At 37.2% G+C, this 144179-nt stretch overlaps 1 pseudogene; it reads right to left on the reverse strand.

The window, feature by feature from the left end:
* Positions 1-3314: 3314 nt before the first annotated feature.
* LOC110141961 (ubiquitin carboxyl-terminal hydrolase 44-like) lies at positions 3315-121094 on the reverse strand (annotated as a pseudogene).
* Positions 121095-144179: the final 23085 nt, after the last annotated feature.

Raw genomic sequence — 144179 nt, forward strand, 5'->3', positions numbered from 1 at the left:
TTCCAACCCAGCAGCATGGAATATCCCTCCATCTGTTTATGTTGTCCTTGATTTCTTTGATCAGTATTTTATAGTTTTCTGTATGCAACTCTTTTGTCTCCTTAGGTGGGTTTATTCCTAGGTATTATTTTATTCTTTTTTGTTGCAATGGTATATTTATACCTTTATATCCTTTCATTTTGCTGAAATATGAAAATTTCTGCCAATGTCCACACCTGATCAGGCAATTCATCCAGCTAACTCACTCAGTGCTGAAGTCCTGCCTTCACTCCCTGACTGACAGCAGAATCCTGCCATCAACTCTGATATACCATGGGACACTACTAGGAGTCAATATTTGACCACAGATGTTCATTTCATTTTGAAGTACTCATTTCAATTGGAAGAACTATTCATTTCCATTTGAATAACTCCCTTTTGCACTTCTTGTAGAGCAGGTCTGATGGTGACAAACTCCAATTTTTGTTTGTTTTAGAAAGATATTTATCTCTCCTATTTTTGAAGAACAGTTTTGTCATTTACAGTATACTTATTTTGTGGTTATTTTTCTTTCAATACTTTGATTATTCCACTTTCTCCTGGTCTGCAAGATTTTTGCAGAGAAAAATGTATATATTCTATCAGCGGTTTTCCTAAATTTGTGATGAGTCATTTTTCTCATGTTACTTTAAAAATTCTCTTTGTCTCTGACTTTTGACAATTTAGTAATATATAGACCTCTTCAGGTTTAACATATTTGGGGGTTCATCTGAATATGATGTCCATTTTCTCTCAATATTTATATATTTCAGGCATCATTTTATCTTACAGTAGCTTATTTTAATAAGCTTTTATATTTTTTCTTATTTACTTCTGGTACTTGATGGTCTCTGAAAGTCTTATAGGCTTTCTTCATTCTTTTTCCTCTTGTTCCTCTGATTATGTAATCTGAAATGAATTGGCTTCAAGTTCAAGAATTGTTTTTTTGCTTGAATGAAATTTATATATGAACCATGGTACTTAAATTTTCTATTCAGTAATTATTCAGCTCTTGGATTTCTGTATCCACCTCTCCCCAGCCATGGTTTCTTTTCTTTACATAAAATTTAATTTTGAACTGTTCATGCATTTTTTTCCCCCTGTGTTCTTTGAGTTCACTGAACTTTTTAAAGATTATTATTTTGAATTATTTATCAGAGTAGTTCTTTGACCTCCATTTCTGTAGGATTATTTGTTGGAGACTTATTAGCTTCCTTTGGTAATATCATGCTTCCCTGATTCTTTGTGACCCTTGAGTTTCCTTTTGCGCATTTGAAGATATGATCACCTCTTCTACCCTTACAGGCTGACTTCAGGAGAACAAGACAGTCATTAATCAGCAGATACTTGGATTCTGGGAATATAAACTGACTATGACCATAAACAGGCAGTGACTTCTTCCAGGGTCTGCTAGTAGCAGAGAATTGCTGTCAGTTTCTGTGGATCTGATGGGCCTGTTGCTAGAATCTATGCTCAGACGTTGACTCCTAACAGTGGTATGTCTGAGTTGTTGGCAGGATTCTACTATCAGTCAGGGGCTGAAGGCAGGACTTCAAGGAATGGGTAGGCATTGTGGATAGGCAGAGCCTACTGGCTTGGCTCTATACCCAAGAGGGGCTAGTTGGGCTCTAGAGTTGCATTGGGTCAACTGGCAGGCTCTGGGCTTTGCGGATGCCACACTTAGGGCTCCATGGTCAGGCAGGGGTGGTTGGCTTAGTTCCAAATTTGGGTGTAGTAGACTGGATTGACTGCAGTTTCATGGGTCAGCTTATAGGGACCTCTTTTGGATAAGGCTGCAGGTGGTACTCCAGTGTTGGGCTAAGCTACTGGAAACCTCCTGTTTTGGGTAGGTCTGGGTGGCACTGTTCTGTGGTCAGATGAGGTTGCTGTTAGGGGCTGTCATCTTGCCATATAGCTGTCAGAGACTGCAGAATAACGTTTCAGATCTGTGAATGTTTCCAGCTGAGATTCCCCTGCACCTTTTACTTTTTTTCTAGGTGTCTCTAAGTAGTCTACCTGTACTAATTCCTCCAGTGTTCTGCATGAACAGAAATGGGCCTCTGAGGCATTTCTCTCAAAGTTAGCAAAGTTCAAAGTCCCCTTCAGTTTCTCTTTCCCTCACTGGAAAAATTACAAACATTATATGTCCTTAGAAATGTGCTATGCTGATTTTGGGGAAGAGCAATATGAAAAAAAGTAAAACTCCTAAAAAAGTAAAGCTTTTTTCCTTACCCTCTTTGGATGCATTTTTCTCATTTTTTGGTGCTCTACTATTGTGCTGTAACCTCTCCCCTGGAATTTGGAATTCTCTCAACGGCATTCTCCTCTGTGGATAACTAACAATTACTGTTTCTGTAGAGGTCAAGGACTAGGGATGTCCTTTTCTGCCATATTTGCTGGCATCACTCCAGGATGGACTGTTTTATCATTGTGAAATGACCCACCTTATTGCAGGCTTCCTTTCCCTGCATCAGGGCATGAGAGCTCTCCCAAGGCAATTAGCTGAGGCAATTTCAAGCATTATCTCCTTAGTTGCCCATTTTTCTGGCTTCACTCTCTTCCATAGCTTGATTTAGTGTTTTGCTCATCTTTTTTTTTTTTTTTTTCCCTATTTGTTGATTTTCAATCTCTAAGTCATGTCCAACTCTTTGGAAACCCCTGAACTGCAGCACACCAGACTTCTCAGTACTTCACTGTCTTTAAGAGTTTGCTTAAACTCATGTCCATTGAGTCAATGATGCTATCAAACCATCTCACCCTCTGCCACCCCCTTCTCCTTTTACCTTCAATGTTTCTCAGCATCAGGGCCTTTTCCATTGAATCAGCTCTTCTAGTCAGGTAGTCAAAGTTTTGGAGCTTCAACTTCAGCATCAGTCCTTCCAATGAATATTCAGGGTTGATTTCCTTTAGGATTGACTGGTTTGATCTTGCAGTTCAAGAGACTCTCAAGAGTCTTCTCCAGCACCATAATTCAAAAGCATCTATTCTTCAACAGTCACCCTTCATTATTATTTAGTCACCCTAAATCTCACATCTGTACATGACAGCTTAAAAACCATAGCTTTAACTATAGGAACCTTTGTTGGGAAAACGATGTCTGTTTTTAATATGCTGTCTAGTTTGTCATAGCTTTTCTTCTTTTAATTTCATGGCCGCAGTCACCATTTGCAGTGATTTTAGAGCCAAAGAAAATAAAATCTGCCACTGCTTCCACTTTTTCTCCTATTTTTCAGGAAGTTATGGGACAAGATGGCGTGATCTTAGTTTTTTGAATGTTGAGTTTTAAGCCAGGTTTTTCACTCTCCTCTTTCACCCTCATCAAGAGACTCTTTAGTTTCCTCTTCATTTTTTGCCATAAGGGTGGTGTCATCTCTGTATCTGAGGTTGTTGATGTTTCTCGCACTTATCTTGATTCCAAATTGTGATTCATTCAGCCCAGCATGCCACATGATATAATCTGCATGAAAGTGAAAGTTTTAGTCACTCAGTAGTGTCTACGCCCCAGGGACGGCGGAGCCTGGTAGGCTGCCGTCTATGGGGTCACATAGAGTCAGACACGACTGATGTGACTTAGCAGCAGCAATAGCAGTGTCTAACTCTTTGTGACCCCATGGACTATAGCCTGCTAGGGTACTCTGTCCATGAGATTCTCCAGGCAAGAATACTGGAGTGGATTGCCATTTTCTTCTCCAGGGGATCTTCCTGACCCAGGGATCAAACCAGGGTGTCCTGCATCTCAGGTGGATTCGTTACCCACTGAACCACCATAGAAACCCTGTCCTTCTGTACTCTGCACAGAGGTTAAATAAGCAGGGTGGCAATATGCAGTGTTGTCATACTCCTTTCACAATTTGGAACCAGTCTGTTTTTCCATGTCTGGTTCTCACTGTTGCTTCTTGAACTTCATACAGGTTTCTCAGGAAACAGGTAAGGTGGTCTGGTATCCCCTTCTCTTTACGAATTTTCCACAGTTTTTTTATTTTTTTTATTTTTTATTCACACAGTCAAAGGCTTTAGCATAGTCCATAAAAGAGAAGTAGATACTCTTCTGGAATCCCCTTGCTTTTTCTATGATCCAATGGATGTTGGCAATTTGATCTCTGGTTCCTCTGCCTTTTCTAAAGCCAACTTGTACATATTGGTTCTTGGTTCACATACTTCTGAAGCCTAGCTTGAAGGATTTTGAGCATAAACTTTTCACCATGTGAAACAAGTGCAGTTGTATGGTAGCCTAAACATTCTTTGACCTTACCCTTCTTTGGGATTGGAATGAAAACTGACCTTTTCTGGTACTGTGGCCACTGATGAGTTTTCCAAATGTTCTGGCATATTGAGTGCAGCACTTTCACAGCATTGTCTTTCAGGATTTGAAATAGTTTAGCTGGAATTCCATCACCACCATTCGCTTTGTTTATAGTATTACGTCCTCAGGCCACTTGACTTCACAATCCAGGATGTTTGGTGCTAGGTGAATGACCACATCATAGTGGTTATCTGGGTCATTGACCCCTTGTTTGTATAGTTTTGTGTATTCTTGCCATCTCTTTATCTTTTCTGCTTCTGTTTCTGCTATAGTTTTATCTAATGCTTTACTTCAGGAGATAGGATAAATATGATCTCTGTTACTCTGTCTTGGCTGGAACTCAGTTTTGTCTTCTTTTTTTTTTCCTTTTCATTTTTTTTTTTAAATTATGTAAAATATTTTTTAGTTCAACTGTTTAATGTATAGTGCAGGATACATTCAGATAAGTCTAGACTTCATTGCTATTTCCTCCTACACTGTTTTTTCCTTCCATCTAAAGGTAATGGATTTTTAATTAGAGGTAGTTTGTATTCATTTTTTTTCCTTTTGAAAAAGTAAAAATATATTTTCTAATGGTGATGTAATTCTGTCACCAAAATTGGGATATATACTCAGTTTCAAAAGTATCATCGAAATCTCTAAAATGTGATATGATTATAAAATAAACATTGTTTGTTGTTGCATCGAAATCTCTAAAAGGTGATATGATTATAAAATAAACATTGTTTGTTGTTGCTGTTGTTCAGTTACTCAGTTGTGTCTAACTCTGTGATTCCATGGACTGCAGCACACCAGGCTTCCCTGTCCTCTATTTCCCAGAGCTGGCTCAAAGTCATGTCCATTGAGTCAGTGATGCCATCCAACCATCTCATCCTCTATCAACCCCTTTTACAAAACTCAGTCTTTCCCAGAATTAGGGTCTTTTCCAATGAGTTGGCTCCTCAAATCAAGGGGCCAAAGTATTGGAGTTTCAGCTTCAGCATCAGTCTTTCCAATGAATATTCAGGACTGATTTCCTTTAGGATTGACTATTTTGATCTTCTTGCCTGTCCAAGTGACGTTCAAGAGTCTTCTCCAGCACCACAGCTTGAAAGTATCAATTCATCGGTCCTCATGCATCTTTATGGTCCAACTCTCACGTCCATACCTGACTACTAGAAAAACTATAGCTTTGACTATATGAACTTTTGTTGGCAAAGTGATGTCTCTGCTTTCTAATACACTGCCGAGGTTTATTACAGCTTTTCTTCCAAGGAGCAAGTGCTTTTTTTTTTTTTAAAAATCTCACGGCTGCAGTTGTCATCTGCAGTGATTTTGGAGCCAAAGAAAATAAAATCTTTCACTGTTTCTATTGTTTCTCCAACTATTTGCTGTGAAGTAATGGGAATGGATGCCATGATCTTAGTTTTTTGAATGATGAGTTTTAAGCCAGCTTTTTCACTCTCACCTTTCACCTTCATCAAGAAGTTGATGAGCAATTTAAATATAATTTAAATGAGGTTAAATGTAATCTTTTGTTCTGTTACATTTTTACAGTCTCTTTACCTGTAGAAATTTTGAATATGTTTAGATGATAAATACGCCTCAAATCTTTAGCTTAATGCAGGATTATAAAAAAAGATAAAATAAATTTCATATATTCTTGAACTTCTTTGATAAACTCTAATATATTTTACACAATAACAATTATGTTGATTTTATTAATATATATATTGAGTTTATTCATTAATGTTCATATTCATGGTGCTTCAATTATGAAACTTCTGTGTTGTGTATTTTGACCAGGCTCCAACATATAACAGGTATACCCTTCCAGGAGAAAGAGGAACAACAGAACAAGTAAAGGAAATCCTCATTCGCAGACACAAGAGCCTGCAACAAAGTCTTTCTCAAAGTGACTCTGATCAGTCTCAAAAAGAGGTATATTTAACGTTGTTTTCTCTTTATTCTAGTTCTTCTGTTGTAATTAATTCTTATTTGGAAGCTTTTCTTCCCTGTACTAGAAACAGGATTACATGAACTTTTCCTTTTTATTTATTTTTTTTAATCAATTTCTTCTTAGTAGGCAGGCCTTACCAGGGGAAGTGGAAAGTCGAATTTACCCTTGTCAAAAATTATTATTGATACAGTAGTGGAAGACCTCAGTTTAAAGACTAGAATTATATATGGCTATATAGCAGTGCCTTGGGAACTGTGTACCAAATAAACTATTCATTAATACTCTTGGCTTAGGGCTATATTTTCTATCACCTGATAGCTACCATACTGATTTAGGGTGGACATGAGGGAAGAATATATGTAGAAAGGGAGCCCTGAATTCCCTTAGGCAATGTTAGTGGCAAAATATGGAGCTTAAGTCAAACGTTTGGATTTTCTTTTCTTTTTTTCTTTTTCTTTTCTTTTTTTCTTTTCTTTCTTTCTTTTCTTTCTTCTTTTTTTTTATAGGCCCTTTGTAGAGCTGGCCTCCAGCTCACTGTTTCTTTCTTTCTTTCTTTTTTTTTCATTTATTTTTATTAGTTGGAGGCTAATTACTTTACAATATTGTAGTGGCTTTTCTCATACAATGACATGAATCAGACATGGATATACATGTGTTCCCTATCCTGATCCCCCCTCCCGCCTCCCTCCCCATCCCATCCCTCTGGGTCTTCCCAGTTCACCAGCCCTGAGCACTTGTCTCATGCATCCAACGTGGGCTGGTGATCTGTTTCACCTTTGATAATATACTTGTTTCAGTGCTATTCTTTCAGAACATCCCACCTTTGCCTTCTCCCACAGAGTCCAAAAGTCTGTTCTGTACATCTGCGTCTCTCTTTCTGTTTTGCATATAAGGTTATCATTACCATCTTTTTAAATTCCATGTATATATATATGTGTGTGTTTGTGTGTGTGTGTGTGTGTGTGTGTGTGTGTGTGTGTGTGTGTTAGTTTACTGTATTGGTCTTTATCTTTCTGGCTTACTTCACTCAGTATGATGGGCCCCAGTTTCATCCATCTCATTAGAATGATTCAAATAAATTCTTTTTAATGGCTGAGTAATATTCCATAGTGTATATGTACCATAGCTTCCTTATCCATTCGTCTGCTGATGGGCGTCTAGGTTGCTTCCATGCTCTGGCTATTATAAATAGTGCTGCAGTGAATACTGGGGTGCACGTGTCTCTTTCAGATCTGGTTTCCTCAGTGTGTATATGGCAGTTCTATTTCCAGTTTTTTAAAGGAATCTCCACACTGTTCTCCATAGTGGCTGTACTAGTTTGCATTCCCACCAACAGTGTAAGAGGGTTCCCTTTTCTCCACACCCTCTCCAGCATTTATTGCTTGTGGACTTTTGGATAGCAGCCATCCTGACTGGCATGTAATGGTACCTCATTGTGGTTTTGATTTGCATTTCTCTGATAATGAGTGATGTTGAGCATCTTTTCATGTGTTTGTTAGCCATTTGTATGTCTTCGTTGGAGAAATGTCTGTTTAGTTCTTTGGCCCATTTTTTGATTGGATCACTTATTTATTTGGAATTGAGCTGCAGGAGTTGCTTGTATATTTTTGAGATTAATCCTTTGTCTGTTGCTTCGTTTGCTATTATTTTTTCCCATCTGAAGACTCTCTTTTCACCTTGCTTATAGTTTCCTTTGTTGTGCAAAAGCTTTTAAGTTTAATTAGGTCACATTTGTTTATTTTTGCTTTTATTTCTAATATTCTGGGAGGTGGGTCATAGAGGATCCTGCTGTGATTTCTGTCGGAGAGTGTTTTGCCTATGTTCTCCTCTAGGGGTTTTATAGTTTCTGGTCTTACATTTAGATATTTAATCCATTTAGAGTTTATTTTTGTGTATGGTGTTAGAAAGTGTTCTAGTTTCATTCTTTTACAAGTGGTTGACCAGTTTCCAGCACCATTTGTTGAAGAAGTGTCTTTTGTTCCGTTGTATATCCTTGCCTCCTATGTCAAAGCTAAGATGTCCATAGGTACGTGGGTTTATCTCTGGGCTTTCTATTTTGTTCCATTGATGTATATATTTCTGTCTTTGTGCCAGTACCATACTGTTTCGATGACTGTGGCTTTGTAGTAGAGCCTTAAGTCAGGCAGGTTGATTCCTTCAGTTCCATTCTTCTTTCTCAAGATTGCTTTGGCTATTCGAGGTTTTTTTGTATTTCCATACAAAATGTGAAATTATTTGTTCTAGTTCTATGAAGAATACTGTTGGTAGCTTGATAGGGATTGCATCAAATCTATAGATTGCTTTGGGTAGTATACTCATTTTCACAATATTGATTCTTCCAATCCATGAACATGGCATATTTCTCCATCTATTTGTGTCCTCTTTGATTTCTTTCATCAGTGTTTTATAGTTTTCTATGTATAGGTCTTTTGTTTCTTTAGGTAGATATACTCCTAAGTATCTTATTCTTTTTGTTGCAATGGTGAATGGTATTGTTTCCTTAATTTCTCTTTCTGTTTTCTCATTGTTAGCATATACAAATTCAAGGGATTTCTGTGTGCTAATTTTGTATCCTTCAACATTACTGTGTTCATTGATTAGCTCTAGTAATTTTCTGGTAGAGTCTTTAGGGTTTTCTATGTAGAGGATCATGTCGTCTGCAAATAGTGAGAGTTTCACTTCTTCTTTTCTTATCTGGATTCCTTTTATTTATTTTTTTTTTCTGCTCTGATTGCTGTGGCCAACACCTCCAAAATTATGTTGAATAATAGTGGTGAGAGTGGACACCGTTGTTTTGTTCCAGACTTTAAGGGAAATGCTTTCAATTTTTCACCATTGAGGATAATGTCTGCTGTGAGTTTGCCATATATAGCTTTTATTATGTTGAGGTATGTTCCTTCTATTCCTGCTTTCTGGAGAGTTTTTATCATAAATGGATGTTGAATTTTGTCAAAGGCTTTCTCTGCATCTATTGAGATAATCATATGGTTTTTATCTTTCAATTTGTTAATGTGATGTACTACATTGTTTGATTTGTGAATATTAAAGAATCCTTGCATTCTTGGCATAGAGCCCACTTGGTCATGATGTATGATCTTTTTAATATGTTGTTGGATTCTGTTTGCTAGAATTTTGTTAAAGATTTTTCATCTATGTTCATTAGTGATATTGGCCTGTAGTTTTCTTTTTTTGTGACACCTTTGTCTGGTTTTGGATTTAGGGTGATGGTGGCCTCATAGAATGAGTTTGGAAGTTTGCCTTCTTTTGCAATTTTCTGGAAGAGTTTGAGTAAGATAGGTGTTAGCTCTTCTCTAAATTTTTAGTAGAATTAAGCTGTGAAGCCATCTGGTCCTCAGCTTTTGTTTGCTGGAAGATTTCTGATTGCAGTTTCGATTTCTGTGCTTGTGATGGGTCTGTTAAGATCTTCTATTTCTTCCTGGTTCAGTTTTGGAAAGTTATACTTTTCTAAGAATTTGTCCATTTCGTCTAAGCTGTTCATTTTATTGGTATATAGCTGCTGGTAGTAGTCTGTTATGATCCTTTGTATTTCAGTGTTGTCTGCTGTGTTCTCTCCATTTTCATTTCTAATTTTGTTGATTTGGTTCTTCTCCCTTTGTTTCTTGATGGGTCTGGCTAACGGTTTGTCAATTTTATTTACCTTTTCAAAAAACCAACTTTTAGCTTTGTTGATTTTTGCTATGGTCTCTTTAGTTTCTTTTGCATTTATTTCTGCCCTAATTTTTAAGATTTCTTTCCTTCTACTAACCCTGGGGTTCTTCATTTCTTCATTCTCCAAGTTGCTTTAGGTTTAAAGTTAGGTTAATTATTTGACTTTTATCTTGTTTCTTGAGGTAAGCCTGTATTGCTATGATCCTTCCCCTTAGCACTGATTTTACAGTGTCCCATAGGTTTGGGTTGTTTTCATTCATTTCTATGCATATTTTTTATTTCTTTTTTACTTTTTTCTATGATTTATTGGTTTTTCAGAAGCATGTTATTTAGCCTCCATATGTTGGAATTTTTAATAGTTTTTTTTGTTTGTTTCTTTTGTTTTCCTGTAATTGAGATCTCATCTTACTGCATTGTGGTCAGAAAAGATGCTTGGAATGATTTAAAATATTTTGATATTACCAGGGCTACACTTATAGCCCAGGATTTGATCTATTCTGGAGAAGGTCCCGTGTGCACTTGAGAAAAAGGTGAAATTGATTGTTTTGGGGTGAAATGTCCAATAGATATCAATTAGGACTAGCTGAACAATTGTGTCATTTAAACTTTGTGTTTCCTTGTTAATTTTCTGTTTAGTTGATAGATCAATACGTGTGAGTGGGGTATTAAAGTCTCCCACTATTATTGTGTTATTGCTAATTTCCCCTTTCATTCTTATTACCATTTGCCTTACATATTGCAGTGCTTCTCTGTTGGGTACATATATATTTGTAATTGTTATATCCTCTTCTTGGTTTGATCCTTTGTTCATTATGTAGTGTCCTTCTTTGTCTCTTTTCACAGACTTTATTTTAAAGTCTATTTTATCTCATATGAATATTGCGACTCCTGCTTTCTTTTGGTCTCCATTTGCGTGAAATAATTTTTTCCAGCCATTCACTTTTAGTCTGTATGTGTCCCTTGTTTTGAGGTGGGTCTCTTGTAGACAGCATATATAGGGGTCTTGCTTTTGTATCCATTCAGCCAATCTTTGTCTTTTGGTTGGGGCATTCAACCCATTTACATTTAAGGTAATTATTGATAAGAATATTTCCATTGCCATTTGCTTTGTTGTTTTGGGTTTGCGTCTCTACAACCTTTCTGTGTTTCCTGTCTAGAGAAGATCCTTTAGCATATGTTGAAGAGCTGGTTTGGTGGTCTTGAATTCTCTCAACTTCTGCTTGTCTGTAAAGCTTTTGAATTCTCCTTCATATCTGAATGAGATCCTTGCTGGGTATAGTAATCCAGTTTGTAGGTCATTCTCTTTCATTACTTTAAGTATGTCCTGCCATTCCCTTCTGGCCTGAAGAGTTTCTATTGAAAGATCAGCTGTTATCCTTATGAGAATACCTTTGTGGGTTATTTGTTGTTTCTCCCTTGCTGCCTTTAATATTTGTTATTTGTGTTTGATCTTTGTTAATTTGATTAATATGTGTCTTGGGGTGTTTTGCCTTGAGTTTATCCTGTTTGGGGTTCTCTGGTTTTTTTGGACTTGTGTCACTGTTTCCTTCCCCATTTTGGGGAACTTTTCAGCTATTATCTCTTCAAGTATTTTATCATGGCCTTTCTTTCTGTCTTCTTCTTCTGGGTCTCTTATGATTCGAATGTTGGGGCATTTCACATTGTCCCAGAGGTCCCTGAGGCTGTCCTCATTTCTTTTAATTCTTTTTTTTTTCTTTCTTCCTCTCTGCTTCATTTATTTCCACCGTTTTATCTTCTACCTCACTTATCCTATCTTCTGCCTCCGTTATTCTACTGTTGGTTCCCTCCAGAGTGTTTTTTTATCTCATTTATTGCATTATTCATTTATTTTTTTAATATTTTTCATCAAAATGTGATTTTTGTTTTTATTTTTAATTAAATAAGTAATTAACTTCCATTTATTTTTATTAGTTGGAAGCTAATTACTTTACCTGGAAGAAATAAAAAAGCATCAATTGAAAATGAATAATGCATTTTTATTTATTTGTTTATTTATTTATTTATTTATTTATTTATTTATTTATTTATTTTATTTCTTCCAGGTCCTTGTTAAGCATTTCTTGCATCTTCTCAATCCTTGTCTCCAGGCTATTTATCTGTAACTCTATTTTGTTTTCAAGATTTTGGATCATTTTTTATTATCATTATTCTAAATTGTTTTTCAGGTAGATTCCCTATCTCCTCCCTTTTTGTTTGGCTTGGCGGGCATTTTTCACATCCCTTTACCTTCTGGGTATTTCTCTGCCTTTTCATCTTATTTAGATTTCTGTGTTTGGGGTGGCCTTTCTGTATTCTGGTAGTCTGTGGTTCCTTTTTATTGTGGAGGTTTCTCCAAGTGGGTGGACCCAGACATTTGGCTTTTTGAGGTTTGCTGGTTAGGGACGCTTGTGTTGGTGTTTTGGTGGGTGGAGCTGGATTTCTTCTCTCTGGAGTGCAATGGAGTGTCCAGTAGTGAGTTTTGAGATGTGTTTATGGGATTGGTGTGACTTTTGGCAGCCTGTATATTGATGCTCAGGGCTATGTTCCTGTGTTGCTGGAGAATTTGCTTGGTATGTCTTGGTCTGAAACTTATTGGCTCTTGGGTGGTGGTTGGTTTCAGTGTAGGTATGGAGGCTTTTGGATGATCTCTTTTTAATTAATGTTCCCTGGAGTCATGAGTTCTCTGGTGTTCTAGGTTTCAGGCTTAAGCCTCTTGCCTCTGGATTTCAGTCTTATTCTTCCAGTAGCCTCAAGACTTCTCCATCCATACAGCACTGATGATAAAACTTTTAGGTTAATGGTGAAAGGATTCTACACAGTGAGGGAAACCCAGAGAGGTTCACAGAGTTACATGAAGAAGAGGAGAGCAAGGAAGGAGATAGAGGTGAGCAGGAGAAGAAAAAGGGGGATTCAAGAGAAGAGAGACAGATCTATTCAGTACTCTGTTCCCTAATGTTCTCCATAGCCCAGAACACCCACAAAGATTCACAGAATTGGATTGAGAAGAGAAAGGGGAGGGAGGAAATAGAGGTGATCTGAGGGAAAATAAGGAGAGTCAAAAGGGGCAGAGAGTGATCAAACCAGTAATCACACTCCTGAGTGAAAATCAGTGCTGAAAGTTGGATTCTTAAATGTCCAAAATTGACATCAAATACTGAAAAACAAAGATTAAAAATCTAGAGTAGAGGTTAGACTCTTAAAAATACAATATTAAAAAATACAGAAACAAAAAATTTAAGAAATATATATGAAGTTTGCTTTAAAATAGGGTCTATTTTTTTTGCCAGGTTACAGTGGGTTATAAAAATGAAAATTAAGGAGTAATAGAGGAGTAATAGGGGGCTTTAAAAAAAAAGAGAAATTTTTTTTCTTAATTAAAAAATAACAGTAAAAATATATCATATATCTAGGAATTTCTCTGGAGCTCTTTTGGGCAGTGTGGGTTTGGTTCAGTTTCAGATAGCTCCTTGTTCCAGCTTACACTCCTCAATATCTATAGGCCCCTTCCGGTGTAGTTGGTGTTAACTACAGGGATTTTAATCTGTTGCACCTCTCACTTCTAAAGTGGTTCCCTTTGTTTATTTGGCTTCTGTTTGCAGGTCTCTTCAGTGTCTAGTTTCCGCCCTGACACAAGGGGGCGGAGGTGGTCTCTTGTTTAGGTTTGCTTGTTCAGTCCTGCTATGTGGAGGGAGGGGCACTGCAGACAAGTATCACTGGCGTGTGTGGGGAGGATTCACAGAGTTCCGGCCACACTGAGTTTGCCCCTACTCATGGCATGTGTGCTTTCCCTGTCTACAATGATCAGGCTCAAGGTTTCTCTACAGGGAGTGGACCCTGAGTTGTGTGCACTTCCAAGGCCTAAGCCACTCAGGTTCAGGTTTTTGGGTACTCCACAAAGGCGCAGACTCAGTTGGACCTGTGTTTTGTGCCTTCCCCACCTGAGCAGCTCAGGCAACCAGGAGGTTGAGGAGCACACAGGAGCTTGATGAGCACACTCTCCACAGGTGCAGTGTGCATTATTCCCTCCACGGCCCCAGCCTCAGTTTCCAGGCGCGCAGTTTGGGTGTGCCTTGTGTATCTTCTGGAGAGCTTATTTCTGGCTGCAACCCTCCCAGTGGATGTCAACCATCCAGAATCTCAGGAAGTCTGGTTAGAGACTGGAAGCCTATTTGCAGTTTGGTAGGGGATGCCGTCTCTGGGGCCGAGTTTGCCCCTTTCCCCTCCCCCCTGCCTCCTGCCTCTGGTGGGGGATGGGCCAGTCCGCAGCAGGCTAGCTCTTCTCTGGTATTCACTCAGTCCTTTGTTCTGGGAATGGGCGGGTAGTGCCTAAGTTTAGGGCTTTTCCCAAGTTAATTCTCTCTCTCTTGCTATCCCACAGTTTAAGTTGCTATCTCTTGTTAGCTCCCTCAGATTGCCCTCAGGGCTTTCAGGCCCAGTCCTTACCCTAAGCAATGCCACCACCCACTCCTCTCTGTTCAGCCCCCACTTGCTGGTGGCAGATGCGAGCGTCTGGGGTACTTTTCTGCTGGGAGTTGTTTTTAGGCATGTAATCTGTGGGTTTTAATTATTTTTCCTCCCAGTTAGGTTGCCCTCTGAGATTCGAAAACTTCCCCCAGACCTGCTAGTGAGAGGGTTTCTTGGTATTTGGAAACTTCCTCTATTAAGACTCCCTTCCCAGGATGGATTTCCGTCCCTAATTCTATTGTCTCTCTTTTTATCTTTTATATTTTGTCCTACTTCTTTTCGAAGACAATGGGCTGCTTTTCTGGGTGTTTGATGTCCTCTGCTAGCGATCAGAAGTTGTTTTGTGGAGTTTGCTCAGCGTTCAAATGATATGTTGATGAATTTGTGGGGGAGAAAGTGGTCTCCCCATCCTATTCTTCTGCCATCTTCCAGCTCTCCTGGATTTTCTAAGTAGGAATTCCATTAGTAGAAAGTGAGAATTGGGGAAGAAGGCAGTTTGTGTTTGGCTTCAATGTATATAATATTTGTGAGCTAGATTCTAAATTCCTTAAAATAGTGGGCTATGATTGTCTTGTTTACCACTCTGTCTCCAGTACCTGGCAATAGCCTACTGTGTAGTAATGAGTAATAATGGTATTGATATAATAAGTAACATGATGTAATTTTTTTAGTATATATTCAGTAACCATTTTAAACATTTTACTTTATCTCATGTAATTCTCATAATCCCTTTGATGCAATTATCATTATGGGCTCCCCTGGTGACTCAGACACTAAAGGATCTGCTTGCTGTGCAGGAGGCCTGGGCTTGATCCCTGGGTCAGAAAGATCTCCTGGAGAGGGGAATGGCAACCCACTTCAGTATTTTGCCTGGAGAATTCTATGGACAGAGGAGTCTGGTGGGATACAGTTCGCGGGGTCACAAACAGTCAGACACAACTAAGTGACTAACACTATGCTTACTATCATTATGCCCCATTTAAAAATGAAGTAATTGATAAATAAGGAAAAGTAGATAACTAATCCAAAGAATCAGAATTCAAATACGTTCAGTGTAGGTCCTCAAAAATTCTATGATAAAAACAAGAATGTTTGAATGAATGAACTGATTTACTAGGTTATTCTCTATAGCAAGAGTGAGTAATGTGAGCTACTGAGCATGCTGAAGCTGGAGTTGATTTATAAAACTATCTGATATCCCTGAATATATCATGGTATGGACTTGTTAACCTTGGGTCAAAGGTCAGCTGTTTCCTTTGTCATAGAGCTGAAGCTTAGTGTGCAAGAAAATATTTTTCCAGTTTCTTCTTTAGTGGAAGAGGTGGTATTAGAGCACTTACAAACTAACATAGCCTGTCTCACAGAAAGAGCTATCATAGTTCATGGTCTGTCCACTGAGATTCTCAAACATGAGTGGATATCAATAATGAACACCAAGCTCTATTATAATTTAGTTCCAAAATAAAAGGTCATTAGTGATGCTATTATATGACTGAATAAAAATAATGGTAGCAAATATATATATATATATATATGTATTTGGGTCTGGCCGTGGAATATATGGATGAATTAGGCATATTTTGAACCAACTCCTGATCCAAGACTTAACTAAATGGCAGTATAACATAATAGTTCACAATATAGAGCCTAGGGTCAGACTGATTAAATTTAAATCCCAGCTCTCTCAGGTACTGGTTTTATGACTTTGGGCAATATACTTTGTTACTTGAAATCTCAATTGATTTATCTGAAAAATAATTTTACTTGGACTAATGTTATTGTTGTAAGGATTAAATATGATAGTGTATGTGAAGTGCTTAATGTCTGATACATCAGTATTTAATATATCTTAATATTATTACTATCATTTGTATTAATATTATTATTACTGTGTATTCAAAGTTATAAAATTAACATATTTACTTGATTTTTAGAAATAAATTTCTAAAAGTTTATAAATTTGTTATTTTTTATTTTATTTCTAAAATTTTTATTTTAAATTGGGGTATGTATGGTTAACAATGTTGTATTAGATTCAGTGTAAAATATATACATGTATTTATTCTTTTTCAAATTCTTCCCATTTAAGTTATTACAGAATATTGTGCAGATCTCCCTGTTTTATACAATATGTCCTTCTTGGTTGTCTATTTTAAATATAACAGTATATACATGTCAATCCTAAACCCCCAATCTATCCCTCCCCACCACACTTCCACCTCTGGTAACTATAAGTTCATCCTCTAAATCTGTGAATCTCTTTACATTTTGCAAATATATTCATTATGTAACATATTTTTTTATATTCTGCATATAAGTGATATCATACAGTATTTGATTTCCTCTATCTGACATACTTCACTTGGTATGATAATTTCCAGGTTCATCCATGTGGCTGCAAATGGCATTATTTCATTCTTTTTAATGGCCAAGTAACATTTCATTTTATATTTATACTACATCTTATTTATCTACCCATCTATTGATGGACATTTAGATAGGTTGCCTCCATGTCTTGACAATTTGACAGTTATTGCACTGGATCTGTAGATTGCCTTGGGTAGTATAGTAATTGTAACAATGTTGATTCTTCCAGTCCAAGAACATAGACTGGAAGAATTGGTATATAGTATATCTCTCCATCTGGTTGTGTCATCTTTCATTTCTTTCGTAAAGTGGTTGGTTTTAGGATTATAGGTATTTTTCCTACTTAAGTGGGTTTATTCCTAGATATAATGTTAATATTGATACATTGGTAAGTGGGGTTGTTTAATTTCTTTTTCTAACTTTCATTCTGACTTTCATTTCCTCTATAGAAATGTGACATATTTCTGTGTCTAATTTTGTATTCTGCAACCTATTAGATGCATTGATGAGTTCAGGTAGCTTTCTTGTAGCATCTTTCAGTTCAGTTCAGTAGCTCAGTCATGTCTGACTCTTTGCAATCCCATGGGCTGCAGCACACCAGGCTTCCCAGTCCATTACCAACTCCCAGAGCTTGTTCAAACTCATGTCCACTGAGTCAGTGATGCCATCCAACCACCAAATCCTCTGTCATCCTCTTTTCCTCCTGCCTTCAATATTTCCCAGCATCATTTTATTCCAGTGAGTCAGTTCTTTGCATCATGTGGCCAAAGTATTGGAGCTTCAGCTTCTTTAGGTTTCTCTATATATAGTATACCATGTTATCTGCAAACTGTGACAGTTTTACTTATTTTCTAATTTGGATTTGTTTTATTTATTTTCTTCTCTGATTACTGTGGCTAAGACTTCCAAAAGTATGTTGAATAAAAGTGGTGAGGGTGAGCATCTTTGTCTTGTTCCAACATTATATGTGGTGTTAGCTGTACATTTGTCATGTATGGTCTTTATTATGTTGAGGTATGTTTCCTCTGTGCCCATTTTATAGAGAGCATTTTGTCATAAATTGGTGTTGAATTCAGCTTTTTCTGCATTTATTGAGATGCTCATAAGGTTTTTATTGTTCAATTTATTGATGTGGTGTATCACACTGATTTGTGCATTCTATTGCTTTTGGATTGAATGCTCTATAAATATCAGTTAAGTTCATCTGGCCTAATGAATCATTTAAGGCCTGTGTTTCCTTATTGAGTTTTTTCTAGATGGTATGTCTATTGATGAAAGTGACATGTTACATTCTCCCACTCTTATTGTGTTACTGTTGATTTCTCCTTTTATGGAGGTTAGTATTGCCTTACATATTGAGGTGCTCCTATGTTGGCTGCATGTATATTTACAATTGCTACATACTTCTTGAATGGATTCTTGGTCTTTATGTAGTGTCTTTCTTTGTCTCTTGTAACAGTCTTTTTAAAGTTTAATTTGCCTGATATGGGTGTTGCTATTCTAGCTTTCTTTTGATTTCCATTTGCATGGAATATCTTTGTCCATCCCCTACTTTCAGTCTGTGTGTGTCCCTAGATCTGAAAGAGGTCTCTTGTAGGCAGTATATATATATATATATATATATATATATATATATATATATATATATATATATATCTTGTTTTTATTTTCATTCAGCTAATCTATGCCTTTAGGTTGCCTTCCATTTTACTAATTATCTTTTCCACTAAATACTGTTAATCACATCTATTAAAATACTTAATTTTAGTTCTTCAGATTTAGTATTGACATTTGATTATGTTTTTAAACTGATTTTACTTCTTTGCTGCTATTCTATATCTTATCCACAATTTTTTATGAACAAACTATTTATAGTTTTTGTTGTTGTTGTTTGTTTTGTTTCTTTCTGATAACTCTGATATCTGGAACTCATGTGGATCTGTACCTTTGAGTATTTTTCTCTTGTATTTTGGTCAATTTAAAAATCCATTATATCATATGCTTCTTTTTGAATATTGTATATTGTGTATGGAAACTGGTAGAGATAATTTGAGGGTATTTATTATATCTTCTTGAGGAAATATTTACCTTTTTTTTTTTTCCTGCTAGGCAGTTAAAGTGGAAGATTGCCATCCTAATCCAATTACTGATTAGCTAAATGAAGTCTGACTTTTAGTCTTTTAGAGAGCTTGTTTATTTCTGGGTTTTGCTCTTAATGTTGATTATACACACGTAAAGGATTCAACTAAAACCTTCCACCTTCCTCGGCCTCAAACTACAATTCTTGCTTCAATTCTTTCAGATGTCGGAAATCTCTGCTCAGCCTCTCAACCTCTTGGCCTCACTTATGAATTGAAAATTGAAAAAAAAATGCCTTGAGAAGTGAAACGGTCTGCATGTTCCCTATAGATGTTTATCATATGTTCAGAATCATATTCCTGATAGTTCTCTGATTCCTTCATGTAATTTTTTTTTAAAGTATTCAGTCCAGTTCAGTCACTCAGTTATATCCGGCTCTTTGCGAATCCATGGTTTGCAGCCTGCCGGGCATCCCTGTCCATCACCAACTCCTGGATTTAAAATTATTGGTCCTTTCTATTTCTCAGCTGAAGGGTTAGTCTGATAAACACTTGTAGTCCATAGTTAGAATAGTATTTGGCATGGTCTCTATGTCAATTCTTCTAGAGAGAAACTGTGAAGACTGCATTATGTGTGCAAGAAATTTACTTGTGAAACATCTATGAATAATGGAGGGAACATGTGTTGTGGTTCAAGATACTTATGATTCAAGTATGAAACCTGTAAAAGAATAGAAGGAAGAAAGAACTGGGCAAAAAGATGCTTAGATCACAGTGAAGTTCTGATAAAGTTTTACAGGCCTATATGGAATCCCCAAGAGAAGGAATGGTTCAGCACCAGTACCCCCACTGTACTTCCTCAATGACCGGGAGTAGCTCTGGCTAAGACGGTAGGTCACTGTACATTGCTTAGAAGTATGTATATCTTCTTAACTTTGGGCCATTTCTACCTCCACATACATTAGATTACCAGGTACCACTTATTTCTATTAGAGTGGTAGAAATCCATCATCAGTTTTCACCTGATGATGATCTTGCTCAGTTTTTCTGTGTATCACAATAATTGCATTTAACAAGCAAAGAGCATAAAACTTTTGAAAGATACATGGCATATTTATGCCATCTGTCTGAATACTTAGGCCATGTTTCCTCTGGGCTACCCTTAGCCAGTAATAAATAAATTAAAAAAATGTGAGAAACTAATGACAATCCACTTTTGATACAGGCAGGATTCATCTAAAAGGAAATGCAAGTCAAGGACTCTACCTTGGTCTTGCTGAAACATTCTTGGAATGCTCTGGAGTCTTAGTACCTTCCAATTTGATCCTTTATTGAATATACCTATTCTCACATTCAAATCTTTTATATCCTAATTAATTTTTTACCTGCTCAAGCTATTGGTTTTTAGTAGAGGTACTTTAAAATCTTGCACCATGGTCATAGATGTGTCAATGTCAGATTTTCACTGTTTTACTTTTTGTATTTTGAGCCTCTATTATCAGTTGTATAAAAGTTATGGGTTGATTGAATTTTTAGACTTTCTTTTCGTGCACTATCTCTGTAATTATTATTGGTATTTTAATTTAAGTTCTACTTAATTCCATTAGGTTTTAAGATTGTTTCCTAAGTTGTTATATGTTTGATACATCTGCAGGTAAATGTATCTTTATGTGCTTAGTTTATAGAACCTATTTTGAGTCTGAGAATTCATGTATCTTCAATTCTCAAAATTTTTAACTCTTACCTCTTCAAATGTCACTTTTATTCATCTTCTTATTTTATTCTTCTGAAACTATTATAAACTCTTGTTGTTCAAGAGCCAGACATAGTTTTATTTCAATTAGTAAAATTTTCCTTTTTAAAGTTTCTAATGTATTCATATTCATCATATCTTATTTTGATTCTGCCTGCTTTTCTTTTATTTTTCTTATAAATATTATTCATCCATCTCTGTGAATTTACTTATTTTATAGTCTAAGATTACTTATTTTATAGTCTGTTGCTTTTTGAATTGGAGATATTTTCCCTCATTTTCTCTCAAGCTCTCCTTTTCTAGCATTTTTCTCTTACTTTCACCCAGCCTTCTTGTATCTTCACTCCAAAACCAATGTGTCTTAGTTTGCACTACTGTAACTAAGGTAGGGCCCTACTATTGATTCAGAATCTGAAACAATAATTTCAGTTTAACTATTTATTTTAAAGTTGATACAAGAAATTTCTGTAAATGTAGTGAAGATGAGATAGAAACATGAAAGTAGTCAAAAAGGTTTATTATTAAGAAAATTATCACTCTGGACAAATGAAGCTTTATTTTTCTGGAAAATTATGAGATACAGTGTAAAGTACCCTTCTTAGACTTATCTTCCTAAAGGAATGAAGGAGCTGGAATATTTATCCACCAATTTTCACAAAGCATTGGTTGAGGGCTACTCTGGGGGACATTAATTCTCTGGCATTTCTGGTTTGTTGTATGGGTGACAAATAGTATTTTAAATGCCAAATAAAATCTGGTAAGGAAACACACTGTTTGGCATTATGAAGTCAGATTAGTGTGAAACACTAGTAGTGTCTAGTATGTATGATATATTGATGGTTCAGGACTGCTGTCTCACATTTATATTGGACATAGTTTGAATCCAATCATTAAGTCTACAGGAACCTAACTCAGTTTCTGCTCATGATTCTGTGGTCTGTGTTCTTGAGTCTCCCAACATATGCTGCTTCACATAATCTGCCATAAGCTGATTGCTGGCTCTCTTCAAACTTCTTTCATGAGTGGGAGGACTCAGTCCTAGATCTTGGTTTAATCAGCAAGCCTAACTTTAGTTTATAAACTTACCTGAAACACTTTGACCTCTCAGGACTCTTGCAGATTCATTCCTAGATTGATTGCCTGATTTTGGGCCCAGAGAACAGCAGATTATAGCTTTAGCTTTACTCATTGATATATATATATATATATATAATTTAGGATTCACAGATAATGTTTTACTTTTTGGCCTGATTATGTTGTTAATTTTTTTCTATATTTTACCTAAAATTATTATATGTTCGGTACAGAGTAGTGTCTCAGAGAATGAACTTAAAATTCCATGCCAATTGGAAATCTAAACTCTTTCCCTTGCCTTCACAATTCCATTTCATCAGCTTCTTATTATCTTTAGAAAATTTCCACATTATTTTCTTTTTGTCTATCTCTATCAATTGCTCCTCTCTAACATAATATCTGGATATTTGACCCTTATTTAGCTTTCAATTTTGGCATCTGATATTTATCTCAGTCTCCATCTCTGACTTTAGTTTTGAGGTTTTATCATTCTCTTTTAGTATCAATCATGTTGTTGTTGCCCCACTGCCCAGTCATGTCCGACTCTTTGTGACTCCATGGACTGCAGCGAGCCAGGCCTCCCTGTCCCTTACCATCTCCCAGAGTTTGCCCAAGTTCATTGCATCGGTGATGCCATCCAGCCATCTCATGATCTGATGTCCTCTTCTCCCTTCTGCCCTCAATCTTACCATGCATAAGTAAATTTTCCAATTAGTCATCTGTAGGCATCAGATGACCAAAATACTGGAGCTTCAGTTTCAGAGTCAGCCTTCCAGTGAATATTCAGGGTTTATCTCTCTTAATATTGACTGGTTTGATTTCCTTGCTGTCCAAGGGACTTTCAGGAGTCTTCTCCAGGATCACAGTTCAAAGGCATTGATTCTTTGGCGTCCTGCCTTATTTACAGTCCAGCTCTCACAACCATATGTGACCACTGGAAACACAATATCCTTGACTATACAGACCTTTGTTGGCAGAGTAATGTCTCTGCTTTTCAACCACACTGCCTAAGTTTGTCATTGCTTTCCTGCCAAGAAGCAATCATCTTCTGATTTTATGACTACAGTCGCTATCTGCAGTGTTCTGGAGCCCAAGAAGAGGAAAACTGTCACTACTTCCACCTTTTCCCCTTCTATTTCCCATGAAGTATTGGGGCTGGATGCCATGATCTTAGTTTCTCTTATTTTTTTAATATGTAGTCTTAAGCCGGCTCTTTTACTCTCCTCCTTTACCCTCATCAAGAGGCTCTTTAGTTCCTTTTTGCTTTCTGCCATTAGGGTGGTATCATCTGCATATCTGTGGTTGTTGATGTTTCTCCCACGTATCTTGATTCCAGCTTGTAAATCATCCAACCCAGCATTTTTCATGATGTGTTCAGCATAAAGGTTAAACAAACAGGTTGACAGCAGACAGCTCAGTCTTATGTATTTTTCAAACTTGTACCAATCATTTGTTTCATACGGGATCTAATGGTTGCTTCTTGACCCACATGCAGGTTTCTCAGGAGACAGGTAAGATGGTCTGGTATTCCCATCTCTCTAAGAGCTTTCCACAGTTTGTTGTGATACACATAGTCAAAGGCTTGAGCGTAGTCAATGAAAAAGAGATCAATGTCTTTTTAAAATTTAATTCCCTTGCTTTCATTCCTCTTCCTTTTCTAAACCCAGCTTGGCCATCTAGAAGTTCTTGATTCACATAATGCTGAAGCTTAGCATGCAAGATTTTATGCATGACCTTACTAGCATGGAAGATGAGTGTAACTGTCTGATGGTTAACACATTCTTTGGTATTACCCTTCTTGGGAATTGGGATGAGGATTGCCCTTTTCCAGTCCTGTGGCCACTGCTGGGTCTTCCAAATTTGCAGACATAATGAATGCAAACCTTTGATGGGATCACCATTTAGGGATTTTAATAATTCTGCTGGTATTTCATCACATCCACTAGCTCTAACAGCAGTGCTTTTCAAGGCCCACTTGACTTTGCCCTCCATAATGTCTGGCTCTGGGTAACTACCCACACCATCATAGCAATCTGGTTCATTAAGTTCTTTTTTATACAATTATTCTGTGCATTATTTCCATATCATATAGAAATATCTACCTGTGAAATTTTTCCTACCAGACCATAAATTTCTTGAGGGAAGTAAAGTATATTCAAACACTTCTGAAATAGGTAAGTTTCTAAATTTTAATTTTTATACTTGTTTTTATTTCAGAACTTCTACAGGCAAAACAAAGCAAAAATACAACTGCACAGAACCTATTCTGATTTTCACCACAAGATGGAACTGTCAGAATTCAGATCAGAAAAGATGACAAAAGATTAATAAAGCCATTGCTGTGAGGATTATCATGATTTTTCAGTATTAATCAAATATTGAGTAGGAACTTATACATTGCTTGGGATAGAAGAAAGGGCTCAAACTTTGCATACTTTATGCCTAAGCTCCCTGTCCTAAAATGAGAGCATAAGTGTTTTTCAGAGAATATATTTTTAGAAGACTGCTATGATTTTATATAAAGTATTTAAAGTACATAGTCATTATGCTTCAAAAATTAGAACACACTTATTTCCAGTCTCACAGAAAGAATCATTGTAGGCATTGTTTTTATTTTATATTTTATTATCCTGACATATACAAACAGAACAAAATTTAAAACTTGCTTGCACTATAGAAGCCTGGGTTATTACACATTTTGTTACCTTAGGAAAATTCAGGAAAGTGACAAAACTGCCTCTTTCAAGTTACTGTGAATTGAAAAGTCCTTTTATGACTTTAAAGAAGTCACTATTAAATTGAATGGCTTCATAAGGTGATATTAATAGGTTTTTCTTTTAGTTTGCTCATTGAACAAATATTTGTTTTCTATTAATTGCAAGGTGCTATTTTAAAAGAGCACAAAGAAATAACTTATCACAGTAAAATATTGACTCCTTGACCTACTACTTCTAGCTTACCATTCCTCAACCTTGTGTAATTCTCACTTTCTTCTTCTATATCTGAGTTCTTCAAAATTAGTAGTAAAAGTCACAAAGATTCCATTTTTTCTGTATTAAAAATGCATGTAGTAATTTAAACACTAAAAAAAAAAATGCATGTCATTTGGAGGTGGGATCAAGATGATGGAGTAAAAAGACATGGAACTAACCACCCCCATGAACACATCAAAAATACATTTACATGTGGAGCAATTCTCAATGAAAACTGATTGGACACCTAAAGAAAGACTCCTGTACAATCAAAGCTATAAGAAAAATACAAACTAATCAGATAGGAAGGAAAGAAAAACAATCATATTGGGACAATGCCTCTGGGAAGGGACTAAGGAAAAGGGAGATCACTTGGGTGAACACCTACCCTGGAAAATTAGCAATTTTAGCCACAGATTAGGTGCCTTAGTCCTGGGATTATATGTAGAGAAGACAAGCCTCTTGACTGGTTGGAGGGCCACTGGGGAAAATATAAGGGCTTTGGGAAGCCTGGACTCTGTGCTTGAGGAGCACATGTGTGCTGGCTAGCTCCCAAAGCAGGGCAAGAGGAGGTCAACCTTAGTAGCTACAGGGTTTCCTGTGACAGCTTTTCCATGTGTCTCATCCCAAGACAAGTGGAGATTCTGGCCCCACTCACTCCAGGTCACAGAGAACACTGGATCTTGTGTGCCCTTGACTGGGGAAAAGACTTGATTGTGGGACACAGAGGTGACCTAGTCTTGCAGTGGAGGCTGGATGGGGCTGTGGTGACAATTGGTGGTGCTTACTCAAGGGACACCTCAGAATACTCCCAGATCTCTGATGGAAGCTGCTTTGCCACAGCACACTCCCTGATATGTGCTGAGACTCCAAATGGGCCCTGCCTGCCCTGTGGAGTGATTCTACAACAAGATAGGAACAATAGAGGCTGGGAACAGTGATCAGCTGTGAGGGACAAAGGGGCTTGGCTTGAGGCAGGGCAGAAAGAGATCTGCCCTAGCAGCTTCCAGGTTTCCTGTGACTATCTCACTAAGCTCCCAGCCAAGCTGAGTGAATACAATGGTCCTATCCACTCTCTGTTGCAGTGCAGCCCTGGAATGCAGAGGCAACCTGGTCCTGGGCTGTAACCTGGGTGAGGTGGCAGTGACCATTGTTGGAGCTTACTCAAGTAGCATCTCAGAAGCCACCAAAGTCTCTGCCACAGCCACTCCATCACAACTTGTGCTCAGAATTATGCTGAGAGTCCACATGGGTCCTTCCTGCCCTGCTGAGATTCCATAACAGAGAGGAGGTGGTGGAAGCTGGGGGAAGTGATCAGCTCTGAGGGGAGAAGGGTAATTGCACTCAGGACTGCATCTGAGTGGAGCTCAGCACAGAGAGCACATCAGACCATTGTCTGAGTATGGGCCCCATTGCATTAGTACTCTCCCTCTGCCCCCCACTCCTGGGCAAGAATCCTGGTTCAGGGAGAGGGAAAAGTACACACTGAAAAGGAGCAGAAGCAGCTCATGCATGAATCTTAGAGCTTCTGCTCCAGCAACTTCAAATCAGACCCCACCACCTATAGGGCAGGTTATTGAGTGGGGGGGGGGGGGGGTCGGGTTTAATTCCCAACTCTGTCTCAAGTCTCTCCATTGCAGCCCCACCTCATACCAAGCTGAAAGCCATCAACACACTCTAAAGAAAGATGTAACTTCTGTTTTGCATATAGGGTTATCATTACCATCTTTCTAAATTCCATATATATGCGTTAGTATACTGTATTGGTCTTTATCTTTCTGGTTTACTTCACTCTGTATAATGGGCTCCAGTTTCATCCATCGCATTAGAACTGATTCAAATGAATTCTTTTTAATGGCTGACTAATATTCTATGGTGTATATGTACCACAGCTTCCTCATCCATTCGTCTGCTGATGGGCATCTAGGTTGCTTCCATGTCCTGGCTATTATAAATAGTGCTGCAATGAACATTGGGGTGCATGTGTCTCTTTCATATCTGGTTTCCTCGGTGTGTATGCACAGAAGTGGGATTGCTGGGTCATATGGCAGTTCTAATTCCAGTTTTTAAAGGATCTTCACACTGTTTTCCATAGTGGCTGTACTAGTTTGCATTCCCACCAACAGTGTGAGAGGGTTCCCTTTTCTCCACACCCTCTCCAGCATTTATTACTTGTAGACTTTTAGATAACAGCCATCCTGACTGGTGTGTAATGGTACCTCATTGTGGTTTTGATTTGCATTTCTCTGATAATGAGTGATGTTGAGCATCTTTTTGTTAGCAACTTCTACTCATGTCAAAACCAGTTCTCCTATCAAAGGCATTGGGCACATGCAGTCTGCATAGAGATGCTCCCATACAAGAATACCCTTTCAAGAATGTAATAGGTAACTCTTTCACATAAATTGAGAGGTGTAAAAAGTTTAGCAAAATATAAAGGTAGAAGAACTACTTTCAATTGAAAGGTCAAGAGAAAACATCTGAAAAAATAAATAATGAAACAGAAGTAATTTACCAGATAAGGAATTAAAAATAATGGTAATACACATGTTAACTGAATTAGGGGAAAGAATTGATGTAAACAATGAACAAATCACTGAGGATCTCAAAACTATAAACAAAACCCTAATCAGAACTAAAGAATTCAGTAGCTAAAATTAAAAAAAAAAAATAACATGCTACAAGGAATAACTAGAAGACTATGTGGTACAGAACAATGCATTTGTGATCTGGGAGATAGAGTGGAAATCACCTAATCCAAATAGCAAGTTGAAAAACATTTAAAAATGAAAGCCAACTGAAGAAGTATCTAAGATAATTTTAAGCATGTCAACATTCACATTATAGAGGTCTCAGAAGGAAAAGAGACATGGAAGGGAAGTGAAAATGTATTTGAGGAAATTATAGATGAATGCATCCCAAATCTGAAGAAGCAAACAGATATCTAGGCACAGGAAACACAGTAGGTCCCAAAAAGATGAACTTAAGTAGACACACCCGAACACATAAATAAAATGGCAAAAGTTAAAGCAAAAGAGAAAATAATAAAAGATACAATAGAAAAATGAAAAGTCATATACAAGGGGATCCTTATAAGGCTATTGGTTGATTTATTTGCAGAAAATTTGCACACCAGAAGGGAGTGTCATGACATATTCAAAACGCAGAAAGGGAAAAGCATGCAACCTAGGATATTCAAAATAGCAAGATTATAATTTAGAATAGAAGGAGAGATAAAGGACTTTTCAGTTAAGTAGAAACTCAGAGAGTTCATCAATAAAAAAAACCTACCCTAAAATAATGTTGAAGAATCTTCTCTAAGGGGAAGAGAAGCTAAAATCTGTAGGAAGGGGAAAATCCCAGGAAAGACAAATATATAGTAAGGACTGAAGATCAACCATTTAAGCAAGCCAGTAAAAAAATTAAAAGAGAAAAATTATAAGAGCAATTATTAACTATAATAAACAGTGAAAGAATAAACATGAAGATGCAAAATATGATGTTAAAGCACAATATGGGGAGAGTAAAAAAATGTAGATCTTTTAAAATATGTTTGAAGTTAAATGACTACGAGTTTAAAACAAGTAGATATAGTTATAAGGCAACATATATGAACTCCATGGTAACTGCAAATCAAAAACCTACAGTAGGTATATAAAAACCAAAAGAAAGAAACTACAGAAAAGCACAAACCAAAATGGAAAGGAACCAAAAGAGCAACTACAAAAACAATTGGAAATCAAGTAATAAAGTGGCAGTAAGAATGTATCTATCAATAATTACATATCAGTGGACTAAACGTTCCAAACAAAAGATGTAGGGTGGCTGATTGGATTAAAAAAATAAAAATAAAAAAGACTCTGCCATATGCTGCCTACGAGGGACTTACTCCACAGACTGAAAGTGGGGGGATGGTAAAGATATTTCATGCAAATGGCAGCAAGAAAACAGGGGTAGGAATACCTTGGCATGTCTTATCCTCATGTTTCAAAGGTGACTGTGATCATTAATATAGCAATACTTCCTACAAACCATAGGTCATATCACTCAGTAGACACATTCTTAAGGAATATACACAGGTTATAAAAGTCATTCATGTGTGTGAATGTGCTCAGTTGCTCAGTCGTGTCTGACTCTTTCAAACCCCATGGACTATGCCCACCTGGCTCCTCTGTCTATGGAATTTTCCAGGCAAAGAATACTGGAGTGGCCTACTCTAGGGAATCTTCCTGACTCAGGGATTGAACTTGTGTCTCTTGTGTCTCCTACATTGGCAGGCAGATTATTTAACAGTACACCACATAGGAAGCCTAGAAGTCATGCTGGGGTAATTTGCGACAAGTTGGCCTAACCACAGTTTTGGGAAGTTTTCATTACACTGAAATTTGGATTTACTTTGATAGGCCAGAATTATGATGAAAATGAATAATTTTAAACCCTTGGGATGATATAGATATGGTATGCATTAGACTCTTATTTTTGAAAAGGTTATTTGGGACAGTACAGAAATGAGAGATGAGATATTAGTAGTACCTTGTGAACTCCAGGAACTATTGAGCTCTGTTAATTGAGGGCTTCTCAATCCAAGATCATAAACATTTAGCATCATATTAAAATCTTGTTCAGCTAGGATGTGGTCTAGGAACTCAATTTCAAAACTCTTTAACTTACCTTTATCAAGATTTGTGAAGAGGTGGTATAGTTGTTATCTCTTTGAACTTCCCAAGCCTACGGTTTTGTGAGAATCTATCTTCAGTTAATAAATAAGGATTTATGCAGGCAAATGATTAAAGCACAGTCTTGAAAACTTTTAAAAAATCCTGTTCTTGAGCAGTTAGAAGATAGTGGGAGTACTTCAGGCAGCAAATAACATCAATCTCTTTTCAATTTCCATGAGGTAAATTTGTAAATGCTTTCATTTGCCCATTTTTATGATTTAGACAAGGTGGTATATATCCCACATGTTCAGTCTTGTTAAAATTGGCTTGTGAAGGTGATGCAAAAATTCAGATATTAGTAAAAGCTCTGCAGCAAGCCATGTATCCATATATCCAGTTATAGCTGTAACAGCAGAGCAAAGTCTAATATGTTGCTAAGATTTCCTTTAATCTCTCCTAAGGGGGATTGGGAAAGGTTGGATCAAGTAGCACTATAGAATGTTATCCTAGGTAGTACACATTTCCAGAAGCCTCAATGAGATGTGATCATGATCTCATCTATTATATACCTATGCGGATGATGGGGTATATGGTAGATTCTAGGAAAAGTGCCCAAAGCATCCTTCCCATCTTTTTCAGGAGTCAAGAGCTAGCTTGTGGGTGTGGTTTCACAAAAGCATGGGAGCTGGACTGAGAAGTTATCTGAAGAAATGCAAAGGGGTGAGAAAAATCAAACTGTTTGAGGGCTAAGGTCCAAGGAAACAGGAGAACCAGAGGCAGATACAGAAGTGTAAATGACTTAAATTTATCTCCATGTGCTGATGAATCCCAAATTTAGTTCCCCTGACTTAAACTTACCTTTAATTTTGTAATCAATATATATGTAAACCATATATAAAACTGTTTATCTGATATCTTCACTTGAATACTTCACAAACACCTCAAATTAGACATGACCAAGATAGAACTCATGGTTTATTTTCTCCTCTGAGTTAATTCTTCTAGTGTTTTCGAACACATATATATTCAATTGGTTAAACAAACCAGAAATTAGACATATTTAAATACTTTCCTTGTTCTCATCTCTTGCCTACAAACCTCTTGAATTCTTTCATTCCTATCTCCATTTCTACCACCTAAGTCATAATTTTTTTGTCACCTGATCTATGACAATAGGCTGTTGTCTTCTTCACAAAACAGCTATTGTAAACTTTTAAAAGTGTGTTACTGTGAAAACTTTTCAATGGCTCCCCATTGTGTTTAGAAGAAAGGCGGAAGTCTTTAACCAAGATTAGAATGGTCTGACCCACACTTCCCTTACCATAAAACTTTCTTACATCAAGCTTTTACTTGCTGATATCTAGCCACATTTTTTTTCCCCTTCAGTTTTTCTCAGGTACTTTGCTTTATTCTTCGTTTTGTAATATATCAAGACCTTTGTATACCAGTCTCTAAGCTTGGCAATTTCTTATTCTTATCTTGGTCTGATTAATTTATCTACATTCTTACAATATCAACTTCCTCAGTGAAGCCTGTCTTCTCTCTAGACTAAGCTAGATCCTTCTATTATATGCTAAATTATCCTGTATTTCACCTTTGCAGTACTTATCAGATTTGTAATTCAATAATTATGTAAATATTTGTTTTATATTTGGCTTTTCTAATTGAAAACCATATGAAGGCAGAAATTGTGTCTGTGTCTGCTCTGTCCAGTTCATCATTTGTATTGCCTTCTACAGTTTTTGACTCATACTAGGTACTTGATGAATTGTGAATGTGAAACATGGCTAAAAAGCCAAGAACAAAGGCAATGTCACTTGTGAGTTGAGAATAAATCTGGAATGTTGGAACCCCACGCAATTGCTGAGACTACTAGTTATGGGTGTTTGGGCTTATTTTGATGAGCTGAATGGGGTATGATTTATGGTTGAGATGTAGTGGCTTAAGAAATTCAAATAGATGATAGTCCTCTCTAAAACAACATAACATATATAAAGACCAAAGTTCTTTCTAGCACCTTTCACATTGACTTTCCACTTCAATATTTTTCACAAATGTAATCATTGTGTTCTATTCATACCTGACATGTCCCTCTTCACTAGTTTTTTCTTCCTTTGCTCTCTATGTCACAATAGACACAAAATAAATACTTTCTTTACATACAACTTTTAAAACATGCTTTTCTTTTTTTAATTTAATTAATTTATTTTAATAGGATAATTATTTTACAATATTTTGTTGGTTTCTGCCATACATCAACATAAATCATCCATAGGCATACATATGTTTCCTACCTCCCACCTCCCACCCCATCCCACTCATATAGGTTGTCAGAGAGCATTGGATTTGAGCTGTGTGTCATGCAGCAAATTCCCACTATCTGTTTTACATATGATAACATGTATGTTTCAATGCTACCCTCTCAATTCGTCCCACCTTCTCTTTCCCCCACTGTTTCCACAAGTCTGTTCTTTATGTCTGCATCTCTTTTCCTTCTCTACAAATAGGCTCATCAGCATCATCTTTCTAAATTCCACATATACGTGTTAATATATGATATTTGTTTTTCTCTTTTTGATTTACTTCACTCTGTATAATAGGCTCTAGGTTCACCCACCTCATTAGCACTGACTTAAATACAATAATTTTTTATAACTGAGCAATATTCCATTGTATATATGTACCACAACTTCTTTAAACATTCATCTGTCAAATGACATCTCGGTGCTTTCATGTCCTAGCTATTATAAATAGAGCTACGACAAACATTAGGGTACATGTGTCTTTTCAATTATGGTTTCCTCAGTGGCTGTATCAACTTGCATTCCCACCGATAGTGCAAGAAGTTTCCTTTTTATCCACACCCTCTCCAGCATTATTGTTTGTAGATTTTTTTGATGACAGTTATTCTGATTGGTTTGAGGTTATACCTCACTGTAGTTTTGATTTGCTCTCTAGTAATGAGCAGTGCTGAGCATTGTTGTTCTTTTTTTTAATGTGTTTATTAACCACCTGTACATCTTCTTTGAAGAAATGATTACATCTTCTGCCCACTTCTTTATTGGATTGTTTTTCTGATGTTGAGCTGCATAAGCTGCTTGTATATTTGGAGATTAATCCTTTGTCAGTTATTTCATCTGCTATTATTTTCTCCCATTCTGAGGGCTGTCTTTTCACTGTTTGTAGTTTCTTTCTCTGTGCAAAAGTTTTTAAGTTTCATTAGGTCCCATTTGTTTGTTTCAGTTTTAATTTCTTTTACTCTAGGAGGTGAGTCAGAGGGAATTTTGCTGTGACTTATGTCAGAGTTTTCTGCCTATGTTTTCCTCTAAGAGCTTCATAGTTTCTGGTCTTACATTTTGAACTTCCCTCATAGCTAAGTTGGTAAAGAATCTGCCTGCCTGGGTTCGATTCCTGGGTTGGGAAGATCCCCTGGAGAAGTAAATGGAAATCCACTCCAGTATTCTTGCCTGGAAAGTCCCATGGGCAGAGGAACCTGGCAGACTACAGTCCATGGAGTCACAAGACTTGGACACAGTCTTACATTTAGATCTTTAACCCATTTTGAGATTATTTTTGTGAATGGTGTTAGTGAAGTCGCTCAGCCATGTGTGACTCCTTGTGATCTCATGGACTGTAGCCTACAAGGCTCCTCCATCCATGGAATTTTCCAGGCAAGAGTAGTGGAGTGAGTTGCCATTTCCTTCTCTGGGGGATCTTCCTGACCCGGGGATAGAACCCAGGTCTCCCACATTGCAGGCAGATGCTTTACCCTCTGCACTACAAGTGAAGCCCAAAGAAAGTGAAGTCGCTCAGTCATGTCCAACTGTTTGTAACCCTATGGACTGTAGCCTACCAGGCTCCTCCATCCATGGAACTTTCCAGGTAAGAATACTGGTCTGGTTTGCTATTTCCTTCTGCAGAGGGTCTTCCTGACCCAGGGATCGATCCCAGGTCTCCTGCACTGCAGGCAGACTGTTTACCATCTGAGCCACAAAAGAAGTCCCTGAATGGTGTTAGGAGGTATTATAATTTCTTTCTTTCACATGTAGCTGTCTAGTTTTTCCAGCACCAGTTATTAAAGAGACTATCTTTTCTCCATTGTATATTCTTGCCTACTTTGTAAAAGATAAGATGCCCAAAGGTGCCTGGGTTTATATCTGGGCTTTCTATCTTGTTCTATTGCTCTTTATTTCTGCTTTTGTTCCAGTACCATACTGTCCTGATGGTTGTAGCTTTGTAGTATAGTCTGAAGTCAGGCAACTTGATTCCTCCAGCTCCATTCTTCTTTCTCAAAATTCCTTTGGCTATTTGGGATTTTTCGCATTTCCATACAAATTGTGAAAGTATTTGTTCTAGTTCTGTGAAAAATATCATTGGTAGTTTGATACAGATTGCATTGAATTTATAGATTGTTTTTGGTGGTAGAGTAATTTTCAAAATATCCATTCTTTCAATCCATGGACATGGTATATTTCTCCATCTGTTTGCATTGTCTTTGATTTCTTTCATCAGTGTTTTATAGTTTTCTGCATACAGGTCTTCTGTTTCTTTATGTAGATTTACTCCTAGGCATTTTATTATTTTTGTTGTAGTGATGAATGGGGCTGTTTCCTTAATTTCATTTTAAGGTTTTTCCTTGCTCAATTCAGTTCAGTTTCTCAGCCGTGCCCAACTCTTTGCAATCCCATCAATCTCAGCATGCCAGGCTTCCCTGTCCATCACCAACTTCCAGAGTTTACTCAAACTCATGTCCATTGAGTCGGTGATGCCATCCAGCCATCTCATCCTCTGTTGGCCCCTTCTCCTCCTGCCCCCAATCTCTCCCAGCATCAGGGTCTTTTCCAATGAGTCAACTCTTCACATGAGTTGGCCAAAGAATTGGAGTTTCAGTTTCAGGATCAGTCCTTCCAATGAACACCAAGGATGATCTCCTTTAGGATGGGCTGGTTGGATCTCCTTGCAGTCCAAGGGACTCTCAAGAGTCTTCTCCAACACCACAGTTCAAAAGCAGCAACTCTTTGGTGCTCAGCTTTCTTCACAGTCCAATTCTCACATTCATACATGACCAAGGAAAAACCATAACCTTGACAAGATGGACCTTTGTTGGCAAAGTAATGTCTCTGCTTTTTAATATGATATCTAAGTTAGTCATAATTTTCCTTTCAAGGAGTAAGCGTCTTTTAATTTCATGGCTGCAATCACCATCTGCAGTGATTTTGGAGCCCCCCAAAATAAAGTCTGACACTGTTTCCACTGTTTCCCCATCTATTTGCCATGAAGTGATGGGACCAGATTCCATGATCTTAGTGTATAGTTATGCTGAGGCTTCCCAGGTGGCCACAGTGATAAAGAACCTGTCTGCCAATGAAAGAGACACAAGAGAAACGGGTTTGATACCTGGGTTGGGAAGATCCCCTGGAGGAGGGCAACACACTCTAGTATTCTTGCCTGGAGAATCCCATGGACAGGGGAGCCAGGCAGGCTACAGTCCATTGGGTCACAAAGAGACGGTCATGACTGAAGTGACTTAGCAGCAGCAACAGCAGCAGGAATGCTAGTGCTTTCTTAATTTTATATCCTGCGACTTTACTATATTCATTGATTAGCTTTGGCAATTTTCTGGTGGCGACCTTAGGGTTTTCTACGTATGATATCATGTCATCTGCAAACACTGATTTTTACTTCTTTTCCAATCTGGATTAATTTTATTTCTTTTTCTTCTGTGATTGTTGTGACAAGGACTTCCAAAAGTGTGTTGAATAATAGTGGTGAGAGTGAGCATCCTTGTCTTTTCCTAATTTTAGATAAAATGCTTTCAGTTTTTCACCATTGAGAATAATACTTTCTGTGGATTTGTTGTATATGGCCTTAATTATGTTGAGGTATGTTCTTCTATGCCTGTTTTCCAGAGAGTTTTTATCATAAATGGTTGTTGAATTGTTTCAAATGTTTTCTCTGCATCTAATTAGATGATCACGTGACTTTTATCTTTCAATTTGTTAATATGATGTATCACATTGATTGATTTATGTATATTGAAGAATCCTTGAATCCATGGGATAAAACCCACTTGATCATGCTGTGTGACCTTTTTAATGTGTTGTTGATTTCTGTTTAATATAAGTTTGCTGAAAATTTTTGCATCTGATTCATCAGTGATATTGGCCTCTAGTTTTCTTTTTGTGTGTGTGTCATCTTAGTCTGGTTTTGGTATCTCGGTGATGGTGGCCTTATAGAATGAGTTAGGGAGGTTTCCTTCTGTAAGGAAGCTTCAGTTTCAGCATCAGTCCTTCCAATGAATATTCAGGGTTGATTTCTGTTAGGATTGACTAGTTGATCTATTTGCAGTCCAAGGACTCTCAAGAGTCTTCTCCAAAACCACAATTCGAAAACATCAACTTTTTGACTCTCAGCCTTCTTTATGGTCTCTCACATCCATACATTTCAGTACAGTTCAGTCGCTCAGTCGTGTCCGACTCTTTGTGACCCCATGACTGCACCATGCCGGGCCTCCCTGTCCATCACCAACCCCCGGAGTCCACCCAAACCCATGTCCATTGAGTCGGTGATGCCATCCAGCCATCTCATCCTCTGTCGTCACCTTCTCCTCCTGCCCTCAATCTTTCCCAGCATCAGGGTCTTTTCCAATGAGTCAGCTCTTCACATCAGGTGGCCAAAGTATTGGAGTTTCATCTTCAACATCAATCCTTCCAAAGAACACCCAGGATGATCTCCTTTAGGATGGACTGGTTGGGTCTCCTTGCAGTCCAAGGGAATCTCAAGAGTCTTCTCCAACACCACAGTTCAAAAGCATCAATTATTCAGTGCTCAGCTTTCTTTATATTCCAACTCTCACATCCATACATGACCACTGGAAAAACCATAGCCTTGACTAGACGACCTTTGTTGGCAAAGTAATATCTGTGCTTTTTAATATGCTGTCTAGGTTGGTCATAACTTTCCTTCCAAGGAGTAAGTGTCTTTTAATTTCATGACTGCAATCATCATCTGGCGTGACTTTGGAGCCCAGAAAAATGAATTCAGCCACTGTTTCCACTGTTTCCCCATTCATTTGACATGAAGTGATAGGACCAGATACCATGATCTTAGTTTTCTGAATGTTGAGCTTTAAGCCAACTTTATCACTCTCCTCTTTCACTTTCATCAAGAGGTTCTGTAGTTCTTCACTTTCATCCATAAGGGTGGTGTCATCTACATATCTGAGGTTATTGATATTTATCCTGGCAATCTTAATTCCAGCTTGTGCTTCTTCCAGCCCAGGGTTTCTCATGATGTACTCTGCATATAAGTTAAATAAGCAGGGTGACAATATACAACCTTGACGCCCTCCTTTTCCTATTTGGAACCAGTCTGTTTTTCCATGTCCTGTTCTAACTGTTGCTTCCTGATCTGCCTACAGGTTTCTCAAGAGGCAGGTCAGGTGGTCTGGTATGCCCATCACTTTCAGAATTTTCCACAGTTTATTGTGATCCACAAAGTTTAAGGCTTTGGCATAGTCAATAAAGAACATGACTTCTGGAAAAACCATAGCTTTGAATATACGGACCTTTGGCAGCAAAGTGTCTTTACTTTTTAATATGCTGTCTAGGTTTTTCATAGCTTTTCTTCAATGAAGCATGTGTCTTTTAATTTCATGGTTGTAGTCACTATCTGCAGTGATTTTTGGCCCAAGAAACTAAGTACATTTATTTATTATTATTACAATAAATATTTATTATTTATAAATTTATTTATTATTATTTCCATGTATTCCAAAGTAAACTGTTTCCATTGCTTCCCCGTCTATTTGCTATGAAGTGATGGGACCAGATGCCATGATCTTCGTTTTTGAATGTTGCTTTTTAAGCCCTTTTTTTCACTTTACCATTTCACCTTCATCAAGAGGCTCTTTAGTTGCTCTTTGCTTTGTGCCATAAGGGTGTTGTCATCTGCATAGCTGAAGTTATTGATATTTCTCCCAGCAATCTTGATTCCAGCTTGTGCTTCATCCAGTCAAGCATTTTGCATGATGTACCCTGTGTGTAAGTTAAATAAGCAGGGAAGCAATATAAGGCCTTGATGTACTATTTTCCCTATTTGGACCCAGTTTGTTGTTTCATATCTGGTTCTAATTGTTACTTCTTTACCTGCATACAGATTTCTCAAGAGGCAGGTAAAAGTGAAAGTCGCTCAGTCGTGTCTGACTCTTTGTGATGCCATGGGCCATACAGTCCATGGAATTCTCCAGGCCAGAATACTGGAGTGGATAGCTTTTCCCTTCTCCAGGGGATCTTCCCAACTCAGGGATCAAACACAGGTCTCCCTCATTGTGGGCGGTTTCTTTACCAGCTGAGCGAGAGGGAAGCCTGGAGGCTGGTAAAGTGGTCTGATATTCCCATCATTTGAAGAGTTTTCCAGTTTGTTGTGATCCACACAGTCAAAGGTTTTAGCATAGTCAATGAAGCAGAGTGAAGTGAATCAGTTATACATATACATATATCCACTATTTTTTAGATATAGAATTTCAAATTCTTTTCCCACTTAGGGTATTGCAAAGTATTGAACAGAGAATCCTGTGCTACAAATTACACCCTTGTTGTTTGTATATTTAAAGTATAGTAGTTGTACATGTCAATCCCAACCTCCCCATCTATGCCTCCCCTGAGCCTTTCCCCCGAGTAACCATAAGTTGTTCTCTAGGTCTATAAATTGCTTTCTGTTTTGTAAGTTAGTTTAGTTAATTTTTTTTTTTTTTACCATTTTTTAAGGTTTCTACATATAAGCACTATCGTATGGGATTTGTCTTTCTCTGTCTGACTTACTTCACTTAGTACAATAATTTCTTTAGTATGATAGCAAGGTCTATTCTTGTTGATGCAGGTCGTGTTATTTCATTACTTTTAATTGCTGAGTAATATCCCATAGCACATATATACATATATATATATATACACCACATTTTGTTTTTCTATTAATCTGTTGGTGGATATTAAGGTTGCTTCCATGTATTGACTATTGTAAACATAACGGCAATGAACATTGGGATGCTTGTAACCTTTCAAACCATGTTTATCTTTGGATATACTCCCAGGAGTTGGATTGTGGGATCATATGTTATCTTTATTTTAGTTTCTTAAGAAAATTCCGTACTGTTCTCTGTAGTATTTGTACAGATTTACAATTCCACCAACATTGTAGGAGGATTCCCCTTCTCCACATCCTCTCCACCAATGATTACTTGTAGACTTTTTTTTTTAATGTAAATTATATACTTTATTTTTTTTCATTTATTTTTATTAGTTGGAGACTAATTAATTTTGTCATACATTGACATGAATCAGCCTTGGACTTACATGTATTCCCCATCCCGATCCCCTTCCCACCTCCCTCTCCACCCGATTCCTCTGGGTCTTCCCAGTGCACCAGGCCCAAACACTACTTGTAGAATTTTTGATGTTGACTATTCTGATTGGTGTTAGGTGCTATCTGATTGAAGATTTTATTTGCATTTATCTAATAATTAGTGATTTTTGAGCACTTTCTCATGTGACCCCAGACTATCTCTGTGCTTTCTTTGGAGAAATATATTTTTATATTTTGCCCATGCTTTGTTTTAATATTAAGTTTTATGAGATATTTGTATATTTTGGATATTAATTCCTTGTGAATCTCATTGTTAGCAAATATTTTCCCCCAATATGTGGGTTGTCTTTGTGTTTTGATTATGGTTTCTTTTGCTAGGCAAACACTTTTATGCTTACATAGGTCCCATTTAATTTTTAATTAATTTTTTAATTAAAAATTTTAAAAAATTGATTTATTTTAAATAACTGGAGGATAGTTACTTGACACTATTATGGTTGTTTTTGCCATACATCAACATGAATTTTATTTCCATTACCCTAGGAAGTGGATCCAAAAATATATTCTCATGATTTATGTCAAAGAGTGTTATGCCTATATCTTCCTTTAAGAGTTTTAAAGTACACAGTCTTAAATTTAGATCTTATTCATTTTGACTTTATTTTTCTGTATGGTGTTAAATAATTTTCTAATTTCATTTTTTTGCATTTTAATAGTTGTCCAGTTTTCCCAGCATCATTTACTGAAGACACAGTCTTTCCTCCATTATATGATCTTACCTCATTTGTCATAAATTAATTAACCATAAAAGTGTGAGTTACTTCTGTGGTCTCAATTCCATTCCACTGATATAATTTCATACCTCTGTGTCAGTACCATATTGTTTTACTGACTTTAGCTTTGTAATATAGTCTGAAATTCAGGAAACAGAGTCCTCCATCTCCATTTTTCTTTCTCAAGGTTGCTCTGCATATTAGGGGTTTCTTGTATCTCCATACAAATTTTAAGATTCTCTGTTATACTTCTGTGAAAAACTGTCATTGATAATTTGATAGAAATTTAATAGAATCTGTAGTTTTCTTTCAGTATTATAGTCATTTTGACAATGTTGATTCTTCCAATCGAAGAACATAGTATATCTTTCCATCTGTTTGTGTCATTTTTTATTTCATTCATCAATATCTTACTGTTTTCTGAGTATGGGAGTTTTGGCTCCTTAGGTTTATTCCCAAGTATTTTATTCTTTTCAATGCAATGGTAAATGAGATCATTTTATACTGACGCTTTATGCTCTTTCATTGCTAATGTATAGAAACACAATATTTTTGCACCTCTCTGACTATCTCATTGTGACTTCTTCTTTGTCTTTGAATGTGGGGTATCTGATTTTTTTGGTGGGTTCCAGCATCCTACTGCCAATGGTTGTCCAATAGCTAGTTGTAATTTCGGTGCTCTTGTAATAAGAGTGAGTGAAGTCACTCACTTGTGTCCAACTCTTTGTGACCCCATGGACTGTAGCCTACCAGACTCCTCCATCCATTGGATTTTCCAGGCAAGAGTGCTGGAGTGGGTTGCCATTTCCTTCTGCAGGGGATTTTCCCAACCCAGGGATCGAACCCAGGTCTCCTGAATTGTAGGCAAACGCTTTACCATCTGAGCCACCAGGGAAGTTCTTGTAAGAGGAGAAGAGCACATATCTTCATACTCCTCCAGCTTGAAATCCCATACCTTCAGATCAGACCCATAGTTTGGATGACAATAATACCAAAGAAGTTCTCCCACTTTTGTGAAGGTTCTGAGCCTCATGTCAGGCTTCCTGGCCTGGGGGTTCAGCAAATGGACTTGGAATTTTCAGGGAATCCTACATTGAAGGCAAGTGGGATTTTATTACAGAAACTCCATAGGATTGGGAGAAGCAGAAACTCTACTCTTGGAGGGCACAAACAAAATCTTCTGCACACCAAGACCCAGGGGAAAGGAGCTGTGACCCCACAGGAGACTGAAGCACACTTACCTGCTAGTATTAGAGGATCTCCTGTGGAGGCGTAGATTGGTAGTGTCTCACTGTGGGAACAGAGGCACTGGCAGCAAAAATCCTGGAAGGGGCCCCTTGGTGTAAGACCCCTGAGAGGTCGCCATTAACCTTACCATAAAGCCCATAGACTCCATGGCTGGGGTGCCTCAGGCCAGACAATTAACAAGGAGGGAGCACAACCCCACCCATCAGTGGATAATTGTATTAAAGTTTCACTGAGCATGGCCTTGATCATCAGGAAGCTAATACAAGCCTCTCAGCCTCACCCACTACAGGGCAGACAGGGAAACGTGAAGAATCACAGTCCTGCATGGCTAGAGCCAAAACCACATCACAGAAAGTTAACCAGGATGACAAATAAGAGGGTTTTGTCCTAGACAAAGGGATAAAAATCCTCAGAAAAGCAACCAAATGAAGTGAAGATAGGCAAACTTTCCGGAAAAAAAAAAAAAAAAAATCAGAATAATGATAGTGAAGATGATCCAGGATCTTGGAAAACAATGGAGACAAATATTTAGAAGATGCAGGAAATGACTACAAAACCATAGAAGAACTAAAGAACAAACAGAGATAATACATTAAGTTCAGTTCAATCACTCAGTCATATCTGACTGTTTGTGACCCCATGGAATGAAGAACACCAGGCTTCCCTGACCATCACCAACTCCCGGAGCTTGCTAAAACTCGTGTCTATTGAGTCGGTGATGCCATCCAAACATCTCATCCTCTGTCATTCCCTTCTCCACTTGCCTTTGATCTTTCCCAGCATCAGGATCTTTTCCAATGAGTCAGTTCTTCACATCAGGTGGCCAAAGTATTGGAGCTTCAGTTTCAGCATCAGTCCTTCCAATGAATGTTCAGGACTGATTTCCTTTAGGTTTGATCTCCATGTAGTTCAAGGGACTCTCAAGAGTCTTCACCAACACCACAGTTCAAAAGCATCAGTTCTTTGGCTCTCAGCTTTCATTATGGTTTAACTCTGACATCCATAGACGACAGCTGGAAAAAAAATAGCTTTGACTAGATGGGCCTTGTTGGCAAAGTAATATATCTGCATTTTAATATGCTGCCTAGGTTGGTCATAGCTTTCATTCCAAGGAGCAAGTGTCTTTTAATTTCATGGCTGCAGTCACCACCTACAGTGATTTTGGAGCCCAAGAAAATAAAGTCTGTCACTGTTTCCGTTGTTTCCCCATCTATTTGCATGAAGTGATGGGACCAAATGCCATGATCTTAGTTTTTTGAATGTTGAGTCTTAGGCCAGCTTTTTTACTCTCCTTTTTCACTTTTAACAAGAGGTTCTTCAGCTCTTCTTCACTTTCTCTATAAGGGTGGTGTCATCTACATACATGAGGCTATTGATGTTTCTCCTGGCACTCTTGATTGCAGATTGTGCTTCATCCAGCCTGGCATTTCACTTGATGTACTCTGCATATAGGTTAAATAAGCAGGGTGACAATATACAACCTTGATATACTCCTTTCCCAATTTGGAACCATTCCATTCTTCCATGTCCAATTCTAGCTGTTGTTTCTTGGCCTGCATACAGATTTCTCAGGAGGCAGGTAAGGTGATCTGGTATTCCCATCTCTTTAATAATTTTCCACAGTTTGTTATATTCACACAGTTAAAGGCTTTGGTGTAGTTAAGGAGAAGTAGATGTTTTTCTGGAACTCTGTTTTTGTACGATCCAACGGATGTTGGAAATTTGATCTCTGGTTCCTCTGCCTTTTCTAAATCTAGCTTGAACATCTGGAAGTTCACAGTTCACATACTATTGAAGCCTAGCTTGAGGATTTTTGAGCATTGCTTTACTACTGTGTGTGATGAACACAATTGAGTGGCAGTTTGAACATTCTTCGGCATTGTCTTTCTTTGGGATTGGAATAAAAACTGACCTTTTCCAGTCATGTAACCACCGCTGAGTTTTCCAACTTTGCTGGTATATTGAGTGCAGCACTTTAATAGCATCATCTTTTAAGACTTGTAATAACTCAGCTGGAATCCCTTCACCTTCACTAGCTTTGTTCATAGTGATGTTCCCTAAGGGCCATGATTTCAGAGTTCATAAAGTCTGGCTCTAGGTGAAAGATCACACCCTCATGGTTATCTTGGTCACTGAAATCTTTTTTGTACAGTTCTTCTGTGTATTCTTGCCACCTCTTCTTAATATCTTCTACTTCTGTTAGGTCCATACCATTTCTATCCTTTATTATGGCCATCGTTGCATGGAATGTTCCCTTGGCATCTCTCATTTTCTTGAAGAAATCTGGAGAAAGGCTTTCTTATCTTTTTTTGCTATTCTTTGGATCAGTGCATTCAGATGGGTTTATCTTTCACTTTCTCCTTTGCCTTTTGCTTCTTTTCTCAGCTATTTGTAAGGCCTTCTCATGCAACAATTTTGCCTTTTTGCATTTCTTTTTCTTGGGATGGTCTTCATCATTGTCTTCTGTACAATGTCATGAACCTCTGTCCATCAGTCTTCAGGCACTCTATCAGATGTAATCCCTTGAATCTATTTGTTACTTCCACTGTTTAATCATAAGGGATTTGATTTAGGTCTTACCTGAATGGTCTAGTGGTTTTCCCTACTTTCTTCAATTTAAGTCTGAATTTGGCAGTAAGGAATTCAGGATCTGAGCCACAGTCAACTCCTGTTCTTGTTTTTTCTGACTGTGTAGAGCTTCTCCATCTTTGGCTGCAAAGAATATAATCAATCTGACTTTGGTATTGACCATCTGGTAATGTCCATGTGTAGCGTCTTCTCTTATTTTGTTGGAAGAGAGTGTTTGCTATGACCAGTATAGTCTCTTGGAAAAACTGTTAAACTTTGCTCTGCTTCATTTTATACTCCAAGGCCAAACTTGCCTGTTAATCCAGGTATCTCCTGACTTCCTACTTTTGCATTCCAGTCTCCTACGATAAAAAAAAAAAACAAAAAACAACAAAAAAAAAAAAAACAAAAAAACCCATCTTTTTTGGGTGTTAGTTCTAGAAGGTCTTGTAGGTCTTCATAACCATTCAACTCCAGATTCTCTTAGTGGTTGGGGCATAGACTTGAATTACTGTGATATTGAATGTTTTACCTTGGAAATGAACAGAGATCATTCTGTCATTTTCGAAATTGCTCCTAATTACTGCATTTCAGACCCTTTATTGTCTATAAGGGCTTATCCATTTCTTCTGAGGGATTATTGTCCTCAGTAGTAGATATAATTCTCTCCCGAGTTAAACTCACCCATTCCAGTCTATTTTAGTTCACCAATTCCTAAAATGTCAATGTTCACTCTTGCCATCTCCTGCTTGACTACTTCGAATTTACCTTGATTCATAGACCTACCATTCCAGCTTCCTAGGCAATATTGTTCTTTACAGCATCACACTTTACTTCCATCATCAGTCACATCCACAGCGGGATGTTGCTTTTGCTTTGTCTCCAACTCTTCATTCTTTCTAGAGTTATTTCTCCACTGTTCTCCAGTAGCATATTGGGCACCTACCGACCTGGGGAGTATGATGACCAGTGTCATATATTTTTGTCTTTTCATACTGTTTATGGTGTTCTCAAGGCAAGAATGCTGAAGTGGTTTTCCATTCCCTTCTCCAAGGGACCATGCTTTGTCAGAACCTTCCTCCATGGCCCATTTGTCTTGAGTGGCCCTACAAGGCATGGCTCATAGTTTCGTTGATTTAGACAAGGCTGTGGTCCATATGATGTGGTTTTCATTCTGTCTTCCCTCTGATGAATAAAGATAAGAGGTTTATGGAAGCTTCCTGTTGAGATACTGACTGTGGGGGAAACTGGGTCTTGTTCTGATGGGCAGGACCATGTTCAGTAAATCTTTAATCCAATTTTCTGTTGATGAGTAGGGCTGTATTCCCTCCCTATTGTTTTGCCTGAGGCCAAACTGTCTCCACTTGTCTCCACTGGTGACTCCTGGATACTCACAGGCAAGTCTGACTCAGTCTTTTGTGGGGACACTGCTCCTTTCTCCTGGGTCCTTGTGCACACAAGGCTTTCTTTCTGCTCTTCAAGAGACTGTTTCCCCAATTCTGTGAAAGTCCTATAATCAAATTCCCTGATCTCCAAAGTCAAGTTCCCTGGGAGTTCTCACTCTCTTTGCTAGATCCCCAGGTTGACAAATCTGTTGTGAGTCCTAGAACTTTTATAACTGTGTGAGAATTTTTTTGGTATAATTTTTCTGCAGTTTGCGGGTTGTCTGCTCAGTGGCTCTATGGTTGGGGCTAATGGTGACCTCCTCCAGGGTTTATGCCACCTGCTGCATGACTTAGATCTGCTGCAGCCAGAGTCCCTGTCCCTGTGACATGCCACTGCTGACCCTTGCCTCCACAGGAGATGCTCAAAAGCAAGTTTAACTCAATGCTGTGGGACGTCTCCTTGTGTGCACACAAGGTTTTGTCTGAGCCCCCTGACCATCTCTGGCTGGTATGGGGTTTGATTCTAAATGTGATTTAACCCTCCTACCATCTTATTTGGTCTTCTCCTTTGCACTTGGATGTGGGGTATATTTTTTTGGTCGATCCGACATTCTCCTGTCAGTGGTTGCTCAGCAGCGAGTTGAAATTTTGGAGTTTTTCCAGGAGAATATGAGCACGTGTCCTTCTACTTTGCCTTCTTGTTTACTTTACAAAATAATACACTAGAAGGAATAAGTAGTAGAATAACTGATGCAAGAGAATGGATAAGTGACATGGAAGACAGAATGGTGGAAACCATTGCTATAAAACAGAATATAGAAAAAATGTAAAAATAATGAAGACATCCTAGTAGTAGTAGTAGTAGTTTAGTTGATAAGTCATGTCCAACTTTGTGACCCCATGGACTGTAGTCTGCTGGGCTCCTCTGTCTATGGGATAAACAGAATATAGAAAAAAATGTAAAAAAAATAAAATAATGAAGACAGCCTAAGAGTCCCAAGACATTAATTGCACAAGCATTTGCAATAGAAAGAGAAGAGAGCAAGAAATACCTGAGAAAACATCTGAAGGCATAATAGCCATTCTTCCCTAACATGGGAAAGGAAATAATCAAACAAGTCCAGGAATTGCAGAGTCCCAAGCAGGATAAGGACAAGACATCGAGACACATATTAATCAAAATGATGAATATTAAAGACAAAGATAAAATATTAAAAGCAACAAGAAAAATATGACAAATAACATACTAGGAAATTCCCATAAAGCTATCAGCTGATTTCTCAACAGAAGCTCTAAATCTAGGACAGAATAGCACGATATATTTAAAGTGATGAAAGGGAAGAACACACAACCAAGAATATTCTACACAGGAAGACTCTCCTCATTCAGGTTTGAAGGAGAAATCAAAAGCTTTATACACAAACAAAAGTTAAGGAATTCAGCACCACCAACCCAGCTTTACAACAAAATGCTCTAGGAACTTCTCTAGGCAGGAAATACAAGAGAAGGAAAAGGTCTACAAAAAATAAACCACAAACAATTAATAAATTGTTGATAGAGTCATACATATGGATAATTACCTTAGATGTAAATGAATTCAATGCACAAATAAAAAGACATAGACTTGCTGGGCAGATGTAAATCAAGTGCATTTAGGCACTTCCACTTACTGCATCACCCTAGTTAACCCTCTAGTTAACCCCAAATTGTATGTAATTATTTTATATTGTTAGGTTAATCCTGTTTCCATTATGGCTTGCAATTGTAATTATCTTTTACTTTTTGTCCTGCTATTGATTGTAAAAACTGCTAAATATCTTTTTATATTGTGATTTTGTAACTGTTATTTGCTTAATACCTTTTTTTATTTATCATGACTGATCGAGAAAAAATAACAGAATTATCACTAAGTCTGCCATTTAATAGAAAAACAGTAATCACTTTGTAAAATCTAGATGGATATCAGAATTATCTTGAAACATTTTGCAAAATACAAATGCACAGGTATTGCTTTTTTTCTCCAAAGCTCCAGATATGTTTCTAATGAGCAACCATTTTTAAAAGCAACTTGTCTATATGAAAATCTTTTACTTTTATCTAGTCTGTTTCACTTTTTCTATTTCATATTCAGTGATCACATTTCATTAGTTTATGTTTTCTAATTTTCCCTTGTCTTTTTAATGTTGTCCTTTCTCAATCCTTTATGAAGCATTGTAGAAAAGCTTTAGTATATATATGTATGTATAGATAATGTGTGTATATTTTATATATATATATATATATTTTAGAAAACAAGAATTTTTGCTAGCTGAAAAAATTATGATATTTCAATTCTACTTGTTTGCCTTAGGATGAATAGAATTCTAGATTTCTAATTTATATTCACTCAAAATTTTGATATACTTTCATGTATTTTCACATCTAGTATTATAGCTAAAATTCTTGAAATATATTACCTTAGTGTTGAAAAAAAAATTGAAATGTACTTGAAACTTCTAATTTAATTCTGAAAATATAAAGAAATACTATGTTGTAAAACAACAGGAAATTAACAAGTGATGTAGTATTAATGAAGTACAGATTTTGTTCAGTTTTTACAAAATTTTATACTAGTGTCCATTATTTGTTTTCATACCTTATTCAAGACTCCACATTGCATTTAATTTCATTAAACAACTTCAGTTGCATTAACAAATTCTGGTAAATTCTCATTTTATTTTATTCTCTTTCAAATATATTCAATTTTCCTTGCTATGGCTTTTTTGATATACCCATCATTTAAAAGTGGACATTTAATTTCCAAAATCATGTGATTTTGCTTATAGTATATTTCATACTAATTTCTCATTATGATGCTAATTTCTCGTTTAAATACTGTCTTCTCTCTAATCACCCTTTGTTTTTTTCAGTCTAAATTTATGAGGCTTTTGATGGCTAAGTCGAAGATCTCTCGGTAAATGTCACATTGCACTTGAAAATATGTAGGTTATTTTCAAATATCTTTTAATATTGATTTCTAACATAATATCACAGTTATAAGAGAATAGATTCTGTATAATTTCAATACCTTCAGACCTTTCCCATTCATACCGTTTTTTTGTGTGTGTTTCTAGTTAGAAGAGTTCTTGTAGCATTATTTGCAAAGCTAGTCTGGTGGTGCTGAATTCTCTTACTTTTTGCTTCTCTGTACAGTTTTTGATTTCTCCATCAAATCCGAATGAGATCCTTGATAGGTAGAGTACCCTTGTTTGTAAGTTCTTCCCTTTCATCACTTTAAATATATCAAGTCATTCCCTTCTGGCCTGCAAGATACCTGCCTAGAAATCAGCTGATAACCTTGTGGACATTTTCTTGTATTTTATTTGTTGCTTTTCCTTTGTTGTTTTTAATGTTTTACTTCTTCTTTAATTTTTATTAATTTGATTAACATATATCTTGGCATGTTTGTGTATGTGTGTGTTCATTTTTCTGGAACTTGAGTGACTATTTCCTTCCCAATGTCAGGGAAGTTTTCCACTATAATCTCTTCAAATAATTTCACACGTCCCTTTTTTCCCCTTCTTTTTCTGGGACTCTTATATCTCAACTGTTTTCGTGTTTAATGTTGTCCATAGATCTCTGCAACTGTCTTAATTTCTTTTCATTCTTTTCTCTTTTTTTTCTGTTCCTTTTCAAGATTTTCATCATTCCATTTTCCTGGTGACTTATCCATTCTTCTGACTTGGTTGTTCTGCTATTGGGTTCTTCTAATGAATTTTTCATTTCAGTTATTTTCTTCTTCATATATATTTGTTTTTAATTCTTCTAAGGTTTTGTTAAACTTTTCATGTATTTTCTCGACCTGTGTCCCTGTTCTTTTTCTGAGATCTTGGGCCATCTTTACTCTCATTATTTTGAATTATTTTTCAATTAGGTTTCCTATCTCTACTTCACTTAGCTGTTCTTCTGCCTTTTCATCTTTCCCTTCATCTGGCACATATTCCTCTGTCATCTCATTTTTTTTAACTTTCTGTGATTATGTCTTCTTGTGTCTGCATTCTGTCCCCTGATAAAAGAGGCTGTCTAACAGATTTGTTCAGGCTTAATGGTGGTGGGGACTGGTTTATGTCTCTCTGTTGCACAGGGCTGTGTCAGTGGGTATGTTTTTCAGGCAGCTATGTGATCAGAAAAACTATAAGCAGCATATCTGATGATGGTTGTGGCTGTCTTCCTTCTCTGTTGTTTATTTGGCCTGAGGTGTCCCATCACTGGAGCTAAAAAGCTGTTGGTGGGGCTAGGTCTCAGTGAGAAAATATTGGCCTCCTGGAGGGTTCATGCCAGTGAGTACTCATCAGAACTCTCATTGCCAGTACCCTTGATGCCAAAGTGAGACAAAGCTCCCCCCTTGACTCCAGCAGAATACCCTCCGTTACTAGCAGGTTGGTCTGCCCCAGTTTCTTACATGGTGACTGCTTTTTCCCCTTGTCCATGTGTGCACAAGACCCTGTGCATGCCTTTCAAGAATGGCTCTTCTGTTTCCCTCAGTCATGTGGAATTTCTGTGATCAAACCCTGCTGGTCTTCAAAGTCAGATTCTTTGATGTCTCCTCTTCCTATTGCCAGATGCCCAGGCTGGGAAGCCTGACATGGGGCTCAGAACTTTCACTCTTTTAGGATAACTTCTAAGGTATAATTGTTTTCTTATTTGTGATCAACTATCTGGCGAGTATGGGATTTGATTTTAGCACGGTTGTGCCACAGAGTGCCAAAGAATTGATGCTTTCAAACTGTTGTGCTGGAGAAAACTTTTGAGAGTCGCTTTGAAAGCAGGGAAAACAAATCAGTCAATCATGAAGGAAATCAACTTTGAATACTCTTTGAAAAGACTGATGCTAAAGCTAAAGCTCCAATACTTTGGCCACCTGATGTGAACAGCTGATTCATTGGAAAATAACCCAATGCTGGAAGATATTGAAGGCAAAAGAAGACAGTGACAGAGAATTAGATGGTTGGATGGCATCACCAACTCAATGGACATGAGTTTGAGTAAACTCCAGGAGTTGGTGATGGGCACGGAAGCCTGGCGTGCTGCAGTCTATGGGGTCGCAAAGAGTCGGACATGATTGATCCACTGAACTGAGCTGATTAATTAGTCACCACTATGAAAGCAATTTTGGAATACTCAGCAGTGGCCATAGGACTGGAAAAGGTCAGTTTTCATTCCAGTCCCTAAGAAAGGCAATCCCAAAAAATGCTCAAACTATGACACAATTGCACTCATCTCACACGCTAGTAAAGTAATGCTCAGAATTCTCCAAGCCAGGCTTCAGAAATACGTGAACCATGAACTTCCAGATGTTCAAGCTGGTTTTAGAAAAGGCAGAGGAACCAGAGATCAAATTGCCAACATCCACTGGATTATCAAAAAAGCAATAGAGTTACAGAAAAACATCTATTTCTGCTTTATTGACTATGCCAAAGCCTTTGACTGTGTGGATCGCAATCAACTGTGGAAAACTCTGAAAGAAATGGGAATACCAGACCACCTGACCTGCCTCTTGAGAAACTTGTATGCAGGTCAGGAAGCAACAGTTAGAACTGGGCATGGAACAACAGACTGGTTCCCAATAGAAAAAGGAGTACGTCAAGGCTGTATATTGTCACCTTGCTTATTTGACATATATGTAGAGTACATCATGAGAAACAATGGGCTGGAAGAAGCACAAACTGGAATCAAGATTGCCGGGAGAAATATCAATAACCTCAGATATGCAGATGACACCACCCTTATGGCAGAAAGTGAAGAGGAACTAAAAAGCCTCTTGATGAAAGTGAAAGGGGAGAGTGAAAAAGTTGGTTTAAAGCTTAACATTCAGAAAACTAAGATCATGACGTCTGGTCCCATCATTTCATGGGAAATAGGTGGGGAGACAGTGGAAACAGTGTCAGCCTTTAATTTTTTGAGCTCCAAAATTACTGCAGATGGTGATTGTAGCCATGGAATTAAAAGACGCTTACTCCTTGGAAGGAAAGTTATGACCAACCTAGATAGCATATTAAAAAGCAGAGACATTACTTTGCCAACAAAGATCTGTCTGGTCAAGGCTATGGTTTTTCCAGTGGTCATGTATGGATGTGAGAGTTGGACTGTGAAGAAAGCTGAGCACTGAAAAATTGATGCTTTTGAACTCTGGTGTTGGAGAAGTCTCTTGAGAGTCCCTTGGACTGCAAGAAGATCCAACCAGTCCATCCTGAAGGAGATCAGTCCTGGGTGTTCATTGGAAGGATTGATGTTGAAACTCCAGTATTTTGGCCACCTCATGCGAAGAGTTGACTCATTGGAAAAGACCCTGATGCTGGGAAGGATTGAGGGCAGGAAGAGAAGGGGAGGACAGAGGATGAGATGGTTGGATGGCATAACCGACTCGATGGACATCGGTTTGAGTAAACTCCGAGAGTTGGTGATGGACAGGGAGGCCTGTTGTGCTGTGATTCATGGGGGTCACAAAGAGTTGGACACGACTGAGCGACTGAACTGAACTGAATGATACACATACGTGTTCATGCATGAAATGTTTATTTCTGGCATAGTGACAGAATGTGGGCTTTCTTTAATATGTTAGGTTCCTATTATTCTGGGAACAATTTCTGAGTCAACATTTCATTTGGTCAGAAATTATTCCTGAACTATTGTTTGTGGCTTGCCTTTCTGAAACTGCTGGGAGAAGCCAGCACCAGCTGTATGTGGAAGAAGAAAGAAGAAGAAACTGTGTAGCTTTTTGAACTAATGATCAGAATTGGGGAACAGGTCTACCTACTTTGACTAGTAAGCAGAATACATTAATTCTTTTACAATTATCTTTCTTTCTCTTGGTTACTTTAAAAAGTAGTTTAAAGATATTGATATTTTGTATTCAAGTATTTTACCACCTAAAACTAATTAACACATTTATATTTATTAATTTTTATTAAATTAGTTTGATTTTATTATTTGACATCTCTCTGGGTGTAGTATGATTTTAGATCCCGATGTTTCTCATTATCTTAATCTACTTATTCATTTTAAAGTCGGGCCAGCACTATGTTTCACCCCTTATATTCTTTGGAACCACACTCTTGAAAGTTATGACTAAGTGCATTATTGTTACACTTATCTACTTTTTTGCTCCATCATAACAAGTGTTCTATAATTTACTAGTTTAATTTTCTCACCAAGTGATTGTAATGAAACATACTAGAAGTTTCTATCATTCCATTAGCATTACCTCCATTCTTCTTCCCCCTCCCTTTACCCTTTATATCTACATCTCTACTTGTCTTACTCAGATTTAATATAGACCATTTTTGATAGGAAAAAAAAATGTCATATCGATGGTGCAGCATATGTAGTAAGCCCTGCTTTTGACCTCTGTCAGGTTTTAAAGGTGCAACAATAATTTAACTGTCTTAGTCTAACTACTAGCTTCAGTATCCATGCCTAGTTTTATAGGTTACAGAGAAAAGAACTAATAGAAATGATTTGCAATACAGGTATTTTAGTAATGAAAAAGGGAATATTAATTATTTCATGCTTTGAAATTCTAAATTATTGCCTTTTTCAAGTAAATAGTCAAGGTAAGCATAAGGCATGCCCACTTGCTCTTGGTAGATCATATATCATTATTTCAAAAATGTTTGCAAAAAACCAGAACTATCTATTGCAGTTTTATATTATCTACTGTGAAAAGTGCTTCATGTGGTTTGGCCTCTCTCTCTTTCTTATATTATCTCTCCTTTTCCTTTTCTTTATTCTTTCTTCCCTCCCTCCTTTTCTTATTTTGTCTCCCACCCTCTCTTTCTTCATTTTTTGCTTCTTTCTTTTTAAATTAAAAAAATCTGTTAGGAAAATTTTAGTTTATTTTTCTGCTTTTATTTGTGGTGAAATTTATTCCTTACCACTATATTGAAGTTCTTCTACAGCATTTCATAAATTCCTGTTTACATGTGTCATACTTATGTTTACATTAACCTGTAATATAAAGAAGAGATTAATGGTTTCTGAATAATAACTGAGAGTTAAGGAGACTCTCATATGCAATCACTTGTCCAAGATTGTTGGTTTTATGAAGTAGTTGCTGAGTAATAATTCAAGCTTAAACAGTCAAACAATAAATACATTGAATCACTACCATGTGACTAGAAGGCAATATAGTAGTGAGAACACAAAACTATAAAAGGAAATTATAGGTTTAGTCTTACTTTGATTACTACATGATCTTAGGTAAGTAAATTTAGTGGCTTGATATCTACTTTATGAATCTGTGAATTAATATAAAACTGTGCATATGTTGGACTTATGGGAAAAAAGTAGTAAAATGTGATGTGAATGTACCTTCTGAATTATAATATATGAGAAATAATTTCTATGATGTATTCACATTTTAAGAGAAACATTGGAATTAAAGGATAGTCACAATACAATTTAGAATCATTTCAACGTGTCAGGTGACCTGTCCACAAGTTGTCTTACTCAGTTTTTACTGATATAACAGAATACCATAGACTGGATGGCTTACATAATAAAAATGTACTTATCACAGTTTTGGAGGCTGGAAATCCAAGATCAGAGTGTCAGCATGGTCAAGTTCTTGGTGAAAGCTCTTTTCCTGGCTACATACAGCCATCTTATTGCCATATCCTCACATGTTAGAAAGCAGAGAGGAAGCTATCACATGCTTTGTTTTATAAAGGCATTAATCCTTTTATGAAGGCTCCACACTTATGTCTTAATTATCTCTAAAAGTCCCCATCTCTGAATACCATCCCATTAGGGATTAGAGTTTCAACATATGGATTTTTGGGGGAACACATACATTCAGTCTGTAGCAGACCTGATACATTTTGGGTTAAGCATGTGGGAAGATAAATGTGGAGAATGTCGTTCTTTAGCTAGAACACTCTGTGGTCATAAGAAAAGTGATTATGAATATAATGAAGAGCCTAGAAATAAACTTTTATACATATCAACAATTTTTGATGAGGGTACTAAGATCATTCAATGGAGAAAGGACAGTTTCTTCAACAAATGGTGATATAAAAACTGTATATCCAGATGCAAAAGAATGAAGTTGGGTCTTACCCTATAACATATACAAAAATTATGTCAAAACCAATTAAAGACCTAAATTTAATTGTTAAAACTGTAAAACTCTTAGCAAAAATGTAGAGGAAAATCTTCATGACATCGGATTTGGCAATGCTTTCTTTGACATGACTCCAAAGCAAAGGCAGAGAAATAAAAGCAGATAAATTGAATTGAATAAAAAAAATTGCATCAAAGTGAACAATAAACAGTGAAAAGTCAACCTATGAAGTGGGATAAAATATTTGCAAATTATTTATATGGTAGGGGGATATTATCCAGAATAAACACAGAACTCTTATTTCTTTATAGAATATATGTATATTTCAAATGGCTAGCAATCATATAAAAAGAAGCTCAATACTACTAATCATTAATGAAATGCAAATCAAAGCCACATGATACCCTTCACATCCATTAGGATGGTTGCTATTTAAAAAGAAATACATAGAATATAACAAGTGTTAGCAAGGATGTGGATGAATTTGAATCCTTGTGCCTTACTGATGGGAATGTAAAATGATGCATCCACTATGGAAAACAATATGATGGCTCCTCAAAAAATTAAAGCAGGGAATCAATATATGACCCAGCAATTCCAAATCTGAGTATATATAAAGAGAATTGAAAGTGAGGTCTTGAAGAGATGTTTGCATACTCATGTTCATAGCAGCATTATTCACAAGCCAAAAGATGGAAGCAACACAGTATCCATTGTTCATCATCCACTGATGAACAAAACATAGCATATGCATACAACAGAATACCATTTAGGTTTAAAAATAAAGGAAGTTAGCACACATGTTACAATATGAATGAAACTTGGATATTGTGCTAAATGAAACAAGTCAGTCACCAAAGATAAACAATGCTTGACTCTACTTTTAGGAGATACTAGAGTAGTCAAATTCATAGAAATAGAAAATATAATTGTGGTTGTTAGGGGCTGGGAAGAGTGAGAAATTGGGAGTTTATGTTGTATGTATTATGTATGTATTTCTATATTTAAGGTGGCTTATTTAATGCAATAATTTAATGATCTGTATATCTGGTCTTTTAGAACTATAGATGAGGCCAATCACCACTTTGTTCCTAAGAACAATCTGTGTTAAGAAAATGATTCTGAAGCGTAAAATTGAACAAACTCTCTCAGCAAAAGTTGTCAGATGTGCATTGCTAGCTATCTCTTGTTTTACTTGGCATTAAGAAGATTGATTTTATTTCACTTCAACTATTTAATTGTTAGTTTGATTTTCATTCCAGATTCTGAGCTTGTTACAGATCATACTTATTAATTCACTTCCATGTAATTCAGGGATGCTTTCAAGGAATCAGAAATATGTTTTGACAAATTTGTTCTTGAATATCTTTGTAACATTAATATATTTATTTTGAGAAATAATATTATTGTTTTACATTTTCTTATCAATTCATAAATAATGGATGAAAAATAACAGTGAATAATATAGCTTTAATAAATACAAACTGCATTAATAATTGTGCAAGCAGTTTTTATGAGCATAACAATTCATTTTATCTTTTCATTTTAGAGAGATACTTATTCTTCATCACATGATGGTTCTGAAAGAATGGATAAACGATGCCAGTCACTCACTAGTAAGTTTGCAATAATATAACTATAGATGTTGTCCCTCCTAATGTTTTCATTGTGGTGATATTGGCCATATTTTCCATCACATACAATGTGATGGGTGTTCAGGTGCATGTTTCCAGTTTCCAATAGTTACAATAGTTGATCATTTTGTTAACAATGTAACACTCAGAAATACTCTATCAAATTAACTGATGAAAGCCTCACTTGTCTAGTTTTTCCTCATAATTTAAGGTTTCAAAATATTTAATATAAAAATTAGAAGTCAATTTTCAATGTTGTCTCTGGCCACTTGTGTGAATTTATATATGCACATATCAATATTCTAAGTCAGTAGGAAATAGTGGGTTTGCTTGTTTTTAGAAATTCTAAAAATACTTGACAGAACTTAATAATGGCTGTATAATGAAACCATTAACCACACTATACTTCCTCTAAAATAATTTGACTAAAATAAATTCTCTAACCTCTTATAGCCTTAGTTGATACACCAACAGTGATCCTGCCATTAATGCTTTTTATTTGGGCTTCTTTTGTGGGTTTGACCTTTAGGTCAGGAAGATCCCCTGGAGAGGGGAATGGCTACCCACTCCATGATTCTTGCCTGGAGAATCTCATAACTATCGAGGTTCATCATTTGAACTTTTATGCTAAATTTATTCTATTTATTTTCCTATTCATGTCAACCCATTCTAATCTGATTGACAACCATGCACATGTTCAACTAATTTAAGTTCATTTATTGAGTTAGCTCAAATAGTTAATTTAATTGAGTGCAGGATCATAGCCTTCGTCACACGTGGACCTGTTAGTTTCACTCTCATTCCCCGTTGAAAACTACATCCCGAACCATGGTCAGTTGTCCTACCTTTCAGTGACTCCAGAATTAATGATAACATGTGCCTGCATTTAATCAGTAAGCTTTCAATCTTATAAAAATAAATATTGTTGTAAGTCATTGGTTACAAAAGGAATTGGGTAAGAATTGTGAATAAATAAATGTAAAACCAATGTTATTGAGCATGCCTCATTATGATGCCTTTGTGTAAAGGGATGGATTACATTTAAATGTTTTATGGACATGGAAATTCTTTTCCTATAATATTTGGATCCTAACAGCAAATGTGCTGACAAGAAACGTTATTTTACATAATTTGAAAGTTATATTTGTAGTCAATAGTCTGCTTTGAATGTGTTTACTGTTTAAAGACTATACAGTTAATAAAGTTTTTTTTTCATCTGAAATAGTGCACCTAGCATTATTATGCAGGATTTGGGAATGTGTTTGAACGTCTTCTCTCTCCATTGTGACAGTCAGTTATTCAAAAGTTCACAGAGGGTGGCAGTTCTTTTCTTTGATAGAAGTCTGACACAAAATGCATTTGTGTTTGCTGAAATGTTGATGGTTTGTGTACCATTCTAGAAGACCATTTTTTTGCCCCCCTCCTTGATCCCTTGATTGTATTTATACCTAGATTTTTTTTCCCCCAAATTTGGAAAATATGACAAAACACATAAGTCAATGGGTGCTTTTGTTCAGTCAGTCAGATGGTTGTTTTGGCCCTTTTGGTTGCTTCTACCTTAAAAGATATTTCTTGCCATCTGGCCAATTAAACAGCTTCGTATTAGAAATCTCAGGCACATAGATGAATTTGAAAATAAATGGTTCCCAATATTCACTATTATTTTTCTCTTCAACCAATAAATTAAATAATAGAGAGCAAAAGTCAATTGGTTAACCATAACCTTGTTCTTCTCACCTGCTATATGAGAAGAAACAGAACTCTTCACTTTTTTTTTTTTTTTCATTTCTTCCTCTTGCTTTCTTATTTAAAGGGAATTCTTTACTGATGATTACCTTAAAATTGGAAAGGGCCTCCATTAGTCCTAAAATATGGGACAAAATGCTCTAATGCTTTTCAGGAGTTATTTCTTTCATCAACATTTGAAAGACAACTTTTGAAATTTTATGTACAGAATGACAAGATTTCCACTTGAAATTCTGGGTTGCAAGTAATTTATAGTCCCTGGAGAAATAAATGGAGATGTAATGGGTGGCAGATGAAAGGAGTAGTCTTCATTCCTTTTATATCCTTTAAAAAGGGAAGGTTTATAATTTCCTTCAGGCAACTAGGACCTCCTCTCAAAATAGCTTATTATCTACATCACATTATGTTGTCAAAGAAAGAATCAGTGAGTGTCCATAGTATGGTGGATGAAGGTTTTCTAATATGCAGTCTTCATTGCTAGAATTTCTAGGAATATCAGCAATTAGCAATTCCTAAAGAAGAATATATTTCAGGTTTTACAAATAGCACTGATATTAAAAATCCTGGATAACCATTTTTTTTTTTTTTTTTTTTGCCCCTGGATTGCTATTGACTGGCTATTTAAATAGCTTCTTTGAAAACTATTTGAAATTTTATGTATGTTAAATGTGATCATGATTTTAAAATTCAAACTTCATTGTAAGCATATCCTCATTATCTCTATTAGTATCTTTCTAGAGGAGGGGACGGAGAAGGCAATGGCATCCCACTCCAGTACTCTTGCCTGGAAAATCCCATGGATGGAGGAGCCTGGTAGGCTGCAGTCCATGGGGTCGCGAACAGTCAGACATGACTGAGCGACTTCACTTTCACTTTTCACTTTTATGCATTGGAGAAGGAAATGGCAACCCACTCCAGTGTTCTTGCCTGGAGAATCCCAGGGACGGGGTCGCACAGAGTCTGAAGTGACTTAGCAGCAGAGGAGGCGAATAGGAGTAGGCACAGGTTTTAAAAGTGCTCCTCTGAATGGCAGTGCTATTTTTTTATTGGTATACAAGAATGATATGGGCTTTTTATGAATTCAGAATTAAAACATATTCCTAAGCTTATTCCCTATTCTTTATCTCCCTGACCCAATTTATGAATACATGGGGGAAATGAGAGGACACTAGATTTTTTGTATAACTAAATAACTCAACAGTGTAACTAAATGTAACTCAAAGTTTTTCCTCTTTTATTTTCCTTTAGTTACAGTCTTAGTGTAAGTAATTCTGATAAACTCTGTTACTCTTCATTTTTCTCCACTTTTCAGCAGGTGATTATACAGTGCCTTCTGGTGTGAAATACAGTCGGTCTAAGTCAGAAGGTTATATAACTTCCTGGAAAGCTAGCAGTGTGGAATGGGTAAATGAAGATGAACCAGACCAAGATGAAAGACTCTGAAGCTGGTGATTTGTTGATTTCTCATGGAACTCCTAATTACTGGTTTGACTAATTATTAATTCAATAAGTATTTACCCAGTCTAGTATATATGAGCAACTTGCTATTCACTGAATGGATAATGGTAATAAAGTTATTATAAGACTGATTTGTAAATTAGCTAAATATAATAATCAGTAAGTTTAATTTTGCATATGTCATATATTATTTTAAAATTAAATTCTGAATATGATTTTTACACAAAATAGATATCAAAAATAGGGACTTCTTGACTAGTAGCCAAGATAAGCATTTTACTGTACTCATCATTAACTGAGACACTTTTGGACTTGTAAATTCACTTTTTAATCTTCACAACTGAAACATATAAGATCAAATAGTGGTAACTGAGAAAAGATAATCAAAATGACAAAAGTGTAAAAAATAAAGTCCAAGAGAAAATACTGAAAGACTTTAGCACACTCTGAAAGAAAGATCATTACATTTGTGAGAAGAATATTAGAGCAAGATATTATTTTCATTAATTCATGACAGCTTCTCTGGTGGCTCAGATGGCAGAGTCTGCCTGAAGTGAAAGAGACCAAGGCTTGATCCCTGGGTCAGGGATATCCTCTGGAGAAGGAAATGGCAAGCTACTCCAGTATTCTTGTCTGGAAAATCCCATGGACAGAGGACCCAGGTGGGAGCCTCTTTGGGATTGCAGAGTCAGACACGACTTAGCAACTAAAGCACCATATTACATTTTTAACATACTGCATTTATGCCACTAAATATGATGGAAATGATTACTTTTAATGGATTATGTCTTAGTAATTTAAATAGATTTCACTTATTTAAGTGTAATGCTTCATTGTGTTCAATGGAAAAGAGGTCATGTATTAATTCATTGCTCTAACAAAATGCTCTATGAGTTGTTTTTACTTGAACAAATCTAAATCCTACAGTGATATTTATTAAAGCCAATTTCTGTGTAAGATATCACATCGTGCATGTTTATGTGAACACTTTGAAACATAGAGTATATATTAGTGTTTCTTGTGTGCTTAGTCTCTCAGTCATGTCTGACTCTTTGTAACCCCATGGACTGCAGCCCAACAGGCTCCACTGTTCATGGGATTCTCCAGGTAAGAATACTGGAGTGGATTGCCATTGTCTTCTCCAGGGGATCTTCCCGACCCAGGGATCGAATCCGGGTCTCCTGCATTGCAGGTGGATTGTTTACCCTCTGAGGTACCAAGGAAGCCCATACATTAGTGCTAGTTGATTCTCTGTCATGGCATTATAATTCTCAAACATAAATGCTTTTACTGATACTTAACACTGTGTGATTCTTTTCATTTCTTCTTTAGTTGATATCTGAACCTCTTGTTTAGAAAAGAAAATTACCTTTATTTTGACAAAACTTGAATGGCATGATCAAGACAAAGTTTTATCAAATTCTCACAGAAGTAATTATTTCTCACAGATATAATTCAAAAGTAAAGAGGCTGTGTAAAGTTTGAGAGTTTGGATAAAATGGGCAGGATTAACTTTATGTCAAATATTCTTGGTTATAGAATACGGATCACTGAGAAACTCTTATGTATATATAGAATATTTCTATCTAGGTACTTACTCTATCTTTTAGAATGTAAGACATCCATTTTTTCATTGAGATGAATTTTTTTTTTTCATTTCACATGCTAATAGTTACACTTTCAAATGTTCTTATTTCTTAAAGGATGTGTTGAAGAAAATATACGACTGATTGAACAGAAAGAGATTGATAACAGCCAAGTGAATATATTACCTGCTGTCATGAACGTTTACATACCATTTACAAGGCAATCACAGAAAGTAATTACAAAATCAAAAACTTGCCCTTATCATGGAGTGCATCTTGTCTCACACTCTAGCTGTCAAGAGTGTTTTCTGAGTTCCCATGTATGGCTTCTGTATGATATGGGGACATATACAAAATGTTAATGTCTCCAGTCCTCAAAAGACTTCTAAGGCCAAGAAGAAAAATATTCATTTGATGGTAAAATACTTCAAAGGTACATTTTTAGGTGATCTGAGTAGAGATCTAAGTCTGATCTAAGATCTAAAGATCTAAGATCTAAGATCTAAATCTCAGATTTAAGTCTGAGATTTAAAAAAAAAAACAAATACTTATGGAACACATAACACGCACATGCACATATATATGTGTGTGTGTATATATACACACAGTACTAACTGCTTAGGCTTTTCTGAATGATTAATAAACTGTTCTATAGGGTGATGTCTATTAAGAGAAATGGATATGCAAATAATTCCAATCTGGTGTAAAATATAAATGATATAAAAGTGATAGGGGCAAAGCTCTAAGAATCTGAGAAATTACTGGTGTATATTTGGAAGAAAAATTGTGTCAGGAATAATGACTTACTGTAATGGAAAGGATATAATGTGGCAGATAGTAGGTCATTTGGTATTTTTTATATCACCTGCTAACTCAAATCATTTTTCGTGGTATTTAACATATATAGTTTCCACATGAGTGGGTAATATTGACTTAAATATAAATTATTGTATAATAAATGTTCTTTGTGGAAATCATCAGTGTTTTATTTCCTCATATTCTATTAGAGAGGCAGACAAACAATACAAATAACAGTGAACTAGAAGTCAAGAGAAATGTATCATAGTTAAAGTGTTATTTAATTTTTTTTTAATCCCAGGAGTGATAGTGCACTTTATTAACAAAATAGTACTACACAGGCAAAATCATACTTCAGTGTCAACACATACACATGTGTGCTCCCATGTGTAGCACTAGGGCATATTTCAGACAAAAGTAGGCACCAAGTTCACAAACTAGACACTAGACATAATTGACAATCCTTTGATATTTTTTACTTCAGGTTAGTGTAAGCCCTTATTTAACAGTTGTAACAAGAACCTTGCTCTCTGACATTGGCTAAATCACATTTGCTTATTGAGCCATAATTTCTGCCTCTTTATCTTCCAAGAATTTGAAGAAAACATCAGATAATAAATAAAAATACATTGTAAAGTCTAAAACAAAGTACACATTTTTATTTAATATAAAATTTATGTTATACTTTAGAATTTATAAGAACCTTTGCAGTGTTTAAATTGAGTTAAATCTCAGTAAAATGAACTCAAAGGAACTGCTTAAATTATTTCACTTTTTATCAGAATTTTATTGAATATGAGTTACCATGAAGTAGGAGAAGGGAATGGCAACCCACTCCAGTATTCTCGCCTGGAGAATCCCATGGACAGAGAAGAGCCTTGTGGGCTGCAGTCCATGGGATCGAAAAGAGTAGGATGTTACTGAGCAACTTTCACTCACTCACTTGCTACCATGAAGTGAAAGTCATTCAGTCATGTCCGATTATTTGGGACCCCATGGACTATGAGTGAGTGAGTGAGTGAAGTTGCTCAGTTGTGTCCGACTCTTTGCGACCCCATGGACTGTAGCCTACCAGGCTCCTCCCTCCATGGGATTCTCCAGACAACAATACTGAAGTGGGTTGCCATTTCCTTCTCCAGGAGATCTTCCTGACTCAGGGATTGAAGCCGGGTCTCCTGCATTGCAGGCAGATGCTTTAACCTCTGACACACCAGCGAAGCACAGTCCATGAAATTCTCCAGGCCAGAATACTGGAGTGGGTAGACTTACCCTGCTACAAGGGATCTTCCCAACATAGGGATCAAACCCAGGTCTCCTGAAGTGCAGGTGGATTCTTTACCAACTGACCCACAAGGGAAGCCCAAGAATACTAGAGTGGATAGCCTATCCCTTCTCTAGCGGATCTTCCTGATCCAGGAATCAAACCAAGGTCTCCTGAAATGCAGGTGAATTCTTTATCAACTGAGCTAACTGAGTCATTAATTAAGGCTTATAATTTTTCCTTTGTATTATTTTGCCAAATTTTCAGGTTCTGAATATATTATTGTATCAATCAAATTTCTCTACTGATTTTTATTTCAAAATATATCATGGTATATCATAAAACTGCTAGCTGTAAAGAGAGACAAGATGGCGAAGGAATAGGTGGATGTGGAGCACATCTCTCTCCATGAGTGCATTAGAAACACACCTTCAGATGCAGAAGATCTCACAGAACACCAGCTGAGAGTGGGCAAGAGTCCCTGACCATTGGAAGGGAATATAGAGACTCACACAAAACTTGGTAAGATGACACAAGGAAGGGAAAAAGAGGAGAGTGAGCAGGACTGGAACTGTACCTGAGGAGTGAGGGAACTGAGGCTGGTGTCAGATCCCCACATTGAGGCAACTGTTTGGACAGAGGGGAAGCATTTGAGCCTGTAGGAGAGTGAAGCAGCTGATCTGTGACAATCTGAATAGAATGAGAACTACACAGACAATAGTTGTCACAGCCCTACATACTCCGGACTGGGACATGAGTCCCATGGAATATGCTGAGGCTGGGAGCTGAAACATAGGAAATGGGGAACCACCCCAAGATGAGGTCTGCTGTTGACTGCAGGGAGACTGGCCAAGGGGATGTGAGGGAGAAGATCGCAGTGGGGAATGCCTTTGAGGAAAACCAGGCAGTCATAGGGTCAAGGCAGTACAGCTGAATCATGTGCAGGGGATGGAGCCATCACTGTAGCCTCTCTCTCCCCCCAACTGCCAGTGCAGGAAACTGATCAATAACGACCCCAGAGAGGGTGGCCCTTTAAACAATAGAGAAGGACTCCAGCCACAGGGAGATCTTTGAAGGCCTGATGCGCCACGCAACAGAGAAGGACTAGCAAGGGAGGCCCTTTGAATGCCAGCTGCCAGAGGCTAGAAAAAGACTCTAATAGTAGCATAATTCCTGTGCCTGAGGCTGCTGTCATCCCTGCACACTTGGTAATGTCAGGGTCCTCACTATCCAAGCAGCTACACTACCTGCATGTTTGATCCTCACTGGGGCTGAGAGTCAGAAGTTGGGAAAAACACTAATAGCACCTTATTTCCTTCTCCAAGACCCCTGTGATCCAAATAGTTGCATCAGTACCCCAAATGGCCCTCAATGGGACAGACTCAAGTCTGCCAGATGGCCCTCAATGGGACAGACTCAAGTCTGCCAGGGCCAGCCTCAGGAGCAAACTCCTATAGATGACCCACATGCAGTGGTGATGATAAAACCACAATTGAACTGTATGGGCAGTGTGGCCAACAAAGATGATCAAAAAGCTTCCCACTAGCTGGACAAGCTGCAGATTAAATCCACATGATCAACTAGGTGGACCTTATGTCTAAGAAACATATAGAAGGACAATGAGCACTCCCACAAAAGAAAACAAACTAGCTCTGGTAGCTGTGAACATTGGAGGTAAGAACATCTAGGAGTAGGGCCAGATTAGACCCTGAGCTGTCCCCATAGCAAGTCCAGAGAACAGCTTAGTAGTATAAGGCGTTCTAGGAAGGCAGAGGTGGACTGTGATTCACAGGGAGGGAAACGATGCTGATAGTTGAGATCCCAGAAAGACATTTATTATTCTTCTTATATTTTGATTTCTTCTGTAGCTGGCTCTGAATTTATTTTCCTTTTGCTGTGGTTGTTGATTTTATTTTTACTATTAACTCTATTTAAACTTTTGAAAACTTCTTTTTTAAATTATACTTTTTATTTCCTTTATATACTTCTAACTCTACATTGGATTTTGCACTCTTGTAGGATTTGTTTAATTTTTTGGCTTTTTGTTTGCTTTTCTCATTGTTCTTTTTTTGCTGTAGTTATATATATATATATATATATATATATATATATATATATATATATAAAGATATATATGTATAAATCATTTTTTACACTTCTAATTAACTTTGCTTATCGACCTCTTATATTCTTCCATTTCTTTCTTTATTTCACTGCTTGTTAGTTTGGTTTTCTTTGCTTTATTCACCAAATGGCACTCTGCTTCGATTTTGTTTTCCAGTTTGTGTTTTATTTTATTTTTTTTCAAATTATTTATTTTAATTGGAGGCTAATTACTTTAAAATATTGTGGTGTTGTTGCCATAACTTGACACTAATCACAGTTGCACATGTTTCACACATCTCAAAATCCTTCCCTCTTCCCTCTCCATCCCATCCCTCTGGGTTGTCCCAGTGCACCGACTTTGAGTGCCCTGTTTCATACATTAAACTTGGACTGGTCATCTATTTCACATATGGTAATATACCTGTTTCAATGCTATTCTCTCACATCATCCCACCCTCACTTTCACCCACAGAGTCCAAAAGTCTGTTCTTTATATCTGTGTCTCTTTCACTGACTTGCATATAAGGTCGTCCTTACCATCTTTCTAAATTCCATATGTATGCATTAATATACTGTATTGGTGTTTCTCTTTCCGACTTACTTCACTCTGTAAAATAGGCTCCAGTTTCATCCACCTCATTAAAACTCATTCGAATGCATTCTTTTTAGCAGCTGAGTAATATTCCATTGTGTATGTGTACCACAGTTTTCTTATCCATTCCTCTACTGATGGACATCTAGATTGCTTCCATGTCCTTGCTACTATAAACAGTGCTGCGATGAACATTAGGGTACACTTGTCTCTTTCAATTCTGGTTTCCTCAGTGTGAAGGCCCAGCAGTGGGATTGCTGGGTTGTATGGCAGTTCTATTTTGTTTTTTAAGGAATCACCACACTCTTCTCTATAGTGGCTGCACTAGTTTGCATGCCCACCAATAGTGTAAGACGGTTCCCTTTTCTCCACACTCTCTCCAGCATTTATTGTTTGTAGACATTTTGATAGCAGCCATTCTGACCAGGGTGAGATGGTACCACATTATGGTTTTGATTTGCATTCTCTGAAAATGAGTGATATTGAGCATTTTTTCATGTGTTTGTTACCCATCTGTTTGTCTTTTTGGAAAAATGTCTGTTTAGCTCTTTGGTCCAATTTTTTTTAGTTGGGTTGCTTATTTTTCTGGAAATGAATTGCATGTGCTGCTTGTATATTTTTGAGATTAATTATTTGTCATTTGCTTCATTTCCTATTATTTTCTCCAATTATGAAGGCTATCTTTTCACCTTGCCTGTAGTTTCCTTCATTGTGCAAAAGTATTTAAGTTTAATTAGTTCCCACTTGTCCTTTTCATAAAAAGGGACTAGAATACAAAAGAAGGAAGTAAAAAAACACCTGGAGTAGCAGGCAAATTTGGCCGTGGAGTATAGAATGAAGCAGGGCAAAGGCTAACAGAGTTCTGCCAAGAGAATACACTGGTCATAGCAAACACCCTCTTCCAACTACATAAGACAAGACTCTACACATGGACATCACCAGATGGTCAATACCAAAATCAGATTGATTATATTCTTTGCAGCCAAAGGTGGAGAAACTCTATACAGTCAGAAAATACAAGACTGGGACCTGCCTGTGGCTCAGATAATGAACTCCTTATTGCCAAATTCAGACTTAAATTGAAGAAAGTAGGGAGAACCGCTAGACCATTAGGGTATGACCTAAATCAAATCCCTAATGAATATACAGTGGAAGTGAGAAATAGATTTAAGGGACTAGATCTGATAGACATAGTGCCTGATGAACTATGGACGGAGGTTCATAACCTTGTACAGGAGACAGGAATCAAAACCACCCCCAAGAAAAATAAATGCAAAAAAGCAAAATGGCTGTGTGAGGAAGTCTTTCAAATAGCTTTGAAAAGAAGAGAGGCCAAAAGCAAAGGAGAAAATGAAAGATTCACCCATTTGAATGCAGAGTTCCAAAGAATAGCAAAGAGAGATAAGAAAGCCTTCCTTGATAATCAGTGCAAAGCATTAGAGGAAAACAATAGAATGGGAAAGATGAGAGATTTACCAAGGGAACATTTCAGGCAAAGATGGGCTCAATAAAGGAAAGAAATGGTATGGACCTAACAGAAGCAGAAGTTATTAAGAAGAAGTTGCAAGAATACACAGAAAAATATCTTCATAACCCAGATAATCATGATGATGTGATCACTTACCTAGAGCCAGACATCCTGGAATGTGAAGTCAAGTGGGCCTTAGGAAGCATCACTACAAACAAACTAGTGGAGGTGATGGAATTCCAGTTGAACTATTTCAAATTCTAAAAGATGATGCTGTGAAAGTGCTACAGTCAATATAAGAACAGATGTGGAAAACTCAGCAGTGGCCACAGGACTGGAAAACGTCAGTTTTCATTCTAATCCCAAAGAAAGAATGTTCAAACTACCGCACAATTGCAGTCATCTCACACGCTAGTAAAGTAATGCTCAAAATTCCCCAAGCCAGACTTCAGCAATACATTAACTGTGAACTTCCAGATGTTCAAGCTGGCTTTAGCAAAGGAATAGAAACCAGAGATCAAATCGCCAACATCTACTAGATCATCGAAAAAGCAAGAGAGATCCAGAAAACCATCTATTTCTGCTTTATTGACTATACCAAAGCCTTTGACTGTGTGGATCACAATAAACTGTGGAAAATTCTGAAAGAGATGGGAATACCAGACCACCTGACCTGCCTCTTGAGAAACCTGTATGCAGGTCAGGAAGCAACAGTTAGGACCAGACATGGAACAACACACTGGTTCCAAATAGGAAAAGGAGTACATCAAGGCTGTATATTGTCACCCTGCTTATTTAACTTATATGCAGTGTACACCATGAGAAATGCTGAGCTGGAGGAAGTACAAGCTGGAATCAAGATTGGTGGGAGAAATATCAATAACCTCAGATATACAGATGACACCACCCTTATGGATGGAAGTGAAGAAGGACTAAAGAGCCTCTTGATGAAAGTGAAAGAAGAGAATGAAAAATTTGGCTTAAAGTTCAACATTCAGAGAACTAAGATCATGGCATCTGGTCCCATCACCTCATGGGAAATAGATGGGTAAACAGTGGAAACAATGGCTGACTTTATTTTTCTGGGCTCCAAAATCACTGCAGATGGTGATTGTAGTCATGAAATTGAAAGACACTTACTCCTTGGAAGGACAGTTATGACCAACCTAGACAGCATATTAAAAAGCAGAGACATTATTTTGTCAACGAAGGGTCGATTAGTCAAGGCTATGGTTTTTCCAGTGGTCATGTATGGATATGAGAGTTGGACTATAAAGAAAGCTGAGCACTGAAGAATTGTTGCTTTTGAACTGTGTTGTTGGAGAAGACTCTTGAGAGTCCCTTGGACTGCGAAATGATCCAACCAGTTCATCCTAAAGAAGATCAATCCTGGGTGTTCATTGGAAGCACTGATGCTGAAGCTGAAACACCAATAATTTGGCCACCTGATGCAAAGAGCTGACTCATTGAAAAATACCCTGATGTTGGGTAAGTTTGAGGGCAGCAGGTGAAGGGGACGACAGAGGATGAGATGGTTCGATGGCATCACCGACTCAATGGACATGGGTTTGGGTGAACTCTGGGAGTTGGTGATGTACAGGGAGGCCTGGCGTACTGAAGTTCATGGGGTCGCAATGTCAGACACGGTTGAGTAACTGAAATGAAATTAACTGTTTTTTATTTATTTTTTAATTTCCAATAGTCTGGGAGGAGGTTCTTGGAGGATCTTGCTGTGATTTATGTCAGAGAGTGTTTTGCCTATGTTTTCCTCCAAGAGTTTTGTAGTTTATGGATTTGCATTTAGATCTTTAATCCATATTGAGTTTATTTTTGTGTATGATGTTAGAAAGTGTTCTAGTTTCATTCTTCTACAAGTGGGTGACCAGTTTTCCCAGCACCACTTGTTAAAGAGATTGTTTTTTCTCCATTGCATATTCTTGCCTCCTTTGTCAGAAATAAGGTGCCCATAGGTGCATGGATTTATCTCTGGGCTTTTTATTTTGTTTCATTGATCTATATTTCTGTCTTTGTTCCAGTACCATACTGTCTTGATGACTAACTTTATAGTATGGTCTGAAGTCAGATAGGTTGATTCCTCCAGTTCTATTCTTTCTCAAGATTTTTTTAGCTATTTGAGGTTTTTTTTTTTTTTTTTTTGTATTTCCAACAAAACTGTGTAATTATTTGTTCTAGTTCTGTTAAAAACACCATTGGTAGCTTGGTAGGGATTGCATTGAATCTATAGATTGCTTTGGGTAGTATACTCATTTTCACTATATTGATTCTTCTGATCCATGAACATGATATATTTCTCCATTTATTTATGTCATCTTTGATTTCTTTCATCAGTGTTTTATAGTTTTCTGTATATAGATCTTGTGTGTCTTTAGGTAGATTTATTCCTAAGTAATTTATTCTTTTTATCTCAGTGGTGAATGGAATTTTTTCCTTACTTTCTCTTTCTGTTTTCTCATTGTTAGTGTATAAGAATGCAAGGTATTTCTGTGTGTTAATTGCATATCCTGTAACTGTATTATATTCATTGGTTAACTGTAGTAATTTTCTCATGGCGTCTTTTCTATGTATAGGATTGTTTCATCTGTAAACAGTGAGAGTTATACTTCTTTTCTGATCTGTATTTATTTTTCTTCTCTGATCACTCTGCCTAAAACTTCTGGTGAATAGTAGTGGTGAGAGTAGGCACACTTTTCTTCTTCCTGACCTTAGGGGAAATGTTTTCATTTTGTTTTGCTATTGAGGATAATATTTGCTGTCAGTTTATAGTATATGGCTTTTATTATGTTGAGGTATTTTTCTTCTATGCCTACTTTCCTGAGAGTTTTGGTCATAATTGGGTGGTGAATTTTGTCAAAGGCTTTCTCTGAATCTATTGAGATAATCATATGGGTTCTATCTTTCAGTTTTTTAATGTGGTGTTTCACATTGATTGATTTGTGAATATTGAATTATCCTTGCACCCCAGGGATAAAGACCATTTGATCACAGTGTGTGATATTTTTAATATGTTGTCAGTTTCTACTTGCTAGAATTTTGGTGAGGATTTTTGCATCTATGTTCATCAATGATATGGGAGTGTGCTTTTCTTTCTTTTTTTTTTTTGTGGTATCTTTGTCTGGATTTGGTATTCGGGTGATGGTGGCCTCATATAATGAGTTTGGGAGTTTACCTTCCTCTGCAATATTCTGGAAGAATTTGAGTAGGATAGGTGTTAGCTCTTCCCTAAATTTTTGGTAGAATTCAGCTGTGAAGCCATCTGGTCCTGGGCTTTTGTTTGCTGAAAGATTTTTGATTACAGTTTCTATTTCCATGTTTGTGATGGGTCTGTTATGATTTTCTGTTTCTTCATGGTTCAATTTTGGAAGGTTATACTTTTCTAAGAATTCGTCCATTTCTTCAAAGTTGTCCATTTTATTGTCATATAGTTGCTGATAGTAGTCTCTTATGATCCTTTGTATTTCTGTGTTATCTGTTGTGATTTTTCCATTTTCATTTCTAATTTTGTTGAGGAGTCGATTTGTCTATTTTATTTATCTTCTCAGAGGACCAGATTTTAATATTATTGATTTTTGCTATAGTCTCTTGTGTTTCTTTTTCATTTATTTCTGCCCTAATTTTTTATGATTACTTTCCTTTTACTAATCCTGTGGTTCTTCCTTTCTTCTTTTTCTCGTTGCTTTAGGTGTGCTGCTGCTGCTGCTGCTGCTGCTAAGTCACTTCAGTTGTGTCCAATTCTGTGTGACCCCATGAACAGCAGCCCACCAGGCTCCTCCATCCTTGGGGCTCTCCAGGAAAGAATACTGGAGTGGGTTGGCTTTACGTGTAAAGCTAGGTTATTTATTTGATTTTTCTCTTGTTTCTTGAGGTGAGCTTGTATTGCTATGAAACTTTACCTTAGCACTGCTTTTAGTGAATCCCATAGGTTTTGGGTTGTTGTGTTTTCATTTTCATTCGTTTCTATGCATACTTTGGTTTCCTTTTTGATTTATTCTTTGTTATGTTGGTTATTCAGAAGTGTGTTGTTTAGCCTCCATGTGTTTGTATTTTTAATATCTTTTTTCCTGTAGTTGATATTTAATCTTACTTCATTGTGGTCAGAAAAGATGCTTGAAATGATTTCTTTTTTTTTTTTCCTTTTTGAATTTTCCAAGGCTAGATTTATGACCTAGGATGTGGTCTATCCTGGAGTATGTTACGTGTGCACATGAGAAAAAGGTGAAATTCATTGTTTTGGGATGAAATATCCTATAGATACAACTAGGTCTAACTGGTCCATAGGATCATTTAAAGATTGTGCTTCCTTGTTAATTTTGATTTGTTGATCTATCCATAGCTGTGAGTGGGGTATTAAAGTCTCCCACTATTACTGTGTTACGGTTAATTTCCCCTTTCATACTTGTTAGCATTTGCCTTACGAATTGAGGTGCTCCTTTGTTGGGTGCATATACATTTATAATTATTGTATCTTCTTTTTCGATTGATCCTTTGATCATTATGTAACATCATTCTTAGTCTCTTTTCACAGTCTTTATTTTAAAGTCTTTTTTCTCTGATGTGAGTATTGCTATTCTTGCTTTCTTTTGGTCTCCATTTGCATGAAATATCTTTTTCCAACTTTTTACTTTCAGTTTGTATGTGTCCCTTGGTTTGAGGTGGGTCTCTTGTAGACAGCATATACAGGGGTCTTCTTTCAACAATGTCTCCTAGTTTTCAGGGTGTAAGTGTTTCACATTTTTTGCTTAAATTTATATGTGCACACATATTTGCTATGTCATGTACAACTCTTTGCAACCCCATGGACTGTAATTCCCAAGACTCCACTATCTATGGCATTTTACAGACAACAGTACTGAAGTGGATTGCCAATGCCTCCACCAAGGAATCATCCTGACCCAGGGGTAGAACTCATCTCCTGTTAGCATCTTCTGCAGTGGCAAAAGCATTCTTTACCATTTGAGCCACCTGGGAAGCCCTTTATTTTAAATGTATAAATTTATTTATTGTAAATAATTTATTTATAAAATGAATTTTTACATATTTATTCCTAGATATTTTATTATTTTTGTTGTTTTGTTATTTTTGTTTTAAATGTAAATGGAATTGTTTTCTTACATTTTCATTCTGTTAGATTTTTGGTAGTGTTTATACATGTGAGAAGCTTCTAGATTTTGTGCCATATGATCTTACTGTATCATTTATTTTTCTAATAGTTTTTTGGTGGAGTCATCAGGATATTCTCTATAAAATTATGTCATATGCAAATAGTGACTGCTTTATTTCTTCCTTTACAAGTTATATATTTTTTATGTTATTTCCTTGCCTAATTACTCTGAAAAATATTTCCAGTACTATGTTGATAAAAGTGATGAAAGTGGGCATTCTTTTCGTGTTCCAGATTTCAGAGGTATAACACAGATTTTCACTGCTGAGTATGTTAGCTGTGGGTTTGTCATATATGTGATTTACTACTTTGCTTTACTACTTTCTTTTACATCCATTTCACTGAGAAGTTTTTATCAGAAATGTGCATTGAATCTTGCAAACTAATTTTTGCATCTTTTGAGCTGATCAGATGGTTTTACCTTTCATTTCTTAATGTGGTATAGCATATTTATCGATTTGCAAATGTTAGATCATCCTTGCACCCCTTAAACAAGTCCCACTTGATCATGGTATATGATTCTTTTAATGTATCATTTAATTCAGTTAGCTTATTTTTGTTGAGGATTTTTACATTTATGTTTACCAAGGATACTGATCTGTAATTTTCTTTTCTTTTTTTTTTTTTTGTACACTTCTTGTCTGATTTTTGTATCAGGGTACTATTGGCTTCATAAAATATTTTATGAAGGTTTTCTTTCTCTTCATCTTTTAAATGAGCATGAGAAGGATAGATATTAAATCTTCCTTGAATGTTTCGTCAAATTTATCAGTAAAGCTGTTTGCTCTTGGACTTCCGTTTGCTGGAAGATTTCTGATTAATGGTTTAATCTCCTAACTAGTAATCAGTCTGTTCAGATATTTATTTCTTCATGGTCCAGTCTTGGGAAAAAATGTATTTTTCTAGTAATTTATCAATTTCTTCTCAGTTATGTTATTTGTTGGTGTAAAATTCTTCATATCTTTATGTTTCTTATCTTTTATATTTCTGTGGTATAAAATATAATATATCTTCTTTCATTTTTATTATATTTATTTGCATCCTCTCTCTCTCTGGTAAGTCTAGTCTTATTTTATCTTTGTAAAGAATCAGACCTTATGCTTTGTTGATCTTTTAAATTGTTTTTAGTCTATTTATTTATGATGTAAACTTTATTATCTCCTTTATTCTACTAATTTTGGCTTTTGTTTTTGTTTTTCTAGTTCCTTTAGGTGTAAATTTGAAAAGTTTATTTGGATTTTTTTGTTTGTTTAGTGACGTAGGCCCATACTGTTATTAACATCCTCTTAGAACCACTTTTACTTCATCTCATAGATTTTGGTATGTCTTATTCCTATCTTCACTTTTATCGAGGTATTTTTAAAAATTCTCCTTTGAATTTCTTGATCATTCATTGGTTGTTCTGTAACATGTTGTTTAATTTCCATATTTTTGAGTCTTTTCCTTTTTTTTTTTTTTTAGTGTGTGATTGATTTCTAAGTTCGTAGCATTGTGATCAGAAGATGCTTGATTTAATTTCACTCTTCTTGAATTCGTTGATACTTGTTTTGAGTCTTAACTTATAATCTATCCTGGAGAATGTTCCATGTGCTTTTGAGAATTGTGTGTATTCTGATGCTTTTGAATAGCATGTTCTGTAAATATCTTTCAAGTTCATCTGGTATAATACATCATATAAGGCCAATATATCCATTTTGATTTTCTGTCTCGATGATCTATCCATTGATATAAGTGGGGTGATAAAGTCTGCTACTGCATTGTATTGTTTTAAGTTTCTCCCTTTAAATCCATTAATATTTGCCTTAGATATTTTGTTGCTCCTTTATTGAGTGTATATACACATAAATTTTATGTCTGCTACATTAACCTTTTTATCACTATATCATACTCTTGATTGTCTTTTATTAAAGTCTTTGTTTCAAAGTCTATTTTGCCTCTTATGGTACAGATATTCTAACTTTCTTTTTATTTTTATTTGCATAAAGTATCTTTTCAATTCTTCACTTTCAGTCTGTGCATCGTTTCCTCTGATGTATGTGTCTTGTATGGGATATATAGATGTGTCCAACCTTTATTTTTAATCCATTAAGCCATTCCATCTCTTTTGGATTAGTGAATTTAATGTATTTACATTTAAAGTGATTATTTTATGTAAGCATTTACATGATTATATACTTATTGCTATTTTTTCATTATTTTCTGGATGTTTTTGTAGTTTGTCTCTTGGTTGAAAGTTTATTTCTTTCAACACTTTGAATGTTATTTCCCTCTCTACCAGTCTGTAATGTTTCTTCTGATAGCCTTGTAGGGTTTCTTTTGTATGTAATAAGTTTTTTTTTTTTTATTGATGCTTTTATAATTCTTTTATTCTTGAATTTTACCATTTTAATTATAATGTAGTCCCAACAGTCCCTTAAAGTATCTTCACTTTTTAATTCTGCTTTAAATGTTTTGCTGCTCTGTCTGGGTGAGTACTATTTTTTTTTTTTCTATTTTTACTATTACTAAGTCTTCCAGCTTAATCATTTGTTTTTATACTTCAACCAGTTTGCTGTTGAACTCTTCTAGAGTGTTTTATAGCACAGTTATAACTTCTGTGTGATACTTTCTCATATTTTATACCCCTATGTTGAAGTTCTCACTGTGTTAATTTGTTCTTCTCCCAAGATCAGTAAGGATTTTATGACCATTATATAAAATTTCTCATCAAGTAGGTTCCTTATCTCAATTTTGTTTAGCTTTTTTTCAGCAGTTTTGTCTTGTTCTTGGAACATGTTCCTCTGTCTCCTCATTTTACTTAATTCGTTATGCTTCTTTGCATGTATTAGATATATCAACTATCTCTTCCACTCTTGAAGATGTAGCCTTACCTAGCAAATGTTTTGTCGGGATCCAAAGCACAATTTCTTGTTACCATCAGGGTCAGTCACTCAAGGGTTTTCCACTTTGTGGGCTGTCTGCACTCTCCTTTTATACTGGGGTCATTAGCTGCTGCAGGGCACTGGTCTGGTGCTGCCTCTGGGACCATCTTCAAGGTCTGGCCACAGTTCCTGCTGGGTGTTAGTGGGAAGGTCTGGTCCCCAGACCAGCTTTGAGGCTTTCACAGGGAATTGGTGGGTGAGTCTGGCTATTAATCATTCTTTACTTTATTTATTCATTTTATTGAAATATATTTGTTTTACAATGTTCTGTTAGTTTCTGCTGTACAGCAATGTGAATTAGCTGTATGTGTGTGTGTGTGTATATATATATATATATATATATATATATATATATATATATATATATCTCCCCTCTTTTTAAATTTAATTATTTTCAAAAATGTTTTATGCTGCTTTCTGCCTTTCTTCTCTTTCCAGGAATCCAGGAATGTGTAGAGGATTTTTTAAATGGTATCTCATATTTCATTTCAGCTTTATGTACTCATTTCCTTTCCTCCCCTTCGTTCTCTTCTGATTGGATTTTTTCAAAGGTTTTGTGTTCTACATCATTTTTTTCTTCTGATTTATTTATTTATTTTATTTCTATTGCATTTTTCATTTCATTCATTGTATTCTTAAACACTAGAACTTCTATTTGGCATTTTTATCATTTCTGTCTCTCTGTTAAACTTCTCACTTTGTTTATGCAGCATGTTCCTGAGTACATTGAATTGCATTTCTGTTTGTTTTGTTGTGGTGGTGGTGATGGTTCGTTCATGTGTTTGTTTTCAAATCTCTCTGATCTTCCCTACAACAACTATTTTTAATTCTTTATCAGATAAATCACAGGTCTTCATGTATTTGAGACTGGTTATTGGAAAATAATGTGATCCTTCGGTGGTGCCATGTTCCTTAAGTTTTTAATGTTCCTTGAAGTGGTATTTTGCTGTTTTCATATTTGAAGAAGCTGTCACCTCCTCAGGTCTTTATTTATTTACTTTAGGAGTGAAATACCTTCCATCAATCATGTTATGGATCTTGTGATGTTTTCTGTTCTTTTATGGGCTTCCCAGGTGGTGCTAGTGGTAAAGAGCCTGCCTACAAGTGCAGGAGATCCAGGTTCAATCCCTGGGTCAGGTAGATAACCTGGAGGAGAGCTTGGCAACCCACTCCAGTATTCTTGCCCAGAGAATCTCCATGGAGAGAGGAGCGTGATGGGCTATCGTCCATGGGGTCACAAAGAGTCAGACATGACTAAAGTGACTTAGCATGCATGCACAGTTCTTTTTTATGTATACACCTGCTTCACAGTTATTGCTGTCTTTTGTGGTAAAATTCTTAATTCTTAATACTGTATGCCTTATTTTGATTTTTCTAATCTGGGATGAATGGTTACATTTTCATTTTTTACTTTCCTTAGGAAAGTGCTGGATGTTCACTTTTTTGTTTGTTTCTCCTATGCCATCATATTTGTGTCAGCTTTTTGAGCATGCTCACAAGCCATCTGAAAAAGCACATGCAAAGTATGCCCAAGATGCTGGCCATGGACTGAGAGTGTCTATGGGGAAAACAGCCTCAGTGCTGAGAGTATATTTGGACAAACTGGGGGATCTTGTAGTTGAAAAAGCCCCAGTGGCCCATGGGTGGGGTTCTTGATGGTGTTCATGATGTGGTTAGTAGAACATACATCTTTTTGATACATTCTAAGAACCCTATCTTCCACTCTTACAGCCCTTTCTCACCTTTCAGTTGTGCAGCACACTTGAGTATTCTGGACGTGACTAGAAGAAGTGGGCCTCGTTGCCAAGATCTTGTATACCTGGAGATAAAAAGTGCTAACTTACATGCTTTCACTTTCCTCTACAGGTAAAATTATGGGTTGAAAAATATCTCTCTTGGCTTTGGGGTGTAAGGTGAACTCTTCCTCTTATCCTATTCAGTTGCTTCAATTGAGATGTTTTTCCTCTGAAGATGTTCTGGAACTTTTCTACTGGACTCCTAGATATCCACAAAGTTTCCTTGGTCCATTGGTGACTGTCCAAGTTAGTGTTTCCAAGGGGTCCTGGTATGTGCCCGAGAGGACTTAGAGATGGTTCATGAGTCATTTCAGGATCCACAGCCAAGACTGAGGTCTATTTACCTGACACATGGGTGTGTGTGTGCCTTTTCAGGGGTTTCCTGGCATATGGGCTGGTTACAGAATGAAAATAAAATTGGACTGTAGTCAAGTCCTCAGGGATAGGAAGCTCTTTCTGGGATTTTTCTTGGCACCAAGGTTGTTGATTCAGTCACATGTATAGCTCTGCTTTCTGAAAATGACTCTCTTTTTAAAAATTTATTAATTTTTCATTGGGGGGTAATTGTTTTACAATGTTGTGTTGGTTTCTGCCATATATCAACATGAAATACCCATAGGTATGCGTATGTTTCTTACTTCTTGAACCTCCCTCTCACTTCCCATCACATCCAACACTTTCTAGGTTGTCACAGAGCACTGGAATTGAGCTAAGTGCTTCATACAGTAAATTTCCAGTAGCTATTTAATTTTACATATGGTAATGTAAATGTTTCAGTGCTACTCTTTCAATTCTACTCATCACAGACTTTCTTTCCCCAACTATGTTCACAGGTCTGTTCTATAAGCTTGTGTCTCCTTTGCTGCTCTGTAGATAAGTTCATCAACACCATTTTTCTAGATTCTATATATTAGCATTAACATGCAACATTTGTCTTTCTCTTTCTGACTTTCTTTACTCTGTATCATAGGATCTAGTTTCATCCACCTCATTATAAATAAGTCAAATGTGTTCCTTTTTATGGCTGAATAATATTACCTTGTGTATATGTACCACAGTTTCTTCATTCATCTGTTGATGTACATCTAAGTTGCTTCCATATCCTAGCTATTATAAATAGTGATGAAATGAACATTGAGGTCCATATGTTTTTTCAGTTATGATTTCCTCAGGGTACATGCCCACTAGTGCGACTGCTGGATCATACAGTAGTTTTATTTCTAGTTTTTAAAAGAATGTCCATGCTGTCTTTCATAGTGGCTGTAACAGTTTATATTCCCACAAACAGTGCAAGAGGGTTCCATTTTCTCTACACCGTTTCTAGAATTTAGTGTTTGTAGATTTTTTGATGATGGACCTGGTGATTGGTGTGAGGTGATACCTGATGGTAATTTTGATATGCTTTCCTTAATAATGAGTGATGTTGAGCATCTTTTGATGTGTTTATTATTCATCTGTATATCTTCTTGGAGAAATATCTGTTTAGGTCTTCTACTCACTTTTTGACAGGGTTATTTGTTTTTCTGGCATTGAGATGCATGAGCTGCTTGTATATTTTGGAGATTAATCCTTTTTCAGTTGTTTCATTTGCTATCATTTTCACCCATTCTGAGGGCTGACTTTTCACTTTGTTTATAATTTCTTTCAGTGTGCAAAAGCTTTTAAGTTTAATTAGATCCTATTTGTCTATTTTTGTTTTTATTTCCATTAATCTAGGAGATCGGCCATAGAGGATCTTGCTGTGATTTATGTCAAAGTGTATTTTGCTTATGTTTTCCTCTAAGAGTTTCATAGTTTCTGGTCTTACATTCAGGTCTTTAATCCATTTTTATTTCATTGTTGAGTATGGTGTTAAAAGGTGTTCTAATTTCATTCTTTTACACATAACTGTCCAGTTTTCCCAGAACCATTTATTGAAGAGACTATCTTTTCTCCATTGTATATTATTGCCTCCTTTGTCAAAAATAAGCTACCCTTAGGTGAACGAGTTTATCTTTGGACTTTCTATCTTGTTCCATTGATCTACATTTGTTTTTGTGCAAGTACCATACTGTATAGATGACTGTAGCTTTGTAGTATAGTCTGAAGTTAGGCAGGCTGACTATTCCAGCTCCATTCTTCTTTCTCAAGATTGCTTTGGCTACTCAGGGTCTTTTGTGTTTCCATACAAATTGTGACTTTTTTTGTTGTTCTAGTTCTGTAAAAAATACCATGGAAATATAAGATCACTTTTCCTGTCTCCTGAGAAAGCTGTATTCAGGTAAAGAAGCAAGTTAGAAATGAGCATGGAACAACTGACTAGATTAACATTGGGAAAGGAGTATGACAAGGCTGCATATTGTCACCCTGATTATTTAACTTCTATGCAGAGTGTGTGCATGCTCAGTCACTTCAGTGATGTCTGACTCTTTGTGACCTCATGGACTGTACTGTGCCAGACTCCTGTGTCCATGGGATTCTCCAGGCAAGAATACTGGAGTGGGTTGTCATTCCCTACTCCAGGGGATCTTCCTGACCCATGGATTGAAACTGGGTCTCTTATTTCTCCCGCATTACCAGGTGGGTTCTTTACCACTGAGCCACCAGGGAAGCCACCTCTATCATGCAAAGTGCTGGGTTGTATGAATCACAGGCTGGAATCAAGATTTCTGGGAGAAATAATAACAACCTCAGATATGCAGATGATACCTTTCTAACGACAGAAAACAAAGAGGAACTAAAAAGCCTCTTAATGAAGGTGAAGGGGGAGAATAAAAAAGCTGGCTTAAAACTTATCATTCAAAAAACTTAAATCATGGAATCCTGTCCCATCACTTCATGGAAAATACAAGGGGTAAATAATGGAAACTGACAGATTTTATTTTCTTGGGCTCCAAAATCCCTGTGAATGGTGACTGCAGCCATAAAATCAAAGGGCACTTGCTCCTTAGAAAGAAGACTATAACAAACCTGTATAATGTATTAAGGTACAAGGGCATCAGTTTGCTAACAAAATTCCATACAGTCAAAGCTTTGATTTTTCCAGCAGTTGTGTCTGTATGTGAGAGTTGAACCATAAAGAAGGCTGATGGCTGAAGAAATGATGCTTTCAAACTGTGGTGCTGGAGAAAACTCCTGAGAGTCGCTTGGACAGCAAGGAGATAAAACCAGTCAATCCTAAAGGAAATCAACCCTGAATATTCACTGGAGGGACTGATGCTGAAGCTGAAGCTCCAATATTTTGGCCACCTGTTGCAGAGAGCCAACTCATTGGAAAAGGCCCTGATGCTGGGAAAGATTGAAAGCAGGAGGAGAAAGGGATGACAGAGAATGAGATGTTTGGATGGCATCACCTATTCAATGGACATGAGTTTGAGCAAACTCTAGGATATTGTGAAGGACAGGGAAGTCTGGCGTTCTGCAGTTCATGGGCTCGGAAAGAGTCAGACACAACAGAGCAACTGAACAACAACAACAAATAATTTCATTAGATGTACCAGCTTCTTCTTTGGGATATTGACTACCAAACAGTAGTTCTGGAGCCAAGAGTTTAGAATCCCCAGTCTCAGTATCTCACTTGTTATAAAGCAAGACGTAAGTTTGAGCCATGCATACTTCATCCTTAATATACATATATAGCTTGGAATCATTGCAGTGTATCCAGTATCCTCCTTCAGAATTATAACAGTACGTGGTGTAGTGTTCTGAGCCAAATTCTTTCCTATGGTTTATTAAGCCATAGATAAAACATTCTAGTCTGAGGGATTTCAAATATTCCCTGCAAAACTAGGGTCCCAGGTTTCAGATTTCTTCAAAGCCAATATAAATACTAATCTTCTGTCAATTTTTATGTCCTGACCACCTGAATCATTTGAGATGTATTCTGAGTACCTGAGGTAAGTTGCAAATCATGAACTGTTTGGCAGCTTCTATGAGCATAACTGGTTTTGAGGAAAACTTTCTATACTTCGAATTACCTTGGTTATATGAAGGTTTTTCCTTTGAATCTTCAGTTTCTGTGAACTTGTCCAACATTTCAGTGATAAGACATGGCTGGGAAGTATTATCTTTTCCACTGCATTGGTATCTTTCTTGAAATTCCAGTAACAAGTTCCAGAAAGGTTCTATGTTATACAATTTGTTGTCATATGCAAGATATTTAATGTGACTAAGAAGCTGTACATATAAAAACAATGTTACAACATTCAGAAACTGTTTGATAAGTTTACTTTGAGAAGTTGAGATAAATGGTGGTAACCTGCTATCAGTTATCTCTAGTTCATGTTGTATTTTATTCAAAAGCTCACAAATAAATTCCTGAGCATCTTATTGGGCATAACCATGAAAATCAGGAAATAATCTCCATACTGAGCATTTTATAGCAAAATGATGTGACCAAGGTTCAGTTTCCAGACCACATGACTTGGGAACAAAGTATGCAATTCATGATATAGAGAAAGGTATTATCAACTTGACTGTCTTGGTTGAAGTCCCATCTTTCTATTCTTTGATGCTCCACTATGTAGTCCTGATGATAAAGTTGGATATCTGGACTGAATAGAGCCTTTTCTTTTTTCTCGATATACATTCATTTGATATACTATGTCTGTGATTGGAAGATGCTTATAAGATGATCTTGTTCCATCACTAGATGTCATAGCCAGCCATTGGTTCAGATCAAGTTTTGAAAAATATTGGAAAAATAAGTAAATGACTCAACACTTGAACAGTATTCATATAGCCAAGTATTGCTAAAATTCCTCAATCTGGTTACACTAAGAATTATATTGGCCTTCAAAGTGACAAAGGAGTCACTGACTTTTTAAATCTTACATCTTCAGAGGTATATATTGCTTTATCATTTGCTGATGCTGCTGAGGTTTATAGTGATACTTAAACAGGAACTATTTCTATTATTGTGGACCAAGATAGACTTTGCAAATGTAAACTCTTTCTTGGAGTTAAATTTTCTAATTCTGGTTTAACTTAATACTCTAATTCTTGCCATATTTTCTTCACTTCTCTTTTTGTTATTTTTTCTGAAATTGTTCTTTTTTCATCCAATGCTTAACTGTTCAAAACAAGTTTGAAAGATTTTATCTATTTGTATCCTTCTCTTGCCATGTACCACTTGACCACATCCAATCCACCTTGATTTATTGCCCTAACATTCCAGGTTTTTATGCAATACAAAGGAATCAGTGAATTAAAATGGGTGGGAATGGTGAATTTAATTCAGATGACCATTATATCTACCACTGTGGGCAAGAATCCCTTAGAAGAAATGGAATCACTCTCATAGTCAAAAAACAAATCTGAAATGCAAAACTTGGGTGCAATAAAAAACAAAACAAAACAAAACAAAAACACAGTTTACTTCCAAAGCAAACCATTCAATGTCACAGTAATCCATGTCTATGTCCAAAGCACTGTTAATGAAGAAGCTGAAGTTGATTGGTTTTATGAAGGCCTACAAGATTTTATAGGGAGTGCTAAGTTGCTCCAGTCGTGTCTGACTCTAGGTAACTCTATAGGCTGTAGCCTGTCAGAATGTTCTGTCCAGGGAATTCCTCAGGCAAGAATACTGGAGTAGGCTGCCATTCCCTTCTCCAGGGAATCTTCCCAACCTAGGGATCAAACACAAGTCTCTTGCATTACAGGCAGTTTGTTTGTTTGTTTGTTTTAACCATCCGAACCACCTGGGAAGCCCAAGAACACTGGAGTGGTTAGCCTATCTCTTCTCCAAGGGATCTTTCTGACCCAGAATTGAACAGGGTTCTCCTGCATTTCAGGCAGATTCTTTATTAGCTGAGCTGCCATGGAAGCCCTTCTTTTCATCATAGACGATTGGAATGCAAAAGCAAAAAGTCAAGAGATACCTGGAGTAACAGGCAAGTTTGGCTTTGGGGTACAATAGGAAGCAGGGCAAAGGCTAATAGAGTTTTGTTAAGACAACATGCTAGTCATAGCAAACACCATTCTCCAATAACAGAAGATATGACTCTAAACATGGACATCACTTGATGGATAACACCAAAATAAGATTGATTTCATGTTTGCAGCCAAAGAAGGAGAAGCTCTATACAGTCAGCAGAAAGAATAAAGATAAGACCTGGAGCTGACTGTTACTAAGATCATGAGCTCCCTATTGCAAAACACAGGCTTAAATTGAAGTAGGGAAAACTACTAGGCCATTCAGGTATGACCTAAATCAAATCCCTTATAATTATACAGTGGAGATGAATTGATACAAGGGATTAGATCTGGTAGACAGAGTGCCTGAAGAACTGTGGACAGAGATTCATAACATTATACAGGAGGCAGTGACCAAAATCATACCAAAGTAAAAGAAAAAAAAAGAAGTCAAACTAGTTGTTGAGCTATTTACAAATAGCTGAATAAACAAAAGATAAGTGAAAGGCAAGGGAGAAAAGGAAAGATATACTTAACTGAATGAAGAGTTCCAGAGAGGCAGGGGAGATTACAAAAAAGGCCTTCTTAACTGAACAATGCACAGAAATTGAGGAAAACAACAGAAAGAGAAATACTAGAGATTTCTTCAAGAAAATTGGATATAACAAGGGAATATTTCACGCAAGGATGAACATGATAAAAGACAGAAATGATAAGGATCAGATTAAGAGGAGATGGCAAGAATATACAGAACTATAAAAAATTCTAAATGATGGAGATAACCATGATAGCTTTGTCACTCACCCATAACGAGACATCCTAGAGTGTGAAGTCAAGTGGTCCTTAGGAAGCATTACAATGAACAAAGCTAATGGATATGATGGAATTCCAGCTGAGCTATTTCAAATCCTAAAGGATGATGCTGATAAAGTGCTGCTCTCAATATGTCAGCAAATTTTGAAAACTTGGCAGTGGTCACAGGACTGGGAAAAGTCAGTGTTCATTCCAGTCCCAAAGAAGGGCAAATGATTTTCAAACTACATAACATCTGTGGACATTTAACATGCTAGTAAGATTTTTATCAAATCCTTCAAGCTAGGTTTCAGCAGTATGTGTGTGACTTGAGAATTTCCAGATGTACAAATTGGATTTCAAAGAAGCAGAAGAATCAGAAATCAAATTGCCAATATTCCTTGGATCATGGCAAAGGCAAAGGAATTCCAGAAAAAACATCTACTTCTACTTCATTGACTATGCTAAAGACTTTGACTGTGTGGATCAAAACACTTGTTGAAAATTCTTGAAGATTATTGAATACTAGACAACTTTACTTGTCTCCTAAGAAATATGTATTAGGTCAAGAAGGAACAATTATAACTGGACATGGAACAGCTGAATTGTTCAAAATTGGGAAAGGGAGTAGGACAGGACTATATATTGCCACCCTGCTTATTTAACTTATATGCAGAGTACATCATGTGAAATGCCAGGCTGGATGAACCACAAGGTGGAATCAAGCCTGCCAGAAGAAATATCAACAACCTCAGATATGCAGATGATGCTACTCTAATGGCAGAAAGTGAAGAGGAAATGAACAGTCTCTTGATGAGGATGAAAGAGGAGAGTGAAAAAGTTGGCTTAAAACTAAACACTCAAAACATTAAGATCATGGCATCCAGCCCCATCACTTCATGGCAAATAGAAGGGATAAAAGTGGAAGCAATGATATATTTCCTTGGGCTCCAAAATCACAGATGGTGACTGTAGCCATGGAATTAAAGCATTCTTGTTCCTTGGAAGAAAATCTATGACTATCCAAGACAACATATTAAAAAGGATCATCATCATTTTGCTGACAAAAGTCCATAGAGTCAAAGCTATGGATTTTCCAGTAGTTATGTACGGATGTGAGAGCTGGACCATAAAGAAGGCTGAGTGCCAAAGAATTGATGCTTTCAGGTTGTGGTGCTGGAGAAAAGTCTTGAGAGTCCCTTGAACTGCAAGGAGATCAAACCACTCAGTCTTAAAGGAAATCAACCCTGAGTATTCATTGGAAGGACTGATGCTGAAACTCCAATATTTTGTCCACCTGATTTGAAGAGCCAACTCATTGAAAAAGACCCTAATGCTTGGAAAGATTGAAGGTCAAAGGGGAAGAGGGTGATAAAAGATGAGATGGTTAGATATGATGAATGACTCAATGGACATAAATCTGAGCAAACCCTTAGAGATAGTGAAGGACAGGGCAGTCTGTCATCCTGCAGTCTATAGGGTTACAAAGAATCAGACATAACTTATTGACTGAACAACAACACAGAAGTTAACTGTTAAGAATTTGACTTTAAAGCAAACATAGTCTTTGATTTCTAAAACTGGAGAGAAGTCAGTTCAGTTCAGTTCAGTTGCTCAGTTGTGTCCAACTCTTTGTGACCCCATGAATCACAGCATGCCAGGTCTCCCTGTCCATCACCAACTCCCAGAGTTTACTCAAACTCATGCCCATTGAGTCTGTGATGCCATCCAACCATCTCATTCTCGGTCTTCCCCTTCTCCTCCTGCCCTCAATCCCTTCCAGCATCAGGGTCTTTTCCAAAGAGTCAACTCTTTTCATGAGGTGGCCAAAGTACTGGAGATTCAGCTTCAGCATCAGTCCTTCCAATGAACACTCAGGACTTATCTCCTTTAGGATGGACTGGTTGGATCTCATTGCAGTCCAAGGGACTATCAAGAGTCTTCTCCAACACCATAGTTCAAAAACATCAATTTTTCGGCGCTCAGCTTTCTTCATAGTCCAACGCTCACATCCATATATGACCACTGGAAAAACCATAGCCTTGACCAGATGGACGGAGAGAAGTCAGATCTATATACTTCTTCATATACTGCCTGTATACACTTCTCATTTCCTTATTTTTGTTATCAAGTATTTGCCAACAATACAATTTATTTTTGTAAAAGCTAATGGGCATTCCTGCCAACAGTGTAAGAAGGTGCCCTTTTCTCCACACCCTATCCAGCATTTATTGTTTGTAGAGTTTTTGATGATGGACATTCTGGCCAGTGTGAGATGACACCTCATTGTAGTTTTGATTTGCATTTCTCTAATAATGAATGATGTTGAGCATTTTTTCCATGTGTTTATTAGCCATCTGTATGTCTTTTTTGGAAAAAAGGCTGTTTAGGTATTTTGCCCCCTTTTTGATTGGGTTGTTCTTTTTTCTAGTCTTGAGGTGCAAGGGCTGCTTGTATATTTTGGAGAATAATAATTCTTTGTCAGTTGTTTCATTGCTATTTTTTCTCCCATTCTGAGGGTTGACTTTCCACCTTACTTATGATTTTCTTCATTGTCCAAAAGCTTTTAAGTTTAATTAGGTCCCATTTGTTCATTTTTGTTTTTATTTCCATTACTCTATGAGGTAGGTCATAGAGGATCTTGCTGTTATTTATGTTATAGAGTGTTCTGCCTATATTTTCCTCTAGGAGTTGTATAGCTTCAGGTCTGAAGTTTAGGTCTTTAACCCATTTTGAGTTTATTTTTGTGTATGATGTTCTGAAGTATTCTAACTTTATTATTTTGCACGTAGTTGTTGTAGTTCAGTTGCTCAATCGTGTCTCACTCTTTGTTACTAAGCAAATTAGCTTTACACATGGTCACTTAAATATTTAAGACACTCGAGACTGAAGATGGTTAGTCTTCATTCAAAGAAAGTGTTCATAGAAGTCTTTTCCTTTTAGTGCTGATAGTGATTATTGTCTCAAAACCTGTGAAGGCTCATCCCAATTTGCTTTCTTGTTAACCTGAAGCTATTACAGCATTGCTAATTGGCTATAACACTATACAAAACATTTATGGTGTTAAAAATATATATAAAAATTCTTTTTAAATACTTGGATTTTCTTTTCTTTGTGTGACTTTCCCAGCTACTTTCACTCAGTTAAATAATAATACTTTCAGCCACCCAGTCTGAAGAATTTGAACATGGGTTGCATTTTTTTTTTTTTTTTACAACATATGTGGGATCAGGCTGAATAGAAAGCCATACAGAGCTCTTAAGAGTGTGTCTTCTTGAGACAACCTCTCCAGGTCCCTTCTCCTGCCATTTCTATCCTTGCCTCTTGTTCATATTCCTCAAATTTCTTGGTTCTCTGAGCTTTTATAACATTCTTTGAACCATATATCACATTTTGCTTGTGTGTTAGAGAAATAACCCTAGCTGAGATTCATTTCCCTAATATTAAGAACAACTAGATCTTAATGTAAGATTCTATTCTCCATAAAATATCACAGAGGTCTTAGCCAATAGTATATTCAAAGATCTATGTTTATAAGGCTTTTAGAAGAAAACATAGGCAGTACACTCTGATATAAAGCACGACAGGATTCTCTTTGGCCCATTTCCTAGAGTAATAAAAAAAATAAACAAATGGGACCTAATGAAACTTAAAAGCTTTTGCATAGCAAAATATAATCATGTTATTGCAATGTTATTTTTTAATACATTTTTTCTTTTTACCATGTTGTGAAGCATGTGGAATCTTAGCTCCCTGACCAAGGATTGAACCTGCACCCCCTGTGTTGGAGGTATAGAGTATTAACCACTGGACTTTCAGGGAAGTTCCTGCAATGTGGCATCTGAAGTGACTCTCCGGTAAAGAAGAAAAATTATTGCTCCTCTTAAAGCTGCAGTATCACATAAATAGCTTACAGTCCAAACCAAATATCACTGGATTGTTCTATGTGAAAATTATTGAAATGCTAAAGTCTTGGTTTTCAGGAAACTTGGAGATGGCTGAAGTTTTCTCTTATAACATCATTTGTTTTCTATTTCATTTTTCTTTTCAGAGAGGCTTCCATTTTTGCAGTTGCTGACTATTCAATGTTATCCATGCAACATTAGTGAAAACCTGCTGCTTGCTAAATCTCCGATATACTTATCCACCCATGGATTATGGGTGAATGTTGAAACACTACCACTTCCGTGAGTGTTTGTACTATAAAGAGACCAAATGAATACATTTCTATTGTAGATTCAGGCTATATTAGTTTTTGGCTGTAAGGATATTTTCTAAGGGGTTGCCTTCTTTGAATCTGTGGTATTATACTACTCAGGCTGCTAAAAACTCCATTTACATATATGGCCAGTTAGAAATCTTAAGAACTGTTACTCCACAGCGGGAAATAGTGCTAAATGTATATGAACTTTTCAGAAATTTCATACTGCAAACTAGACTGTTAGAACTGGAAGTGATCTTAGAAACTATCTAGTATAAGTTGCAATAAGAACCAACACCTCATTCCCAAACCAGTGCTCTTTTTATTACACTAATTTAATAGCAAAGCTTCCCTCCCCATCCCATCCCTCTGGGTCTTCCCAGTGCAAAAGCAAATACCACTACAATATTGTAAAGCAATTAGCCTCCAACTAATAAAAATAAATGAAAAAAAAAATAAAAACAGCAAAGCTAGGTAAAGGCTAACAGTTTTGCCAAGAGAACACACTGGTCATAGCAAACACCTTTCAACAACACAAATGACCCTTCATATGGACATTACTAAATGATCAATGTCAAAATCAGATTGATTATATTCTTTGCAGCTGAAGTGGAGAAGCTCTATACAATCAGCAAAAACAAGACCAGGAGCTGAGTGTGGCTCAGATCGTGAACTCCTTATTCCAAAATCAGACTTAAATTGAAGTAGGGGAAACCACTAGGCCATTCAAGTATGACCTAAATCAAATCCCTTATGATTACACAGTGGAAGTGACAAATAGATAAAAGGGATTAGATCTGATTAGACAGAGTGCCTGAAGAACTATGGACAGAGGTTCATAAGATTGTATAGGATGAAGTGATACATGCCTTAGTATACTGTATTGGTATTTATCCTTCTGGTTTACTTCACTCTGTGTAATGGTTTCATTCATCTCATTAGAACTGATTCAAATGTATTCTTTTTAATGGAAGAAATAAAAGGAATCCAAGTAGGAAAAGAAGAAGTAAAACTCTCACTGTTTGTAGATGAGATGATCCTCTACAGAGAAAACACTAAAGACTCTACCAGAAAATTACTAGAGCTAATCAATGAATATAGTGAAGTTGCAGGATATAAAATTAACACACAGAAACCCCTTGCATTTCTATACACTAACAAGGAGGAAACAGAAAGGGAAATTAAGGAAACAATACCATTCACCACTGCAACAAAAATAATAAAATACTTAGGAGTATATCTACCTAAAGAAACAAAAGAGAAAACTATAGAACACTGATGAAAGAAATCAAAGAGGACACAAATAGATGGAGAAATATACCATGTTCATGGATTGGAAGAATCAATATTGTGAAAATGACTATACTACCTAAAGCAGTATACAGATTCAATGCAATCCCTATCAAGCTACCAATGGTATTTTTCACAGAAGTAAAACAAATACTTTAACATTTTGTATGGAAATACAAGAAACCTCGAATAGCCAAAGCAAACTTGAGAAAGAATAATGGAACTGGAGGAATCAACCTGCCTGGCTTCAGGCTCTACTACAAAGCCACAGTCATCAAGACAGTATGGTACTGGCACAAAGACAGAAATATAGATCAATGGAACAAAATAGAAAAACCAGAGATAAATCCACGTACCTATGGACACCTTATCTTCAACAAAGGAGGCAAGAATATTCAATTTACTTTTTAGTATCTTCTCATTATTAATGAATATAATTCCTTTAAAGATTTCTCCTTTATAGTTGTCATCTTAAGCTTTCTCAGTAGACACCAATGGAAGCACACTGAAAAAGGTATGAATTCTCTAGATATTTTGGTGACTGAATCATCAGGCAATGGTATGAATATGCAGACATCTGGGAGTTCTTTTATCTTGCTATGCCCTCAATATATATGGTCTCTTGATGACCTTGAAGCCACATCCTGGCCTGATAATCACGTTCCTATGGCTTTCTTGAAAGAACACTTGAAGCTCCAGATATTCTAATTCCACCAAGTCTCAATTCCCTTTCATCAACTTTGATTTTTGAGATATTTTTTTCCAATGACCCTCTTTTCTTTCTTTTTTTTTTTTCATTTCATTATAGTATAATTGATTTACAGTTTTATTAGTTTCAGGTCTATAGCAAAGTGAATCAGTTATACATATACTTATACATATATCCACTCTTTTTTTTTTTTTTTTTTAAGATTCTTTTCCCATATAAGGCATTGTGTGTGTGCCTGTTCAGTCACCTTCATTGTATCTGACTCTTTGTGACCCTATGGACTATAGCCCACCAGTCTCCTCTGTCCATGGGATTCTCCAGGCAAGAATACTGGAGTGTGTTGCCATGTGCTCCTTCAGGATATTTTCCAGATCAAACCAGTGTCTCCTGTGTTTTCTGCATTGCAAATGGATACTTTAACCTTTGAACTGCCTGGGACATTCATATAAGCCATTACAGAAAATTAATTACCATTCCTTATGTTGTATAATAGGTTCTTATTAGTTATCTATTTTATACATAGTAGTATGTATATGTAAACCACAGTCTCCCAATTTATCCCTCCCCTCCTTATCCCCTGGTAACTATAAGTTTGTTTTCTACATCTATGATTCTACTTCTATCTTTTAAAGTAATTTCATGTACCCTTTTTAAAAAATTGGACATGTGAGTGATATCATGATAGTTGTCTTCCTATGTCTAGCTTGCTTCACTCAGTATGAAAATTTCTAGGTTCATCCATTAAAAAAATTGATATATAATTGCTTTACAATGTGTTAGCTTCTGCTGTACAATGAAGTGAATCAGCTATATATATATACATATATCCTCTCCCTCTTGGACCTTCTTCAAAGCTCCACCCATCCTACCCTTCTATGTTATCATAGAGCCCTGAGTTGAGCTTCCCATGCTATGAAGCATCTTACCATTAGCTATTTTACACATGGTGGGGCTTCCCTGATGGATCAGACAGTAAAGAATCTTGCTGCAATGCAACAGACCTGGGTTTGATCCCTGGGTTGGGAAGATCTCTTGGAAAAGGGAATGCTACTCACTCCGGTATTCTTGCCTGGAGAATTCCATGGACAGAGGGGCCTCATGGGCTACAGTCCATGGGGTCACAAAGAGTCAGACACAACTGAGCCCTCTAACACTTTCATTTTCAGTTCTACTTTCAGTGCATATATGTCAGTCCTGATCTCCCAGTTTGTTACACCCTCCCTTTCTCTCCTGTGTCCACTTGTCCATTCTCTATATCTGTGTTTCTATTCCTGCCATGCAAATAGGGTCTAGATTCCTCTTATATGTGTTGTGTATTACATTTGTTTTTCTCTTTCTGAATTTATTCACTGTGTATGACAGACTCGATGTCCATCCATATCTCTACAAATTACACAGTTTTGTTCCTTTTTATGACTGGGTAATATTTCATTGTATATATGCACCACATATTCTTTATCCATTCATCTGTTGGTGGACATTTAGATTGTTATGTGTCCTGGTTATTGTAAATAGTGCTGTAATGCACACTGGAATACATGTGTCGTTTTGAATTATGGTCTTCTCAAGGTATATGCCCAAGAGCAGGATTGTTGAGTCATTTTATTGGTGGTGTTATTCAGTTTATTAATCATGTATGTCTTTTTATGACCCCAAGGACTATAGCACACCATGCTTTTCTGTTCTCCATCTCCTGGAGTTTGCTCAAATTCATGTCCATTGAATCAGTGATGCCAACTAATCATCTCATCCTTTCAACTAATCATCTCATTGATTGGTCATATGGTAGTTCTCTTTGTAGTTTTCTAAGGAACCTCCAGTCTCCATAGAGAATATATCTATTTATGTTCCCAGTAACCATGCAAGAGGGTTCCCTTTTTAGTATACCTCCTCCAACATTTATTGTTTGTAGATTTTTTGGTGATGTCATTCTGCCTGGTGTGAGGTGATGCTTCATTGTAGTTTTGATATGCATTTCTTTAAAAATCAGTAATTCTGAGCATCTTTTCACATGCCTGTTGGTAATTTGTATGCCTTCTTTGGAGAAATGTATATTTAGGCCTTCCATCCATTTTTTAATTTTATTCCCCTGATATTGAGCTGCATGAGCTGTTTGTCTTATAAGAAACTGCAAAACTGTCTTTCAAAGTGACTATACCATATTTCATTCCAACCAGCAATGAATTAGGGTTCCTGTTACTCTTTATTGTTGTCACTATTTCTTTTGGTCAGCATTTTGTGTATTCTTCATTCTAATAAATTTGTTATCTCTTTATTGAAGCATACCTGATTTGCAATATTTTGCTAGTTTCTGGCCTATAGCAAAGATATTCAGTTATATGTATATACACATATTCATTTTCATATTATTTTCCATTATAGGTTATTAAGAGTTATTGAATATGGTTTCCTGTACTATACAATAGAACCTGTTGTTAATATATTTTATATATCAGTCAGTTCAGTTCAGTCGCTCAGTCTTTGCGACCCCATGGACTGCAGCACGCCAGGCTGCCCAGTCAATCAGCAGCTCCCAGAGTTTATTGAGTCAGTGTCCACTGAGACAGTGATGCCATCCAACCATCTCATCCTCTGTCGTCCCCTACTCCTCCCAACTTCTTCTTTCCCAGCATCAGAGTCTTTTCAAATGAGTCAGTTCTTTGTATCAAGTGGCCAAAATACTGGAGTTTCAGCTTCAACATCAGTCCTTCCAATGAATATTCAGGACTGATTTCATTTAATATTGACTGATTGGGTCTCCTTGTAGTCTATGGGACTCTCAAGAATCTTCTCCAACACCACAGTTGAAAAGCATCAATTCTTTGGTGCTCAGCTTTCTTTATATTAATCCCAAAATTCTGATTTATCACTCATCCCCCTACCCCTTTGGTAAGCATACTCCCCCCCCCACCATGTTTGTGAGTCTGTTTCTGTTTTGTAAATAAGTTCTTTTGTATCATATTTCAGATTCAACATGTAAGTGATATCATATATTATTTGTCTTTCTCCATTTGCCTTACTTCGATTACTGTGATAATCTGTATGTTCATCCATGTTGCTACCAGTGGCATTAGTTCACTATTTTTGTTTGAGTGATACGCCATTGTTCATATATACCACATCTTTATCTATTTGCATGTTTATGGACATTTAGATTGCTTCCATATATTGGCTATGGTAAATAGTGCTGCTATAAACAATGGGGTGTATGTCTTTTCAAATTAGAGTTTTCACTGGATATATGCCCATAGAAGGGATTTTTTTTATTATATGAGAACTCTATTTTTAGTTTTTTTTTTTAAGTAACCTCAATACTGTTTGCATAGTGACTATGCCAACCTACATTCCAACCAACAATTTAGGAGGGTTCCATTTTTCACACCTTTTTCCATCATTTATTATTTGTAGACTTTATAGCAGTGGTCACTCTGACAAATATGAGGCAATACCTCATTGTAGTTTTGATTTTTATTTATCTGATAATTAGTGATGTTGAGCATTTTTTCATGGGCCTATTGTTCATATGCATGTCTTCGTTGGATTAATGCCTATTTAGGTCTTCTGATGATTTTTTTTTTTCCATCTTGGTCGTTATTTAGCTGTATGAACTGTTTGTGTGTTTTGGAAATCAAGCCCTTGTTCGTTGCATCCAGTGGAAAATATTTTCTCCCAGTCTATATATATTTTTTTCATGGTTGGTTTCCTTTGCCACACAAAATATTCAAAGTTTGATTAGGTCCAATTTATTTATTTTTGCCTTTATGTCTATGGCCTTGGGAGACTGAGTTAAGAAAACATTTTTACAGTTCACGTCAAAGAATATTTTGCTTATGTTTTCTTTCAGGAGTTTTATTGTGCCCTGTCATATTTAAATATTTAAGACATTTTGAAAAAAAAGACATTTTGAGTTTATTTTTGTTTATGGATTATTCTAATTAATTGATTTACATGTGACTTTCCAGCTTTCCCAATACCATTTGCCAAAGACACTGTCTTTCTCCCATTGTTTTCTTACCCCCTTTTTGAAGATAATTGACCATAAATGCGTGTTTATTTCTGAAGTCTCTATTTTGTTTCATTGATATATCTGGCTGTTTCCATGCCAACACCATGCTATTTCAATTGCTGTAGCTTTGTGGTACTGTCTGAAGTCTTTGTAGTATTGTCTGGTTATGTTTACAGCTTTGTTCTTTATCCTCAAGATTGGTTTTGCAATTCTTGATCTTTTATGTTTCCATATAAAGTATAGAATTGTTTGATCTAAGCTTGTAAAAAAATATCATGGGAAATATTCTAGGGATTCCATTAAATCTACAGACTTATTTGGATATTATGGCCACTTTAATATTAATTCTTCCAATCCAAGAAGATGAAATATGTTTCCATTTCTTTAAATCATTTTCAATTTCCTTTATCAATGTTTTATAATTCTCAGCCTATAGGTCTTTCACCTTCTTGTAAAGGCTTATTCTTAACTATTTCATTCTTTTTGATGGGATTTCAAGTTTTATTTTTTCACTTTCCCTTTCTGATTGTTAGCATAAATAAATTCAACAAATAGCTGTATGCTAATCTTTTATCTTGCCTCTGTGCTGAAATCATTTGTCAGTTCTATTAGTTTTTGTGAGGAGTCTTTAGGGTTTATATATAAAGTCTTATTTCATCTGCATATAATGACACTTTTATGTTGTGGCTAGGTTGGAAGAGAGTGTTTGCTATGACCAGTGTGTTCTCTTAGCCTTTGTTCTGCTTCACTTTGTACTCCAAGGCCAAACTTGCGTGTTACTCCAGGTATCTCTTGATTTCCTACTTTTGCATTCCAATCCCCTATGCTGAAAATACATTTTTTTTTGGTGTTAGTTCTAGATCTTGGAGGTCTTCATAGAATCGTTCAACTTCATTTTCTTCAGCATTGGGTTGGGGCATAGACTTGAACTAGAATGGTTTGCCCTGGAAATGAGTTGAGATCATTCTGTCATTTTTGAGACTACAACAAAGTACTGCATTTTGGACTCTTTTGTTGAAAATGAGAGCTACTCCATCCTTTCTAAGGGATTCTTGCTCATGGTAGTAGATATAGTGATCATCTGAATTAAATTCATCCATTCCCATCCATTTTAGTTCACTGATTCCTAAAATGTTGATTTTCACTCGTGCCATCTCCTGTTTGACTACATCCAATATACCTTGATTCATAAACCTAATTTCCTGTGCAATATTCTTTACAGCATCAGACTTTACTTTCACTGCCAGACACATCCACAACTAGACATCGTTTCTGTTTTGGCTTAGCCTCTTCATTCCTTCTGGAGCTATTTCTCTACTCTTCTCCAGTAGCATACTGGATACCTAGGGAACGACGGGGTCCATCTTTCAGTGTCATATATTTTTGCCTTTTCATACTGCATGGGGTTCTCAAGGTAAGACTGCTGAAGTGGTTTGCCATTCCCTTCTCCAGTGGACCATGTTTTGAGTTCTGACAAATGACCACCATGACCCATCTGTCTTGGGTAACACTACAAGTCATGGCTCATAGTTTCATTGAGTTACACAAGGCTGTGATCCATGTGATCATTTGGTTAGTTTTGTGTGATTGTGTTTTTCATTCTGTCTGCCCTCTGATGGATGAAGATAAGAGGCTTGTTCAAGCTTTCTGATTGTAAGGACTGGCTATAGGGAAAACTGGGTCTTGCTCTGGTGGGCAGGGCCATGCTCAGTAAATCTTTAATCCAATTTTCTGCTAATGAGTGGAGCTGTGCTCCCTCTCTGTAGTCTGGCCTAAGGTGGCCCAGTGCTAGAGTCTGCAGTCTCTATGATAGGCTATAAGGTCTATAGTAGGGGTAATGGAGACATCCTCCAAGAGACTTACACGAGCATGCCATGCCTCCCAGAACTGCTGCTGCCAGTGCCCATGATCCCGCTGCAGGCCACTGCTGATCCATGCCTCCGGCAAAGACTCCCAAACACTCACAGGTGTATCTGGCTCAGTCTTTTGTGGGGCCGCTGCTGCTTTCTTCTGGGTCCTTGTGTGCACCAGGTTTTGTTTGTGCCCACCAAGAGTCTCTGTTTCCCCCGTCCTGTGGAAGTTATGTAATCAAATCCCACTGACTTTCAAGTCAGATTCCCTGAGGATTCTCGGTCCCTTTACAGGATCCCCAGGTTGGGATGTTTGTTGTGGGGCCTAGAGCATTCGCAAAAGTACAAGAACTTCTTTGGTATACTTATTCTGCAGTTTGTGGATTGCCCACCCAGCAGCTCTATGGCGGGGCTAATGGCGACCTCCTCCAAGAGGACTTTTGCCACATATCATGCCTCCAGAACTACTGCTGCCAGTGCCCCTGTCCCTGGTGCAGGCCACTGCTGATCCATGCATCTGCAGGGGACCCTCAAACACTCACAGACTGGTTTATCTCAGTCTCTTATGCGAGTCTCTGTTCCTTTCCCTGGGTCCTGGTGTGCACATGGTTTTGTTTCTTCCCTCCAAGAGTCTTTGGCAAATATGGGATTTGAATTTTGATTGTTCCTCTCCTACCATCTTGTTGCAGCTTCTCCTTTATCCTTGGACATGGGATATCTTTTTTCGGTGAGTCCCATCATCCTCCTCTTGATGATCGTTCAGCAGTTGGTTGTAATTTTGTTCTCACAAGGGAAGATGAGCACACTTCCTTCTACTCTGCAATCTTTCCCAATTCATTCGACCATTTGTCACTTTGAGCAATTCAAAATAATAAAAAAGGAAATTCTTCTTATGCTGAGAAGCAAGTATCAGATGGAGAATGCAGTGGTGTCTGGTAACTGACTTTTGAATTCATTGACCTATTTAGAACAAAAGATGGAAAATAAAATCAACACTGTTAGAAGGGTTCTTTTCTGAGGTGTAACTGTGATGGTTAAGTTGATGTGTTTCAGATATTTGGTTAAACATTATTCTGTATGTGTCTAAAGGATGTTTCTAGATGAGACTAACATTTGAATCAGTAGACTGTGTAAAGCAAATTGTTCTCCCCTATGTGAGTGGGCATTATCCAACCCATGAATGACTGAATAGAATGAAAAGACTGAGTAAGAAAGAATTCTCTCTTCCTAACTGTCTTGGTGCTGAGACATCTATATTCTCTTGCCCTCAGACTCTGACTCAGACTGGAATTTGTACCATTAGCTCTCCTGGTTCTCAGGCCTTTAAACTCAGACTGAAACTCTACTGTTGACACTCCCTGGTCTTGAGCTGCAGATTTCTACCTCTATAATTGCATAAGATATTTTCTTTATATATAAATCTCATGCATATATGTATGTATACATATATATGTGTGTGTGTGTGTATTTATAATATAATATATACACACATTGCATGCTGACTCTTTTTCTCTGGAGAACCCTGACAAATAGAGATTCTGGTGCCAAGAGTGGGGCCCATGACATTTTAGTAACTTCAAACAATTTACTTCTGCCTTCAGGACCTGCTCAGGCCTGATCATATATGTATCACTTCCATTTGTTAATGGATTGCCGCTGTGCACATCAAAGTTTATGGCTTGGTGGGTCAGATAAAGACCCAATTCATGATGAGCAGCTCAGGTCACACGGTAATTGGCGGGGGGGGGGGCAATGTTTAAGTGTTCTTTCTGTACAAAGGCCTAGTAGCCAACTAAAAGCTGTTTCTCAAGATGAAAATAGTTATCCAGAGAGGATAGCAAAGCTTTTCTCTGAAAATCTATGGACCTGCACTACAATTTACCTACGAGGTCTGCCAAATGCTCTAAACAGCAGCCACTGAAACTTCAAGCAACATTGAGTCCCTATGGCCCAAGCAGCAAAACAGCTTGCAAAGCAACATGAATCTTTTGCAATCTTCTCTTGTTTAGTACCCTACTCAAAACTAGCAGGTTTTGGGTCACTTTGAAAAGGGACCAAAATTCAGTATCACCAGTGTCATGAAAAGTGGGTGCCCATATCTCCTAAGTATAGACCACTTCTTGACCTCTGAAATTCAAGCAATGCATGCACATACACATGCACAAACCAGCATATTTGTGGTGGGAAGAAAGTGTAAGCAGAAAATAATGGAGTATAGAGGACTTTGGTACTATTTCCTTTATATTATTGCTATTACATACTGGGAAAAGGCATTAAGTTACTGGAATATTACTGTTACTCAGAATGTGGGTATCCACAGAGGACAATTCTAAAACCAGTCTCTTGAGTATTTCCTCTGGGTATTTCAGAAATTTACGGTTAAAAGAAAATATCAGTTCAGTTCAGTTCAGCCACTGAACTGTGTCTTTGTGACCCCATGGACTGCAGCATGTCAGGCTTCCCTGTCCATCACCAACACATGGAGCCTACTGAAATTCATGTCCATCATGTTGGTGATGCCATTCAACCATCTCATCCTCTGTCTTTCCCTTCTCCTCCTGCCTTCAATCTTTCCCAACATCAGGGTCTTTTCCAATAAGTCAGTTCTCCTTCGAATCAGGTGGCCAAAGTATTGGAGTTTCAGCTTCAGCAGCAGTCCTTCCAATGAATATTCAGTACTAATTTCCTTTAGGATGGACTGGTTGGATCTCCTTGCAGTCCAAGGTACTCTCGAGAGTCTTCTCCAACACCACAGTTCAAAAGCATGGATTCTTTGACATTCAGCTTCCTTTATATTCCAACTCTCACATCCATATATGACTACTGGAAAAACCATAGCTTTGGCTAGATGGACTTTTGTTGATAAAATAATGTCTCTGCTTTTTAATATGCTGTCTAGGTTGGCCATAACTTTTCTTCCAAGGAGTAAGTGTCTTTTAATTTCATGGCTGCAGTCACCATCTGCAGTGATTTTGGAGCCTAAGAAAATAAAGTCCGTCACTGTTTCCATTGTTTCCCCATCTATTTGCCATGAAGTGATGGGATCAGACGCCATGATCTTAGTTTTCTGAATGAAAATGCTGAAACACTTGTCCTAAAGTTGGGATTTTGGGAGATTAATCCATTTCACCTAAGTCTTTCATCCCTGTACTTTTATGAAAGTTACTCTTATATTTCCTAGAGTCTTCCAAACTCATATTCAAACTCATACTTCTGGTTTCTCCCAGTAATCATAAGGACCTGCCACCATCCACACTCTCATTATAACACACACACACACACACACACACACACACGCAAGCTTTTGGAAAAAAAAAAAAAGGAGGCACCACTCTTAATGCAGAGCCTTTCATCTTCTTACTTCAACTGAAAATATACATATTTTCTTCCTTCTCAATAATTCTTTTTCTGCAATGTTCCTGAATGAGTCCAATAATTCATCTACATTATGGTGCCAGGAAATGCATTAACATTTTTTTTACCATCTCAGGATTACTTTTAATTTAATACTTTATTAAGTTTACACTATTTAAGAGGCTTATTCTCTTTTGAGATATACTACCTGTCTATACAATCTTTTTATCCTCAATTGTTTATTCTTGACTTCTCTCATTCATGCACTGAAGTTTGCAAAGTCTTGTTAACAGCTTTTATCTGCAGTTAATTATTTCCTTATTCCTAGAGAATATCATCAATGAAGAAGACTATATCTATCTAATATAAAAAACTCATAATTTATTTAATTCTATAATTACAGTTTAAGCTCACTTCTTATCCACTACAGATTCTCTTACTCAAGTTGCTTTCTGAATATTTATGTGCCTTCTATTCTCATGAATACCAATATCCTGATATCAAGTAGACTGTGATGCTCTACATAGATGCTTCCTTAGGAACATGGCATTTATTTCATCAGCTGCCAGGTGTGCCACTGACAGCTTTTAGCTCTATGGCTCCCCAGAAATTCCCCCCAAGTCAAAAGGAGCTGCTCTGTCCAAGTCGTTCTTATCTATTGGAAATTTAAAAAAAAAAAGAGAGAGAGATCTAATTTATCTGTGATTCAGGAATCTAGAGAATGCTTAGTTAGGTCTTCACTCAGAGTCTCTCATGAAGCATCATCAAAATTTTGGTAAGACCTGAGGTCTCAGGTAAATGCTCATTGGAAAGGATTTGTTTTTCTATTTCACTTACATGGGATTTTTCTCAACATTATAAAAATTTTTGAGGTTTTCTTCCTGACATGTGTCGTCTCCTTTTAAACATATGCCCTTAACTATTATTTTGCTGAAAACAAATGCCATCAGATGTAATTATCAACAATCTCTGCATTTGTTGTTTTTGTTATTCAGTTGCTAAGTCATGTCCGACTATTTGTGATCCCATGAACTGCTACATGCCAGGCTTCCCTGTCCTTCACTATCTCCCTGAGTTTGCTCAAACTCTTGTCCATTGAATCAGTGATGCCATATAACCATCTCATCCCCTGCCACCCACTTTTCCTCTTGCCCTCATTCTTTCTGAGCATCAGGGTCTTTTCCAATGAGTTGGCTCTTCCAATCAGGTGGCCAAAATATTGGAGTTTCAGCTTCAACACCAGTACTTCCAGTGAATATTCAGAGTTGATCTCCTTTAGGATTGACAGGTTGATATCCTTATAGTCCAAGGAACTCGCAAGAGTCCTCTCCAGCACCACAGATGGAAAGCACTAATGCTTTGGCACTCAGCCTTCCTTATGGTCCAACTCTCACATCTATACATGACTACTGGAAAAAATAACACAGTTTTGACTATACAGACCTTTGTCGGCAAAGAGATGTCTCTGCTTTTTAATATGCTGTTTAGATTTGTCATTGTTTTTCCTCCAAGAAGAAAGCAAGCTTTTTATGAAAGTTACTCTTAAATTTCCTAGAGTTTATACATCTGTTTCTCTTTTTCTGTCTCCATATAAGGTTATCGTTACCATCTTTCTAAATTCCATATATATGCGTTAGTATACTGTATTGGTCTTTATCTTTCTGTCTTACTTCACTCTGTATAATGGGCTCCAGTTTCATCCATCTCATGAGAATTGATTCGAATGTATTCTTTTTAACGGCTGAGTAATATTCCATTGTGTATATGTACCACAGCTTTCTTATCCATTCTTTTGCTGATGGGCATCTAGGTTGCTTCCATGTCCTGGCTATTATAAACAGTGCTGCAATGAACATTAAAGTACAGGTGTCTCAGTTCTGGTTTCCTCGGTGTGTATGCCCAGGAGTGGGGTTGCTAGGTCAGTTCTATTTCCAATTTTTTAAGGAATGTCCACACTGTTTTCCATAGTGGCTGTACTAGTTTGCACTTTCACCAACAGTGTAAGAGGGTTCCCCTCTCTCCACACCCTCTCCAGCATTTATTGCTTGTAGACTTTTGGATAACAGCCATCCTGACTGGCGTGTAATGGTACCTCATTGTGGTTTTGATTTGCATTTCTCGAATAATGAGTGATGTTGAGCCTCTTTTCATGCGTTTGTTAGCCATTTGTATGTCTTCTTTGGAGAAATGTCTGTTTAGTCCTTTGGCCCATTTTTTGATTGAGTCATTTATTTTTCTGGAGTTGAGCTGGAGGAGTTACTTGTATATTTTTGAGATTAATCCTTTGTCAGTTGCTTCATTTGCTATTATTTTCTCCCAGTCTGAGGGCTGTCTTTTCACCTTGCTTATAGATTCCTTTGTTGTGCAGAAGCTTTTAATTTTAATTAGGTCCCATTTGTTTATTTTTGCTTTTATTTCCAATATTCTGGGATGTGGGTCATAGAGAATCCTGCTGTGGTTTATGTCGGAGAGTGTTTTGCCTGTGCTTTCCTCTAGGAGTTTTATAGTTTCTAGTCTTACATTTAGATCTTTAATCCATTTTGAGTTTATTTTTGTGTATGGTGTTAGAAAGTGTTCTAGTTTCATTCTTTTACAAGTGGTTGACCAGTTTTCCCAGCACCACTTTAATCAGTAACTAGAATACTGTTCTATGAAGTTTTGAGAAGAGACAAATAATTGTAAACATGTTAATTAGACAGGAATTACTTCTCTTTCACTTCACAGTAGAACTGGATGTTTTCAAGGCTAAGCAAGGAATGTTCATTAGCCCTTAGAACCTATTAGATTCATTAGACATCTTAGAGCCTATGATGTCATTTCTGAAATGTACTCCTCTTCTTTTAATGAAAGCTTAATTTCTGCAAAGAAGAGCTTTATGTGTGGTGATTCTACTGTTCCCATTCATCAACATTAAAAAGTAAACAACAGTTTATCCAACATGATTAGGAAATTAGAGAGTTTAGTTAATCAAATGTTTGTAATCTAGACCATCTCTACTACTCACATCAGTCATAGATTCTCAGATTTTTTAATGTAAATTATAAAATGTGAAGCTCTAATTGCAATGGAATTGTCTATATATTCAAAAGGCTTGTATTTTATAGCTCAATTTGTAAACCACCATCTCACTTAGTATTTCCTTCACTTAATATTTACAGGGAAGAATCTGAGGCACAGAAATAGTAAACAGTTTGCCAAAAATAAGCCATTACAGATCATAAGTGTTAGAGTTAAGACTCAGAGTTCATCAAATCTATGAGCACAATCTATTTCTCTAATCATCAAGAAGACACTTAATTTCATTCAGAATTTCATTTATTGATTTACAGTTGCATATACAATATATATTTTATTTGTTCAGTGCATACTGACTGTTTTATATTCATCAGGAGGAGTGATAAATTCTGTGATTTCCATGTCTAATGAGAAGGTTTGAAAAGCAACTCAAAGGGGCAGCGAAAAAGTTGGGTAATATGAAAAGAAGTTTTAATACTATGGTAGGAGAGGATGCGTGTTAGGGGATGTGTGTATTAGGTTAGAAAAAGACTACAGGTGTTATTATTGTTGCTGCTCAAATTCATATCCATTGAGTCAGTGATGCTATCTAATCATTTCATCCTCTCTTGACCCCTTCTCCTTTGCCTTCAATCTTTCCCAGCATCAAGGTCTGTTCCACTGAGTCAGTAGTTCCCAACAGTTGACCAAATTTTTGGAGCTTCAGCTTCACTAACTTCCAATGACTATTCAGGGCTGATTTCCTTTAGGATTGACTGGTTTGATCTCCTTGCTGTCCAAGGGACTCTCAAAAGTCTTCTCCAGAACCACAGTTCAGAAGCATCAATTCTTGTATGCTCAGCCTTCTTTATGGTCCAACTCTCACATTCACACATGACTACTGGAAGAACCACAGCTTTGATGATATGGACCAAATGTTGGTCAAAATGTCTCTGCTTTTTAATATGCTGTATAGGCTTGTCATAACTTTCCTTCTAAGGAGCAAGCATCTTTGAATTTCATGGCTGCAGGCACCATCCACAGTGATTTTGGAGCCTAAGAGAATAAATTTTGTCATGGCTTCCACTTTTCTTCTTCTGTTTGTCATGAAGTGATGGGACAGGATGCCATGATCTTAGTTTTATCCTCATCAAGAAGCTCTTTAGTTCCACTTCAGTTTCTGCCATTAGACTAGTGTTGTCTACATATCTGAGATTGTTAATATTTCTCCTGACAATCTTGATTCCAGCTTTTGATCCATCCAGCCTATCATTTCACCTGTTGTGCTCTGCATATAAATTAAATAAGCAGAGTGACACTATACAGTTTTGTGGTAATCCTTTCCCAATTTTGAACCAGGCAGTTATTCTATGACTGATGCTATCTGTTGCTTCTTGACCTGCAGGCAGATTTATCAGGAGATAGGTAAAGTGGTGTGGTATTCCTATCTCTCTAAGAATTTTCAAATTTGTAGTGATCCACACAGTCAATTGCTTTAGGGTAGTCAATGAAGCAGATTTTTTTCCCCTGTAACTCTCTTGCTTTCTCCAGAGTAGAATGAGTGCTGGCAATTTGGTGTCTGTTTCCTCTGCCTTTTCAAAACCCACCTTGTACATCTGGAAGTTCTTGGTTCACATATTCCTGAATCTTAGCTAGAAGGATTTTGAGCATAACCTTGCTAGCATGTGAAATGAGTACAATAGTACAACAGTTCAAACACTCTTTGACACTGCCTGTTTGGGGTTTAAAATGAAAACTGATCTATTCCAATCCTGTGGACTCTGCTGAGTTTTCCAAATTTGCTGACATACTGAGTGCAGAACTTTAATAGCATCATCTTTTAAGATTTGAAATAGCTCAGCTGGAATTCCATTTCCTCCACTAGCTTTGTTGCTGCTGTTGTTGTTGGGGTTTCCCTGATAGCTCAGTTGGTAAAGGATCCACTTGAAGTGAATGAGACCCCTGTTTGATCCCTGGGTTGGGAAGATCCTCTGGAGAAGGGAAAGGCTACGCTACCCACTCCAGTCTCCTGGCCTAGAAAAGTCCATGGACTGTATAGTCCATGTGGTCGCAATGAGCTGGACAGGCCTGAGTGACTTTCACTTCACTTCACTTCCTAAAGCCTATTTTACTACACACTCCAGAATATCTGGCTCTAGGTGAGTGAGCACACCATCGTGGCTACCCAGGTCCTTAAGACCTTTCCTGTGTGGTTCTTTTCTGTATTCTTGCCACCTCTTCTTACGCTCTTCTGCCTCTGTTAAGTCCTTACAGTTTCTTTCCTTTATCCTACCATCCTTGTATGAAATGTTTTTTTGATATCTCAAACTTTTTTTTGAAGAAACCTCTAGTATTCCCCATTTATTGCTTTCCTCCAGTGGTTCATTTAATAAGATCTTCTAATCTTATTTTCTATTCTCTGGAATTCTGCATTCAGTTGGGTGTATCTTTCCCTTTCTCCCTTGCTTTTCTCTTCTCTTCTTTCCTCAGCTATTTTTAAAGCCTCCTCAGATTAACAACTTTGCTTTCTTGCATATCTTTTTCTTTGGGATGACTTTGGTCACTGCCTCCTGTACAATGTTATGAACTACTGTCCATGGTTTTTCAGGGACTCTGTTTACCACATGTAGTCTCTTGAATCTATTTGTTGCCTCCACTGTATAATCATAGTGATTTGATTTACATCATACCTGAATGCCCTCTGATTTTTCCTACTTTCTTCACTTCAAGTCAGAGTTTTGCAATAAGGAGCTCATGATCTGAGCCACAGGCATCTCTAGGTCTTCTTTTTACTGACTGTATAGAGCTTCTCCATCTTTGGCTTCAAAGAATATAATCAATCTGATTTCAGTACTGACCATCCAGTGATGTTCATGTGTACGGTTTTCTCTCGTGTTGTTGCAAAATTCAGTTTATGTTTAATACTAGTTCTTACTCTGTAAAACTAAAAATTTTGAAAAAAGTAATTTAAAATGTTCTCTAGTGACTTTCCTGGTTGTCCATTGATTAAGACTCTGCACTTCCAATGCAGGGGATGCACATTCGATCCTAATCCCTGGTTGGGGAACTAAAATCCCACATGCTGCCACATAGAGGCAAAAAAAAAAAAAAAAAATAGCTCTAAGGGAGTTCCAGCTTTCACACTTGCTCACTGTGAAGTTAATAAATCTCTTTAAGTCATATATTTAAAAACTGAAATTATGTTGTCATGGTTGGTCTGAAAATTAAATTAAGTATAAACACTCCAGACACAAAAATAAAATTGACACAGTGAACACTCAAAGAATATTAGCTATAATTACGAGGTAAGCAATTCAAGTCTATATCGACTGAATGTTACATAAGGTGATTTTTTAAAATATATTTGCTAGGGGAAGGATAAATAGGGAGCTTTGACTATAATTCAAACAGAAATATTTGAATGTTCATTGCACCCCTATGTTCATTGCAGAACTATTCACAATAGCCAAAACATGTGAGTAAAATAAATGTTCATTGACAGAGAAATGGATAAAGAAGATGTGGTACATGTATACAATGCAGTATTACTCAGCCATTGAAAAGAATAAAATAATACTGTTTACTGCAACATGGGTGTACCTAGAGCTTGTTGTACTGAGTGAAGTAAGTCAGACAAAGAATGACAAATATCATATGACATCTCTTACATGTGGAATTTAAAAACAAATTATAAAAATGAACTTATGAAACAGAAAGAGACTCAGAGACTTAGAGAAGAAGCTTATGATTGTCAAGGGGAAAGACAGGGGGAAGGGATAGTTGGGGAGTTTGAGATGGGTTTGTACACACTAGATCTCTAGATCACTTCAAGAAAATTAGAGATATGAAGGGAATATTTCATGCAAAGATAGGCACAATAAAGGACAGAAATGTTATGGACCTAATCAAAGCAGAAGATCTTATGAAGAGGTGGCAAGAATACATAGAAGAACTGTACAAAAAGATCTTCACGACCCAGATAACCACGATGGTGTGATCACTCACCTAGAGCCAGACATGCTGGAATGGGAATTCATGAGAGCCTTAGGAAGCATCACTAAGAGAGAGAGAGAAAAAAAAAAAAGCTAGTGGAGGTGATGGAATTCCAGTTGAGCTATTTCAAATCCTAAAAGCTGATGCTGTGAACATGCTGCACTCAATATGCTAGCAAATATGAAAAACTCAGCAGTGGCCACAGGATTGGAAAAGGTCAGTTTTCATTCCGATCCCAAAGAAAGGCAATGCCAAAGAATGCTCAAACTACTGCACAATTGCACTCATCTCACATGTTAGTAAAGTAATACTCAAAATTCTCCAAGCTAGGCCTCAACAGTTCATGATCTGAGAAATTCCAGATATTCAAGCTGCATTCAGAAAAGGCAGAAGAACTGGAGATCAAATTGCCAACATACATTGATTCATCAAAAAAGCAAGAGAGTTCCAAAAAAAAAAAAATCTACTTCTGCTTCATTGACTATGCCAAAGCCTTTGACTATCTGTGTCACAACAAACTGGAAAATTCTTAAAGATATGGAAATACCAGACCCCCTTTTCTGCCTCCTGAGAAATCAATCCATATGCAGGTCAAGAAGAAACAGAACTGGACATGAAACAACAGGCTGGTTCCAAATTGGGAAAGGAATATGTTAAGGCTGAATATTGTCACCCTGCTTATTTAACTTATATGAAGAATACATCATACAAAAGAGCAGGATGGATGAAGCACAAACTGGAAGCAAGATTGCCAGGAGAAATATCAATAACCTCAGATATGCAGATAACACCACACTTATGGCTAAAAGGGAAGAACTAAAGAGCTTCTTGATGAAAGTGAAAAAGGAGAGTGAAAAAGTTGACTTAAAACTCAACATTCAGAAAACTAAGACCATGGCATCCGGTCCCATCACTTCATGGCAAATAGATAGGGAAACAATGGAAACAGTGACAGACTTTTTTCCTTGGGCTCCAAAATCACTGCGAGTGGGGACTTGCACCCATGAAATTAAAAGATGCTTGTTCCTTGGAAGAAAAGCTATGATCAACTTAGACAGCATACTAAAAAGCAGAGACATTACTTTGCCAACAAAGTTCCATCTAGTAAAAGCTGTGCTTTCTCTGGTAGTTACATATGGATGTGAAAGTTGGACTATAAAGAAAGCTGAGCACCAAAGAATTGATGCTTTTGAACTGTGGTGTTGGAGAAGACTCTTGAGGGTCCCTGGACTGCAAGGAGATCCAAATAGTCAATCCTAAAGGAAATCAATCCTGAATATTCATTGGAAGGACTGATGCTGAAGCGGAAACTCCAATAAGTTGGCTACCTGATGAGAAGAACTGACTCATTGGAAAAAACCCTGATTCTGGGCGAGACTGAAGGTAGCAAGAATAGGGGACGACAGAGGATGAGATGGTTGGATGGCATCATTGACTCTATGGACGTGAGTTTGAGTAAGCTCCTGGGGTTGGTGACAGACAGGGAGCCTGGAGTACTGCAGTCCATGGGGTCACAGATTTGGACATGACTGAGTTGAACTTAACTGTATATGCTGTTACATTTAAAATCGATAATCAACAAGGACCTACTGTATAGGACAGGGGACTCTGTTCAGTATTCTGTGATAGCCCAATGGGAAAAGAACTTAAAAAATAGATACATGTATATGTGTAACTGAATCACTGTACTATACACCTAAAGCTAACATAACATTATTAATCAACTATACTCCAATACAGACTAAAGCGTTAAAATAAAATACATTTCTGAAAATTGCTTTATTACTTTATTGCTAAATATCCCTTTAGCATGACATAATGCAAAGTGTATTTGAAAAGTCAATTATTTGTATTCTTGGCTGATTTCAGAAAATTTTATTTCTTTTGTTAAACCTATCCTTTTCTTATAATTCCTGAGTGTATTATAGATATATATACATATATATATAATATATATTTATATAAATATAAATATCCTACTAGAATGCAAGCTCCAAGATTGCATCAATCTTATTTTCCATCGTATCCCTGGAATTTGAAACAGAAAGTAGCCTAAAGAATCACCTAATGTCAAATGGCTTTAATAAATGTAGCACATAAACTGAGAACATAGATCTTAATAAGACTTGAGCAAGAAGCAAATATATGGGGTGAAATTCTACTTTTTCATTCATTAGTGCCCCCCATATATATACCAGTATTTGTACTGAACATACATAAAGTAAACTGGTAATCAGAAAATCTAGTCTCAGAATTGTGACTTTCCTTGTATTAACTGTTATTTTTCATTGTCAGCGTCAGCACCATCATCATCATAACAGCAATTATTGAGTACTTTTTATCTGTCAGGCACCGTACTAACTGCTTTTTGTGTGTTAACTCATTTAATTCTCACAGTTCTGTGATGAGGAAAATGTTAACCATGTTATACCGATAAGAGACATTAAGAAATTAATGTGTGCAAAGCCAAACAGACAGAAAAACATAGTGCTGGGTTTCAAATACATGCTTTCTTTGATTCCAAAGCTGACAGTCTGAATGACTCTTCCTATTACCTCCAGTGGGCAAATTATTTCCTATTTCCGTGCCAAAACATCTCTCTGAAAAATCAGAGGCTGAACTTTCACTAGATGATTTCTTTCTACTCTGATATTATGTCATTACATGCTATATTGCTCCTCATCCTGTTCATGACATCAATTGTCTTGCTGTATCTCATTGTGTGCATTAATTCATCGAACCCAGGATAGGCAAGACACGAGCTAAAAGGCTAGAAGAAAATGTGAAAATCCATAGGAACTGCAGACACGTTTATTCTCTTCTGGCTGGCACAGCAACCATAACAGTATTCTCTCCTGGCCGACACAGCACTTGTAACAATATACATCCCAGACATGCCCAAATGTTTCCTTTTTTAGATTTTATGCCAGATTTATAAATATAATCTTAAGAAAAAAGGTATACTGCATAAGTACTCTAGAGGTTTAGCATTTTGAAAGTTGATATTTGAATTTATTCTCGTATAAGTATATTACTAAAAAATAAGATAAACCAGTATGCCATACAACATTGGATTACGTAAAGACCAAGTGAAATCTAGAGATCTACAAAGAGGAATCAAGAACTACCCTAAGAATTTGTCTCCAATTCTTATCTCTTGTCCAATAAACTGGAGAGGTGGTAACACTAGCATAGATTGGGAAGATATATTCCAACTCCTTCCTTTATTGTAATAAAGATGTCTTTTTTTCTTAGTCAAATATGAAGGCACAAGTTCCTTGAAATGGTTTGCGCCGGTTAACAGCATGAAAAAACTGGCCGCTAGATTTGTAGAGAATTTTACTTTATGCAAATTAAAGGTGGCGGATCCCACACATAGATGCATGAAAGCCATGCACTTAAAAAGTGGCAGAGCCAGACTTCAAAATATAAAACACACTTTTCCCCCCTCTGGTTTCATTGGAAGCATCTGACAAGTAACCATCTCCACTCTAGCTGCGATACTTCCTGGGCTTACAAATTATATGTAGGTTGATTGCACTAGGACTCACAGTTCACCTTATCATTCAAGGTATATTATGACAGATCCCTAGGCTAGCCCACAAAGCCTATTTAACAAACATGTAGCTGAACTAAAGTATTTTTAAAATATAATCACTGCAACTTCTTCATTAATTCAAATCTCCAAATAGTTTGTTTATGTGAATTATATGGTATTTAACATTTTCCTCCTTTGTGATTACATCTTAAATCTGAAAGCATGTTTTATCATATCTAGCATAGTTCTTTACACATAAAAACCATTCAGTATTTGTTGAATTGGCCAGTAGAGCCTAGTGAAAAACTGCTTTACTTTCTTAACTCTAAGGCACCATTTTTTCAGTGAGGTTTGGAATCAGACAGAGCTTACCTTGAATCTGTATTCAAACTTTCTGAGTGATAGCCAGAAAGTTCTTCAAGTTCTTCCACACTTCTGGACTTTGGTTTTCTGATATTTAAAAATAAAAATAATATATGCTTTAAAGAAGGTCCTTTAGTGAAAATTCTCAGCACAGTACTTAGCATATTACAGGTTATTAATAAATATTAATTTTATCCATAATTTGTATATATGTATTACAAATAAAACATACACTATGTATTTATTGAATTCAATTAAATGCATTGAATATTTTATGTGAAATTCTCTGAAGATTGCACTCAAGAATACCAGGCAGTTGTCTGTCCCTGATGCGTAATATGTCTTTTGTTCTCACAGCTTGCTCTTATGGGAGAGAACACTCCTTAAGCTATTAATCCCTTTTTCCTTTATAATATATAATTTATAACAAAATAAGAAAATAATTACAGCTATGTTTATGGAAAGACTATCATATATCAATTTAATGCTAATTGCTTTGCACCCATAATCTCATTGAATCTATCCACAACTCTTAAAATGTCATTAACTCCATTTTACAGATAAAAGAACTAATTATCAAAGAAATTTGAAAGCCTTTTCAATATCAGAGAGTTTTTGGAAGAAGCTAGGTTTTACCTAAGCTTCCTAGATTGTAAAGCTTCATATTCTTTCTAATATACCTCGTGACATGTTCATAGGTGATAATCATAAATTTTTGTGTGTCTAAATGAATTAGTAAAGATTGATTTATAGTTCAGGAAAAGAAAATTGTGCTTACAGTTAGCTCTCCATTCGTGACATTTTATACCAAAGAATATGGCATGAACTTAGGGGTGAGGATAAGGATTCTCTAAGTTGAGACATATAGTGAATTTCTGGAGCATAAGTTTGCAAGGTTATAAAACAAGTTAGGCACAACTGTAGAAAAGGAAAAAAGAGTTTCTGGGATTTCCCCCATGATTTCAATTCCCAGGAGCAACATTACTATGGAAAAATATGTCCAAGAGTAGGAGGTGGTATATAGAAGCTCAAGTTAAGATCACAAGGAAAAAGAAGGAAAGAGAGCTAAAGGATATCTCCAACTTCTGAAAACAAAAAGAGGAATAAGAAATTATAGAAGATAGTATAGTATTTAAGCTAACAAACACATGAAAAGGTGCTTAATGTCACTCATTATCAGAGAAATGCAAATCAAAACCACAATGTGGTACCATCTCAAGCCAGTCAGAATGGTTGCCATCAAAAAGTCTACCAAAAAAAATAAATAAATAAATAAAGAATGCTGGAGAAGGTGTGGAGTAAAGTTAATCCTCTTACACTGTTGATGGGAATGCAAACTAATACAACAACTATGGAGAACAGTGTGGAGATTCCTTAAAAAACTGGAAATAGAACTGCCATACAACCCAGCAATCCCACTGCTTGGCATACATACTGAGGAAACCAGAATTGAAAGAGACATGTGTGCCCCATTGTTCATCACAGCACTGTTTACAATAGCTGGGACATGGAAGCAGCCTAGATGCCCATTGGCAGATGAATGGATAAGGAAGTTGTGGTATATATACACTCAGCTATAAGAAAAAAGAATGCATTTGAGTCAGTTCTAATGAGGTGGATGAAATGTCAGCCTATTATACAGAATGAAGAAAGTCAGAAAGAGAAACACCAATACAGCATATTAACACATATATATGGAACTTAGAGAGATGGTAACAATGGTCCTATACACAAGGCAGCAAAAGAGTCACAGATGTAAAGAACAGACTTTTGGTCAATGTGGGAGAAGGTGAAGGTGGGATGATTTGAAAGAAGATCATTGAAACTTGCATATTACCATATGTAAAATAGATAAGAAGTATAAGTTTGATGAATGAAGCAAGGCACTCAAAGCTGGTGCTCTGGAATGACTCAGAGGGATGCGATGGGGAGGGAGGTGGAAGGGGTTTCAGGTTGGGGGGACACATGTGTACCACTGGGTGATTCATGTCGATGTATGGCAACAACCACCACAATACTGCAAAGAAATTATCCTCCAATGATAGCAGAGTAGAAGGACATGCACTCATCTTCTCCTGCAAGAACTCCAAAATTACAAGTCGCAGATGAACAACCATTGACAGGAGAATATTGGTTCCCACCAAGGAAAGTTATGCTATGTCCAAGGGTGAAGGAGAAGTACCAGTAAAATGGTACTAGGGGTGAAATAATGTTTAGAATCAAACTGCATACCCTCCAGAGACACTTGGAGGGCTCAAATAAAACTTGTGCACACCAGGACTCAGAGATCCCACAAAGACTGAGTCAGAACTGTGTGTCTCTTGTGGAGGTATAGGTCAGCAGTGGACTGCTGCAGGGGCAGGAGCTCAGGGTGCAGTAGACCCGAGTATGGCATAAGCCCTCCTGGAGGAGGTCACCATTAACCACACCATAGAGCCACTAGAACTTACACAGGGGAGGAACAGACACTTGTAGGGCACAAACAAAAGTTTGTGTGCACCAGGACCCAATAGAAAGGAGCGCTGACCCCACAAGAGACTGACCAAGACTTCCACGTGAGTATCCAGGAGTCTCTGGCAGAGGCGTGGGTGAGTGGTTGTCTGCTGCAGGTGAGGAGCACTGAGTGCAGCAGTGCCTGCATGGGACGTTTTGAAGGAGGTAGCCATTATCTTCATTACCTCAACCATAGTTTGGCCTCATGTGAAACAACAGGGAGGGAACATAACCCTGCCCATATAGAGAAAATTGGATTAAAGATTTAGTGAACATGGCCCCACCCATCAGAACAAGACCCAGTTTCCCAATCAGTCAGTCTCTCCCTCAGGAACCTTCCACAAACCTCTTATCCTTCTCCCTTAGAGGGCAGACAGAATGAAAATCAAAATCACAGAAAACTAACCAATCTGATCACATGGACCACAGCCTTCTCTAATTAAATGAAACTATGAGCCATGCTGTGTAGGGCCACTCAAGACAGACGGATCACGTTGGAGAGGTTAGACAAAACGTGGTACACTGGAGAAGGGAATGACAAACCACTTCAGTATTCTTGCCTTGAGAACACAATGAACAGTACAAAAAGGCAGAAAGACAGGAGAAGGAAAGATGAATTCCCCAGGTCGGTAAGTGTCCAGTATGCTACTGGAGAATGGTGAAATAACTCCAGAAAGAATGAAGAGACAGAGCCAAAGCAAAAACAATACGCAGTTGTGGATATGACTGGTGATGTAAATAAAGACCAATGATGTAAAGAGCAGTACTGAATAGAAACCTGGAATGTTAGGTCCGTGAATCAAGGCAAATTGGAAGTGGTCAAACAGGAGATAGTAAGAGTGAATATCGACATTTTAGGAATCAGTGAACTAAAATGTACTGGAATGGGTGAGTTTAATTCACATGACTATTATATCTACTACTGTGGCCAAGAAGCCCTTAGAAGAAATGGAGAAATTTTGTACTAAAGAGTCCAAAATGCAGTATTTGCATGCAATCTCAAAAATGACAGAATAATCTCTGTTCATTTCCAAGGCAAACAATTCAATATGACAGTAATAAAAGTCGGCCCCAAACAGTAATGCTGAAGAAGCTGAAGTTGAATGGTTCTGTGAAGACCTACAAGACCTTCTAGAAATAGTACCCCCAAAAGATGTCCTTTTCATTATAGGTGGCTGGAACACAAAAATAGGAAGTCAAGAGATACCTGGAGTAACAGGCAAATTTGGCCTTGGAGTACAGAATGAAGCAGGGCAAAGGCCAATAGAGTTTTGCCAAGATAACACACTGGTCATAGCAAGCATCCTCTTCCAACAACACAAGAGAAGACTCTACATATGGACATCACCAGGTGGTCAAAACTGAAATCAGATTGATAATATTATTTACAGCCAAATTTGAAGATGCTCTATACAGTGACCTAAAACAAGACTGGGAGCTGACTGTGGCTCAGATCATGAAATACTTATTGCCAAATTCAGAGGTAAACTGAAGAAAGTAGGGGAAACCACTAGACCATTCAGGTATGACCTAAATCAAATCCCTTAGGATTATACAGAGGAAGTTACAAATAGATTCAAGGGATTAGATCTGAGAGATAGTGTGCCTAAAGAACTATGGATGGAGTTTCATGACATTGTACAGGAGGCAGTGATCAGGACCATCCCAAAGAAAAATGCAAAAATGCAAAAACGTTGTCTAAGGAGGCCTTACAAATAGCTGTGATAATAAGAGAAGCAAAAAGCAAAGGAGAAAAGGAAAGATATACCCACTTAAATACACAATTCCAGAGAATAGCAAGGAGATATAAGAAAGCCTTCTTCAGTGATCAGTGCAAAGAAATGGAGGAAAGCAATAGAATGGGAAAGACTAGAGATCTCTTCAAGCAAATTAGAGATACCAAGGGAAATTTTCATACAAAGATGGGCACCATAATGGACAGAAATGATATGGACCTAACAGAAGCAGAAGATATTAAGAAGAGGTGGCAAGAATGCACAGGAGAACTATACAAAAAAGATCTTCATGACCCAACTAACCATGTTGGTGTGATCACTCATCTAGAGCCAGACATCCTAGATTGCAAAGTAAAGAGGGCCTTAGGAAGCATCACTATGAACAAAGCTAGTGGAAGTGATGGAATTCCAGTTGAGTTATTTCACATCTTAAAAGATGATGCACTAAATATATATATTTAGTTGCACTAAATATGCTAGCAAATTTGGAAAACTCAGTAGTGACCACAGAACTGGAAAAGTTGGTTTCATTCCAATCCCAAAGAAAGGCAATGCCAAAGTATGCTCAAACTACCACACAGGTGCACTCATCTCACACTCTGGCAAATTGATGCTCATAATTCCTCAAGCCAGGCTTCACCAGTACGTGAACTGTGAACTTTCAGACAAATGTTTAAGCTGGATTTTAAAAAGGCAGAGGGACCAGAGATCAAATTTCCAACATCCACTGAATCATCAAAAAAGCAAAAGAATACCAGGGAAAAAAAATCTACTTCTGCTTTATTGACCATTCCAAAGCCTTTGTCTGTGTGGATCACAACAAACTATGGAAGATTCTTCAAGAAATGGGAATACCAGACCACCTGACCTGCCTCCTGAGAAATCTGTTTGCAGCTCAAGAAGCAACGGTTAGAACTGGACATGGAACATCAGACTGGTTCCAAATAGTAAAAGGAGTATGTCAAGGCTGTATATTGTCATCCTGCTCATTTAACTTATATTCAGAGTACATCATGAGAAATGCTGGCCTGGATGAAGCACAAGCTGGAATCAAGATTGCCAGGAGAAATATCAATAACCTCAGATATGCAGGTTACACAATCCTTAATGCAGAAAGCAAAGAGGAACTAAAGAGCCTCTTGATGAAAGTGAAAAGGAGAGTGAAAAATTGGCTTAAAACTCAGCATTCAGAAAACTAAGATCATGGCTACCAGTCCAATCACTTCATGACAGATGGGGAAACAATGGAAATAGTGAGAAATTTTATTTTGTGGGTATCCAAAAACACTGCAGATGGTGACTGCAGCCATGAAATTAAAAGACATTTGCTCCTTGAAAAAACAGCTATGACCAACCTATACAGCATATTAAAAAGTAGAGACGTTACTTTGCCAACAAAGGTCCATCTAGTCAAAGCTATGCTTTTTCCAGTAGTCATGTGTGGATGTGAAACTTGAGCTATAAAGAAAGCTGAGTGCTGAAGAATCGATGCTTTTGAACTGTGGTGTTGGAGAAGACTCTTGATCGTCCCTTGGACTGCAAGGAGTTCCATCCGGTCCATCCTAAAGGAGATCAATCCTGAGTGTTCATTGGAAGGACTGATATTGAAGCTGAAAGTCCAATATTTGGCCACCTGATGTGAAGAACTGACTCATTGGAAAAGATCCCAATGCTGGGAAAGATTGAAGGCAGGAGTAGAAGAGGACAACAGAGAATGAGATGGTTGGATATCATCACTGACTATGGACATGAGTTTGAGTAAGCTCCAGGAGTTGGTGATAGACAGGGAAGCGTGCTGCAGTCCATGGGGTCGCAATGTTTCTGACACAACTGAGAGACTGAACTGATTGACTGAATTAATTTAATCAAAGTAAGCAAGTTATTACCAATACAAATAATGATACAAGAGCAAATGGTACCAAGGAATATAGTAAGGTTTCCTTCCATATGTAATCTAGGATTAAAGTACCAAAGAAAAAAAAAAAAAAAGAAAAAGAAAAGGGAAGTGTTAGATGTGTAAATTTTGAAAACAAAATTATTTTATAAATAAACTAGTAAATGAACAAGAACTGAGCTAAACTTTGCAACTTCTGCCATATCTACCAGTAAATAGATACCATACCATAGTGATGTTTCAGTGTGGCATTCCTTTCGTTCGTGCATTTGTTTGTTGTTGTTGTTGTGTTTTGTTTTGTTTTGTTGTTTGTTTGTTAGTAGAACCACTACTGTACTGGACTCTGACAACTCTTCCTGTTGCTTAGAAAAATAACTACCTAAAGCCCTATTTTTGCTTTATTTTTTAAAAGTATTTTCTTAGTTGCAACATAGAAGATCTTTAGTTTCAGCATTTGAACTCTTAGTTGAGGCATGTGGGATCTAGTTCCCTGACCAGGGATCGAGCCCAGGAACCCTGCATTGGGAGCACAGAGTCTTACCCACTGGACCATCAGAAAAATCCACTCATTCTTATTTTCTTTTATGATTTTGTTTCAAATTTGTCCTTGTGAATTTTTCATAATAACAAAGTAGGAAAATATTAACAAATCTGATTAGATAAACATTTCTTATGTATCTCTTGACTCTGAATAAATCAAATGTTTATACCATCCAATGCTGGGCATAACACTGAGGAAAGCAGAATTAAAAGAGGCACATGTACCCCAATGTTCACTGGAGCACTGTTTACAATAGCAACCTAGGACAGGGAAGCAACCTAGAGGTCCATCAGCAGACAAATGGATAAGGAAGTTGTGGTACATATATGCAATGGAATATTACTCAGCTCTACAAAAGAATGCATTTGAGTCAGTTATAATGAGGAGGATGAAACTTCAGCCTATTGTACAGAGTGAAGTAAGTCAGAGGGAGAAACGCCAATATCATATATTAATTCATATATATGGAATTTAGAAAGATGGAAGACAGCAAAAGAGACACAGATTTAAAGAACAGACATTTGGACTCTGTGGGAGAAGGTGAGGGTGGGATGATTTGAGAAAGTAGCATTGAAACATGCATATTACCATATGTAAAATAGATGACCAGTGCAAGTCCAATGCGTGAAGCAGGGCACTCAAATCTGGTGCTCTGGGTCAACCCAGAGGGATGTGGTGGGGATGGAGGGGGGAGGGGTGTTCAGGATGGTGGGACACATGTACACTCATGGCTGATTTATGTCAATGTATGGCAAAAGCCACCGCAGTATTTTAAAATAGTTAACCTCCAATTAAATAAATTATAATTATTTTTTTAAGTAGAAGCATTTTGGAATCAGGGAGAGTTTTAGACTTATTTTCCACTTTTTGGTTGAATGACCATGGGGAAATTACTTCATTTTTTCAAATCCAATTTTCTCTTCTGTAAGATATAGAAATTAATGACTCACATCAAATTATTGTGATGATTAAATGAAATAGTGAATGCAAATAATTTAGACAGAACCTGGCACATTATAGACACTCAATAAATGTTAGACATGATGATAATGATTATGATGATATGATGATAGTGATGGTTACTTTGATTGTTATTACTATGACTCTTTTATGAAGGCATCCACGGATTTGAGGAAGCCATTTATATGTGAGAGATACAAATCTAGCATATGTTATACTTGAAAAAAGTTTTTACATAAGATTTTATCTTTTAACGTATTGTGTGTACTCAGAAGACTGGGAAAAATACAAAAGATATCAGAAGAAAAGCAGGAATAAGACCTGAATTTGTCCATGCATGTCCCATAAAGCCAATAATTACTTGACAAAGAATATATGAGTTCACTCCAACATGAACATCAAGCTCCCCAAAATATTAAGAAAAAAAGACTCAAAGTACTGAATACTCCACATACTCAAAGATGTGGTGACAAGAGAGATGCAGCTATTTGAATGAAATACAAGCTCACAGAAAATGATGTCAGGAGATTAATTTCATCACTACCAGTGTGTAGAATGTATTTTACTCTTAGCTCACATATAAACACATTCTGGTGTTCTATCCTTGATGGGAATTGGAATATAATTTTGTGATAACTTTCCAGGATTACACTGTGATCATAGTTTGATTAATATAAGGAGAGATGTGGGAGACATTGCTTAATGTCTATTACAAAAGATCAACAAAATCAAGGAAAAGAAGACACTTAGAGGACCTACATGTACAAGCTGCCCACCACCTCTTAAGTTTGTGAAATAGTTAGTCAGTCTTTCTATAAAGGTATACTTTTTGGAATAGAGGAGGGAAGTAGGGAGAAGGAGATGGTCTGATACTACCCACACATTGTTGCAAAGTTCAGCTATTGTTTTCCCTAACACACATAAAAACTTCACACAGATTTATACAGTCCCCACTACAAGATATATGAAATAAACAACTGATGCATTAGTTACGAGGCTTTCCATTTTCCTTTGACAGTTCATGATAATGGAATTTAATTGTGTAAAAAGCAAAATAATTTTAACTGAATGTCATTTGGTTCATTCAAACTGGGAATCAGGGACATTTTAACAAAGGTTTTGAAACTTCTTTTGAAATCAGGAAGCTGCTATGCACAGATAAGAAGAGAGGTTTGAGGATTCTCTATCAGAAATTTCAAGGTTTTTTTTTTTTTTTTTCCCATCTGTTTTCTCACGTTAACCAGTAATTATACAGAATGGCACATAATAGTGCAGAAATGACAGAAGCCAACAAAGGTTTCTCTAAGATATGTAAATTGTCAATGAACAGCAAGGTGCAACAGAAAGGCTTTCTAACAGCATAATTATTTATGCCAGTTCAGCTTGCTTTTAGGTAACAGTGATGGCCTGCTATAGAGCAGCTCTTATCATTGTCCTTGCACATTAGTTTCCATCAGGCACTAAGAAAATGTGGCACAAATGTTGCTTGAAAGGTTGGTTATTGTCCCTTATTGAGAAATCATTTCTGAAAACATAATGACCAAACTGTCACATTAAACAATTAAAATTTTCTTTAATTTTCCAGTATGTCATAGATATTATAGACTTTCTAGTTAACATATACATATGATGTGAACTATGAATGTAGAATTTGTCTTTAGGACCCTATTGATAATCAAATCATGTGTTCTGTGGGTAAATCACGAATGCATGAGAGATTTTTTAGTGTACGCTTCAGTTTGGCTTGTTTACAGAGCCTTTACTGGCCCATAAAGATTTCCCAGGGCCCAAAAAAATAATATCTCAGCTAATATGACTTACCCAGAACCCTAATTTCATTTATTTAATATGTGCTTTTGTCTCTTAATAGTGCCAAACACTTGATAACTTTTTTTATATACAGAAAGAGCTTAGTAAGTAATACCAGCAAAATGAAAGATAAAAATAGTAACAATATTATTATTCACAACTACCATATATTGTGTTATATAAGCTAAAATATTAACTTATTTCATCTTCACAACAACCCTATGAGATGTTTATTCTCCCAACTTCACAAATAAGGAAAGATACTCAGAAAAGTTTATCACTTTGTCCAAGAACACATCTTATAGATACCAAAATAAAGTTTAAATTTTAGATTCAGTTTGTTTCTGAGGTCTGTTCTCTTAATAACTAAATGATAGCATTCCAACAATGGAGACAGCAATGGCACCCCACTCCAGTACTCTTGCCTGGAGAATCCCATGGACGGAGGAGCCTGGTAGGCTGCAGTCCATGGGGTCGCGAAGAGTCGGACACGACTGAGTGACTTCACTTTCACTTTTCACTTTTATGCATTGGAGGGGGAAATGGCAACCCACTCCAGTGTTCTTGCCTGGAGAATCCCAGGGATGGAGTCGCACAGAGTCAGACATGGTTGGAGTGACTTAGCAGCAGCAGCAGCATTTCAAAAATGAATATTGATTTAATGAATAAATAAATGATGACAGTTCTTATCCTTTACCTTTCTCCAGGCATCTCTACCTCTGTCTAGTTTTCTATTTCATTACAACATTCAGTTATTCTCTGCTCCCATATTTTACTGTGTCTCATGGCTTTGTATTTCTCCTCAGCAAAATGATTATATTGCCAGCTTTCCATTTAAAACCTCAAACTTGAGATGGCCTTTTGAAGTCTGTCCCCTTGAATTCTGTCTTCAAGGGTTATCACACAGTATTCCTACAAACTCTTGTATATAGGATGCACATATTTTTTGGAAAAAAAACTGATTCCTGATATATTTTTTGAAGTTCATATTTGCAATAAAATGATAGTCAAAAGACTGAACTCTCCTTAATTGGCCCTCCTAGGAAATAGTCATTATATACAAAAGTCTATATTCAGTTAAAAATTGTTATATAACAGTTTATCAGTTTGCTTTGCAATGACAGGGTTTTGTCATAAAAATAGATTTAATTTTATCTCTTCTTTCTTGTCTACAAGCAAGGTGAAAAGACAGCCTTCAATTTGGGAGAAAATAATAGCAAACAAAGCAACTGATAAAGAATTAATCTCAAAAATATACAAGCAACACCTGAAGCTCAATTCCAGAAAAATGAACAACCCAATCAAAAAGTGGGCCAAAGAACTAAACAGACATTTCTCCAAAGAAGACATACAAATGGCTAACAAACACATGAAAAGATGCTCAACATCACTCATTATCAGAGAAATTCAAATCAAAACCACAATGAGGTACCATCTCATGCCAGTCAGAATGGCTGCTATCCAAAAGTCTACAAGCAATAAATGCTGGAGAGGGTGTGGAGAAAAGGGAACCCTCTTACCCTGTTGGTGGGAATGCAAACTAGCACAGCCACTATGGAGAACAGTGTGGAAATTCTTCAAAAAAACTGGAAATAGAACTGCCATACATCTCAGCAATCCCACTGCTGGGCATACACACGGAGGAAACCAGAATTGAAAAAGTCACGTGTACCCCAATGTTCAATGCAGAATTGTTTATAATAGCCAAGACATGGAAGCAACCTAGATGTCCATCAGCCGATGAATAGATAAGAAAGCTGTAGTACATATATATAATGGAATATTACTCAGTCATTTAAAGGAATGCATTTGAATCAGTTCTAATGAGGTGGATGAAACTGGAGCCTATTATTCAGAGTAAAGTAAGTCAGAAAGAAAAACACCAATACAGTATATTAACACATATGTACGAAATTTAGAAAGATGGTAATGATAACCCTATATGCGAGACAGCAAAAGAGACACAGATGTATAGAACAGATTTTTGGACTCTGTGGGAGAAGGTGAGGGTGGGATGATTTGAGAGAATAGCATTGAAACATGTATATTATCATATGTGAAACAGATCTCCAGTCCAGGTTCAATGGATGAGACAGGGTGCTCAGGGCTGGTGCACTGGGATGACCCAGAGGGATGGGATGGGGAAAGAGGTGGGCAGGGGTTTTATGATGGGAAACACATGTACACCCATTGGTGATTCATGTCAATGTATGGCAAAACCACTACAATATTGTAAAGTAATTAGTCTCCAATTAAAATAAATAAATAAAGAAAAAGACTTCTCTTATAACACTGAATATCAGTGGTGATAGTGGACGCACTTACCTTATTCCTAATCTTAGATGGAAAGCTTCCGACTTTTTACTAATGAGAAAGAAGTTATCTGTCATTTTGTTATGCATGGCCTTTTTTATGCTGTGGTAGTGACAAAGAGAAGGAGAAAGAAATGGCAACCGACTCCAGTATTCTTGCCTGGAGAATCCCATGGGCAGAGGAACCTGCAGGCTACAGTCCATGGGGTTGCAAGAATCAGACACGACTAAGCGAATAAACCACTACCACCAGTGGTAAAGAATCCTGTTGCCAATACGACAGATGTAAGAGATGCGGGTTCCATCCATGGTTGAGAAGAACCCCTGGAGGAGGGCATGGCATTCCACATCAGTATTCTTGCCTGGAGAGTCTCTGTGAACAGAAGAGCCTGGTGATCTACAGTCCATAGGGTCACAAAGAGTCAGGTATGACTGAAGAGACTTAGCAGGCACACATGTTCCTTCTATATCAAATTTGTTTGGCATTTTTCTTATGAAAGTATGTTGCATTTTGTCAATTTTGCTTTCTCTCAATCTATTTAGAGAATAGATGACTGCAGCCATGGAATTAAAAGAGGCTTGCTAATTGGAAGAAAAGCTATAACCAACCTAGACAGCATATAAAAATCAGAAACATTACTTTGCCAACAAAGGTTCATCTAGTCAAAGCTATGGCTTTTCCAGTAGTCATGTATGGATGTGAGAGTTGGACCATAAAGAAGGCTGAGCACTGAAGAATTGATGCTTTTGAACTGTGGTGGTAGGGAAGACTCTTGAGGGTCCCTTGGTCTGTAAAGAGATCCAACCAGTCCATCCTAAAGGAAATCAGTCCTGAATATTCATTGGAAGGACTGATGCTGAAGCTGAAGCTCCAATACTTTTGCCACCTGATGCGAAGAGCTGATTTTTTTTTCATTTATTTTTATTAGTTGGAGACTAATCACTTTACAGTATTGTAGTGGTTTTTGTCATACATTGACATTAATTAGCAATGGATTTACATGTATTCCCCATCCCGATCCCCCCCTCCCACCTCCCTCTCCACCCGATCCCTCTGGGTCTTCCCAGTGCACCAGGCCTGAGCACTTGTCTCATGCATCCAACCTGGGCTGGTGATCTGTTTCACCCTAGATAATATACATGTTTCGATGCTGTTCTCTTGAAACATCCCACCCTCGCCTTCTCCCACAGAGTCCAAAAGTCTATTCTATACATCTGTATCTCTTTTTTTTGTTTTGCATATAGGGTTATCATTACCATCTTTCTAAATTCCGTATATATGTGTTAGTATACTGTAATGGTCTTTATCTTTCTGGCTTACTTCACTCTGTATAATGGGCTCCAGTTTCATCCATCTCATTAGAACTGATTCAAATGAATTCTTTTTAATGGCTGAGTAATAGTCCATGGTAGATATGTACCACAGCTTCCTTATCCATTCATCTGCTGATGGGCATCTAGTTTGCTTCCATGTCCTGGCTATTATAAAGAGCTGACTTTTTAGAAAAGATCCTGATGCTTGGAAAGATTGAAGGCAGGAGGAGAAGGGGATGACAGAAGATGACATAGTTGGATGGTGTCATTGACTCAATGGACATGAGTTTGAGCAAGTTCCAGGAGATGGTAAAGGATAGGGAAGCCTGGCATGCTGCAATTCATGAGGTCACAAAGAGTCGGACACAACTGAGTGATTGAATAACAGCACCCTTTACTAAACACATACTATTGACTTTAAGTAGAATAAATCCACTAGGCACAGATTTAAATATACTATACATAAGTGTAATATTATTCAGATTCAAAAAAAAATGAGAAAACAGAAGTCCATAGAGATTAAGAAACTTTAAACAGTGTTAGAGAGCTTGAAACCATTGCACCCAAGTTAAATCTATAGTGTGTAAGACCTGATACATGGATTAAAATATAGGCTGCTCATGTTGTTTCTACTACTTTATATTTATCAATTTATGTATGTACAAAGAGGAAAGACATGTGATCCAAAAGTTAAGAAAAGAAGCTTATCAGACAAGACTTTCTGGAGGAAGAAAACTTAATAGACTTCTTAAGAGGCCAGAATTATTTCATCGTGAGGCATCCTTGAATTTTTTGCAGTGCGTCACACAATATCTTGTTGATAGCAGGTTCTCTCAAATACTTTTTTGAGTTAGATTGCTAGATCAAATGGTATTGTTTTTCTCCTTCTCAGCTTTTTAAACTGGTTTTCATTTGAGCAATATTTCTCTGTATAAATGGATTCGTACTAGTAACAGCTTTGTAAAAAAATGCTGAATGAGGTATATTCCTTACTTGCTGTCTTCATAGCTTCAATCAACTCAAGATAACTGTTGTTGATGTAGTAGATTGGCATTACAAATTAATTCCCTCTTTATAGTGAGCATTTCTATACTGTAGAATTTGAAAAGCTAAAAAATAACTGCAAACAACAAGAAGACATTATTGCCTACCAATTAGACCTGCTAAGTTACAGAAAATTGACAGTATCAATTGCTGTCAACATGTGGAGCCTCAGAAACACTAATTTAATGCTGGTGGAAATGTAAATGACACAGGTAATTTGGAAGATAATTTAATGGCTTCTTATAAAGCTGAACATCATTTTACCATATGACCAAAGATCCCCACTCCTAGGTGATTTATCCAAAGGAATTGAAAACCTGTTTACAAAGAAACATGAACACAAAAGTTGATGTTAATAGAAGCTTTGTTGCTACCCCAAACTGGAAAAAAATGAGGATGTCCTTCAGTAGGTGAATGGATAAACAAACTATGATATAGCCATACAATGGGATCATTTTTATTTCAAATAAAAAGAATAAACTATCAGTCCATGTAAAATATAGATGAATCTTAAATAATACTTCTAAGTAAAAGTCAGAAAATGTTATTAATACATACTCTGTAATTCTATTTATATGACTTTTGGAAAAGGGAAAATTGTTGGAAGGGAAAACAAATCACTACATGCCAGGGGTTAAAGGAGGAGTTAATGTATAACAAAAGGAAGTACAGTGGATTTGTTTCAGAGAAGAACTAATATTCGGTTCAGTTTAGTCACTCAGTCATGTCTGACTTTGTGACCGCATGGACTGCAGCACTCCAGGCCTCCCTGTCCACCACCAACTCCCAGAGTCTACCCAAATTAATGTCCATTGAGTCAGTGAGTGATGCCATCCAACCATCTCATCCTCTGTCGTCCCATTCTCCACCTGCCCTCAATCTTTCCCAGCATTAGGGTCTTTTCAAATGAGTCAGCTCTTCACATCAGGTGGCCAAATTTTTGGACTTTCAGCTTCAACATCAGTCCTTCCAAAGAACACCCAGGACTGATCTCCTTTGGGATGGACTGATTGGATCTCCTTGCAGTCCAAGGGACTCTCAAGAGTCTTCTCCAACACCACAGTTCAAAAGTCAATAATTTTGGTCAGTCAATTCTTTGGTGCTCAGCTTTTTTTACAGTCCAACTCTCACATCCATACATGACTACTAGATGGACCTTTGTTGGCAAAGTAATGTCTTTGCTTTTTAATATGCTGTCTAGGTTAGTCATAACTTTCCTTTCAAGGAGTAAATGTCTTTTAATTTCATGGCTGCAGTCACCATCTGCACTGATTTTGGACCCCCCCCCCCAAATAAGATCAGCCATTTTTCCACTGTTTCCCATCTATTTGCCATGAAGTCATGGGACTGGATGCCATGATCTTTATTTTCTTAATGTTGAGCTTTAAGTCAACTTTTTCACTCTCTTCTTTCATTTTCTAGAGACTCTTTAGTTCTTCTTCACTTTCTGCCATAATAGTGGTATAATAATTTGTATTAAAATATGATATGTATACATCATTTATCAAAACCCATGGACCTTTATACTACAACACAGTGAATCTTAATGTAAGTAAATTTTAAAAATAAATTAGAGGAGAACTTTGAGATAGTAGAGGAGTAAGACATGGAGATCATCTTCTTCCTCACAAATACATTAAAAAAAAATGCATCTGCATGGGGAACAGTTCCTGCAGAAAACCTACTGAATGCTGGCCGAAGACCTCAGATTTCGAAAAACATAAGCTCATCTCCATATAATGGGCTAGGGTAAAATAAGTAAGGGGTTAAAAAGGAGACAAAGAAATCAGGGTGGGACCTGAGTCTTAGGCAGGGAGCTGTGAAAGATGAAAAATTTCCACATACTCAGAAATCCTCTAATAGGCAGGGAAAGGGAGCTTTGGAATCTAAGAGTTCAGCAATAGCTGTGTGGAAGGCAAAGCAGTGAGAATTCAGCACAGAGATAAGGGATCTGCCTACAGTGCATGCAGGAGACTTGAGTTCCGTCCCTGGGCTGGGAAAATCCCCTGGCGAAGGCAAAGTCTACCCTCTCCAGTATTCTGGCCCGGAGAATTGCCCAGACTGTATAGTCTGTGGGGTCGCAAATTTGGACACGACTAAGCGATTTTCACTTCCTGAGAATTTCCCACCCTGAAACTCTGAATGCACACTGTGGTGACTGGGGACTGTGCTGAGGCTCAGGATTCAGAGGCCAGACCACAGGGAGATGACCAGGGTCAGCTTCTGTGAAGATACTCTCAGGGGACTGGAATGGCAGTCCAGGAGAAAACCTGGACAGGACAGAGGCAAGAGATCATTGTCGTGGGGACCCACGACTTGCAGACCACAGAACTCAGCCTTCTCAAGTGCCAGAGGTGTGAAAGGCTGAAGTTGCAGTCGGCTACCCCAGAGCTAGACATGCTGGCTTGCCACTGTCAAAACCTTTGCAACAGACAGAGACAGGACTAGTCATGGGTGTGGCTGCAGTCTTTGATCCTAGAGGTAAGCATAAAGGTCAGCTGCCACTAGAGCCTGCATGAGTGCCAGAGGTAGGGGGATGGGGCAAGACAAGGCTGTGCTTTCTGACCACAGAAGTGGGCATGACAGGTGCCACCAAGCTGTGAACAGGTCACAGCTCACACATTCCCAGAAGCCTGTGTAGCCTGGCACTGCTAAGGGACCCATGACACAGGACCAATTTCCCTGAAAGAATTAAGGACCTAGCTCAGGCTGTAGCAACTTTCCCAGGTCTCTGCCATTACAAGCACTGCCAACACATCCCAATTATATCTGCCATATTCCTCCCTCTCCCTGGCCCAACTGAGTAAATGGGTCCTAAGCAGCCACTGCTTTTGCCCCCTCATGTCTGGGCAGGAACGGACCTCAGAGGGCAGCCTAGGAACAGAGATGAGGCCAAAACCAAAGCCAAGCACCAGGAGACATGTGACCAAAGAAGATAAAGGGAATTCACTCATGCCGCCTCAGGAGCACTGGATTAAGTCCCCACAATTGACATGAGGTTGTGGACTCTGTGGGCAATAGTGGACTTTGGAAGCAAGTACAAGGGGAGCAAGGCCAGATCTGATTCTGAGCTGACCCCAAAGTGCCCACAGCAGGTACAGAGACCTTTTTCTTTCTCTCTCTCTCTCTCTCTCTCTATATATATATATATATATATATATATATATATATATGTGTGTGTGTGTGTGTGTGTGTGTGTGTGTGTGTGTGTATGTGTATATATATATATATGTAATGTGTGTGTCTTTTTTCTTTTTCATTTAGTTCTATTGTCCTTTTAATTATTCCTTTAATTTTTATTTGTATTCACATTTTTCCTTGTCTAATGTTTTTATTTTTAAATTTATTTTTTTTTAATTTCTACAGTACTTTTGCATTACATTTCATTTCCCCCCATTTAAAAAAAATTTTTTTTTGCTAGTCTAGCTTTTAATGTGTTTTTTTATTTATGCTTTTTTTGGGGGAGGGAGTTTCATTGCTCCCTTTTCTTTGATTCCTATTTTTATTTTTTATTTTTTTCTGTTTTCTCTCCTTTTCATTTTGCAATTATGAATGTGTGAGCATCTTTGAGTGTACTTATCTGTTTAGTGTTGTTTTTAACGTTTGTCTTGGGATATTGTCTGTCCTTTATTTGTTTTTGTGCTTTTTTTTTTCTTTTCTATTTCTTTATTTATGTTTCTCTTCTGTGCTGTGTGGCTTGTGGAGTATTGGTGTCCTAGCGAGGGGTAAGGTCTGAACCTGAAAGATGGGAGAATGTACTCCTGGACATTGGGCCACCAGAGAACTTCTGACCCTATGGAATATTAATCACCAAGAGTGCTCCCAAAGGCCTGCATCTTAACACTAAGGCCTGATCCCACCCAAAGTCCAGAAAGCTCCTGTGCCAGATGCCTCATGACAAGCAACTACCAAAACAGGAACGCAGCCCTACCCATTAGCAGATAAGCTGCCCAAAACCATATCAAGCTCACAAATATACCAAAACATATCACTGGATGTGGCACTGTCCCTGAGAGAGACAAGATACAAGGCTACTCAGCAGAACACAGGTACTAGTGCCCCTAAAGTGGAAACTTGCACAAGTCATGGCATTGATCCAACCCCATCCACTGGTGGAAGACTCCACAAATAAGAGGAAATACGACCTTGAAGCTGATGGTAGGGAGATTCCAAGTACAATAAGTAGATAATATGAAAAGACAGAGAAATATGCAGCAGATGAAGGAACATGGAGAAAACCCATAAGATCAAAGAGGGAATAAGCTATCTACCAAAAAAAGAATTCAGAGTAATTATACTTAAGATAATCAGAAATCTCAGTATTAAAACGGAGGCACAGATTAATAGAATGGAGGCATAGATAGAAAATACACACACACACACACACACACACACACAATGTTTTAAAAAGACACAGAAGAAATAAAGAACAACAGACAATCAGCATTGAACAACATAATAACTAAAGTTAAAAAAAAAATACACTAGAGGGAAGCAATAGCAGAATAACTGAGGCAGAAGAACAGGAAAGTAAGGTGGAAGACAGAACAATGGAAATATCTGAAGCAGAGCATAATAAAGGAAAAAAAAAGATAGCAAGAAGTGAGGACAGTCTAAGAGACTTCTGGGAAAACATTAAGTGCAACAGCATTCTAATTATAGGTGTTCCAGAGATTCCCAGAAGTTGTCCCAGTGGGATACTGCAGAAAAGTGAAGGGGAATTACTAATAGATCCAGAAAGAATGAAGTGACTGGGCCAAAGCAGGAATGATATACTGCTGTGGATGTGTCTAGTGGTAAAAATAAAGTCTGATGCTCTAAAGAGCAATATTACATTGGAACCTGGAATGTTAGGTCCATGAATCAAGATATATTGGACGGGGTTAAGCAGGAGATGGCAAGCGTGAACAATGACACCTTAGAAATTATTGAACTAAAATGGATGGGAAAGGGTGAATTTAATTCAGATGACCATTATGTCTACCACTGTGGGCAAGAATTCCGTAGAAGAAATAGAGTAGTCTTCATAGTCAACAAAAGAGTCCATAATACAGTATTTGTGTGCAACCTCAAAAAAGACACAGTCACCTCAGTTCGTTTCCAAGTCAAATTGTTCAACATCAAGTAATCCAAGTTTATGCCCCAAGTACTGATGCTGAAGAAACTAAAGTTTACCAGTTCTATGACTACCTACAACAACTTCTAGAACAAACACTAAAAAAGATATCCTTTTCATCATGGGGTACTGGAATGAAAAAGTCGGAAATCAGGAGATACTCAGAGTAACAGGCAAGATTGGCTTTGCAGTACAAAATGAGGAAGACAAAGACTGACAGAGTTTTATCAAGAGAACACAGGTCATAGTGAACACCCTTTTCTGACAACCCAAGAGACAATTCTACACATGGAAATCATCAGATGTTCGGTACCAAAATCAGATTGATTATGTTCTTTGCATCCAAAGATGAAGAAGCTCTATACAGTCAGCAAAAACAAGACCTGGAGTTGACTGTGGATCAAATCACAAGTTCCTTATTGCAAAATTCATGATTAAATTGAAGGAAGAAGGGAAAACCACTAGACCATTCAAGCATTACTTAAATCAAACCCCTTAAGATTATAAAATGGAGGTGACAAATGGATTCAAGAAATTAGATCTGGTAGACAGAGTGTCTGAAGAACTATGGACAGAGGTTCATAACACTGTACAGAAGGCACTGATCAAAACCATTCCAAAGAAAAAGAAATGCAAAAAGGCAAACTGGTTGTCTGAGTAGTTTTTACAAACAGCTGAAGAAGGAAGAGAAGAAAAAGGCAAGGTAGAAAGGGAAAGATATGCCCGATGGAATGCAGAGTTCAAGAAAATAGCGAGGAGAGATAAGAAGGATTTCTTACATGAAAACTTCAAAGAAATAGAAGAAAGCAAAATAATGACAAAGACTAGAGATCTCTTCAAGAAAATATCAAAAGAACATTTAATTCAAGGCTGCACACAATAGAACAGAAACTGTGAGGACCTAGAAGAAGCAGTAGAAATTAAGAAGAGATGGCCAGGATACACAGAAGAGATACAAAAAAAAGGTCTTAATGACCTGGATAACCAGGATGGTGTGGTCACTCACCTGGATTGGACCTCCTGGAGTGTGAAATCAAGTGGGCCTTAGGGTGCACTACTATGAAGAAAGCTAAGGGGGTAATGGAATTCTAGTTGAACTATTGGAAATTCTGAAAGATTATGCTCTTAAAGTACTGCACTTAATATGCCAGAAAATTTGGAAAATTCTGCAGTGGTTACAGGACTGGAAAAGGTCAGTTTTCATTCTAATCCCAAAGAAAGGCAATGCCAAAGAATGTTCCAACTACCATACAATTGCACTCATTTCACATATTATAAAGGTTAAGCTCAAAATCCTTCACACTAGGCTTCAGGAGTATGTAAATCAAGACCTTCCAGATGAACCAGCTGAGTTTCTAAAAGACAAAGGAATCAGAGACCAAATTGTCAACATTCATTCAATCATGGAGAGAGCAAAGGAATTCCAGAAAAAAATATTTGCTTCATTGACTACGTTAAATCCTTTGACTGTGTGGATCACAACAAACTGTGGAAAATTCTTAAAGATATGGGAGTATTGGACCACCTTACCTGTCTACTGAGAAGCCTGTATGTGGGTCAAGAAGCAACTGTTAAAACTTGACATAGAATAATCAGTTCAGTTTAATTGCTCAGTCGTGTCCAGTCTTTGCAATCCCATGAATCACAGCATGACAGGCCTCCCTGTCCAAGAGCTTAGGGCTCCTCAAAGGGAAGAAAATCGTCCCAACAGGTGGAAGATTCCTTCCAGCTCAGTATGGCCAATGCCTCTGAATACACATGAAAGTAGTTATAAACTGCTCTGATATTCTCTGCCTTTCACCAGATAGCTAAATGCTTGGAAGTTTTACTGGTAAACTATAATTGATTTAATTGCTTGTTTATTGTGCTTAAGACAATCCTGCATTGGTGTCTCAGATAATAATCTTTTAAAAATTACTCTGAATAAGAAATTAATATTTTCCAAATTAGGGCCAAGCTCTAATCATAAACTGAAATGTACCTTCACATATTTTGGCAAGTTCCTAAATACAGTACTAATTTGAGTAGGTATTTACAGTGGCAAGTGAATTTTTCTATACATAGAGGATTGAAGTCCTGCTGAAATCAATCAGTCTCCATCTCTCTGTCTCACTCATTTTTGACCTGAACATAATGTGCCACTGTTGAATAAATAATTGACTTCCAAGAAGGCATGCCTCCAGGAAGGTTACCCTCTTGAGTATCCTTAAGCAAGTCTCCTAGAGTCTTTGGGTCTCAGTTCTAGTTGGTAATATTGATCTGAGAGGGGCAGACTAATTAATCCACAGCATTAAGAACTTCAAACATATGATTAGTTAGCACAAAATTCACTTTGAAAGAGCCATCATCCTGCAGGATTTTAAGTATCTGGAAAAAAAAAATGATAGGCTCTAATTCATCACTTCACTGTATCACCCTAAACTCTCAATCCTAACTACATCCTTTAACTCCAACTGTAGAAAGAAGTTGTTTCAATCAGTCAGTCAGTCAGTTCAGTCGCTCAGTCGTGCCGACTCTTTGTGACCCCATGAATCACAGCGCGTCAGGCCTCCCTGTCCATCATAAACTCCCAGAGTTTACTCAAACTCATGCCCATTGAGTTGGTGATGCCATCCAGCCATCTCATTCTCTGTCATCTCCTTCTCCTCCTGCCCCCAAACCCTCCCAGCATCAGGGTCGTTTCCAACGAGTCAACACTTCAGATGAGGTGGCCAAAGTACTGGAGTTTCAGCTTTAGCATCAGTCTTTCCAATGAACACCCAGGACTGAGCTCCTTTAGGATGGACTGGTTGGATCTCCTTGCAGTCCAGGGGACTGTCAAGAGTCTTCTCCGACACCATAGTTCACAAGCATCAATTTTTTGGCACTCAGGTTTCTTTACAATCCAACACTCACATCCATACATGACCACTGGAAAAACAATAGCCTTGACTAGACGGACCTCTGCTGACAAAGTAATGTCTCTGCTTTTCAATATGCTGTCCAGGTTGGTCATAACTTGCCTTCCAAGGAGTAAGCATCTTTTAATTCCATGGCTGCAGTCACCATCTGCAGTGATTTTGGAGCCCCCCAAAATAAAGCCAGACACTGTTTCCACTGCCTCCCCATCTATTTCCCATGAAGTGATGGGACCAGATGTCATGATCTTAGTTTTCTGAATGTTAAGCTTTAAGCCAACTTTTCACTCTCCTCTTTCACTTTCATCAATAGGCTCTTTTTAGTTCCTCTTCACTTTCTGCCATAAGAGTGGTGTCATGTGCATATCTGAGGTTATTGATATTTCTCCCAGCATTCTTGATTTGAGATTGTGCTTCTTCCAGCCCAGCGTTTCTCATGATGTACTCTGCATATAAGTTAAATAAGCAGGGTGACAATATACAGCCTTGATGTACTCCTTTTCCTATTTGGAACCAGTCTGTTGGTCCATGTCCAGTTCCAACTGTTGCTTCCTGACCTGCATATAGGTTTCTCAAGAGGCAGGTCAGGTGGTCTGGTATGCCCATCACTTTCAGAATTTTCCACAGTTTATTGTGATCCACACAGTCGAAGGCTTTGGCATAGTCAATAAAGCAGAAATAGATGTTTATCTGAAACTCTCTTGCTTTTTTGATGATCGAGCAGATATTGGCAATATGATCTCTGGTTCCTCTGCCTTTTCTAAAACTAGCTTGGACATCTGGAAGTTCTCTGTTCACGTATTGCTGAAGCTTGGCTTGGAGAATTTTGAGCATTACTTTACTAGTGTGTGAGCATTCTTTGAGATTTCCTTTCTTAGGGATTGGAATGAAAACTGACCTTTTCCAGTCCTGTGGCCACTGCTGAGTTTTCCAAATTTGATAGTATATTGAGTGAGGCACTTTCACAGCATCATTTTTCAGGATTTGAAATAGCTCAACTGGAATTCCATCACATCCGCTAACTTTGTTTATAGTGATGCTTTCTAAGGCCCACTTGACTTCACATTCCAGGATGTCTGGCTCTAAGTGAGTGATCACACCATTGTGATTATCTGGGTCATGAAGATCTTTTTTGTACAGTTCTTCTGTGTATTCTTGCCACCTCTTTTTAATGTCTTCTGGTTCTGTTAGGTCCATACCATTTCTGCCCTTTATTGAGCCCATTTTTGCATGAAATATCCTTTTGATATCTCTAATTTTCTTGAAGAGATCTCTAGTCTTTCCCTTTCTGTTGTTTTCCTCTATTTCTTTGCATTGATCGCTGAGGAAGTCTTTCTTATCTCTCCTGGCTATTCTTTGGAACTATGCATTCAGATGGGAATATCTTTCCTTTTCTCCTTTGCTTTTAACTTATCTTCATTTCACAGCTATTTGTAAGGCCTCCTCAGATAACCATTTTGCCTTTTTGCATTTCTTTTCCATGGCGATGGTCTTGATCCCTGTCTCTTGTACAATGTCACGGACCTCCATCCATTTTTCATCAGGCTCTCTGTCTATCAGATCTAGTCCCTTAAATCTATTTCTCACTTCCACTGTATAGTCATAAGGGATTTGATTTAGGTCATACCTGAATGGTCTAGTGGTTTTCCCTACTTTCTTCAGTTTACCTCTGAATTTGGCAATAAGGAGTTCATGATCTGAGCCACAGTCAGCTCCTGGTCTTGTTTTTGCTGACTGTATAGAGCTTCTCCATCTTTGGCTGCAAATATAATCAATCTGATTTTGGTTTTGACCATTTGGTGATGTCCATGTGTAGAGTCTTCTCTTGTGTTGTTGGAAGAAGGTGTTTGCTATGACCAGTGCATTCTCTTGGCAAAATTCTATTAGCCTTTGCCCTGCTTCATTCTGTACTCCAAGGCCAAATTTGCTGTTACCCCAGGTGTTTCTTGACTTCCTACTTTTGCATTCCAGTCCCTTACAATGAAAAGGACATCTTTTTTGGGTGTTAGTTCTAAAAGATCTTGTAGGTCTTCATAGAACCGTTCAACTTCAGCTTCTTCAGCATTACTGGTTGGGGCATAGGCTTGGAATACCGTGATATTGAATGGTTTGCCTTGGAAACAAAGAGAGATCATTCTGTCGTTTTTGAGATTGCATCCAAGTACTGCATTTCACACTCCTTTGTTGACTCTGATGGCTACTCCATTTCTTCTAAAGGATTCCTGCCAACAATAGTAGATATAATGGTCATCTGAATTAAATTCACCCATTCCAGTCCATTTTAGTTTGCTGATTCCTAGAATGTCGGCATTCACTCTTGCCATCTCCTGTTTGACCACGTCCAATTTGCCTTGATTCATGGACCTAACATTCCAGGTTCCTATGTAATATTGCTCTTTACAGGATTGGACCTTGCTTCTATCACCAGTCCCATCCACAACTGGATATTGTTTTTGCTTTGGCTCCATCCCTTCATTCTTTCTGGAGTTATTTTCCCACTGATCTCCAGTAGCATACTGGGCACCTACCAACCTGGGGAGTTCCTCTTTCAGTATGCTATCATTTTGCCTTCTCATACTGTTCATAGGGTTCTCAAGGCAAGAATACTGAAGTAGTTTGCCATTTCCCTCTCCAGTGGACCACATTCTGTCAGAACTCTTCACCATGACCTGACCGTCTTGGGTGGCCCCACATGGCATGGCTTAGTTTCATTGAGTTAGACAAGACTGTGGTCCTGTGATCTGATTGGCTAGTTTTCTAGAACAATAGACTTGTCCAAAATTGGAAAAGGAGTGCAAATGGGCTGTATATTTTCACCATACTTATTTAATTTAAATGCATATGTGGAGTATATCATGTGAAATGTTGGGCTGGATGAATCCCACGCTGGAATCAAAATTGCTGGAAGAAATATCAACAACCTCAGATATGCAGATGATACCACTCTAGTGGCAGAAAGTGAAGAGGAACTAAAAAGCCTCCTGATAAGAGTGAAAGAGAAGAGTGAAAAAGTTGACTTAAAACTCAGCATTTAAAAAACTAAGATCATGGTATCCAGTCCCATCACTTCTTTGTAAATAGAAGGGGTAAGAGAGGAAGCAGTGACAGTTTTACTTCCTTGGGCTTCAAAATCACTGTTCAGGGTACTGTAGCCGTAAAATTAAAAGATCATTGCTCCTTGGAAAGAAATCCATGACAAACCTAGTGTTCATGTGTGCTCTATTGCTTCAATTGTATCCTAATCTTTACAACCATATGGACTATAGCCCTCCTGGCTCTTCTCTATGAGATTCTTCAAGGAAAAATACTAGAGTGGGTTGCCGTTCCCTCCTTCAGAGTGACAAACCTAGAACATCATATTAAATAGCAGAGATATCATTTTGCTGACAAAGATCCATATACTCAAAACTATAACGGTTCCAGATGTCATTTTGTATGTGAGAGTCAGACCATAAAGAAGGTCAAATGCTGAGGAATTGATATTTTCAAATCGTGATGCTGAAGCAAAATCTTTGAGAGTCTCCTGGACAGTAAGGAGATCAAGCCAGTCAATCCTAATGGAAATCAACTCTGAATATTCATTGGAACAACTGATGCTGAGGTTGGCAATACTTTGGCCACCTGATGCAAAGAGACAACACATTGGAAAAGACCCTGATACTGTGAACAATTGAAGGCAAAAGGAGAAGGGGGCAAAAGAGGATGAGATAGATAGCATCACCAACTCAATGGACATGAATTCGAGCAAACTCCCAGAGATAGTGGAGCACAGAGGATCTTGGCATGATGCTGTCCGTGGAATCAGAAAGTTTCTGACACAACTTAGCGACTGAACAATAGCAACATTGAAAGTGAGAAACTAACTTTATATTGACATCCTTAAAAAGTACCTGTGGCAGGTGATCAAAGTCAATATCAATAATCATAAGTTATGTTGATATAATGTACAATTGATATGATGTGTTAAGAACATCACTTCATCTCTTTGGTATTCATCACCTCAAACTATAAACATTGTCTAACCATGAGAAAAATCCAAGATGAAAAGTCATTGTAAACAATCTACAACACAATTGTCCAGCACTTAGAATTCTTAGAGTCATCAAAAACAGCAAAGCTTGAGAAGCCATCACAGACTGAATGAGCCTAAAGGGACATGACCATTAAATGTAATGTGGTGTCCTGGATGAGATCACAGAAGAGGAAATAAAGCCATTAGGTAATTACTAAGGAGGTTCACATATAGATTTTATATAATAATAATGCATCAATATTGTTTCATTAACTATAACAATTGTACCATATTAATGCAAGGAGCTAGCAATAGCAAAAATTGGGTGCAAGGTATGTACAAATTTTTTATCCTATCTCTGTAAATTTCCTGTAAATCTAAAACTATTCTCATATTTTATTGAAAATATTAGGTATCATTGATCAGACTCTTTCTACCTAGGGATCTAGATGGGGACCAGTTTCTGCCAATTATAGTATTTGTTTGAGATTTAATAAGCTGAAGTTAGAAGTTATCTTCCCATTTCTGTTGGCAAGCACAGTTGTGGAGATATTAGGGTTTTCACTGAAGCCCCACTCCAGGTTTAGGCCATTAAGTTCATGGTTGTCAGGAGGCAGTTGTAATGGTAATCCTGCTGATGGTGGTCACCTAATCATGGATCCCTATTTCCTGATTATAGCAATCCATCAGTGGATTCAGGAGACCAACAAGTTCTCTAAAGTCTAACTGGATCTCCACTTTTATGATTATGCAATTTATGATTATGCATACTATTTTTTTAAATGAAGGTGCTAGTTGCTCACTCGTGTTCACCTCTTTGTAATCCCAAGAACTGTAGCCCACCAGGCTCCTCTGTCCATGGAATTCTCCATGCAAGAATATTGGAGTGGGTATCCATTCTCTTCTCCAGGGAATCTTCTTGACCAATGGATTGAACCTGGGTCTCCTGCATTGCAGGCAGATTATTTACCATCTGAGTCACCAGGTGTTTGTTTGCTTGTTTGTTTGTTTAACGTTGTTGAGTCCTGTAGTTTTAGTGAAAGCTCAGGCATCAAGTCTCTCCATAAATGTATTAGACACTCAGTTTCTTGAATTAAATCTATTTCTGCTTACAATATCTAAATATGTTCCTTTTTTCTTCACCTGAAACTTGAGTAGTACAGAGCATATTACAATTGGCAAAGCAATTTGTGCCTTCCTCTGAGTTATAAGGCTATGAGGGAATAGGTATCTTCTTTTATAACAATTGTGAACATTCACCAAGAAAAATTTTAGGCAATGGAGAAAGGTGGAGACAAGATGGCAGAGAAAAGCATGAGCTCACTCCCTCTCATCAAAACACCAAAATCACAAATAGCTCATCAAAAACCATTTACAAAAAAAAAAAAAAAAAAAAAAAGCTCAAACTACAAAAAAAGGATTCCCTACATCAAAATACAAAGAACAAACCACAATAAGATGGTAGGGGGGCACAATTGTGACAAAAGCAAATTTCATATACACTTGACAGGTGACCCACAAAGTGAACAATAATTATATTGCAGGGTTTCTCACATAAGGGTGAAAGTTCTGAGCCTCACTTCAGACTCCTATTGGAAGTCATTGGGAGGATGAGCCCATAGGTATCTGGCTTTGAAGGCCAGCAGGACATAGAAATTCCAAAAGAGTGAGGCAAATAGAAACTGGACTCTTGGAGAGTATACACAAGGTTTCATGTGCACCAGAACTCAGGAGAAAAAGCAGTGACCTCATGAGAGTTTAGGACAGATTTACCTACTAGCATTGGAGGGTCTCCTGCTGAAGCAGGGCACAGCTGATTCTCTGCAGAAACAAAGAAACTGGTGATAGTTTTGGGGAGTACTTATTATAGTGAGCCCTGTTGGAGACTGCTATTTTCTCATCAAGACTGGGGCATCTCAGGCAAAATAACCAACAGGGTGAGAACATAATACCAACCATCATAGGCTTATTACAGTCTTCCATAGCCTAAAGCTGTCTGCTAAACACACCCTTTGACACAGCCCTGCCCACCAGAGAGAAAAGACCCAGCTCCATCCACCAGTGGACAAAAAACAGTCCCTACCACCAGGAAGACTGGACAAGCCCCCAGAGATCAGCCTTATCAACCAGGAAGCAGACAATAGAAGTAAGAAGAACTACAACCCTGAAGCATGCTGAATGAAAACTGCAATCACAGAAAATTAGGCAAAATGAAATTACAGAGGAGTATATCCCAAAGGAAGAAGCAAGAGAAGAAGAGAAACTAAGCAAAGTGGAGATAGGGAGTCTACCCCCAAAAATAATTAAGGGTAATGATAGTAAAGTTAAAGCAAAATATCAATAAAGAGTGGAGGTACAGATTGAGTACAGAGTGGATACAGGAAATGTTTAGGGAAGAGTTAAAAGATCTAAAGAAGAAAGAACAATGCAATGAGTTAAATGAAAAGTACACTAGGAAAAAAAAGTCACAGAATACATGAGACAGAAGAAGGGAAAGTAGCTGGAACACAGAATGGTGGAAGTCATTGCCAAAGAACAGGGTCTCTGTAACAGCCTAGAGACATGGGGGGTGGGAGGGAGGTAAAAAGGGAGGGGACATGTGTACACTTATGGCAAATTCATGTTGATGTATGGCAGAAATTAAACCAATATTGTAAAGCAATTGTCCCTCAATTAAAACAAATAAATTAAAGGATGAAAAGAAATGAGGGCTACCTAAGATTTCTGAGACAACATTAAATGTGTCAACACTTGAATTATAGGCGTCTCAGAAGGAGAACATAAGAATCTGATGAAATATTTGCAGAAATAATAGACAAAAATATCTCTAACATGGGAAGGGAAACAGTAATCCCAGTCTAAGAGCAGTGAGTCTCAGGCAGGATAAACACAAGGAGGATCATGATGAGACAGTGTCCAAATTAACAAAAATTAAAGACAAAGAAAAATATCAAAAGCAACAAGGGAAAAGAAACAAATGCGGTGCAAGAGAACTCCCATAAATACATCAACTGAGTTTTCAGCAGGAAATCTACAATAAAGAGGATATTTGCATGATATATTTAGTGAGACAAATGGAAATAAACTAAAACAAAGAATACTTCATACGACAAGGCTCTCATTCAGATTTTATGGAGACATGAAAAGCTTTACAGAAAAGAAAAAGCTAAAAGAATTTAGCACCACCAAACTAGATTTGCAATAAATGCTAAAGGAAGTTATCTGGACAGAAAGAAAGGACACGACTAGAAACAAATTACAAATGGAAAAGCTCATTGGTAAAGTCAAGTAGTAAAGATAAGAAATCATCTGCACACAAATATGATATCAAAACTAGCAACCATGAGAAGATGAGAGTGAAAACGCAGGAAACTGGAAATGCACTTGATATTGAGACCAATAAGTTGAATCGATCTTGTTTATATGCAGACTGCTATATCAAAACTTCAATTTAGTTCAGTTCAGTCGCTCCATTGGGTCTGACTCTTTGTGGCCCCATGAATCGCAGCAACCCAGGCCTCGCTGTCCATCACTAACTCTCGGAGTTCACACAAACTCATGTCTATCGAGTCGGTGATGACATCCAGCCGTCTCATCCTCTGTCATCCCCTTCTTCTCCTGCCCCCAATCCCTCCCAGCATCAGAGACTTTTCCAATGAGTCAACTCTTCCCATGAGGTGGTCAAAGTACTGGAGTTTCAGCTTCAGTATCAGTCCTCCCAATGAACACCCAGGACTGATCTCCTTTAGGATGGACTGGTTGGATCTCCTTGCAGTCCAAGGGGCTCTACAGAGTCTTCTCCAACACCACAGTTCAAAAGCATTAATTTTTTGGCACTCAGCTTTCTTCACAGTCCAACTCTCACATCCATACATGGCCACTGGAAAAACCATAGCCTTGACTAGATGGACCTTTGTTGGCAAAGTAATGTCTCTGCTTTTTAACATGCTATGTAAGTTGGTCATAACTTTCCTTCCAAGGAGTAAGCGTCTTTTAATTTCATGGCTGCAGTCACCATCTACAGTGATTTTGGAGCCAATAAATAAATAAACAAAGTCTGACACTGTTTTCACTCTTTCCTCATCTATTTGCCATGAAGTGATGGGACCAGATGCCATGATCTTAGTTTTCTGAATGTTGAGCTTTAAGCCAAATTTTCACTCTCCTCTTTCACCATTCACAAGAGGCTTTTTAGTTCCTCTTCACTTTCTGCCATAAAGGTGGTGTCATCTGCATATCTGAGGTTATTGATATTTCTCCCAGCAATCTTGATTCCAGCTTGTGCTTCTTCCAGCCCAGCGTTTCTCATGATGTACTCTGCATATAAGTTAAATAAACATGGTGACAATATACAGCCTTGATGTAATCTTTTTCCTATTTGGAACCAGTGTGTTGTTCCATGTCCAGTTCTCACTGTTGCTTCCTGACCTGCATACAGGTTTCTCAAGAGGCAGGTCAAGTGGTCTGGTATTCCCATCTCCTTCAGAATTCTCCACAGTTTATTATGATCCACAGAGTCTAAGGCTTTGGCATAGTCAATAAAGCAGAAAATATATATTTTTCTGGAACTCTCTTGCTTTTTCGATGATCCAGCAGATATTGGAAATTTGATCTCTGGTTCCTCTACCATTTCTAAAACCAGCTTGAAAAGTTCACAGTTCATGTATTGTATTGCTGAAGCCTGGCTCGCTTAGAGAATTTTGAGCATTACTTTACCAGCGTGTGAGATGAGTGCAATTTTGTGGTAGTTTGAGCATTCTTTGGGATTGCCTTTCTTTGGGATTGGAATGAAAACTGACCTTTTCCAGTCCTGTGGCCACTGCTGAGTTTTCCAAATTTGATGGTATATTGAGTGCAGAATTTTTACAGCATCATCTTTCAGGATTTGAAATAGCTCAACTGGAATTCCATCACATCCACTAGCTTTGTTCGTAGTGATGCTTTCTAAGGCCCACTTCACTTCACATTCCAGGATGTCTGGCTCTAGGTGAGCGATCACACCATTGTGATTATCTGGGTCGGGATGATCTTTTTTGTACAGTTCTTCTGTGTATTCCTGCCACCTGTTTTTAATATCTTCAAAACCTCAAGGTAACCACAAACCAGAATTCTTCAATAGACACACAGACACACAAAAGAAAGTGGAATTCAAACACAATACTAACGTTAGTCATCAAATCACAAGAGAAGAGAACAAAAGAGGAAGAATAAAAAGACCAACAAAAAAGAAAAAAAAATTCTAGAATGGTAATAAAAACATGCATGTCAACAATTACATTAAATGTATGGGTTATATGTTACAATCAAAAGATACAGACTGGTTAAATGGATATAAAACCAATACCTTTATATATGTTGTCTACAAGGTACCCTCTTTAGATGTAGGGACACATGCAGACTGAAAGTTAGGGAATGGAAAAAAGGTATTCCATGCCAATGGAAATCAAAGGAAAGCTAGAGAGTAGCAATCAGTTCAGTTCATTCACTCAGTTGTGTTTAACTCTTTGCGACCCCATGGACTGCAGCATGCCAGGCATCCCTGTCCATCACCAACTCCTGGAGCCTGCTCAAACTCATGCCCAGATTAGCAATACTCATATTAAAAAGAAGAAAGCAACTTTAAAATAAAGACTTTTACAAGAGACAAAGAATAAAACTGCATACTGATTAAGGGAACAATCCAAGAAGTTACGACAATTGTATATATATGTAGACCGAAAATAGAACCACCTTAATATATGACAAATACTAACAGTCATAAATGGAAAAACTGACAGCAATGAAATAATAGTGGAAGGCATTCACATCCCAATTGCATCCATGGAGAGATCCTCCAGATAGACAAGCAATAAAGAAACAGAGGCCTTAAATGCCATATTAGATCAGGTGGAATTAACTGATATTTGAAGAGCATTCCATCAGAAAGCAACAGAAAACACATTCTTGTCAAGCTCACGTGAAATATTCTCCAGGATTGAGCACATACTGGATCACAATTTGAGACTCAGTAAATTCAAGAAAATTGAAATCATATCAAACATCTTTTCTGACCACAATGCATTAAGATTAGAAATCAACTACAAGAAAAAAAAATCTAAAACACAAAGATTTGGAGGCTAAACAGTATGTTATTTAACAATCAATGGATCACTGAAGAAATAAAAAAAAGGAAATAGAAAAATACCTAGAGACAAATAAAAATGAAAACACAATGATCCAAAACCTATGAAACAGAGTAAAGGCAGTTCTAAGAGAGAAGTTTATAGAAATGCCATCATAGCCCAGAAACAAGAAAAATTCCAAATAAACAGCATAACCTTTCATCTAAAGTAACGAGAGAAAGAATAATCATAACCTAAAATGAGTAGAAAAAAAGAAGTCATAAAAACCAGAGCAGGAATAAATGAAGTAGGGAAGAAAATGGTAGCAAAGATCAATGAATCCAAAAGCTGGTTCTTTGAAAAGATACACAAAATTGATAAACATTTAGTCAGACTCAAAGAAAAAAGAGAAATAACTTAATTCAATAAAATGAGAAATGAAAAAAAAATACACCACAGAAATACAAAGGATTATGAAACAACTACAAGAAACAATACATAGATAAAATAAACAACCTAGCAGAAATGGATAATTTCTTAGAATGGTACAACCTTTCAAGTCAAAACCAGAAGAAACAGAAAATAAGAATGGACTAATCACAAATACTGATATTGAAACTGTGAATAAAAAATACCATCAAACCAGAGTCCAGGACCAGATGGCTTCATAAGGTTATTCTGTCAAACATTTACAGATTTGAGATATAGCCTGATGAAACTCTTCCAAAAATCTGCAGAAGAATAACTCCCAAACTCATTCTATGAGGCCATGTTCACCCTAATAGCAAATCCAGAGATAACACAAAAAAGTGAAAATTAGAAACCAATATAACTGATGAATATAGACATTAAAAAAAAAAAACATAACAAAACTAGCAAATTGAGTCCATTAAATTGAACCCACACATTAAAATGAATATACACCATGATCAAGTGGGATTTATCTCAGGGATGCAAGTGTCTTACAATATCTGCAAATCAATCAAAATGATACACCACATCAATAAATTGAATAATAAAACCATATGATCATATCAATCATATCAATAGGTGCAGAAAAAGCTTTTGACAAAATGCAAACCCATGTATGAAAAAGACTCTAAAAAATGGGCATAGATGGAACCTATCTCAACAGAGTAAAGGCCATATATGACAAATCCATAGGAAACATCATTCTTATTTGTGAAAATGAAAGCACTTCATCTAAGATCAAGAATAATACAAGGATGTCCTCTCTCACCACTTTTATTCAACATAGGTTTTGAAGTCCTAGCCATCACAATCAGAGAAGAAAAACAAGTAAAAGGAATTCAAATTAGAAAAGAAGTGGTAAAAACTATCACTGTTTTCCAATGACATGATCAGTTCAGTTCAGTCACTCAGTCATGTACAACTCTTTGTGACGCCATGGACTACAGCATGCCAGGTTTCTCTGTCCATCACCAGTTCCTGGAGCTAGCTCAAGCTCATGTCCATCAACTTGGTGATGTCATCTAACCATCTCATCCTCTGCCATCCCCTTCTCCTCCTCCTTTCAATCTCTCCCAGCATCAGGGTCTTTTCCAAGGAAACAGTTCTTTGCATCAGGTGGCCCAAGTATTGGAGCTTTGGCTTCAGAATCAGTCCTTCCAATTAATATCCAGGGTTAATTTCCTTTACAGCGGACTGGTTTGAACTCCTTGCAGTCCAAGAGATTCTCAGGAGTCTTATCCAACATCACAGCTGAAGACCATCAATTCTTTGGAACTCAGCTTTTCTTATGGTCTAAACTCTCACATCCATACATGACTACTGGAAAAACCAAAGCTTTGTCTAGACAGAATTTGTTGGCAAAGTAATGTCTCTGCTCTTCAATATGCTGTCTAGGTTGGTCATAAATTTTCTTCCAAGGAGCAAGCATTTTTAAATTTCATGCCTTCAGTCACCATCTGCAGTGATTTTGGAGCCCAAGAAAAAAAAGTCACTGTTTCCATTGTTTCCCCATCTAGTTGCCATGAAGCGATGGGACCAAATGTCAAGATCCGAATGATGAGTTTTCAGCCAGCTTTTCCACTCTCCTCTTTCACTTTCATTAAGAGTCTCTTTAGTTCTTCTTTGCTTTCTGCCATAAGGGTGGTGTCATCTGCATATCTGAGGTTATTAATATTTCTCCTGGTAATCGTGATCCCAGCTTATCTGGTCTTGTATTTCACATGATGTACTCTGCATATAAGTTAAATAAGCAGGGCGACAATATACAGCCTTGATGTACTCTTTTCCCAATTTTGAACCCATCCACTGCTTCATGTCCAATTCTAACTGTTGCTTTTTGACCTTCATAAAAGTTTATCAGGAGGCAGATAAGGGGGTCTGGTATTCCTGTTTCTTGAAGAATTTTTCCAGTTTGTTGTGATCCACACACTCAAAGGCTTTTGTGTATTCAATGAAACAGAAATACATGTTTATCTGGAATTATCTGGCTTTTGCTATGATCCAACAGATGTTGGCAATTTGATTCCTCTGCCTTTTCTAAATTCAGTTTGAATTTAGTTCTTGTTTCACATACTGTTGAAGCCTAGTTTGGAAAACTTTGAGCATTACTTTGCTAGTGTGAGATGAGTGTGATTATGTGGTAGCTTGGACAATCTTTGTCATTTCCTTTCTTTGGGGTTGGAATGAAAAATGACCTTTTCCATTTCTATGGCTACTGCT

This window comes from Odocoileus virginianus, chromosome X (genome assembly GCF_023699985.2).
Source record: "Odocoileus virginianus isolate 20LAN1187 ecotype Illinois chromosome X, Ovbor_1.2, whole genome shotgun sequence".
NCBI classification, from domain to species: domain Eukaryota; kingdom Metazoa; phylum Chordata; class Mammalia; order Artiodactyla; family Cervidae; genus Odocoileus; species Odocoileus virginianus.